Raw genomic sequence first — 144,179 nt, 5'->3', positions numbered from 1 at the left:
CAGACAGTTCTGGGTGTATTCTGATGCTTCTGCAAAAATGTTCCTATAAAAGGGTTTCATTCTCAAGGAATTCATGGAAAAGACTCTGACAAGTACACGTTTCTGGTAACTGACTATACTACTGAAGTGAATGAATAAGTATTTTCAGAACTAATGGAAAACTGATGAATTCATAAAAGTGCTAACAAAAGATCAAGATGAAAAAAAATTAATTACATGGGACTGAGTGAACTGATGAGGATGATTATAATTTCTGTGAGTTTCTGTTTGAATAAAAAAAAAATCCCACAAGGACTCAGAAGCAAAAAATATACAAATCAATTTTCACTGCAAAGTAAAGGAGCTGTTACAGGGGAGGATTACTGGACTGAATGTCAATATTATGACATAGTATGAGTGTGTTTCGTAATTGCAATAATTGTTGCTTTTGTTGTGGTCATCCATTTACAATGCTTGGTGTCAGTTTATTTATCTCTTGTAAAAATAAAATACAGTGTGTGTTAAAAAAATAATCAGAACTCCACATGCAGATCAAGAAACCCTGTCATACACGGCACTTTTTAATCAAAATCTCCAAAAGCAAGGTTAAAAAAAAAAAGAAAAAAAAATATTAACATGAATAAAATCTGTTTGTCTTTTCTTCTGTTAATCTGTCTTTTGTGGTTAATTACAGTCCTGCATGACGGAACTTAAGAGGGTAGAAGAAAAGTTTTCTTCCCCTACAAGTCCAAGACCACAAGCTCCTATTGCTCTGCCTACTGTAGGACCCAGCAGAAAGAGGAGTGGCCTGTAGGGGAAAAGGATGCAGTGCCAAGCAGGTATCAAGAGAATGAAGATACCTAGATAAGTGGTGGCTCAACACTAAGCTTATCCAGAAGATCATATCACTTGCCCCCATTTTATTAATGGATCTTTTATGACAATCAAGTGATATGCTGCATATAAATGACCTTTGAAAGCTCTGAAGAGTTATACAAAGGATAAATTAAACAGACCCTTATAATTACCATTATTTCATCCAAAAGCTACCCACAACCTCAATGATCTGAGAGATGAAGAATCAGGAATAGAGGAAGAAAGCTCTGAGAACACTCCAAAATGTTATAAAAGCCACCTGATATAGGAGAAACCCCAAATATTCACTCAGAGCCTACAGACTCTTTTTTTTTTTTTGCGGTACGCGGGCCTCTCACTGTTGCAGCCTATCCCGCTGCGGAGCACAGGCTCCGGACGCACAGGCTCAGCGGCCATGGCTCACGGGCCCAGCCACTCCGCGGCATGTGGGATCTTCCCGGACCGGGGCACGAACCCGTGTCCCCTGCATCGGCAGGCGGACTCTCAACCACTGCGCCACCAGGGAAGCCCTACAGACTCTTGATTTACACACAATTCACACTAAAAGTTACCAGGTTTCCCATTTTCACAGGAGATTCAAAATTTCAATGTAGAATAAGAAGGATGCTGCTTAGGTGTGACGGACGATAGACAGAGACAGAAAGAGGGGAGCTCTAAAGGCAAATAACAACCCTTACAGTCTGGGGCTAATTAGCGTTAAGGGCAAACAGCTCTCCATTCCTCAGTCAGGGAGAAATCACGGAACAGTGAAAAGAAAAGAGTGGGGAACCATCTAGAACTATGGTTGCGTCTAACCTCTACCACTGACAAACTCTATGAACTTTGGCAGGTGATGGCACCTCCCTGAGTGTGGCGGTTTTAAAACATGTCTACAAATTCTTTAATACTTCCCCCTTCAAGAGGTAGAGCCTAATTATCCCCTTCTAACAAATAGAATAAAGCAGAATTGACAGTGTCCAACTACAAAGACTAAGTCAAAAAAGGCATTATGGCTTCCATCTTGGTGTCTGTCTCTCCTGGACCATTCTATGTTGTGAGGTCATTCATACAGGCAGCTCTATGGAAAGATCCATGAGGCTAGGAACTGAGGCTTTCCGCCAACAATCATGTGAATGGAAGTAAATTTTCCAGCATCAGTCAGGCCTCAGATGACTGCAGCCCCTGCCACATTCTGAGTGCACCCTCATGAAATCCTCAGCCAGAACCACCCAGCTAATCTGCTCCTGAAACACTGACCCTCAAACTATGAAAGACCATAAATGTTTGTTGTTTAAAGCTGTTAATTTGATATACAGTGACAGACAATGAATACACTAAGCCACAGTTTCTCCATCTGTAAAATGAGAATAACAGAGAACAGGGAACACAAATAAGTATATGTAAGATGTCTAGCAGATGCTTGGCATGTGGTAGTAGGTGAATATACGTTAGCTTCTTCTCCCATCTGCCCCTCAGCTACACCTGAGAGTATAACTTCAGAAAGAATGGATAACTGAATTTTATAACATGGAGAAAGTTAAATTGTTTCTGTACCCTCTTTTTTATATTTTTGGATTTTATTTTTTTATACAGCAAGTTCTTATTAGTTATCTATTTTATACATATTAGTGTATACATGTCAATCCCAATCTCCCAATGCATCCCACCATCACCACCCCATGCTGCCCCTTGGACACCCCCTTGGTGTCCATACGTTTGTTCTCTACATCTGTGTCTCTATTTCTGCCCTGCAAACTGGTTCATCTGTACCATTTTTCTAGGTTCCACACACATGCGTTAATATACGATATTTGTTTTTCTCTTTCTGACTTACTTCACTCTGTATGACAGTCTCTAGATCCATCCACGTCTCTACATATGACCCAATTTCGTTCCTTTTTGTGGCTGAATAATATTCCATTGTATATATGTACCACAACTTCTTTATCCATTCGTCTGTCAATGGGCATTTAGGTTGCTTCCACGACCTGGCTATTGTAAATAGTGCCGCAGTGAACACTGGGGTGCATGTGTCTTTCTGAATTATGGCTTTCTCTGGGTATATGCCCAGTAGTGGGATTGCTGGATCATATGGTAATTCTATTTTTAGTTTTCTAAGGAACCTCCATACTCTTCTCCATAGTGGCTGTATCAATTTACATTCTCACCAACAGTGCAAGAGGGTTCCCTTTTCTCCACACCCTCTCCAGCATTTGTTGTTTGTAGATTTTCTGATGATGCTCATTCTAACTGGTGTAAGGTGATACCTCATTGTAGTTTTGATTTGCATTTCTCTAATAATTAGTGATGTTGAGCAGCTTTTCATGTGCTTCTTGTCCATTTGTATGTCTTCTTTGGAGAAATGTCTATTTAGGTCTTCTGCCCATTTTTGGATTGCATTGTTTTTTTAATATAGAGCTACATGAGCTGTTTATGTATTTTGGAAAGTGATCCTTTGTCCATTGATTCGTTTGCAAATATTTTCTCCCGTTCTAAGGGTTGTCTTTTCGTCTTGTTTGTAGCTTCCTTTGCTTTGCAAAAGCTTTTAGGTTTCATTAGGTCTCATTTGTTTATTTTCGTTTTTATTTCCATTACTCTAGGAGGTGGATCAAAAAAGATCTTCCTGTGATTTATATCATAGAGTGTTCTTCCTATGTTTTCCTCAAGAGGTTTATAGTGTCCAGTCTTAACATTTAGGTTTCGAATCCATTTTGAGTTTATTTTTGTGTATGGTGTTAAAGAGTGTTCTAATTTCATTCTTTTACATGTAGCTGTCCAGTTTTCCCAGCACCACTTATTGAAGAGACTGTCTTTTCTCCATTGTATATCTTTGCCTCCTTTATCTTAGATTAGTTGACCATAGGTGAGTGGGTTTATCTCTGGGCTTTCTATCTTGTTCCATTGATCTATGTTTCTGCTTTTGTGCCAGTACCATATTGTCTTGATTACCGTAGCTTTGTAGTATAGTCTGAAGTCAGGGAGTCTGATTCCTCCAGCTCCGTTTTTTTTCCCTCAAGACTGCTTTGGCTATTTGGGGTCTTTTGTGTCTCCATACATATTTTAAGATGATTTGTTCTAGTTCTGTAAAAAATGCCATCGGTAATTTGATAGGGATTGCATTGAATCTGTAGATTGCTTTGGGTAGTACAGTCATTTTCACAATGTTGATTCTTCCAATCCAAGAACATGGTAAATCTCTCCATCTGTTGGTATCATCTTTAATTTCTTTCATCAGTGTCTTATAGTTTTCTGCATACAGATCTTTTGTCTCCCTAGGTAGGTTTATTCCTAGGTATTTTACTCTTTTTGTTGCAAAGGTGAATGGGATTCCTTCCTTAATTCCTCTTTCAGATTTTTCAGTTTTGGTGTATAGGAATGCCAAAGATTTCTGTGCATTAATTTTGTATTCTGCAACTTTGCCAAATTCATTGATTAGCTCTAGTAGTTTTCTGGTGGCATCTTTAGGATTCTCTATGTACAGTATCATGTCATCTGCAAACAGTGACAGTTTTACTTCTTCTTTTCCAATTTATATTCGTTTTACTTCTTTTACTTCTCTTATTGCTGTGGCTAGGACTTCCAAAACTATACTGAATAAGAGTGGCAAGAGTGGACATCCTTGTCTTGTTCCTGATCTTAGAGGAATGCTTATCAGTTTTTCACCATTGAGAATGATGTTTGCTGTGGGTTTGTCAAATGTGGCCTCTATTATGTTGAGGTAGGTTCCCCCTACGCCCACTTTCTGGAGAGTTTTTATCATAAATGGGTGTTGAACTTTGTCAAAAGCTTTTTCTGAATCTATTGAGATGATCACATGGTTTTTATTCTTCAATTTGTTAATACCATGGTGTCACATTGACTGATTTGTGTATATTGAAGAATCCTTGCATCCCTGGGAAAATCACACTTGATCATGGTGTATGTTGTTGGATTTTGTTTGCTAGTATTTTGTTGAGGATTTTTGCATCTATATTCATCAGTGTTATCTGTCCGTAATTCTCTTTTTTTTGTAGTATTTTTGTCTGGTTTTGGTATCAGGGTGATGGTGGCCTCATAGAATGAGTTTGGGAGTGTTCCTTCCTCTGCAATTTTTTGTAAGAGTTTGAGAAGGATGGTTGTTAGCTCTTCTCTAAATGTTTGACAGAATTCACCTGTGAAGCCATCTGGTCCTGGACTTTTGTTTGTTGGAAGATTTTTAATCACAGTTTCAATTTCATTACTTGTGACTGGTTTGTTCATGTTTTCTATTACTTCCTGGTTCAGCCTTGGAAGGTTATACCTTTCTAAGAATTTGTCCATTTCTTCCAGGTTGTCCATTGTATTGGCAAAGAGTTGTTTGTAGTAGTCTCTTATGATGCTTTGTATTTCTGCAGTGTACCTTGTAACTTCTCCTTTTTCACTTCTAATTTTATTGATTTGAGTCCTCTCCCTCTTTTTCTTGATGAGTCTGGCTAAAGGTTTATCAATTTTGTTTATCTTCTCAAAGAACCAGCTTTTACTTTTATTGATCTTTGCCATTGTTTTCTTTGTTTCTATTTCATTTATTTCTGCTGTGATCTTTATGATTTCTCTCCTACTAACTCTGGGTTTTGTTTGTTCTTCTTTCTCTAGTACCTTTAGGTGTAAGGTTAAATTTTTTATGAGATTTTTCTTGTTTATTGAGGTAGGCTTGTACTGCTATAAACTTCCCTCTTAGAACTGCTTTTGCTGCATCCCATAGGTTTTGGATCGTCATGTTTTCGCTGTAATTTGTCTCTAGGTATTTTTTGATTTCCTCTTTGATTTCTTCAGTGATCTCTTGATTATTTAGTAACGTACTGTTTAGCCTTCATGTGTTTGTCTTTTTTACATTTTTTCCCCTGTAATTCATTTCTAATCTCATAGCGTTGTGGTCAGAAAAGATGCTTGATATAATTCCAATTTTGTTAAATTTACTGACGCTTGATTTGTGACCCAAGAAGTGATCTATCCTGGAGAATGTTCCGTGTGCACTTGAGAAGAAAGTGTAATCTGCTGTTTTTGGATGGAATGTCCTATAAATATTAAATCTATCTGGCCTATTGTGTCATTTAGAGCTTGTGTTTCCTTATTACTTTTCTGTCTGGATGATCTGTCCATTGGTGTAAGTGAGATGTTAAAGTTCCCCACTATTATTGTGCTACTGTTGATTTCCTCTTTTATAGCTGTTAGCAGTTGCCTTATGTATTGAGGTGCTCCTATGCTGGGTGCATATATATTTATAATTGTTATATCTTCTTCTTGGATTGATTCCTTGATCATTATGTAGTGTCCTTCCTTGTCTCTTGTAACGTTCTTTATTTTAAAGTCTATTTTATCTGATATGAGTATTGCTACTCCAGCTTTCTTTTCATTTCCATTTGCATGGAATATCTTTTTCCATCCCATCACTTTCAGTCTATATGTGTCCCTAGGTCTGAAGTGGGTCTCTTGCAGACAGCAATATATACGGGTCTTGATTTTGTATCCATTCAACAAGCTTCTGTCTTTTGGTTGGAGCATTTAATCCATTCAAGTTTAAGGTAATTATTGATATGTATGTTCCTATTACCATTTTCTTAATTGTTATGGGTTTCCTTTTGTAGGCCCTTTTCTTCTCTTGTGGGAGTACTTCCGACTTAGAGAAGTTCCTTTCGCATTTGTTTTAGGGCTGGTTTGGTGGTGCTGAATTTTCTTAGCTTCTGCTTGTCTGTAAAGCTTTCGATTTCTCCGTTGAATCCGAATGAGATCCTTGCCAGGTAGCGTAATCTTGGTTGTAGGTTCTTCCTTTCATCATTTTAAATATATCGTGCCACTCCCTTCTGGCTTGTAGAGTTTCTGCTGAGAAATCAGCCGTTAACCATACAGGAGTTCCCTTGTATGTTATCTATTGTTTTTCCCTTGTTGCTTTCAATAATTTTTCTTTAATTTTTGTCAATTTGATTACTATGTGTCTCAGCGTGTTTCTCCTTGGGTTTATCCTGCTTGGGACTCTCTGCATTTCCTGGACTTGGGTGGCTATTTCCTTTCCCATGTTAGGGAAGTTTTCGACTATAATCTCTTCAAATATTTTCTCGGGTCCTTTCTCTCTCTCTTCTCCTTCTGGGACCCCTATAATGCGAATGTTGTTGCGTTTAATGTTGTCCCAGAGGTCTCTTAGGCTGTCTTCATTTCTTTTCATTCTTTTTTCTTTAGTCTGTTCCGCAGCAGTGAATTCCACCATTCTGTCTTCCAAGTCACTTATCCGTACTTCTGCCTCAGTTATTCTGCTATTGATTCCTTCTAGTGTAGTTTTCACTTCAGTTACTGCATTGGTCATCTCTGTTTGTTTGTTCTTTAATTCTTCTAGGTCTTTGTTAAACATTTCTTGCATCTTCTCGATCTTTGCCTCCATTCTTTTTCCGAGGTCCTGGATCATCTTCAGTATCATTATTCTGAATTCTTTTTCTGGAAGGTTGCCTATCTCCATTTCATTTAGTTGTTTTTCTAGGGTTTTATCTTGTTCCTTCATGTGGTACAAAGTTCTCTGCCTTTTCATTTTGTCTGTCTTTCTGTGAATGTGGTTTTCTTTCCACAGGCTGCGGAATTGTAGTTCTTCTTGCTTCTGCTGTCTGCCCTCTGGTGGATGAGGCCATCTAAGAGGCTTATGCAAGCTTCCTGATGGGAGGGACTAGTGGTGGGTATAGCTGGGTGTCGCTCTGGTGGGCAGAGCTCAGTAAAACTTTAATCCACTTGTCTGCTCATGGGTGGGCCTGAGTTCCCTCCCTGTTGTTTGTTTGCCCTGAGAGTCCTAGCACTGGAGCCTACCCAGCTCTTTGATGAGGCTAATGGCAGACTCTGGGAGGGCTCACACCAAGGAGTACTTCCCAGGACTTCTGCTTCCAGTGTCCTTGTCCCCACGGTGAGCCACAGCCACCCCCTGCCCCCGCCTCTGCAGGAGACCCTCTAACACTAGCACGTAGGTCTGGTTCAGTCTCTTATGGGGTCACTGCTCCTTCCCCTGGGTCCCGATGCACACACTACTTTGTATGTGCCCTCCAAGAGTGGAGTCTCTGTGTCCACCAGTCCTGTCGAAGTCCTGCAATCAAATCCCGCTAGCCTTCAAAGTCTGATTCTCTAGGAATTCCTCCTCCTGCTGCCGGACTCCCAGGTTGGGAAGCCTGCCATGGGGCTCAGAACCTTCACTCCAGTGGGTGGACTTCTGTGGTATAAGTGTTCTCCAGTTTGTGAGTCATCCACCCAGCAGTTATGGGATTTGATTTTATTGTGATTGCACCCCTCCTACCGTCTCATTGAGGCTTCTCCTTTGTCTTTGGATGTGGGGTATCTCTTTTGGTGAGTTCCAGTGTCTTCCTGTCGACGATTGTTCAGCAGTTAGTTGTGATTCTAGTGCTCTCGCAAGAGGGAGTGAGCGCACGTCCTTCTACTCCGCCATCTGAACCAATCTCCTGTACCCTCTTTTAGAGAACAAAACAATTTTAAAAGGGGGTGGTGAGTCTTGGAATGACTGCCATTAAAATCATCCTCAGTAAAGTAGAAAAGTTTTAATAACACACTAGCAAATAGAAACACAGCGCATGACCTCAGACAGATCTAGGTACCAGGTATCAGCTCTGCCACTTTACCAGCTGTGTACCCTTGGGAAAATCACTTAACCTCTCTGAACCTCACGTTCTGCATGTAAATATAGATGACCTCGGAGTGTATGTTTCAGTCACCTGGAAAATGTACTAATTTAGAACTCCTCCTACCTTGGGGTTCCAGATCAAAGGGTCAGTTGTTGCGAAGGCCAGAGCTGATTACCTGGCAAATGTTGTTCCTCCAGTCACCTGCAACCAACACATGCACACACACACACAAACACATGCACATACACACACAACTAGGCAGTATGCTGGAGGGTGAAGACAGATATATTGCATTCTCTTTTCACTTCAAGACTGCTTTTGGTATTCATTTTAATAAAACTTCACTCTTATAAAGATGCTGGGATTGGAGTCGGGGAGCCCCATGTATAACATGACTTGTCTGAGCCCTTCCCCTGTTAAGGTTGGTCCCATTTCTGCAGTAATAAGTACATCTCCTGCCTTCTCTCTCCCACCCCCGAAAAAAGAGCCAGTGCGTGTCTGGGAGTGTTTGGAGGTGAGCAGAATGAAGCCAGGGAGGTGAACTGTAATTAAAACACAGGTGGGGAAAGCAAGAAAGAGCTCCTTTAACATTCAAATGGAGAACCTGGCTGCAAGGAACCTATGTTTTGAGCCAGGTGGGCTGGGGGCTTTGTTAGTGCGGCACTGGGAAGCAATGGAGGTGGGTGGAGAGAAGCTTTGGTTTCAGGAAGGTTAAAGAACCTGGTTTGTGGGGTGGGGGGAATCTCAAGAACACAGAGGGACCCCCCAAATTCCTCTCCCCATGTCTGGGGTGAAATTTTTAAAAATTACTGTGGTGCTCCAAGGACAATGGTGCTTCAAGAACAAAGGACGACCCTGCCTGAAAAAGTTTCAGTGTTACACCCCCTACCAGACTCTTAATTGCCCTCCCCACTATGTTGCAATGGTTATGGAATTCCTGAGCCCACCTGGGCGACCCCCACCTGAGCAACGGGGACCTGTCCCAAATAAGGAAAGGCATATGCCCTGTCCCACTCCCACACTATAGAAGGAAGGTATATGCGTCTCAACCAATCAGTAAACGAAATTTTCACTTCAGACCATTCCTTTGTTTTCTGGCTATAAAAACTGATCAGTAGCACATGTTTGGGCTCGACTCTCGCAGATTACTAGGAAGTCGGCCTGCTGTTCTGGCAGCGACCCTTCCCTCCAATAAATTCTAGCTTCTTTACATTCTGCCTTGTGTCTGGAAATTTCTTTTCCAACCCGCGTTAGGACCACAAAAATTACTATTACCTACTTGAGATGTATGTTCAAGGACACAGAGAATAATAAATGCCCCCAACAGCAGATTAAGAAATAAGCATCCCCAATATATCTGAAGGCTCTTGTATGCCCCTCCTCAACCATACCCCCCACCGACTCCACAGAGGGAACATCTGCTCTGAATTTGGCGTTTTCAGTCTCATGTGTGTCTCTATACTTTTACTACCCATGTATGTAATGTGTATCCCTAACCTTACTCAACTGTTTTGCATAGTTTTAAACTTTATAGAAATAACACTCCATATGCATTTTGGGGCAACTTGTTTTTACTGCTCTCGACATTATGTTTTTTGGAGGATTCACCCATGTTGATTCACAGAGCCTGAGCTCATTCATTTTCAGCAGCATGAGTCTAATGTATATATCCAATTTCCTCTTGATAAGGGGATAATTTACATCCCCACTCCCAAATACATTGTGAAAAAAGATTATAAAGGGAAATGGAATTAAATATTGAAAGCGCCTGTTTTTCAGAGCGTTGCCATATGAAAAGAGCCAAACGTTTTTCATATCTACCTCAGAGGGTTTCTGTAAAGATTAAGGAACATGATGATAATAATAAAAGTGAACATTTATCAAGTGGTTACAGCCTGCCTGGCTGCAGGCTAAAAAGCTTTGCATTAATTGTGCATTTAACCTTTAGCACAACTTTGTTGATGGAGCAGCTCATGTTTTCCCATTTTACAGATGAAGACACTGAGGCTCAGAGAAAGGGGAAGCGACTTACCTGAAGACAAATTGCTCCGAGGAGGCAAGAGTGGCACTTGAACTAAGATTTCTCTGAAATGCTTAACTCTAGACCCCATGCTAGAAATGGGCTCAGGGCAGAGTCTGGCACAGAACAAGCACTTAATCAATGGTAGTTGTTATTATCGGTAATAATGAACCATTTTTGAGCCAGGCAGTATTAGCAGAACTGGCATTAATTATTCAGCTCACCTGGGGAGAGTGACTTGCAGTATAGCCTGTATTTAAATTAAGAGGAGGGAAATAGATGACCTCCTCTTAGGAGGGGGTCAACCTTTCCCATAATCTGATTCTAATTATACCCCCAGGGAGTGCCCTAAATCCATAAACATTGGGAAGCTGCACCACTGTGATTCAAAATCTGTGTTATGCAATCTCTTTTCTCTAGGCTCACAGTTCAGGGTGAAGAAACTGTACACTTATTGCAGGCATGAGGTATAATACTGAATCCTCCACGTGTATTAACTCAGTCAGTCCTCACAGCAACCAAGGACACACCAGAAACTGAGGATCAGGGATATCAAGCCACTTACCTAAAGTCACTGGGATAGTTAGTGGCTCTGGTATAATACAAAATATATACTTGGTCTCTGGCCCTGGTTCCTTACACAGAGCTCCTAAAACTCTTGTAATTTCCTGAGTGATAGGGGTGCTAGGAGCATCTTTTGTGGTAATATTGGGTTGGCCAAAATGTTCATTCGGGTTTTTCCGTAAGGGAAAATGAACATTTTGGCCAACCCAATATTTGGTCTTAGTCCCATTTCTGACACAGAGCTTCTAAGACCCTTAGGATCTCTGGAGTGTTAAGTGTGTCTTTTTATGCTGATGAGATGACAGCTGGCTGGGAGCCCCTAGAGAGCTTCAGGATGGGCACTGGTCATAGAAAGATCAAGGCATAATTAGAGGGTTGGAACTTTCAGTCCTAAACCTCCTCCCAACCTCCAGGAAGGGGAGAAGGGCTGGAGATATGAGTTAATCATCAAAGGCCAATGATTTAATCCATCATGCCTGTGTGATGGAATCTCCACAAAAACCCCAAACAGCAGGGTTCAGAGAGCTTCCAATCCCTGTGCTGGAAGGGTGGCACACCCCAACTCCACTGGTGCAGAAGCCTCTTCATCTGGCTGTTCCATTGACTAATTGACATTTGTTACAATGTGTACAGTGTTTCATGCAATGAAACCTATCAATATCAGTTTATAAAGTAGAACTCACAGAACCAGAGAGAAGGGTGGTTGCCAGGGGCTAGGGGCTGAGGAAAATGAGAAGATATTAGTCAAAGGATATGAAGTTTCAGTTATAAAATGAATAAGTTCTGGGAATCTAATGTACAGCACTGTGATTATAATTAATAATACTGTATTGTCTGCTTGAAATTTGCTAAAAGAGTAGATCTTAGGTGTTCTCATCCACAAAAAAAAATTAAAAAAATAACTATATGAGGTTATGGATGTGTTAATTACCTTGACTGCGGTAATCATTTCACAGTGTATACACATATTAAATCATCACATTGTACACCTTAAAGTCACATTGTACAACCTAAATATATACAATTTTTACTTGTCAGTTATACCTCAGTAAAGTGGGGGGAAAATAAAATTTAATTTTTTTCAATTTTATGGTTTTCTTTTCATATTTCAGAGGCGGCCACATTTCTTTTTAGGGTGCAAATATTCCCACAGGCCTTTGTAAGGCTCATAAACTCCTAGCACTGACCTCACAGTGCCTGATGGATAAACCAGATCTCATCTCGGCCACATGAATAGAAAGTCAACTCTCTCTGGCTACCCAGATACTATGACTCGCTTTTGTATTCCTCCATGTCGGCGCTTCTCATGTGTCAAAGCCAATGCAGCAGACAACGTGGAAAGACGCTGACGACAGAACGCCAAGAAGACAAATGATTAATGGCTGTCCCACTCCCCAGCCCCCTGGAACAGAGAGGTTAATTACCAGCATCTAAAACATCTGATGGGAAGACGTTACACACCCATATTATCAATTAACCTCACATCTAAGAAATCACCATCACTGCAAATTAATAGAAAATGACTGTCATCCTAATTACAAGGTATATACAAGAGGCCACGGTTAGGCAAGGAGACTTCTTTCTTAACTTCTTCCTGGTTAGTTTCCTACTCTGTTTGGCATCCTTTCAGTAAGTTACACTTGGGTTCCACTTCCTCCTTAAAGCTGTCCCCAGATACAGTTGCTGCTGCTGTTGTAAATCATTTTTATTGACCACTTACTATATGCCACGTACCACACTAAGTACTTCCTGTGCATTCTCCTCCTCCCACCCACTTCACTTATTCGTGGTTCCTGCCTGGGGCGATTTTTCACTTTTCAGTTTCCAAACTTGATCTAGGTTTCTTTAATCTAAGGAATTCAATTTTGCCATGTACTCCCATAAAGGGGCTGTCACTCTTGACTCACACCAGCCAAACTCACAAAAGAGCAATGCATAAATCAGTGCCAACAGGAATTCCCTGTCGGTCCAGTGGTTAAGACTTGGTGCTTTCACTGCCAGGGCCTGGGTTTGATCCCTGGTCAGGGAAGTAAGATCCCACAAGCTGCACGGTGTGGGAAAAAAAAAAAATCAGTGCCAACGTATTGATTGCTGTTGAGAATCAGAAGTGCTTAGGGAAGAAAAGCTCATCTTCTTCACCAAGCACATTTTCTTCCTGTTACAGATCTTTACCAGAAAACATAGCATATACTATTGCTGTCCCTCTCACCATCCCTTGCACACTGATGTGATTACTTCTGTAAATACCTGTGATTCTTTGCCAGGGCTTTCTCTGGCTAAGCCAGAGAAAAGCATGCTAAGCCAATGCATGGAGCAAGTCAGAAGTGTCGATGAGGTAATGCCCCCAGGAGTAGTCCTTCAGTGATGACTGCTGTGAGTGAAGGATACATACTTCCTCATCCACACAACTTTGCACACCACGAGTAACTCTGAAGCATGTGCTACCCAGCCTCCCAGCTGCCCTCAGCAAAATGCTACTGCTTACTACCCTTCTCTGTCAGTTCCCTCCCCTACTAGTGCTTCGTGGAATCACCTGCCAAATAAACTCCTTGCACTGAAAACCCTTGTCTCAGAGTCTGCTTCTGGGGGGACCCAGCTTATGACAAACATTATGAGTGGTCCTGCAACCAAAGAGTCAGATGGGCAATCATAACATTGAGCCCCTGCATTCTAGGGATTTCCCTGATGCACAAGCAGGTTCTCTTGCTTGTACGTCTAAGAACTCTCTTTTCTGGACAATTCTGGACACATACAATGACCAGTCTGGCCTCCTTGGACTCACTTCCACAGATCCTCAGTTAACACAGTTTCTCTTGAGAGGACAACCCAACTGATCAGCTTTTTGTGCTTTTAATTACAATCCCCATCCAGGCACCTTCCTGACATAGGCAGGAGGGGTCCCTAGGCTCTCCCAACTCATCAATCACACACATACTCCCATCCAGGCTTTAGGATGGGTCATTTACTTTTTTCTTGTAATAGATTTTTAAAAACAGTCCCCTTTTGACAGCCCCTTTCTCCTGCTACCAGGGTCCGAGCTCAGCTCTGTGTTTCCTTCACGGTTTGCGATTCCACTGTCTAGGGAGATCTTGGGCTGTGGTTCACCATGCACCCACTATGTTCCTGGTGCACCGGTGGGGCACCTTAAACCATCGGTTCACGGCCAGTGCACGGACTAAGAACCGGAGTCGATAGCTTCTTGCCAGGTTCTCGGACTGCCTGGGGAGGAGTGGCTGTTGAGGGGCGAGAGGTGCTCATTTCAGCTTCATCCAGGTCTCCTTCTTCCTACTCCCTCCCCTCCAACACCACCGCTTTTGGAGAGGTTGGAAGCCAACTCTAAGCCATGTGGCTGACAGGGTCTTGGTGCTCCGGCCTCATGTCAGGCCAGAGCCTCTGAGGTGGGAGAGCCGACTTCAGGACATTGGACCACCAGAGACCTGGCCCCTCATAATATCAATCAGCGAGAGCTCTCCCAGAGATCTCTGTCTCAGTGCTAACACCCAGCTCCACTCAACGACCAGCAAGCTCCAGTGCTGGACGCCCCATGCCAAACAACTAGCAAGACAGGAACACAGCCCCACCCATGAGCAGAGAGGCTGCCTAAAATGATACTAAGTTCACAGACACCACAAAACACACCAGCAGACGCAGCCCTGCCCACCAGAAAGACAAGATCCAGCCCCACCCACCAGAACACAGGCACCAGTCCCCTCCACCAGGAAGCCTACACAAGCCACTGAACCAACCTCACCCACGGGGGGCAGACACCAAAAACAAACGGAACTACGAACTTGCAGCCTGCGAAAAGGAGAACCCCAAACACAGAAAGTTAAACAAAATGAGAAGACAGAGAAATATGCAGCAGATGAAGAAGCAAGGTAAAAACCCACCAGACCAAACAAGTGAAGAGGAAATAGGCAGTCTACCTGAAAAAGGATTCAGAGTAATGATAGTAAAGATGATCCAGAATCTTGGAAATAGAATGGAGAAAATACAAGAAATGTTTAACAAGGACCTAGAAGAACTAAAGAGCAAACAAACAACGATGAACAACACAATTAATGAAATTAAAAATTCTCTAAAAGGAATCAATAGCAGAATACCTGAGGCATTAGAACAGATAAGTGACCTGGAAGATAAAACAGTGGAAATAACTACCCAGAGCAGAATAAAGGAAAAAGAATGAAAAGAATTGAGGACAGTCTCAGAGACCTCAGGGACAACATTAAACGAACCAACATTCAAAATATAGGGGTCTCAGTAGAAGAAGAGAAAAAGAAGGGTCTGAGAAAATATTTGAAGAGATTATAGTTGAAAACTTCCCTAACATAGGAAAGGAAATAGTCAATCAAGTCCAAGAAGCATAGAGAGTCCAATACAGGATAAATCCAAGGAGAAACACACCAAGACACATATTAATCAAACTATCAAAAATTAAATACAAAGAAAAAATATTGAAAGTAGCAAGGGAAAAGCAACAAATAACATACAAGGAAATCCCCATAAGAGTTAACAGCTGATCTTTCAGCAGAAACTCTGCAAGCCAGAAGGTAGTGGCAGGATATATTTAAAGTGATGAAAGGGAAAAACCTACAACCAAGATTACCCTACCTAGCAAGGATCTCAATCAGATTCTATGGAGAAATTAAAACCTTTACAGACAAGCAAAAGCTAAGAGACACCAAAGCAACACCAAAAAAAAGCAAAGAGACACCAAGCAACACCAAACCAGCTTTATAAAAAATGTTAAAGGAACTTCTCTAGGCAGGAAAAACAAAAGAAGGAAAAGACCTACAATAACAAACCCAAAACAATTAAGAAAATGTTAATAGAAACATGCATATCAATAATTACCTTAAACGTAAATGGATTAAATGCTCCAACCAGAAGACACACGCTGGCTGAATGGATATAAAAACAAGACCCGGGGCTTCCCTGGTGGCGCTAGTGGTTCGGAGTCCGCCTGCTGATGCAGGGGACACGGGTTTGTGCCCGGGTCTGGGAAGATCCCACATTGCCGCGGAGCGGCTGGGCCCGTGAGCCATGGCCGCTGAGCCCGCGCGTCCGGAGCCTGTGCTCCGCTACGGGAGAGGCCGCAACAGTGAGAGGCCCGCTTACCGCAAAAAAAAAAAAAAAAAAAAAAAAAAACAAGACCCGTATGTATGCTGTCTACAAGAGACCCCCTTCAGACCTAGGGACACATACAGACTGAAAGTGACCAGATGGAAAAAGATATTCCATTCAAATGCAAATCAAAAGAAAGCTGGAGTAGCAATTCTCATATTAGACAAAACAGACTTTAAAATAAAGACTATTACAAGAGACAAAGAAGGACACTACATTATGATCAAGGGATCAATCCAACAAGAAGATATAAAAGTTGTAAATATTTATGCACCCAACATAGGAGCACCTCCATACATACGGCAAATGCTAACAGCCATAATAGGGGAAATCAACAGTAACACAGTAATAGTAGGGGACTTTTAACACCCCACTTTCACCAATGGACAGATCATCCAAAATGAAAATAAATAAGGAAAGACAAGCTTTAAATGACACATTAAACAGGATGGACTTAATTGATATTTATAGGACATTCCATCCAAAAACAACAGAATTCATTTTCTTCCCAAGTGCTCATGGAACATCCTCCAGGATAGATCATATCTTGGGTCACAAATCAAGCCTTGGTAAATTTAAGAAAATTGAAATCGTATCAAGTATCTTTTCCAACCACAATGCTATGAGACTAGGTATCAATTGATGGGAAAAAACTGTAAAAATACAAACACATGGAGGCTAAACAATACACTACTAAATAACCAAGAGATCACTGAAGAAAACAAAGAGGAAATCAAAAAATACCTAGAAACAAATGACAATGAAAACACAACAACCCAAAACCTATGGGATGCAGCTAAAGCAGTTCTAAGAGGGAAGTTTACAGCAGTACAATCCTACCTCAAGAACAAGAAAAATCTCAATAATAAATGCTGGAGAGGGTGTGGAGAAAAGGGAACCCTCTTGCACTGTTGGTGGGAATGTAAAATGAGACAGCCACTATGGAGAATAATATGGAGGTTCCTTAAAAAACTACAAATAGAACTACCATATGACCCAGCAATCCCACTACTGGGCGTATACCCTGAGAAAACCATAATTAAAAAAGAGTCATGTACCACAATGTTCATTGTAGCTCTATTTACAACAGCCAGGACATGGAAGCAACCTCAGTGTCCACTGACAGATGAATGGATAAAGAAGATGTGGCACATATATACAATGGAATATTACTCAGCCATAAAAAGAAACGAAACTGAGTTATTTGTAGTGAGGTGGATGGAGTCTAGAGTCTATCATACACTGTGAAGTAAGTCAGAAAGAGAAAAACAAATACCGTATGCTAACACATATATATGGAATCTAAAAAAAAACAAAAATGGTTCTTAAGAACCTAGGGGCAGCACAGGAATAAAGACGCTGACGTAGAGAATGGACTTGAGGACACGGGGAGGGGGAAGGGTAAGCTGGGACGAAGTGAGAGAGTGGCATGGACATATATACACTACCAAATGTAAAATAGATAGCTAGTGGGAAGCAGCCGCATAGCACAGGGAGATCAGCTCAGTGCTTTGTGACCTCCTAGAAGGGTGGGATAAGGTGGATGGGAGGGAGACACAAGAGGGAGGAGATATGGGGATATATGTATATGTAAAGCTGATTCACTTTGTTGTAAAGCAGAAACTAACACACCATTGTAAAGCAATGATACTCTAATAAAGATGTATAAATAAATAAATAAATGTATGTATGTATGTGTGTATATATATATATATGTATGTATGTTCCCCCCAAAGCCGGCATGTAATGCAGTGGATGCAGAATTAAGAAAAGTTAATTGTGAATCTCAGTGTAATTCTTGTGGGAGAACACGCTTCTATAACTTACCTTCCCAATCTAATAGTGCTTTGATGGTTTTAGGAATTTAATATTTTAGTCATACCCCACATCTTGCAAACCAATGTGCACAAATCTGCTAATAAAAAGGGCTATCTTGACTCAACTATATCAAAGCGCAAGCCAGCTAACTCCCCCCCACGCTCATATACGAAATACAAAAATGATGTTAGCTAAGCCCTTGATTAAAAATGGCCTCATCTGGAGGGGACTATTTTCAGAAAGTTATAGCTTGTTAAATAAGGGCTAATTGGAAAGATGAGCTGACAGGGATGAGGGTGGGGAAGCCAGGGGCAATAAAAAGACAGAGAGACACCGTGGCAGCCCAGTGGTTAGGACACGGTGCTTTCACTGTAGGGGTCCTGGGTTCAATCCCTGGTTGGAGAACTAAGATCCTGCAGGCCGTGTGGCACAGCCAAAAAAAAAAAAAAGAGAGAGAATTTAGTGTAAAGTCCAGAGAGAAATGGAGAGAAAAGCAGAGAGAGACAGACAAACGAGTGAGACACAGGCAGACAAAGATATATGAAGACAAAGAGAGAAAAATGGAGATTGAGAGGCAGACAGACAGAGGCAGATACAGAAAGACAAAGAAACTGACAGAAATAGAGTAAGAGGAGAAGAGAGAGGTGGGTGCTAGCTTCCCTTCAACTTTAAATCATCATCATCAGAGTAACAAACCATAAACACCCTGTCACCTGGGTACAGGGTGTTCACCAAGGTCAGAAGCAAGGTCAAAATGAAGTGGGTTGTTAGGATCCCAGGCAAGACAGGGAGAGAATGACCAACACAGCTCTCTGGCAGAAGGTTAGACTCCCAGGATTCTGAGCCTTGGAGGTGGAGGCAGAGTCTTCTGGTGCTTTCTAGGCAAGCTGGTCCCCAAAGCATCCATCTTCTGCCTCCTGCCCAGACAGTGCTAACAGGGAATAAGAGTGAAGTTTCACACAGCTCTGAAGCCTTCATTTTATAAGGGCTAATGGCTGCAAACCAGGGAAATGCCAGGCTTAGGGTGACTTTCAAAACCCATGTGTGTTCTCTCTTCAGCGTGATCTGAAGGCACCATATTTGGTCATCAGTGCAAACCAAAGCTTTTTTGTCCCCCAGACTTCATTGGTCTTCAAAACCATGGGATTTGGCCTAAATTTGCTCTATCAGATGATATTTATACAGTAAAGAAAAAAAAAGGATAATGATAATATCAGCAAGCATTTTTTAATATTTATTTATTTATTTTGGCTGCACCAGGTTTTAGTTGCGGCACACGGGATCTTCGTTGCAGCATGCGGACTCTTAGTTGCGGCATGCGGGCTTCTTAGTTGCAGCATGCGGGCTTCTTAGTTGCAGCATGCAGACTCAGTTGTGGCATGCACGTGGGATCTAGTTCCCTGACCAGGGATTGAACCCAGGCCCCCTGCATTGGGAGTGCGGAGTTTTACCTACTGGACCACCGGGGAAGTCCCAGCAAGCATTTTTTGACCACTGATTGTGTGGCAGGCCTTGGGCAAAACTTTACAAGAATTATGTCATTTCATGCTCACCACAAAACTCTTTGCATTTTAGTAACAGTATTTTTTAGGTAAGATAATTGTAGCTCAGAGAAGTTGTGTTTTGTCTAAGAGCACACTACTAATGGTTTGGAGAGACAAGATCTGGACCCATTTCCCAGCTCTTCACCACAGTGCCTCTCTTCCAAGTCTCTGCTGTGAAGGTTCATTTAGTTAAAGAATGTAGTTCCAAGTGGCCAAAGAAATGGTTTCTGAAATCCCCCATGCTCCCTTCCTCAGCAGGGCTTTGCATATGCTGTTCCCTCTACCCAAATGCTTTTCCTTTTCCTCTGTCCCCTCTTCTAAGTCTGCTCACTTTTTAGATATCAGTTCAATTGTCTTTTTTTTCAGGGGAACCATCTCTCATTTCCTTGACCAGGTCAAATTCCTCTATTATGCTCTCTCGGAGTATGATGTACCTTTCCTGGGTTCACTAACTGCAGTTGCAATTTCACATATTTTTGTGTGATTGTTTGATTAATCACAAAACCTCTGCTAGTGAAAAATTCCATAAAGGAGGGATTGCATCTGTTTTTTGCTCATCCCTCCATCCCCAGCACCCAACAGAGCCCTTGGCCCATAGTAGGTATTCTTTTGTATACATATTTAATTAATAAATTACTAAATTACTGAGTGAGAGAGTGAACGAAATGACTAGAAACATACGTTAAAATCAAGATTAGAGGGTGGGCTTCCCTGATGGCGCAGTGGTTGAGAGTCCGCCTGCCGATGCAGGGGACACCGGTTCGTGCCCCGGTCCGGGAAGATCCCACATGCCGCGGAGCAGCTGGGCCCGTGAGCCATGGCCGCTGAGCCTGTGCATCCGGAGCCTGTGCTCCGCAATGGGAGAGGCCACAACAGTGAGAGGTCCACGTACCACAAAAAAAAAAAAAAGATAAAGATTAGAGGGTTTTCCTCGTGGCGCAGTGGTTAAGAATCCGCCTGCCAATGCAGGGGACACGGGTTTGAGCCCTGGTCTGGGAAGATCCCACATGCTGCGGAGCAACTAAGCCCATGCTCCACAACTACTGAGCCTACACTCTAGAGCCTGTGAGCCACAACTACTGAGCCCGCGTGCCACAACTACTGAAGCCCGTGCGCCTAGAGCCCATGCTCCGCAACAAGAGAAGCCACAGCAATAAGCCCGCTCACCGCAACTAGAGAAAAGCCCGCATGCAGCAACGAAGACCCAATGCAGCCAAAAATAAATTAAATATAATTAATTAATTTTTTAAAAAATCAAGATTAGAAATATGAAGATGGGAAAATGCTATAAGAAACAGCTGGGGGTTGGACACCTAGTAGCAAAAGATTATTTTCAATTATTTAGAAAAGGAAAACAAGAACACAAAGTCTTAAAGCAAAACTGAGGAATAAATTGTATTGGTTCCCATTTATGGTGAATTTTTAGTTTTAGCTTTTAAAAAGAAAAATAACATCTTAAAAATATAAAAAAGAAACAGCTAGGGGAGTTGAAAATAGTTGCCTCAAGGGAAAGACTAGGAGAGAAGTAGGAAACTAATATTTTGTTATAAATATGTTATAATCTGACTTTTAAACTATGTGTATGTATTATGTCAATACAATTAAATCATAAAAATTAAAAGTAATGACTTTACTGGAATTTTTTTAAATATAAGAAGAAAGATGAAAGCGAAGGAGAGGAGTTTTTCAAACGGAAAGAGAATGGAGTTGGGAGGGGGAGGGGGGGATGTCAGTGAGGAGGCATCCCAGAGAGCAATCCATGCAGTTCAAAGGATCTGGGTACCCACAATCTAATACTGAGAATTAGGAGTCAGTGCTGACCTTGAACTACACAGTGTAATAGAAAGAGGCCCTCTATGAAATTGTATACAAGATAAAGTATGTGTGAATTTCCCAGGTTCTATGGCTTTGGTCAGATTATCAAAGGAAGCTATGATGAAAGGTTAGGAACTAGTAAATAAACAAGGTAAATATTTTTATATTTTTAAAAATTGAAAGATTTCATGTAAAAATCTAGATTTCCAACTTCTGTCCCCCAAAATACAGTAACACTAACACTGTAATGGCTCGTGGTAATGATTGCCCAGAGCTGAGTTGCAGCTGCTCCCTGTGTAATACGGAAGACCAAATCTGACTCAATACTGGATCTATTTCTTTTACTTTAACCTTTGTATTCTATTGCTTTTGCTACTAATTAAGAATGCTGCCTAGAGCCTGAAATACAGGATAGGCCATTCTCAAGGCTCTGACCTTTAAAGGTATAACAATTTTCCTTCATATGGAGATAAAAAGTTGCAGAACAGAGAATAACATTGGTCTTGTTGGAGGTTTACAGGAATATGGTGACCTGACCTAATGCCATAGCTGCAAGAACAAAGGATTCCCACACCAAGAAGTTTGCAGCAACCAGCCACACCTGCTTTTAGCATAAAACCCACCACACTCAGGAAAGATGGTTTTTGGTTTTTGTTTTTTTCCCTAGGAAGAATTTTATTGTCAAGTAATTCCCTTAGGGAACAAAGTCTTCTGAGAACTCTGAAGCACACTCTCTCCCCCCTTTCCTTCTGTGATTTAAGATGGTTCTTTGGGACGCTAGACCACCATCTTCTCAGTCTGATGGCTTTCCAAATAAAGTCTCTATTCCTTGCCCCAACAACTCACCTCTTGATTTATTAGCCTATCATGCAGGGAGCAGTATGAGCTTGAACTCGGTAACACCTACAGGTGGAGCATATGTTCTCCAACTCACCACATCCTACCACTCTTGTATTTTCCTGGCCCAGCCTGCTTCACTTGTTGACATTTCATGCCTGAACCCTGTAAGCAGTCGAGTGTGCAACTCCTAACTGTCAGAAAGTGGCTAGTTCAGACTAAAATGTGAGTGGCTGATATGTTTGCATGCTTTTGTGTTTTTTTGTTTTTTTTAAATAGGAGATTATTGAGCCCATCAAAATCCCTAATGATGGAATTCACAGGAGACATATTTCTGAGTCCCACTCAATGTTTATACTCCTCACTCTCTCTCTCATTCAGGTTGGACCAAAAGAACAGAAATCCAGTTCCAAGCATTCTCCCTCTAAAAGACTTCTGTAGACCTTCCCAGATTTCTCTGCATTCTATTTTTGTTGTTAATTTAGTTTGCATTGGCTGGTTTTTGTTTGTTTGATTTTGGAGTCTTTTGTTTTATTTTTGGATTGGTGGGTTGTTTTTTGTTTTTTGTGGGGGTTTTTTGGTTTGGTTTTTGCTTTTCTAAGACAAATTGTTAGCTGCTGGCAATCATAATTTTGCCTGTCAAAAGAATCTTGGCCTCCAAGAAAATGGGGAGTCAGTAGTTCCCTTTGATTGACACATACATTTGAAAGCTTTTGTTTTCCTCCATGGTTCTGAGGTAACAATCACAGACAGCCACTATTGCTGGGTCACGCAGAGAAAAACCCTGTTACCTTTCCATAATAAAATGCTGTGCAGTTTGAAATCATCTCATGCTGGGCCCATTTTCCTAACTGCTTGGCACCTGCAAAGGGACAAAATGACTTTGAATTGAGGGGTGGCAGTGAGAAAAACAAAGGCAACCAAGCCAGAGTCTGTGATGTTCTTTATACTACAAGCTTGAGAACAGTGACTTCCACTGCAACTGAAAGGGAGCGAGAGATTCCTTGCCTGAGGCTGGTGCCTAAGAGACTGAATCTCTACTTTACTTGAGTCAATTACATTTGATTCAGTACTTTCGGAGCATCATTATGTGAAATGCAGTATGCCTGACTTGTGGGGATGCAAAGATGAGGAAGACACAGCCCCAGTTCTCAAGGAACTTGAAGTCTAGCAGGAAAGATCAGACAAAAACCCAAAGACTGATAACAAATATGGTTTCCAGCTACATAATCTTTCTGATCTTTCCTGACAAATGTTTATTCCCACTTTTTTTGGTAAATACCACTATGTTCCCAATCTCAAGCTATTTGGCCCAGGTTAGACCCTCACCCCCCCCCCACTTCCCTATTGCTTCCTGAGAGAGAGAGATCAAGTTCCAATTACACTGCTTGAGCCCCTAGATCAAGTCATACCTAAAATCTTCCCCCTTAGTCTTTTCTGAGCCTTCAAGCTGTCAAGTCCGTTTGTTTGTTTGTTTTGCCTAAGCAGGTTTAAGTTATCTTTTTTAACTGAAAAAGTCCTGACTAATAAAAATATATGCAAATACTCTTACTTACATTACCTCATTTCATCTTCAAAACAATTCTGTAAGATTTACAACAAGGACCCTCAGGGCCCTGAAGAGGGTAAGACCGGTGTGAACACTGCCAGTTCTATTACGTAATGTAACCAAACCTTCCCAAAGAAAATGCTTCCTCCACTGAATTATCTGGGGCCAGACCTGAGCTTTAGGGTATTAAAGGCAAGAAATACAACTATAACATCAATAGAAGATTGTGAACCTGAAGGCAAGAAGACCTATCAGGAAGGAGGCTAATATAACTTGTCCAGGCAAAAAGGCCTAGACAGAGCAGTGCACTTCTCAAACTTTAATATGTATATGGATCAGCTAGGGATCTCATTAAAATCCAGAGTCTAATTCAGTAAGTCTGGGGTGGGGCCTGGGATTCAGCATTTATAACCAGCTCCCAAGAGATGCTGATGCTAATGCTGCTAGACCAGGACCACACTTTGAATAGACAGGGCTCAAATCAGAGCAGTGAACAGCTGGAAGTGTTTAAGACAGAAGTGGCCATTGAACATGTTTTATTTGGCTCATACAGTATTTTTAAAAATTACAAAATGTTACTATACCAGTTTATTTTTGTGTATGTTTGAAAATTTTCACTATAAAAAGTGTTTTTAAGTTTAAATTAATTGTCAAAATATAAAGGTGATTTTACATAAATGTCCCAAGTTCTAGCTTCTCAAGAAATCAGATGATCTGGCCACTCTGGGCCCATAATCCTGCCTGGCAACGTAAGGCTCTCTGGTGGGGCTCCAGTTGGCCCCACAGTCCATTGGCTTAGCACAGCACAGTGGTTAAGAGCCTGGAATCTGGACCCATCCTGCCCATCTGGTCCTGACTTGGTACTTCCTACCCATGTGATTGTGGTCAAGTGACTTTCATCAGTTTTCCTATCTGTGAAATGGGAGTGACATACAGTGAGAATTAAGTAAATGAATATGTGTAAAGCTCTCCAGACAGTGCCTGGTTCCCAGCTGGGACCAAGTAAGGGTTGGGATCATTATTTACCTCTTGGTCCTTGTATGCACCCAAGTTTGCAATCCCTGGTTTATAAGGTGAAATTAAAAGAACACTTTCAATGGGCAAGGCCAGGAAGACCCCCTCTTACTATGAAAACCACCATCCCTGGGGTAAGAAGTGAAGATGGGGGTAAAAATCTGATACACACGGGCAGATGCCCACTGTCTCTTAAGCGTCCAGATATCAGCACTTTCTGCATCTCCCCTCTACCTATCCCTTAGAAAGACCCTTGACCAAGGCCTAAGGAGGGAGAGGTATCCCAGCTGATGCCAGGCAACCCCTAGGACCGCTGAAGAAGGCTCACATCCAACACGCGTGGCTACCCGGACCAGGTGTTAACCCCCTACCCATCTGGGAATGAGTGACACCGCTGGAGGAACCGCCGCTGCGCCCCAGGCACCACTCGCGCTGGCGACCACCTGTTTTCCGCGCCCGGGCGCTGCCACTAACACACCCTTTCAGGGACCCGCCCCCCCAAATTCCGGTCGGGTCCCGCCAGTGCTGAGCCTTCTCCCCGCCGTCCAATTCCGTCGTCGCCCCAACCCTCAGTTTTAGCGCATCCTCCAGCTACAGCAGCCCCATTCTCCGGGACATCGTCCTGCGTCCCCCACCACCACCGCTTCCCGCCCCCAGATAACGCCCCCACGACCTCCGACCCAGAGCTGGCTGCAGCTCCGGAAGGCAAGGCCTGCGGCGGCCTGCGACAGCCCGCCCCCCTTCCCGCAGTCCCCGCCCTGCCCACCTTACCCGCCCGCAGCGACTGTGGGCCCGCCGTCCCTCCGCCTCCAGCCTTGTCGCCTCTGCGACCGCCACCACCACCGCGGCAGAGCCACCTGCGCGTGACCCTCGATCACCAACTCCCACCCCCGCGCCCCCCCAACACACACCCGCGTGCGTGCTCTGACCTTAGATGTGGGAGCAGTGGATGAGGGGAAGCTCATAAAGGGGAAGCTCAAAAATCGAGACCACCTACCTCCCCCTCCACCACCGCCTGTGCAAGAAAAGTTGTCTCTGCAGTTGGGTTTCTCGGCTGGCAGAACCCATCACCTACTCCTCCCTCTTCCGTTCAGTCATTCACTCATTTTCCTGATCCCCAAATACACAGTGGTCTTCGGCCCCTGGCAGAAGGGGGGGTCGTCACTTGCTGTCCCTCTACTAGGAGCACTTTCCTCCCCTCCTAAGGGTCCTCAAAGGGAAAATCAGGAAAGGTGGGGTTGGACAGAGGTGGCGCAGGGGTGGGGGTGGTGGGGGGTCAACTGTCATCTCTAGTCTAAAAAGGAACTGCTGCCTGGAATGAGCAAGATTTTTAATCAGTGACTTATACAGTGCCTGAAGTGGACTTTCAGCCAGTTTATTTAACCCCTTTGACCAAATGAAATAGAGTTAATGTTGGAAGTATTAAATGCATTTACGTAACAGGCTTAAAAAGGTGTCTGGCACACAGCAGGCACTCAATCATGGCAGCTATTATTATTGCCCGCTTGCATTCAGCAAGACACCCATCCCCAAAGGTGGAATGGAAAAGAACATCTTGCCAGTGTGGAAATCATCTCATTCTCTTCCTGTTTAAGGCAAGTGATGTAAACCAAAAGACCGTGGCCAAGGGTGGCCTGCAGAATATGTTCTGTTTGGTTTAGTCAGTGTTTTAAGTGAATTAATTGCCAACACTTAAAAACTGAGAGAGCACATAAATATGGGGATTTTCAGTACCTCTTTGATAAATAGAAAGTTTAGGTCATACTAAGCCCACTTTCCTGGAGGCAGGAAGCTCAGGAGCAGCGAGTCCTTTAAACAGGTGTTTCTTCTGACTGGTCAGTTTCCACTAGGCCCACTTCGCTCATCTACAAGGTCTTCTTGGAGCCTGTGGACCTTTTGAGTTCGGCCTAAGGTCTAATGCTGAGTTTTCTCCAGTTTCCCCAAGAAGTAATTTTCACTACCCCTGACGATCAGAAAGGTCTAGTGAATCGTCCAAGGTCACACAGCTAATAAACAAAAAAACTGAAATTAGAACCCAGTTTTTATATCCCAGATGCCTGAGGGGTAAGGGGAAGCATAAAGGGGAAAAAGTGCTTTACGCCAAACCATCTTTTTGAAAGAAGCATTTTTATTAACAGCCTGTTGGAATGCCAATTTTGGGGGATTGTTTAATAAGAATTTAAATTTTTAGCTTCATCTGAATTGGCAGTGCCCGCTCCCACACTCACTCCACCTCCTTTTTCTTTCTCATTTAAGCACTTTGGAAAATTTCTAAAGGTTTAACTAAGAACGAAAATATTTCTTATTTCATCCATCCCTAATTACTGGCATAAGTGTTCTTTCCTTTTTTTTTTTGTTTCTTTATTTATATTTTACTCTTTGTAGTTTATAAATTTTCAAAATCAAAGTGTCTTTCCTGTTAAATTTTCAATTAGGGTTGTCTGGTCTTTTAGCTCAATAAACACACATACAAGAAAAAATGTGTGCTGTGCACATACCCGCCTATCTATATACACTCCCACTCCTCCTAGCAGGCTCTTGGTGTCTCTCCAGGTATCACTGCCCCCAAATGTATTTATAGATCTTAAAATTAAACACCAAAGTCACTAAGAGTTTTTTTAATAAGCATAATTTTATCTTTCACATGAAAGTTTTAGAGAGTTTGGTTGCAACCACTGGCCCTAAAAAAACGATCCTACATTTATTGTCAATTTGTGCATGCTGATAACTAATTCAGAAGAATCTTAAACACAGTGGAGACAACCCCCTTCCCCCCAAAAAAGAGACACATATCCAGGCCAGATTCAGCCAGTTTATGCCTTCTGTTCTTGACTTTTAGGGCACTCCTTAAGGTGTGTCTACCCCTATGAGGTCAGTGGGAAAGCTCTTCTCCTTAGGCCTTGGACCACTTTCATCCTCTATAGGTTGACAATGTGGGCTGTCAATCATTCCATTCTGTCCAATTACTCTGCAGTGTGGGATGGGTGGTTGGACAGAGGAGGTGGGAAGGGCTCCAGAGACTACAAATTGGAAACAAGGGAGGAGTAAGAGGTCCTCACTGTGGTCTACCTTCAGCCTCAAGCAACTTTAAGGTAACTGAAAGTGTGATCCCCAGACCAGCAGCATCAGCATCACATGGGAGCTTGTTAGAAATGCAGATTCCTGGGCTCTTCCCTAGAGCTATTGAGTCAAACACTCGGGGTGAGCCTCCCAGAGAATCTATGGTTAACATGCCCTCCAGGTGATTCTCATGAATACTAAAGTTTGAGGTTAACCTCGTCCTGAGTGCTTTATGCTACAGAGATTTATGCTTTTAATCTCTTTCTCCACCTTAAGTTACATTACCAAAGGCTCCCTTCTCAGTTATCCTGGCCAGACCCCAGAGAGAAAGGGAGGCTAGGAACCCCTCCCACCACACTGAGAATCTTGAATAAATTTATCCCTTGCCTTTGGAATATATCACCTTATAATTCAATATTATGCAAATAACCCAATTAAAACGTGAACAAAATATTTGACAGTTCAAAAAAGAAGGTATATAAATGGCCAGTAAGTGCATGAAAAGGTGTTCAACAGCATTAATCATTAGGGAAATGCAAATTAAAATCTCAATGAGATAACCATTATACACCTGCAAGATGGGCTAAAACTAATAAGACTGACAATACTAAGTGTTTGTGAGGATATGGAGCAACTGGAACATTCATGAACTGCTGATGGGAATGCAAAATGGTACAATAACTTTGGGAAAGAGTTTGGCAATTTCTTATAAAGCTCAGCATACACTTATCAAATGACTCAGTAGTTCCACTCCTGGGCATTTACCCAAAAGAAATGAAAGCATATGCTTATACAAAGATTTCCACATATCAGTGCAATTCATAGTAGCCCCAAACTAGAAGTGACCCAAATGCCCATTAATATATGCATAGATAAACAAATTCTGGCATTTCCATATAATGGAATACTCTTTAGTGATGAAAAGGGAATGAGCCACTGATATACTCAACAATGTGGATGAATATCAAAAACATCATGCTGAACAAAAGAAGCCAGATAGAAAATTTTACATATTGTATGATTTCATTTATATCAAATTCTAGGGATCTGTCATGACAGATAGCAGATCAGTCAATGGTTGTCAGGGATTGCTGGTGTGGTGATTAAGGGCAAAACGATATAAGGAAAGTTTCTGGGGTGATGGAAAGGTTCTGTTATCTTTACTGTAGTGGTGGTTATACAGATGTAGATATCTGTCAAAACATATCAAACTGTCCACTTAAAATGGGTGCATTGTTACATGGAAATCACCTCCATAAAGCTGATTCTTTTCAGCATTATTGCACATCAATGACAGTTTGATAAGAGTGATTTTTTTTTTTTTTTTTTTTTTTTGCGGTACGTGGGCCCCTCACTGTCATGGCCTCTACCGCTGCAGAGCACAGGCTCTGGACACACAGGCTTCGCAGCCATGACTCACAGGCCTAGCCGCTCCGTGGCATGTGGGATCTTCCCACACCGGGGCACAAACCCACGTCCCCTGCATCAGCAGGCGGACTCTCAACCACTGCGCCACCAGGGAAGCCCAAGAGTGATTTTTTTAATAAATTTATTTTAGTTATTTATATTTGGTTGCACTGGGTCTCCACTGCTGCACGTGGGCTTTCTCTAGCTGTGGCCAGCAGGGGCTACTCTTTGTTGCGGTGCGTGGGCTTCTCATTGTGGTGGCTTCTCTTGTTGCAGAGCATGGGCTCTAGGTGCGCAGGCTTCAGTAGTTGTGGCACGCGGGCTCGGCAGTTGTGGCTCACGGGCTTCAGAGCACAGGCTCAGTAGTTGTGGCACACAGGCTTCTTCCCGGACCAGGGCTCGAATCCGTGTCCCCTGCATTGGCAGGAGGATTCTTTACCACTGCACCACCAGTGAAGTCCCAAGGGTGATTAATTTTAAGTGCCCGTCTGGCCCAGCTGTGCCCAGGAGGGAATGGCTAACACCAAAAGAAACAGAGAGGTGTCTCTGGTTGGCTTCCAGTCCATCTTAGTGCGGAGCCTGTGCTCTCTCTGTTCCCACTGCAGCTTAGAGGCAGTTCAGCAGTGCAGACACTTTTCCCACATCAAATAAATTCAAATGCCCAGTAACTGCAAAGCAAGCTCCCGGCTCAATGCAATTACCAAGCACTCCTCACTCTGCCCTTTGAACCAGCCCGACAACCCTGGGATAGAGATTCTGTAAGGAGCGAAGAAGCCATCCTTCCAGGGTTGCCTGGGGACTCTCACCAGCCACATACAGGCACCTGTGCTCCAGTCTAACGCTGCTTTCCTAATTGGAGACAGGATCATCAGATCTGTGTTCCTGAGCCTTTTGGCGAGAGAAGAAAGCCACAGGCTTGGGGACTCCAGCACATCAGATCCATTTCTGACCACAAAAGCGGAGCTGCCACATCTCACAACTCTAAGGGGTGCCACTCATGTAGAATAAATGCCATGTAAATGGTGTCCCTGGAACTGAGCAACATAGCGGCCCCTCATGAAACATGGAACCAGGCACCAGCAGCAAAGGTCTCTGGCATTGGCTGGAATAATCCCCATGAGGGATCATTCTTCTCTTCACAGGCCCTTTTTTTTTAAATAAAATTCATCTAGCATAAAATTAACCATTTTAAAGGATTCAAGTCAATGACGTTCACAATGTTGTGCAACCATCTCCACTATCTAGTTCCAAAACCCTTTCATCACCCCAAAAGGAAACCTCTACCCAGTAAGCAGTCACTCTCCATTCCTTTTTCTCCTCCTAGCCCCTGGCAACCACTCATCTACTTTCTGTCTTGATGGATTTGCCTATTCTGGACATCTCATATAAATGGGATCATACAATATGTGGTCTTTCATGACTGATTTCTTTCACTTAGCATCATGTTTTCAAGATGCATCCATGTTGTAGCACAAATCAATATTTCATTCCTTGTTATGGCTGAATAATATTCCATTGTATGGATAGATAACACTTTCTCTTGATCCAGTCGTAAGTTAGTGAACAACTGGGTGTTTGCAGGTCTTTTTACAGCCCTTATTTTAGTCCTTGGAGGTGAACAGGACTGTGAGTTCCTTGGAGGACAAATCCATGCCTTTTGAATTCCTGCTCTAACAGAATACCACAGACTAGGCTGCTTAAACAACAAACGCTTATTTCTCACAGTGCTGGAGGCTGGAAGTCTGAGTTCAGGGTGCCAGCATGGTGGAGTTTTTGATGAGGACCCTCTCCCTGCTTTTCTCCTCCCGTGGCCTTTCCGGGGTGTGTGCAGAGAGAGAGACCTCTTATCTCTCCCTCTCCTTATAAGGACACTAATCCTGTCACGAGGGCCCCACTAACCTAATCACCTCCCAAAGGCCCCACCTCCAAATACTGTCACATCTTGGATTAGGATTTCAACATACGCATTTTGGGAGGACACAGCAATCAGGCTGGTAGGTGGCAGTTTTAACAAGCAAGGGAACTTACTCCCGAGGCTTGTCTTGGGGGAGATCTCCACACCCGCCTGAAACGTTTATATAGAGGCCGCAACTGGGCTCAGTTATATATACTGTCCAGACGGTCTCAACCACACCTACTCTCTCAAGGCTGGGCTGTCCTTGAGAATGGCTCTCACTGCAGGAACAGTGGGCAGAATGTACACACTGCAAGGTCGGGGAAGGGGGTGAGGAGCCTGACTGCCTGGGGCCACCAACCAGTGGTCACGTCCTCTCAATGACCTCCTGCAACAGCTGACCCTGACACAAAAATGTGAGTGCAAATAAATTATTTGGGGAGGTGGCCTCAGGAAGCACTGGTAGAGGAGAGGGGAAGGCAATGGAAGGAAGCAAATAAAAGTGCATCACTGAGGAGACTGCCATTGGGGCAACAGAGCTCAAATCCCCACTCAATGTATCCTCAACTAAGGAGCAAGGGATCTGGGATCTTATTGTTATCCCCCAGCTATCACCAGTCGTGGGTTGATAACATGCTCCAGGAGAAAGGAGGAGTGCTAACTCCTGGCACTTCTAGCCTGCCCTGTATATAGCCAGATAAAGCCCTCACCTACAAATCTTAGGTGCGGCTGCTGGAAGCTCTCAGGTCTGCATGCCCAAAAATGGAGTGTGCCAAGCAGATATGAGCAGGGCACCCACGACATCTGCTACAGGGACTCACTGAATGATTTTTTTTTTTTTTTTTTTTTTTTGCAGTACGCGGGCCTCTCACTGTTGTGGCCTCTCCCGTTGCGGAGCACAGGCTCCGGACGCGCACGCTCAGCAGCCATGGCTCATGGGCCCAGCCGCTCCGCGGCATGTGGGATCTTCCCAGACCAGGGCACGAACCCATGTCCCCTGCATCGGCAGGCGGACTCCCAACCACTGCGCCACCAGGGAAGCCCTACTGAAGGATTTTAAGCAGAGTGAGTTTCAAGGCTCACTCTGGTCTTTGGGATGAGAATAGGCTGTAGGCGACAGGAGTGGAAGCACAAGTGCAGCTCGGATCCTGCTGGCAATGGTTCCAGCAGGAGATGGCCGTAGTTTGGACCAGGATGGTGGCAGTGGGGGTGGAGTGAGTGGGAAGGTTTGAGATATATTCAGAAGTAGGAACTACAGGGTTTGGTGATGGACTGGATATGGGGATGAGAGAGAGAGGGCCATCAAGGATAGCTCCTAAGTTTCTGGCTTTGTCAACTAGGTGAATGAAGATGCTATTCTCTGAGAGGGGACTGGAGAAGAGGATGTTGGTATTATTGTGGAATTGGATTAAATTAAGGAGACTGCACCTAACCTGGGGCCTCTCCTATGCTAGGCACTCGGTATGGTTCTGTGTTTTTCCTCCCACTCCCATGTTCTCTGAAGACAAGATCAAAGCCTGCTGGGGCCCACAATGAGTGAAACATTTAACCTCTGGGAAATAACAGATAATAGAAACAAACCTCACAGCTCACCTTGGCAGGTTACTGGAATTCCATGTGACATCCCAACCCAATTCTGGAAGCAGATTCCAGAAATTACCTTTGGTCCTACTATACCAGGGGCAGATCTTTTTCCTGATTGGCAGCAATTATGGCATAATCTGAGTGTTAGAGCGATGCGGTCATTTTCAGCTGGCAATGTGCTTTTAATTCAGTATTTTCAAATGGCTCAGAGTTTTCTTCTTAACACATGGTCCAAAAATAAACATGGGAGAGCAAACATTTGGGATTTGTTCCAGAAGATTTGAATCAGTCACTCACGTATTCAACAAACATTAGCATCGATTTCAAGGGAACTGGGAGAGAAAGAAGAGCTTTCTCAAGAGCTAAATCATATGGGCGGAGATGAAACTGTTCAAAACAAAGAAAGAAACTGCACTGAGGGGATCAGAAAAAGCGGTGATTATGTCCACAAGCAGCTTTACAGGGAATACAGGGCCATGGAATGATGCAATAGACTTAGAGATGGAGAGACATGCAGAGTTACCTGAACAGGAGTGCAAACTGGTACAACCAGTTTGGAAAACTGTCTGGCAATATCTATTAGGACTAAATGTACATATACACTGTAATCTAGCAATTCCATTTCTAGGCATATTCCAAAGAGAAATGCATTCATTTGTTCACTAAAAGACATGTGCTAGAGTGTTCAAGGTTGTGCTATTCATAATAACAAAAAATCAAAACAAAGAAACTGGAAACAACCCAAATGCCCACCAATAGTAGTATGACTGAACAAACTGTGGTATATTTACACAATGGAATATCGTACACTGTACAGCAATGTAAATGAATAGTTTACAACAACATGCAATAACATGGATGCTTCCCATACAAAGTCATGATTCTAATAATAACACTTTGCATTTGAACATACTGTTAAATAATTTCAAGAACTACTGAGTAGTATTCCCAGAACAGACACTGTCCTAGGTACTGGAGATACAGACAGTAAACAGGACCTTGAAAAACCCTTGCCTTCATGGATCTTACATTCTAGTGGGGGGACCAGAGAGCAGTAAGTAGTATATCCAAAATCTCCGAACATGTTTTAGTTTGGGTTTTGGCTTTTTAATGGAATTAAATAACTTAATGGCCAGGATTGAACTAAATGAACATGATGCTCTAAACCGGGAGGTGATGGACCTTTGTGGGGCGGGGGGGTGACCCTTGATGGACATCAAGGGACCAACGAGTCTCCTAGAATTACATGTAAAATGTTGTGTGTCTGAGGATTTTTCTGGGGAGATGGCCCAAGGCATACTCAGTTTCTTAAAAAGGTCGCTGACACAAAGGGAGTTCAGAATCTCCAAATTCTCCCCAGTGTTGTTTAGGGAGCATACGAACATTCTCAGAGCACTTGCCTATAATCATGGGATCAACTGTATTTTGCTCCATTTGCTCAACATTATTTCTCTGAACCAGCAAATGTATATACAGCCATAGCCTATGTGTCATTCATAAATGGTACAAAAGATCACGCTGCTTCACACTCTGATTGCTTAGCGGAACCACTCCCCGAACATCAGGCATGGGGTTGTTTCTCCTTTCTTACCATTCCATAAAGGCTGCTGTGAGAGCTTTGGAAAGATTGTTTGCTCCTTCTAAAGGGTTGTCTTGGAGTATTTTTGAAAACTGCAAGAAATGGGTCAAATGGTATCAATGGTTTAATACTCCAGGATGGCTACTGACCACATTTTCAATATAGCAAGAACAGCTATTAAAAATCACCTACAGGATATGACAAAGGGATCGTTTCAGCTTTAATTCATCACTGATCTTCCTCTCCCCTGCACAACAGTAGTCATTTATCCGTGATGAAATAGAATGAAACATACTTATTACAATAATGGAAAAATACCTACTTTCTGGCAAGATATTTCATGCTTCTATGACCTTGGAAGTGAAGTTCCTCTCAAATTTTTTTCCTATCATTCACCATAACCAATGTGTCAGTTTCAGGGTAAACAGGCAAGATCGGGGTGAGGTGGGGGGTGGGGTTAAAGGGTGGAATGTTGCCATGGTAACAAAGGATTTCAGTGATGAGTATCCATGGTGATTGTTGCTAAATTCTGGGAGGTTTTAAATGCTTTTTTTAAAATACATAACAACTGTGCAGCTGCTGAGGATGTTATGAGGGGAAGAGAGGAATGGGCTGTTTGTGCATTTATGGATACATGCTTGGTGTGGTTCAGAAGGAAAAAGATAAGGCAGTTCAAGGACAGACATGCTCCCTGTGTGATGCCTTTTAGCAGCTATCAAGGACTGCTATCCCTCTACCACAGAATGCTCTCACACCCCCAGGTCCCAATTTTACCTCAATCGCCTACTCAACAGGGTGACATCTAAGATAGACTCAGGAAGGAACCAGTCTCCACCCTGCTCCTTCCCTGGGTACCCTGCCCACATCACTGCCTCAGAATAGAAATACCCAGCACTTCTGAGCAGAACTGAGAGTTCCCAAGGGGTGAAGCCCATTGGAAGCTTAAAATGAATGCTGAGGATTGTAAAGTAGAGCCTAGTTTTTCACTCCCAAATTTGCATGGAATACGAATTGAAGAAATGGGACTAGAATCCAGGTCGTCTAGTTAGTAATCCAGAGTTCGCTCATTCTCCTTCTGTATTAGAATGAACTTTGACTATGAACAGCAAAGACCCAACATAACAGGAACTTTAACAAGATGGGAGCTCATTTCTCTTTTACAAATCAATCAATTAATCAAGCACTAAATCCAGAGGCTCAAGAGGCCAGGCTCATCTTGTTGCTCCACTAGACTCCACTCTCATGGTCACTTCATTGTCCATTATGGCTGCCTAATTCCAGTGATCACAACCAAATTCCAACCAACGGGAAAAGGAAAAGATGAAGAAATAAAAGCAAAGGGTCCAAATGGTTGTCTTTTTAAGAAGGTTCCTGAAAGCTTCTACCTGACGCTTCCCCTTATACCTCATCTACTGTTACCGAACACAAGTTTGTGTGCCCAACAAACAGTGAGGCCAAACAATACCAAAACGTTGGAGTTTGGAGCAGAGAACGTTTATTTCAGAGCCATGCAAGGAGATGGGTGGCTCATGCCTTAAAAACCCCGAACGCCCTGAAAGCTTTCAGCAAAGCCCTTTTATAGGAAAGGTGAGGGAGGGGCGTGGTTAGTTGTTACAAACTTCTTTTTTTTTTTTTTTTAGGTCTTTATTGGAGTATAATTGCTTTACAATGGTGTGTTAGTTTCTGCTTTACAACAAAGTGAATCAGTTATACATATACATATGTTCCCATATCTCTTCCCTCTTGCGTCTCCCTCCCTCCCACCCTCCCTATCCCACCCCTCTAGGTGGTCAAAAAGCACGGAGCTGACCTCCCTGTGCTATGCGGCTGCTTCCCACTAGCTATCTATTTTACGTTTGGTAGTGTATATATGTCCATGCCACTCTCTCGCTTTGTGGAGGTTCCTTAAAAAACTACAAACAGAACTACCATATGACCCAGCAATCCCACTACTGGGCATATACCCTGAGAAAACCATAATTCAAAAAGAGTCACCTACCAAAATGTTCATTGCAGCTCTATTTACAATAACCCGGAGATGGAAACAACCTAAGTGTCCATCATCGGATGAATGGATAAAGAAGATGTGGCACATATATACAATAGAATATTACTCAGCCATAAAAAGAAATGAAATTGAGCTATTTGTAATGAGGTGGATGGACCTAGAGTCTGTCACACAGAGTGAAGTAAGTCAGAAAGAGAAAGACAAATACCGTATGCTAACACATATATATGGAATTTAAGGGAAAAAACTGTCATGAAGAACCTAGGGGTAAGACAGGAATAAAGACACAGACCTACTAGAGAATGGACTTGAGGATATGGGGAGGGGGAAGGGTAAGCTGTGACAAAGCGAGAGAGTGGCATGGACATATCTACACTACCAAAAATCTAGAAACAATAAACGCTGGAGAGGATGTGGAGAAAAGGGAACACTCTTGCACTGCTGGTGGGAATGTGAATTGTTACAAACTTCTTGGTGTCAGACCCTTTGTTCTTGAGGTCAGGGCACAGTCAGGTCATGAAATTCCTGTAAACCTCCACCAAAACAAAAGTTATTCTGTTCTGACTAGAGAAGGCAAGGCCTGAGGCTCAACTTTCGCCCTCTGAGGTCCAGGGCCTGGCTAAGAGGAGGGGGTCCCTGCACCAGCTGGTTACCCTGCCCGGGAGCATTAGTCCAGCACCCAGTCTCAGTCTTCCTGCCAGTGCCCAGGCCCAGCTGAAGAGACAGATCTCAGCGGGTGGCGCCCCCAGGGGCAGGTCCCCAGATCCTGCCCAGCTGTTATCACTGAGGGAGCCAGGCGCCCAGGACCCAGCTGGCCCTCAGGCTTTTCATTTAAACTGAATAGAGTCATTTGTATAGGATCAATATGAATACATGTTGTAGCAAATACCAGCTGGGTTATTTCCCAGCTCACCCCAATTGCCCTTCTCTGAGAATAGCCCCAACTGTTAGAGGAACCACTGACCAAAAGTGCCCACCCTGGCCAGGCCTGATAGTAACCACTTGCATAAGTTATCTTACAACAGGAGGTCCCGGTGAGGAACATGGAACCAACAAGCTACCACCAAGTGGAAGAATTCGGGAAAGGTCAAAAGGAGGGAGGAGACGCCAGTCCATATGTCCTACCAACCCCCCAGAATCCTTCTCGCTGGAATCCATCCTGGCTGAGCGATGTGCACACCACCAGGAAGGACCCTGAGTCAGAATGACTGGCCAGAGACGACCCGGAAACTAACCCCATCACCATTAAACCCGAGACTGCGAGCCACGTGGCAGAGCAGTTCTCCTGGGTTCCCTCACCCTGCTGCTCTGTGCCTGGGCGCCTCTTCCCAATAAAGTCTCTTGCTTTGTCAGCACACGTGTCTCCTCAGACAATTCATTTCAGAGTGTTAGACAAGAGCCCACTCTCCGGCCCTGCAAGGGGTCCCCCTTCCTGCAACACAACCACAGAGGTGGACCTGAAGTAATGATGTGCAAGTCCTTGCAACTTAACCGTGACCTCTGACCACCTCCTAGGGGTAGACAACTGATCTAAGCTGGACCAGTTTTTGAAATTTGAACAGAAAGACCGAAGTTGGTTGAAGCTGTTACCTTAACGGCAGTGTCCGTATACTCCGGTTCCTGAGGACTCCACAGACTGCGCCCCACGGAGACCGCTGCCGCCGCCATTAGGCTGCAGAGGCGGGGATGGGGGAGAGGTCCACTGCTGCCTCAAGGCCTGAGCCCAACCAAAGGGCGGCTGTGGCGAGGGCTCTGGAGCTCTGCTGGACACAGCCCTTAGCCTTTCCCAGGGCCCCCAGCTCACCCGCCAGCCCTGAGGCCGGAGAGCCTGGAGAGCCACGGGGAGGAGGCCGCCATCTACCTCTTACCGCACTCTACCCGCCGCGAGGACCACCACCGGCTAGGCCGACCGTCGGCTGAGGGAGACCTCCAGCCGCTGCTCTGCAGCTCTCGTGCCAGAGGTCTCGCGGTAATGATCATGGTCTCGCGGTAATGGTCATGGTCTCGCGGTAACCGTGGCAAGCTAACGGCTGAGTGCCCACCCTGTCCCTATTACAACGTCTGCTACTGGGCCTCATTTCGCTGCAAAGTGGGGAGAGAGAGAAGTGAAGAGAGAGAAGCTCTCACAGCCCACATTTATCTAAAGTGAGAACTGTGGTGGTGCCTGAGATGATTTTACGTGGTACATAATCACCTTGGCAGAAATTCATCCCTTTTCCGTTCCCTTCCAATCCTGAGCATGACAAGAAGTCTCGGGTTGGTACCACAGGTTCTGTACGCCACTCTCACACTTGCTATTGCCTCTTTTTAACAAAGGGGGGGGGGGGTCTCAGCCTAGAGTTCTGAGTAGCCCCTAATATCCCTAAATACTAAACCTGATGGGCAGAGCAGATGCTGACTTTTCGTTTTACATGAGTTGCTGTCCTATCAATCACAGTTGCCTTACTAGAGCTTTATAACATGATTTTGCTTGTCTTGTTTTGTCATTTATTTTCTATTTTTTGGGGTAATAAGATTTTCCATTTACACTTGTTCAGTGATTTCCTCTTAAATAAACACCTTTACATTTTTAAAAGTGAATTGATTTAAAGGGAAAAACATTAAGTGAAAATAGTACAGAGGGTACATGGATATGTTAAAAATGTGACTGAAGTGTGGAACACACAATCTTAGTGGAAAATACAACGGCTGAGGCTGGAAGGGGCTTGCATTCTAATCCCATTTCTGCCACTGATTTGCTGTGTGGCCTTTGACAAGTCCCTTAACCTCTCTGAGCCTCCATTTCCTTACATGTAAAATGAGGAAAACTGGACTCAGTTGTTGCTAAGATCCGTGCTCTGCCCCAAAATATAACTTCCGGGGCCCCCAGACATCATTCCTCTAGCGATAGATACCCGCTTTGCCTCGGTGAGCATTTGAGAGTACATAAAGCAGCAAATGCTTAGCTTAGCGCTGGAGATTAAACTATATTCAGAACATTGCAAATAAATAAAGATTTTTAAGCCAATGGAGAGCCACCTCCCAAACATGCAAAATTAGACTTAATTATTTTTAAAACAATACATCTCTTAATTTGCAAATGAGCAGAACGGCATGCTAAGCAGGGTCTTATTTTGGACGCTAACTACAGTAGCTTTTTCAATTGAAGATTTACATACTCTCTCTTCACACTTCCCCTCAACTGTTATTAATAACTCTGCCTTTTCCTTGGGTTTAAATTATCCCTAAATATTAAAGCCGGTGTGCAGAGCAGATACTGACTTTTGTTTTACATAAGTCACTTGTCTTATTATAATCCAAAACAAAGACCCATTTCCCATTTTGTCAAGAAATCCCGGGAACAGTTCTTAGAGCTTTCTGAGATGCTCTTCCCAGGTTATGATCCTCTAATTTGGCTTAAATAAAAATTTCCATTTCTTTCTTAAAAAAAAAAAAAGAAAGAAATCCTGAGAGATGGTCTACTCTGGAGGTCTGGACTTGACTGAGGTGGGGGACACAGCTCCACTGTTCCTCAGACATGTTGACACCTGAGTTCCCAGGCATATCAAGAAATGCACGGGAAAACCACAGTGAGATACTATTTTATACCCAAGCATTGGAGAAAACTGAAATGTCTGACTATAGCAAGTATTGGAAGGATGTGGAATTCTTACAGACAGGAAGCCAGTCTAGGGAAGCAGTATGTGTGGTGGACAGAATAATAGCTTTGGAGTCGTTCATTCAACAAATATTTATTGAGCACCTACTGTGTGACAGACACTGTTCTTGATGCTGGGGAGGGAGCAGAGAGCATAACAGAAAAAACACCATGCTTTCATGGAGCTGACGTTTTAGAGGGGAAGGGTGAACAACAGACAAAAATAAATAAGAGATAGAGTGTGTTAGATAATGAGAACTGCCAGGAAGAAAAATAAGGAAAGAGGGAGAAATCAGGGGTAGTGGGGAAAAAAAAGGCAATTTTTAAAAGGGTTGTCAGAAAAAGGTCAGTGAGGTGACTTTTGAGCACAGACTTGAAATAAACCTAGGTGGCTATTTGAGGAAGAGTATTCTAGGCAGAGGGAACAGCCTGTGCAAAGGCCCTGAGGTAGGAGTGTGCCTGGTATGATTAAGGAAGAACAAGAGGGCCTGTGTGATTGAAATACAATGAACTGGGCTTCCCTGGTTACACAGTGGTTGAGAATCCGCCTGCCGATTCAGGGGACACGGGTTCGTGCCCCGGTCCAGGAAGATCCCACATGCCGTGGAGCAGCTGGGCCCATGAGCCATGGCCGCTGAGCCTGCGCATCCAGAGCCTGTGCTCTGCAATGGGAGAGGCCACAACAGTGAGAGGCCCGTGTACAGCAAAAAAAAAAAAAAAAAAAAAAAAAAAGAAATACAGTGAACAAAGGGATAAAGAGCAGGAGATGAGGACAAAGAAGGAACGTAGGGGGCTTGTCAGCTAGGGTGAGGCTTTGGGCTTTTACTGTGGTAAGATGGGAGCCATAGAAGAGTTTTGAGCAGAGGAGGACTTAGTGTCCCTGGGGCTGCTGGGATGAGAACAGACTGGAGGGTAGAAGGTGGTGGGGAGGATATAATCAGGGAGACCAGGGTAGAGGCTACTGAGATGTGATAGTGGCTGGACCAGGTGATAGCAGTGGGGTTGGGAAATAGTGGGCAGGTATTTATTTTGCAAGTAGAGCCAACAGATTATGCTGAATCCAGATAGAGCTGAGTTCAAATCCCAGCTCATCCACTCTCTTAGGCATATCACTTATCCTCTCTGAGCCTCAGTTTCCGCATCTGTAAAATGGGGATAATCATTCCCATGGGGGGCTGTGGTGGGAAGTCAGTGAGGGAGGTGGTGCACAGTAACTCAAAGCTATTATTATCATCTACTCCAGCCAGTGTCCATCTTCTCGTGGCTACACTGACCGCCCCAGAAAGACTTAGAGACCCCTGGGGTCGGGGGGTGGGGTCACAGAGCCATGTTCTGATATGGAAAAGGGAAATGGGTCTGACCAGAATGGACCCTAAGAACCTGATGTCACCGGCAGCCTAGAAACGTGATGGGTCACAGGCATAGGAGGGAGGGGACTGACCAGCACATGACCCATCCGTCCTCAGCGAGAGGCCGGGAAATACTTTTTCTGGGCTCCGCCTCTCTCTCTCTGCCTCTGCCAGTCTCCTCTCCTCCCTCCATTAACTGCAGCCTCTTATTCTCGATGGAGAAGTTTCTGGCTGCCTCTGATGGCCTTTCTGCACACTGAAGATGTGGGAAAAACAAAATAATTAAGCCCTGCCTTTCTTGGTATCTTTCAGCTGGGAACCCAAAGTGCTTTTCCAACATTAATGAGACTGTCGAGGCTCCCAGCAGCTGAGCATGGAGGGCAGGTCACAGACAGAGCATGGACCGGGCTGTCAGGGTCTCTCTTTCTGCTGCTTTAAGAGCCCTCCAGAAGGAACATGAGCTAATTCAGAGAAATGTCCATGCCATTCTAAGAGGATGGATGAATCTGCCCTTTGGGTCACTTCTTTAAAAAATGGTAAAATTCAGCACAGAAAAAGGAAGCCAGAAAACCTTAAAATGTTTATGGAAGAAATCTATGTAATTCGCACAGATTACCAACAATCAGTTTATCTGGCTCCCTGGTGGCTCAGTGGTTAAGAATCTGCCTGCCAATGCAGGAGACACGGGTTTGAGCCCTGGTCGGGGAAGATCCCACATGCTGCAGAGCAACTAAGCCCGTGCGCCGCAACTACTGAGCCTGCGCTCTAGAGACCACGAGCCACTACTACTGAAGCCCACGTGCCTAGAGTCCATGCTCTGCAACAAGAGAAGCCACCACAATGAGAAGCCCACACACCGCAGCAAAGAGAAGCCCCCGCTCTCCGCAGCTAGAGAAAGCCTGCATGCAGCAACGAAGACCCAATGCAGCCAAAAATAAATAAATTAATTTAAAAAGAAAAAAAACAGCTTATCCACTTCTGCCATAATCAAGCTGGAAATCAGCATAATGTCATGAAGTCAATCAACAAACATTCTGTCATTTCACATGTCGCTCAAACATGTTATTTTCTGATCTCTGTATTTAAAATAGCATCCCGTGCCCCCCCCACTGTCTCCTTTATTCTTTGTTCCTTTATCATATTTTATTTGTCTTCTTTCTCCTATTACTATATGAAATTATGATTATCTATTTCCTTATTTAATATTTTCTCCTCCACCTGCAAATAAACCTCATGTCTGCCTTACTTGTTGCTCTGTCCCAGCACCTATCACAGTGACTGGCACATAGTAGGCCCTCAATAAATACTGAATGAGTGGGTGAATGAATGAATGAGGGAACAACCCTTCGAGGTAGGTGGGACTGGTATATCTATGCCATTTAACAGATGAAGAAACTGAGGCTTATCCAGATTAAAGCTAATAGCTCAAGAAGGGGAAGGGAAAGGGACCAACATGGGTGCCTACTATCTTCCAAGGAATGAGCTAGGTGTTCTCTCATCTGAACCCTTTCACAACCCATGAAGGAGGCAAAATTATCCCCATTTTACAGATGACCAGCAAAGTGCAGATACCACCTTGTGATATGCAGAAAAATAGACCCCCTAAAATGTCCACATCCTAATCCCTGGAACCTGTGAATATGTTACTTCACATGACAAGGGAATTAAAGTTACAGTCGGAATTAAGTTTGCAAACCAGGTGACCTTAAAATAAAGAGATTCTCCTCGATTATCTGGGGGCACCCAATGTAATCACAAGGGTCCTTTACATGTGGAAGAAGAGGGCAGGAGAGTCAGTGTCAGTGATGTGACATGAGAAAGACTCAAACAGCCACCACTGGCTTTGAAGGCAGAGGAAGGAGCCATGAGCCAGGGAATGCAGCTGTCCTCCAAAAAGCTGGAAAAGGCAAGGAAATGGATTCTCCCCTAGAGCTCCAGAAAGGAACACAGCCTTGCTGACACTTCGATTGTAGCCCATTTTGGACTTTTGGCCTCCAGCACTGTGAAATAATAAATCTGTGATTTTTAAGCCACTAAGTTTCTGATCATTTGTTACAGCTACAAAAAGAAACAAATACATACCTCCTGATCATTCAGGAGTAAATCCTTGCAGCAGATCCACAAATCATTACTGCCCTCAAGGGAACTTGCCCAGCTCTCAGACAGACTCTTCTGTCCCTAGCTGAGTGGGCAGTGGGGACATGACCCCTCCCCAGCCGTGGTTGATTGGACCAAGCAAGGGACAACTGAACCAAAATAGGTCAGAGTCTCTCTCTCCTGGGGATTTGGACTGGAGACAAAAGCCTCAAATTAGTTTCTGTTTAGAGCAGCTTCAGGCCAAATCTGGTTTGTGAATGGGATTTATTGGGCCTGCACTGTGCTTTGTTTTTTTAAAAAAAACATCTTTATTAGAGTATAATTGCTTTACAATGGTGTGTTAGTTTCTGCTTTATAACAAAGTGAATCAGCTATGCATATACATGTATCCCCATATCTCCTGCACTGTGCTTTAAAATCTTTTTTTAAATTAGTCGCCAATGCATTTAAATCTTTAAATGTCATATTTTCAAAATCTGGATTACCTGCTGCTGTCAAAACTCAGAGCACCTGGCAATACTAGCCCACACCCCTGAGGGTGATAATTGGCCAGAGCTGGGTTGCAGCTCCCATCTTCAAAAGGGGTCTGCACACTCCTCTTTGCCCCACATCCCACCACCCCCCATTGCTTCCCAGCACTAAGAGCAGGAAGCCATCAACATCCACCATCATGCCTAGGTTATTGTTTGTACTCACGTGTGTCACACTCCAGAGGCTGAGCCTGTGGGTGGCACCAATGGGCTCCCGTGCCCTCTGGATTTCAGTTGGGTGTGGCCAATGGGAGGTGCCAACAGGAGATCAGAAGGCAGAAAGAGCATGTGATTGTATAATTTATTTTACTGGCTCTCTCCCTGTGGGGTCACTAAGACTGACTGTAACCCTCCTCTGAAGGCCACAACTCCTGCCCATGTGGTCCTTTCCATCCCAGATTCCAGAACCACTCCCTCCCCAGTCTTTTGGATGCAGGAGTGGTTACAGCTCTACTATACTAGCCCTGACGTTCTGCGCTATCCATCCTGGCTTCCTACAGCCTGCCCAAACCTTTATTAATAGTCCCTTTATTAAACCCTTATCCTGATGAGGGTCTGCCAGCTGTTTCCTGATGGGACCCTGACTGGTCAAGAGTGAGGACACGAAAGGTAGACCGAGAAGGCCATTGCTTCCACTGACATCACCTGCCTGGGCCAAGGGAAAGCTGTTTGTTGGGGGTAGAAAACAGAGATTGGATGCATGGACTGGGGATCTACCTGAGGCCCCTTGGGGTATGGGGACAGAGCCAAAGTTTAGGAGAGAAGGGAGAGTGGGCCATGAGCTCTTCCTGAGTCATCACATTCGGGCCCATGACTCTCAGGAATCCAAGATTCTAAATTCAAACCCATATTTGTGCCAAGGTATAAAGATAGCTCACATTTTACTTAAGGTTATTTACCTGATGTATAATTTTCAAATACACAAATAAATGATATATGGGCCTCCCTTTGCACTCTTGCCTTGGGGCCTGCAAATGTTAGGGGTGCCTCCATCACCCCAAGCCAAGAAGTGAGCATGAACCCATGCTGGGCTGACTGGACGTCCCCTCTCCCCCAGTCTACATCCTGAGCTTTCTGATTAATGCCTTTGACTTAACTGAGCCCGAGTTGGTTTCTGTTGTTTACAACCAAAGAACCTGGACAGATATACACCAGGTATGCCCAACCCCAAATTCATTGTTTCTTCCATTAGAATAGGAGGTAAATACTCACCAGGTCTGCATCCACAGAAGACATAGAAGGTACAGAGAGGGAAGAAGGGGAGGGTAGGAGGGAATCCTTAGGTACATCTCACAAGAGGTATCCAGAGACTGAGATGGATCCTCCATCCCCAATTTCCCCACTCCCCACCACTGACTCAGGGCAAATAGTGTGTTAAGATCCACTGAGTCTCATAAAAAGGTTATGCCTTCAGCTGCAGCCTCCGCCCTCAAATGTATCAAACAAAACAAAGCAAAACCATTTTTTTTTCATTTTTTGCTAGAAATCATCAAAGCCTCCGCACTCGATTCTCTGTCTTTTGTAAATATTTCTATCACATCCCTTAAAAGTGATCTCACTGAATGGATGAATAATAATCTAGACAGAGGACAGGAGGAAATTTACATCATTTAAATGAGAGCCTCTATTATGCAAAATTATTATTCAAATCATGTAAATATTATCCTCTCAACTGGATGAACTTGTTGGGTGGCAGGGGCAGGCCACTCTGTGGAGCAGCAGGAGGGAGGAAGCACGATAATCAGGACCCTAGAAGAGCAGCTAGAGGGAACTAAAGCCTGGAATGGTCCACAGTGGGATGGGTCTTTGTACATTAGGTTTGCTTGTGCATTACTCTCTCCTAAAAATATGCAAAAATCTGAGTCATTACCCTGCAAATCACAGGAAATGCACGCCTCAGATGTTGGAATTCCCTCCCAGCAGGGTGTCTTGTAAAAATGAGACAACCTGAAAAAAAGTTAGCTTTCAGGATAAATGGGGAAAGGACAAAATGTTTGATACAACAGAGATCAAGCTCCATTATTATTACTGTGGACGCCAGTACCCTAAATAAGAACCCCATTCCTTTGCCTGAGAGGCAAAGGGTCTCCTTTTTTTCTTTCTTTCCTCCTTTCTTCCTTCCTTTCTTTCTTTCCTCCTTCCTTCCTTCCTTTCTTTCTTTTCTTTCTTTCTTTCTTTCTTTTTCTTTCTTTCTTTCTTTCTTTCTTTCTTCCTTCCTTCCTTCCTTCCTTTCTCTCTCTCTCTCTCTCTCTTTCTTTTTTTCTTTCTTTCTTTCTTTCTCTATCTATTTCTTTCCCTCCCTCCCTCCCTCCCTCTCTTCCTTCCTTCCTTCCTTTCTTGGTGATGTTCAGAGTTGGGTCTAGATGGCCAGGCCTGCATACTCCACCTTGATCTGTGGGCTGGTCCGGGAAGGGAAGAGAGCAAGGTGGCTCTGCAGCTGAGGGATCCTTGAAGGGATTAACAGCTGAGGGCCATCGGCTGTCAGCACCCCCCAGCAGTGAGGGCAACAAGCCCTCCATTGAATGGGGATCTGGGTGGCACATGGAACTGAGGCTTGATGAGGTTATGGAACCTGCCCAACGTCTCATAGGTAAAACATAGACAAATAGTAGAGTCAAGATTTGAACCCAGATCTGTCTGATGCCAACATTTCCCCACCGCCATGCACTTTTTTTTTTAACTGCTAGTCTATACTGCTTAGCAAAAAGCAAAGGAGTTCATAATGACTTGGTTAAAGGGAATAAAAGAGAAAAGATTAAAAGACCAGTCTGAGGTTTGACAGCCTGGGAGCCTGAGTATATGATGGCATCCCTCACAAATGGGAAAGTTGGGGTGTGGCACCAAAGGAGGGAGGCGAGGTGACAGGTTCTGATCTGACCAAGCTGCCTGTGGCAGAGGCAGCTAGAATGAAATTTTTCATTCAGGGATAGATGACAAAATCACCATGTTGTGAACTCTCTGAGTTGGCAAAGGGCCAAGAAGAAAACCCAGCATTTGTTTGGAGCATTGCATCATGGGAAATGCCGTTAACACTTGGAAACGATGAAATGCAGCTGAGGAGATTAAATAACAACACTGCACTTTCTTCCAGGGACTGTGAGGACTTGGGCTTGTCCCCAGAGAGAGGCAGCAAATGAAGACAGTTTCACAGATGATGACAAAATGGAACAAGCACACCATGAGGAAGCAGGAGACCTGAGGTTCAGCTCCAGAATTGCGTTGACAAACATACTGTGTGTCCTTGAGCAAGCTGCTTGCCCTCTCTGAGCCTCAATGTGAGTTACAGTGAGTACAGTGAGTGAGTTCTGTCTTACAGGCATAATATAGAGCAAAATCAGATAGGTTTGTTTCCTAACAATGTCTTAGATAGTATTCTTTTGTCACAGTCACACATCGTTTGCACATTAAAGCTTTAGGAAGAGCATTATTTCCACAAAGAAAAATGTTCATTCTTCATCTGCTTCTAAGACAAGGACCTCTCGATCTGCCTTTTGTTCTTTCCCTCTCAAAGGGGCATTAGGTAAAAGAAATATTTTAGTTTCCTCTTTACTGTAACAGCATATATGTGCTGATACATGAAAATTAATGACACTCCATCTGCAAGTTTGAGAGGCAATAGGAAGTGATCTAGGATGTGCCAGGAAGGCAGGAGGAGGAAGAGATCTGGGTGCTTCCTTCTGGCCCCTCCCTGCTCTGACAACCACCCCTACCTCCTGCTTCTATCAGCGACCCCTCCTCCACAGCGCCACCTGTCGCTGGGTCCTCCCAACTGCACTCCCTCTCTTTGCCCGAGAGGTGGTAACGCTCCTTTCTCTGCTAGCCCTTCAGTGCCTCAATATGCCCTTTAATTCCCTTGACCACACCCACATCATTGTACATAGTCTTTTTTACCAAACTCTGCTCAATTACCCAGTTAAAGTGTGCCTTCTCTTTCCTGCTGAAACCCTACCTGATATAGTAGGTGCTCAATAAATACAGGAGAAAAAAAATAAATGAACGAGTAAGTGAATAAATGAGTGGATGAAAATGGTAACTGTGTGAGGTGACGAATGCATTAATTAACTTGACTTTGGTCATCATTTCATAATGTACATGTATATTCCAACATCACGGTGTAGACCTTAAATATATGCAATTTCTATTTGTCAATTATACCTGAGTAAATCTGGAAAGGGAATGAGCCGATAAACGAGCAGATACAGGGGAGAAGCAGAGGATTCGGGTTGAGGTTAGTTAGAGTAAGGTCAGTGTTAGGGTTTGTTTGCAAAACAGACGGAGACAGGACTTCCCTGGTGGTGCAGTGGTTAAAAATCCACCTGCAAACACAGGGGACACGGGTTCGAGCCCTGGTCCGGGAAGATCTTGCATGCCGCAGAGCAGCTAAGGCTCGGGCACCACAACTACTGAGCCTACATGCTGCAACTACTGAAGTCAGCGCGCCTAGAGGTAGTGCTCCACAATAAGAGAAGCCACCGCAATGAGAAGCCCGCGCACGAAGAGCAGTCCCTGCTCGCTGCAGCTAGAGAAAGCCCGTGCAGCAACGAAAGACCCAATGTAGCCAAATAAATAAATGTCTTTAAAAACAAACAAACAAACAAACAAAACAGAGGAAGATGGGATGACATAGAAGGTGAGGAGCTCTGCCCACAGCTGTCTCTGGTGCTGTGTGCAGACCCCTCCATCCCATCTCTGCCACCCAAGAGGACGTGAGTAATTAAGGCCCATTAATTACTTTTCCGAAGGTCAGCCGGCACACCCCACACTCATTCCACAGACAGTACATTGAACCAGCTGCCACATGAAGGTCCTTCCAGAGGCGGCTGGCACCTCCACGAAAGGACGCTAGACCTCAGCCTCGAGCAAGGTCACATTGAAGGGGTCCGGCATGCCTGACACCCTTAGTGGACACCACCAGGCTCCGTGGCTATGAAAGGAAGACATTTCTCATTTTCTACAAGCAATTTTTGTGAGCTACCTGTGCTGTGGCTTAGAATATACTCAGGAGGCCCCATCTGGCTTACTTCCCTAATGCAGGCATTTTCCTCGTTTACAGAATTCTAGGTTTCTAGAGTGTTCAGCATTTCCCAAGTTTCAGTTATTCAAAGCCATGGTCACAATTTTACTGTGTCCTTGTCATGCATGCTTTATTATCTATTTTATATAATTGACTCTCACCTCCCCCCCCCCTTTTTTTTTGGTACATACGTTTTAAAAGGAAACATTATGTCATGCATCAGCAAAGTAGAATGGTTAAGGGCACAGGCTCTGGAGGCGGAGTTCCTGGGTTCAAATCCCCCCTCTGATACGTACTAGCTGTGTGACCTTGGGAAAGTGCTTCAACCTCTCTGTGATTTGATTTTCTCTTTTCTAAAGTGGAGAATACTAATAATAACTTATCTCTTAAGAGAATTGAATGAGTTATGCATGTAAAATCTTTAGAAAAGTTCCTGGAATTAGTAAGCACTATGTTAGTGGTGGTGGTTGCTAGTGTTATAAATAAATGGAAAACTAGTTCTCACTGGCTACACAGACAGAGGGAAAGGGAAAACACAAATACTATATATATAAAATATATTATATATTATATATATAATATATTTATATATATTATATATAATATATTTATATATATATTATATATATTCATACAATGGAATACTACTCAGCCATAAAAAAGAATGAAATTTTGCCATTTGCAACAACAGGGATAGACTCGAAGGGTATTGCGCTCAGTAAAATAAGTCAGACAGAAAAAAACAAATATTGTATGATATCACTTATATGTGGAATCTAAAAAGTACAACAAACTAGTGAATATGACAAAAAAGAAACAGACTCAGAGATATAGAGAACAAACTAGTGGTCACCAGTGGGGAGAGGGAAGGGGGGAAGGGCAATATAGGGGTAGGGGATTAAGAGGTACAAACTACTATGTATAAAATATGTATAAAATAAATAAGCTACAGGGGTATGTTATAAAGCACAAGGGAATATAGCCAATGTTTTATAATAACTATAAATGGAGTATAGCCTTTAAAAATTGTGAATCAGGGCTTCCCTGCTGGCACAGTGGTTGAGAGTCCGCCTGCTGAAGCAGCGGACACTGGTTCATGCCCAGGTCCGGGAAGATCCCACATGACGCAGAGCAGCTAGGCCCGTGAGCCATGGCCACTGAGCCTGCGTGTCCGGAGCCTGTGCTCCGCAACGGGAGAGGCCACAACAGTGAGAGGCCCACGTACCGCAAAAAAATAAATTACTTAATTAATTAAAATTGTGAATCACTATTTTTGTTTTATAAATTCATTTTATTTATTTATTTATTTTTGGCTGCATTGCGTCTTCGTTGCTGTACATGGGCTTTCTCTAGTTGCGGCGAGCGGGGGCTACTCTTTGTTGCAGTGCGTGGGCTTCTCATTGAGGTGGCTTCTCTTTGTTGCAGAGCACAGGCTCTAGGCATGCAGGCCTCAGTAGTTGTGGCTCACGGGCCTCAGTAGTTGTAGCACATGGGCTCAGTAGTTGTGGCTCACGGGGTCTAGAGCGCAGGCTTAGTAGTTGTGGCGCACGGGCTTAGTTGCTCCGAGGCATGTGGGATCTTTCCGGACGAGGGATTGAACTTGTGTCTCCCGCATTGGCAGGGGTGTATTTTGTACACCTGAAACTTATATGATATTGTAAATCAACTATACTTCAATTTAAAAAGATAAAATTTTTTAAAAGAAAAAAAAAAGCAATGTTATTAAATTTTCTTTGTTAGAAAGAGAGACTAGCCAATGCCTGGCATTAAAACTATATTAGCACCAAGCTGGATGTTTCTTCATGGAAAAGACTGAAATAGAATTGAACAAGGAAGGGAATTCCCTGGCGATCCAGTGGTTAGGACTCCAGCTTCCACTGCAGGGGACACGGGTTCGATCCCTGGTTAGGGAACTAAGATCCTGTAAGCCCTGGGGCACGGCCCAAAAGAAAAAAAAAAAAATTGAACAAGGTAGAACACTTTAACCAGGTGATCCGGTGATATTTAAAGCTCCAAACTTGTATCATCTAAAATTATCCTTTGCATCATACCCACTATTCCAGTGACAGGGGAGAACAGAGGTCATGAAGATGGCCCGCCCAAGGGCACAGGAAAATTAATACAGATGTCATTCCCAGCCAAGCTGGAGGTTCTTTGGACATAAGGATGCCTGGAATCTCTCCTAGACGTGCACAGCCAAGAGCCCCAGTTCAGCTCTGTTAAGTGGGTTCATATCTTCAGGCGCTGGACATGGAAAGCCCTGAAATGTAAAAGAAGGCTTTTATAAAATTTCATAAAAACTTGAGAAGCAGTCAATGGCCGTTACACAAAATGATCTGCAGAAGCTTCAACTATTTTCACCTTCTCCAAACTGCCCTTATGAAAAAGACAGCCATAAACGCGAAGATTTTAGCAACCCTCTTAGGGCTTGTGAACACTGGTAGGTTGCAATCATTGTAGCAGTTAGCCTCAGGAAATGCAATTCTTTTCGCCACTGAAAATGCCTGCGATATTCTCCTTTGGTTTTCAAAATAAATTCAAATGAGCATCCCTCAAGACAAAGGGAAAGTAACAAATAAAATAAAAATAAAAACATCAGGCTTGGGGGAGTGAAACCAGGAGATGGAGTTTGTTGCTGTGGGAGGTGAACCAATTATTTTCCATCTTACAGGGTCTGTGCCCCTCACCTGAAAAAACAGGGAACTGAAACTAATGGTCTCTACGTAGAGAACAGACTTGTGGTTGCCAAGGGCGGGGGGTGGGGCGGAGGGAGAGGGATAGACTGAGAGTTTGGGGTTAATAGATGCAAACTATCACATTTAGAATGGATAAACAGCAAGGGCCTACCGTACACTGCAGGGAACTATATCCAATCTTCTGAGATAAACAGTAATGGAAAATAATTTTTAAAAAGAATGTCTGTATGTATATAACTGAATTACTTTGCTGTCCAGCAGAAATTAGCACAACCTTGTAAATCAACTATACTTCAATTAAAAAAGAAAACTAATGGCCTCTAATGACTGCCACTTACACCTCACACACACACACGCGCGTGCGCACACACATGCACACATACACACACGGGTGCGCGTGCACGAGCTCTAACAGGGCAAACTAGCTGCTCCTCCCTCCCACCCAGCCCTTCCCCACATTGTTCTTAGTTAAAGGTTGTCCAACCTCCCAGGAACCCAGACTCCAGACTTGAGGCCTCCAAGTACCTTATCTCCATCCCACCCATCCACATAGCACACCAAATCTTGCTGACTCTCATTTTGTTATTTCTTTTTGCTTTTATTTATACAATGCTTATTATCTTCCAGAAAAATGGGCTAGGGGTGCTTCAAATATGATCTCTTTAAATCCTTACAACAGTCAGTAATGAGCACCTTTTATATTGCTGCCCAGCACCCACACCCTTTCTTCTGGTAATGGCACCCCGTTTTCTTTTGAGGATCACCCCCACTCTCAGTTCATGAGGCTTAGGAAAGGCCAATACACACCCCCTTCCAATGACCCAGGTCTGAGCAGTGAGTGTGTGTATTCCATCCCCCTGGCCATAAGGATTCACTCAGGAATGGGTATGTGAGCTGTGGTGATCCAATTAAAGCCAACCTCATAATTTTTATAAGAACTATTAGGAAAGAGGTACTCTCTTTTCATAGGATTTGCTGAGGGAGTATGATGTAGGCTTGGAGATATTGGCAGCTATCTTGCCACCATGAGGAAAGAAACAGCCTGAATAGAGCCAACAATGAGTCAACAGATAAATCTCCAGTGACTTTACTAGAGCCTCTGGATCCAGCCATTCCAGAAATTAAGCCAGTCTCTAGTGAGCATACAACACAAGTAGTTACCTTAGTGGGAGAATGAAAGCAGAAGATCTCAAGTAGAACAGTGAAGCATATGCAACAGCCCTGAGGCAGAAGCATTTTTGTGAAACAGAAAGAAAACCATTGTGGCTGGGGTGCAGAGACCAGGGACAGGCAAGAGTGGAAGAAAATAAGTTCTGAGAGAAAGGTAAGGACCAGACCATCCAGCGTAGGCCAGAGTAAGTATTTAGATATTTATTCTAAAGACAATAGGCAAAGTTTAAAGGAGAGGGTTAATAATCTGATTTGAATTTTGAGAAGTTCACTGGTGTTGCTTGGAGGAGAATGGACTGGGGTAAGGAAGAGAGCAGGGCAGATATTGCAGGGACCATATGGGGACCACTGTAATCATCAGGGGAGATAAAGGGTGGCCTGGAACACGGTGGCACGTGTCCAAACAGCTGCCCTTGGAAAGGCCATAGAGAGGAAGGGAGGCCGGCCACGTGCTCTATCTCTCTAGCTACATGAAGTGAAAACTAATGCAACAGCCAAGGCAAGATTTGCCGCCCCCAGCAGCCCTCCTGAACCACCGAATCGTGGAAAGCTAACACAATAAATAAATCCACAGCTGCTGGGCGAAGAGTGCTGCTGTGCATACATATAGCCACGAAGCAAGGAGCCGGGAGATATGCACCAGTTACATTCAGTTACGACTGAGCTTGCAAGAACTTGGAAGCTGGGCAAACTGTCTGCCAGACAGGACCCCTTGTACCTGTTTGTCTTTTCCTGTTTACACTCTTCAGTGGTTTCTTCTACTGAATGATATTTCCCTTGAGTTAAAAAAAATGGCAGATGTTCATTATGAAGGGGAAAGATTCCTTTTCAGGGGAGAAATCAGACAATATCACCTTGGCCAAGTGATCAAGGTTAACATCATCAATAACAGGACAAATGACACCATTGTGCCTCTTAATGGGACACACCGAGAAGGACACAACGTGGCCCACATTGTTTTTGCCAAAAATGTTTAACCCCAATCTAATCACAAGAAACAATCAAACAAATCCAAATCGACAGACTTAGTACAGACAAATGGCTTGTGCTTTTCAAATACCAATGTTGTGAAAGACAGAAAGAGGGACGGGAACTGTTCTAAATTCCGGGAGACTGAATCAAAAGGACTGCTAAATGTCATGCGTGATCTTTGATTGGATCCTGCTTCCCAGAAAAGCAAGACATTTGGGGGACAACTGGGGAAATTAAAATACTGACTGTATGTTAGACAATGGTGTTGTGTCAATGTTTAACTTCCTGAGGGTGAACACTGTATTGTAATTACGAAGAAAGATGAGGATGTTTTTAGGACTTGGGCACTGCAGCGTTGAAGGATGAAGTGTCATGATGTCTGTACCTGATTCTTAGGGAAAATAATGGTAGAGACAGATAGGTAGATAGATAGATAGATAAAGAGAGGTAGGTAAGTGGGTAGATAGAAAAGATAAGTGGGTAGGTAGATAAGATAGGTAGGTAGGTAGGTAGGTAACAGATAGATAGATGGCATAAATGTGGCACCATGTCAAAAATGGCTCTATCAGGGTGACAATTATGTGAGTGTTCATTGTACTAATCTATTATTCTTGCATTTCTTTTGCACATTGAAATCTTCAAATTAGAAATTGTGGGAAAAATCAGTAACACGCACGCATATAGGACATAGCCGGTGTCCTGCTGTCACTGTGATAAGTCATCTCCCTGATGGGGAACGCTGGGATCACCATGCACCCTGGTTTGACCAGGACAGACATCATTATTAACAGCACCCCCTGAAAAAATGCTCACCCTAGTTATGTCCAAGATGGTTGCCCAAAGTGGAGAGAAAACATTGCCATCATCTGACTTTTGAGATATCAGCGTGTATCACTCATTCATCCACCAAATGTGTACTGAGCACTTGATGGTGTGCTGAGTACAATGCTGAATAAAGTCAGGAAGTTTCCTGCCCTCATGAAACTGATGGTCTACAGCCGAGTTTGGCAAATTACAGCCCACGAGCCACATCCAGCCTGCTGCCTGTTTTTTAATAACTCGTGAGTGAAGAAAAATTTTACATTCTAAAATGGTTGGAAAAAATCAAAAGGAAAAGGAAATTTTATGACACATGGAAATTAAATGAAATTCAAACTTCAGTGTCCACCAATAAAATTTTATTGACACATAGCCCCGGTCATTCATTTACACATTATCTCTGGCTGCTGTCGTACGCCAGCTGCAGAGTCGTGACAGTGATGGCATGGCCCACAAAGCATAAAATATTTACTCTCTGGCCCTTTGCAAAAGAAGTTTGCCGACCCCTGGTCAAAGTTGTGTTTTCAGTGGAGTTCCCAGGGTTGCCAAAAGATGAAGTAAGATAACATGCAAGTGTAACAGTACAGGACCTGGCACTTAAGTTCTCAGTCGATGTGTGTTGGCTAACTGCCTCGATTTACTCATCTGTCAAATGAAGATAATAACTGCACCTACGGGGTGTGGTGGTGTGTGGATGTAGTCAGAGAATGCAGGTCAAGCCGTTGGCACGGTGCCTGCATCTGGCAATCACTCAACGAACAGCAGCTACTGGCTGTTACACACGCTGACTCGAGCAATGCGCTCGCTATTCACAAGGTGCTTGTCACATTTACTAGCGTAACCTTTTTAATGCTTCATCCTGAAATATTTCAAATGTTCAAAACAATATATAGGACATATAATATAAACATATTATAAAATGTTATAAAATCCATAAAAAAATGTGGAACATATAATCTTATAGTGTAAATACCTTATAAGATGTCATAAAATCCAGAAGTATATGGAACATATGCTCCTATAATGTAAACAGGTTATATAATAAGACATACAAATTGATAACATGAAAAAACGGCTCAAATAAGCATCTTGGAAGCCATTGGAACCCCACTTGCCCCTCTCTGTTCTCATCCAGCCTCATCCCTTTCCAACGCCAAAGCAACAACTATCCAGAGAGTGGGGGTTATCGTCCCCATATTTTCCTTCAGAGTTTGACTACAAATGATTTTCTTCTCCAAACATTGTATTACTTGTTTTTGCATGTGGCTGAGCACGCAAAATAAAGGATCTCATCCCGTTCATCTTCTCCCACGATTTGCTTGTCCCTTTGTTACGATTTGTCCATGTTGACATGATCCACTCCTTTCCCATTCTTTCCCTACACATCAATCAGTGTATGGAAAACACCACAATTGATCCCATCCATTCTTCTGTAGAGGGGCATTTGAGGGTCTTCCATTGTTTTGCTCCTACAAACAACTGTTCTTTTATATGTCTGTTAGCTCATTTTATCTGCACAGGCAGTATATTATGATTGTCACCCCATTTTCAGTGAGGTTCTGAAAGCTTAAGTTACTTGCCAAAGTCACGTGGGCAAAACGCATGACCTGGTCTTTACTGTCAGCCCGTCCCCATTCTCAGCTCTTTCAGATCAACCTCCTTCCCAGATTGAAGCAATTTCCCACTTATTGACTATAATAAACGTAAAAGGTTTTTGCTCGACCATTACCTCTTGGAAGGGCTGTGTAAACTCTAATGCAACCCATGAATTTCGTTCACATCATCCCTGCTACGTGCCGTCAGCTGGTAAATTCATATAACACAGGAACAGGCTATGTCAAGGGCCTGCAAGACATTCCCAAGCCCTATAGGGAGAACATACATGTTTATTGGTTGAGCACCTACTATGTGCCAGGTCACCCACTGCCATTAAACTTCTCAACAGCCCTTCACAACAAGGTAGATTTCCTAAAGAGGAATCTATGGATCAAAGGCTTGAACTGACTTGTCTTAAGATCCTATAGCCAGAAGGTGACAAAACCAGGAAACAAACTCAAGACTGTGGGATTCCAAAGCCCTGATTTTTCCCACTAAATCAACATGCCTAGAACAGAATGTTCCATCTCCTCCTGGAGTCTAAAACTCAAATGTAATTAACACCTTGTATCAAAACATATATTTTAACTTACCCTTAGCAGAAACTTGATGGTTTATTCTTATATCTAAAGAGAGGAATTAGGACTTCCCTGACAGTCCAGTGGTTAAGAATCCGTGCCTCCACTGCAGAGGGCATGGGTTTGATCCCTGGTAGGGGAACTAAGATCCCACGTGCCATGCAGTGCGGCCAAAAAAATAAATAAATAAAAAATAGAGAGGAATTATGTTGGTTCCAAACAAGGATCTTAGTCCATTTTCAAAAGTGGAAAAGGTATTAAACGCAGTAAATCAATTCACAATAGGCCACTGCTAGAGGCTCATTTGTATGGCCAAAGCTCAGGAGTCTTTTCTGTCCACAACTCAAACCTTTGTTAGATATTTTCTAAAACCTTCATACAAACTAACACTTGAGAGAATCCACCTTTAGAAAGAAGGAAATTGATTTCTGTATGAGAAAAAAAAAAACAGTAATAGGGGAAGCAACCATCAAACATGTATGAATGAAGATGAAAAAAACTACTTTTTACAAGTCGAGAAATCTATCTGGACCCAGACATCTGTCACCTCCCAAACAGACTTTAATTTTAGAGTTTGCTTCCTTTACATTTTTTTCCCCTTCTCTTCCCATAGTTAGATGGATTTAACATATGCTTGGGATTTCACAGACTCGGTTTTGGTAGGTGCAATGTCTAAGAATATCTGAAGCTGTTTTCAAGACCTTATGGGATGACGTTTGTCTTGTTCTTTGAGAGCCAGTCTTTGGATTTTTCTTACTCTTCATGGCTACTCTTGTGATATCAAGTGATTCCCAAATCTCTGTCTGCAGACGTGAACTGACCCAAGCACGGGTATAATTTCCAACGACCTTTCTCTCCACGTGGAAATCCTCCAGCGCAGCTCATCTCAAACGTGCCCACGCGTCCCCTGCTGATCTTGTAAAAAAATACAGGTTCTGATTCAGTAGGGCTGAAGGGGAACCTGAGGCTCTGCATTTCCAGCTGTTCCAGGAATACTGTTGCCCTGTCTCCTTGACCTTCAGAAACAGCAGTGGCTTGACTAGGATGGCAGTAGTAAATGTAGGGAGATGCAACAGGCCAGGGATAGATATACTTTAGTAGAGTGGCCAGAACTGTCTGCTGGGTTGGACACGCAATGGGGGAGGGGTCAGGGACGATCCCTAGGTTTCTGACCAAAATAACAGGGTGGTGGTCATGCCAGGTCCTGCACCAGTGGAGTAGATGCTGAGACTGCCAGCCCAGATCTTAAAGGGGCAGGTGCAGCCTTCCCCTGGCGCTGGGCGTGACTGCTCAGAGCTCACAGCTGCCCCCAGGGAATCAGAGTGAAGCTACCTCCACCTGCGACCAAGTCCTGCTTTCCCCACCCTCCCCTGCCTCCCTCTCTCCCCTTCTCCGGAGGGCGTTTCTTCTGCAAATCACTTGCCCAGGAGTTCCTATCGCAGGCTCCACTTCTCAAGAACCTGACCTAAGACAGATGGGGAAGGTCTCCCTGAAATCTTTGATTAAAGATTTTTGATTAAAAATCAAAATTTTTGATTAAAAAGGCTTTGGGGGGTTTTTGCCTAGGTATAAGAGGGCTGGGGGTGCTGGGGAGTGGCGCCTGAAGGGAACAGCGTTTCTTTTCGGGGTGATGTAAATGTTCTAAAATTGACTGTGGGGCTGGTTGTATACACCTGTGAATATACTAAAAACTGTTGAATGGTACAGTTTACACGGGTGAATTGTATGGAATGTGAATTACCTCTCAATTTTTAAAAAGCAGTTAAAAAAAAAATAGTTATCCATCTTCTGCCCAAAACAAAAAACAAAAAAGGTGACCCTTCTTGGTCGAGGCCCCAGGTTGCCTTCCCAACCTTACCTCCCATTCTGGCCTCCAGGTATGGGCTCCAACCAAGTTGAGCCCTCCCCCTCCCCCACCCCCAACCATGTGCTCTGCTGTTCTGGGGCTTTGCCTGGCCGCCATACCTCCAGGAATGCTCCACTGGGTCCCACCTCCAGCTAAGTGTGAAGCCCTCGGTCTCTCCCGGGATTCCTCAGGGGCCAGTGTGGTGAAAAGGAGGGGGCATGGACTTTGGAGTCAGACCCACCTGGGCTCAACAAATCCTAGCTCCCCACTTACTGCGTGGGACCTCAGATAAGTCAGTTCGTGTCCCTGAACCTCAGTTTACTCATCTGTAAAATAGGGATCAGCCATTCATCCTACAAATACTGAGCTACCCAGGCATCATGCTAGGCACTGGGAACATGGCTGTGAGCAAAACAGATGGGGGAGGATACCTGTCTTGCAGGTTTTGAAATCATCTCTGGTAGTGTTTGGCACATTTAACTGTCATTTAGTAAATGAAGGGTATTATCATCATTTCCTTTTACTCTTTTAGTCTTGATCCAGGGCTCATCCATAGCTGTTTTATTTTCCATCTTGTATTCAGCCTGTGTGTGTCTCCTCTCCCTAAATGGGCCATCAAGTTCTTTAAGACAGGGATCAAGACAGATACTTGTTTTGTATTCCTCACAGCACCTAGTCAACGGCTCACTGTACTCATTAAAAAGTGGTTGAGGGGCCTTCCCCGGTGGTGCAGTGGTTAAGAATCCACCTGCCGGGCTTCCCTGGTAGCCCAGTGGTTGAGAGTCCACCTGCTAATGCAGGGGACACGGATTTGTGCCCCAGTCCGGGAAGATCCCACACACCACGGAGCGGCTGGGCCCGTGAGCCATGGCTGCTGAGCCTGAGCCTACGGAGCCTGTGCTCTGCAATGGGAGAGGCCACAACAGTGAGAGGCCTGCATATCGCAAAAAAAAAGAATCCGCCTGCCAATGCAGGGGTCACGGGTTCAAGCCCTGGTCCGGGAAGATCTCACATGCCGTGGAGCAACTAAGCCCATGCACCACAACTACTGAGCTCGTGTGCCATGACTACTGAAGCCCGTGCGCCTAGAGCCTATGCTCCACAACAAGAGAAGCCACTGCAATGAGACGCCCGCGCACTGCAATGAAGAGTAGCTCCCTCTTGCTGCAACTAGAGAAGGCCCGCGTGAAGCAACAAAGACCCAACGCAGCCAAAAAAAAAAAAAAAAAAAGTGGTTGAATGGATGCATGCATGCATTATTGTTTGGCACTTTTGAATCTGAAAGAAAATCTGAAGTAATTCTCAACTCACCGGCCCAGATAATTAAGACCAGTCTCACATGGTAGCTGGTATAGAGCTTTAGCATCCTGGTGATGGCAAGAACGCTTTCCCTCATCCCCACTGAGAATGACAATCACAGCAAGGCCCAAACCAAAATGCACAGACAGGTGCATCCCATATGCACCTACACAGCACCTAAACAGGTGCATCCCATATGCACCTAAATTGATCCTGGTGACTCAGTAATTTCAGTCGTCAGTCAGTCATAGAGAATTAAGTATCTTTATTCCTAAACTCAAAACAAGACAGACCCAGAACTTGAAAGAAAAAAAAAAGGCAAGTGACCTAAAGAGTTCACAGAAAAGCGTAAACAAAGCATTTGAAAAGATGCTTGTCCTCCTTCTTAAGAGAGATGCAAATTTAGTTACACTGAACTATCTTTGTTCACCTATCAGACAGATGAGGGCTCAAGTCTGAAAGGTAGTTTGATAAAGGTGTGAGGAAAGAAGCTGGTAGGGCTATAACTAGGGTCAGCCTCACTGGGGCACAATTCAACATTCTACATCCAAGTAACAAATGTAAACCCTGGGAACCAGCACTTACAGTGAGGCATATGTTCAAAGTTGCTCTCGGTCCTTGGGGATAATGAGAAAGACTGTTCACGGGAGACAGGTGTGGACGAGATTTCCCACTGTATGCTCTTCTGAACCTTTTACACTTTGTTCTAAGTGAACGTATTATCTACTCAAAAAAAATACACACAATTTTTAAGTTCAGAAGAGCTTTAAGCCTAAGGGGGGGAAATTTTTTTAAGCAGACATATTGGTTAATGGGTACAGAATTTCAGTTGTGATGATGAAAACAGTTCTAGCAACGGATCATGGTCTAATGTTGCACAATAATGTGAATTCCCTGCACTGTATACTTAAAAGTGGTTTAAATGGCCAATTTTGTGTTACCCATATTTTACAATTAAAACAATTTTTTAAACAAAGTAAAAGACAAGCACACAAGACCTCATGAATCATGAGGCCACATTCAAATACCATCACCAGGAATTCCCTGGCGGTCCAGTGGTTAGGACTTTGTGCTTTCACTGCCGAGGGCCCAGGTTCGATCCCTGGTCCGGGAACTAAGATCCCTCAAGCCACGTGGTGTGGCCAAAAAAAAAAAACCATCACTTGGAAGCCCTAGATCACCTGAGTTATCTAGGGTAATCCTGAATGAACAGATGTTATCTTTCTTAATAAAGGATGATTCATTAATTGTAAAACTAAATTACAATGTAACTTTATTGACTTTGTAAATTTATATGAAAACATTTACAATGCAGGAAAAAAAATCCTTTGCCTTATGACATGAACTTGATATTTCCCTTGAAAAATGTTATCTCAATAATGATTACATTCAGAATGAAACGGCTCATTCCAAACCATAATTTATACTCTATACTAGGAAGTCCTAGCAAAACTGGCCTAGATTATCCAACACAGTGAATTTATATTTCATCAAGAACTGAATGGTTAAAAATGCAGTAAGTAGATGCATGGATAGAGAATAAAGACACTCATAAATATGTACTATATTTTGTTGCAAAATGTGTCCAAAAGAGTGCTAGAACTGCCACTGGTATAGATCATGACAGAGAGAGTTATTCTTTGTTCAGAGATGAATGGAGAAGCAAGAGCTGAATAGAGAAATAGCTATTTGCCTTGCATGTTCATTTCTAAAAAGAGATCCAAAGAAACTGGCCTTGACTGAACCCATAAGAAAATGAAAGGACAGTTTCCCTCTTTCTCTACACATACACACACACACACACACACACACACACACACACACACACACACACACAAGGTTCCCCACTGGTCAAGAATAAGCTTAAGTGATCCTCACCATTGAATCCTAACTCCCTGTAATTCATTCCTCTATGTAACCATCAATTTCAGTTAATACCCTTATTGTTTACTCTAATCGAATTATAACTACCTGTATAACTGTTTTATTCATCCATTTCCCAGTCCCTATCTTCTAGTAGGGATTTAATCTTTGCTGAATGGAAGAGAATTTGTACCCAAAACGGTCTATGGCCTTACCAGGTAGAGACATGACAACAAGTCTGAGCAACACATGAATTTCTTTGTCCATAAACCACCCACAGATTCTTTTTTAATATATAATATTTATTTATTTATTTATTTGGCTACGGGTCTTGGTTGTGGCACGTGGGATCTTTAGTTGTGGCATGTTGGCTCTTAGTTGTGGCATACGGGATCTAGTTCCCTGACCAGGGATCTAACGTGGGCCCCCTGCATTGGGAGCGTGGAGTCTTAACCGCTGGACCACCAGGGAAGTCTAATCATGTCCTGTATACATTATACAGACATACTTTTTACTCGCTATTTACTCATAAGTTCTTCCAAATAAAATTCCCTGTCTCCCAAAGCTACTCATAAAATAGGCACTCAAATGCTTGAGGAACTGATTCATTCATTCTGAATTCCAGGTTCCCTTCTAGATAAGAGCTGCAAAATGTCAGCATTTGGCTAGTATAAGAGGTTGAGGGACCTGTAATCCCCGTTTTTCCTGGACATTTCAGATGAAGTAAATGACAAATACCATAATATACGAAAATGGTTTTATTCCTAATTTTTAGTTCCCATACAGTTTACAAATACACTTTTACTCTGATAATACGGCTTTGCAACTAGCAAAGCAGTTGAACTAACACCCATAAATACAGGTGAGGAGACAATTAACATCCACTAATGTTTCTCTACATAAACTATTCTTTTAATGTCATTTTTTTTAAAACAATTGCAAATAGACTACATAATATACGTGGGCAAAAAGGCAATTAAGTGAATCTCTTGAAACACTAATGTATAATAAACAGTGCATATTATCAACATTTACATGATTCACATCAAAATGATGACATCCTAAAACGTATTCCTTTTAAAGGAGAGATTTATCAATAAAATATTACATATCTTTTAATACTCTGGTACAATACTTCATATACTGCAGGAAAATTAACTGTAGATCTAGTCATCGACTTAATAAAGGATCCTTTCCCATTAGCTTTTATTAATAAAAGAATCACAACTAGGTCATAAATAAACAGGCAAATTATTAATTACATGATTTGAGGTTTAGGATGAAAACTTGTAAAAATTAGTTTGATATACAGCAAAGTTATACAACACACTAAAACCAACTGTTTAATATTTTTGCCTTATGTGAACTGCCCATAGTAAAAAAGGAACAAACTTTTTAAGGATGGAAGGTATAATAAACTATATTTTGGAACTTATTTTTCAAGAGGAAGAGGAAAAAAGATTTTAATGAAATTAAGGGCTAATACAGATCCTAATAAAGGCATATTGAAATCAGGGAGGCCATGTGCTTACGATGTAAAACTTTATTCCGCCAACAACATACAGAAAACAAAAACTGCACTGGGTTTGTACTTACGTCTACAGTCTAAGTTTCCCTTACGGATTAACAAGCTACAACAGAACACTTCACAATTGCATACCTTTTTCCACATTCCTCTGAACTAGAAATAACCCAGGACATTATATTAGTTCTTAAAAACCCTAGTAACCCCTTAATAACCCCTAAAAATAATCTTGATGATTTTCTTGGCTGTTCCAAAGCAACTGGGCTCCGTAAAGAATGCACGAACACCAAGAAAGTAGTACATGTATTTTCTCATCCCCATTTAGCCACATTTGTAAAGTCACCGATTTCAAAGGGCGAGATGACCAGAATTTTCAGGAGGGCCACACACTGGATACAAGGTGTCTTTTTGTTTTGTTTTGTTTTTTTAAAAAAAAAACAGGCTATTAAGACTCTGAAATTTGGCTTTTTTAAAAAACCCCAATACCACATGCCAGATAATTTCTTCACCCCAAATATAAAACCCTATGCTTGTAATTTTAAAATACTTAGCCAGCTATGGGAATATTGTGCAAATTTAATGTCTACCAGCAACCCAGAAGCAGACTGCAGACGTGTAGCTATCACACCTATTTTCCAGGTAACCTGATTCAACTATTACTGACTGCTGTGGTCCCAGGCCCTCTGACTTCCTCAGAAACCACCTCTTTGGAACTTCCATTTCCACTGTTTTTTTTACACCCACACCTCAAGCTCACCTCCCCCTCCCCCATCTTCACAGCCCCTCCACGGGAATCCATCCCATGTAGTCTTACCGGAGAACCTGCAATCACCTTTACCAAACACACGACAAACCTAGGCAACCTAGGGACTATTAATCTTGTCTTGGCATCAGTTTACACCACATAATAGGTGCTGACTTCGTGGAGGGAAATCTAAATGAAATCAATGTCCTATTACAAACGAAGCTGGCCAGGATCAGGTGTTTCCAAGTGCAAAAACAACTGATCTTAAGCTACAGGCAGAGACGTTAATGCAGCAGATATGTTGTACAATCAAATCCTTGTATGCTGGTGAAAGACCTTGCCCCCAAAGTCCAGAGTCAAAACGTTATCGCAAAAACGAGGACCATTCAATGTGACGATGCAATACAAATAACAGGATTCAAGATCCTTGTTGCAAGTACTGAACTGGAATCTCTTTCTTTACAGGCTTGACAAGAAGACAGCAGTCATTTACATTCCTCTTAGAAGGTAATTACCTTCAACAATTCTAAGTTCAATGGATGGGGGGAGGGGAAGTGGGGGGAGAAGTCAATGTAATTTTGTCTGTGAAAATGGCAGCCAGGCTCTCCCCAAACAACTTCAGGGTTTCAAAGGAGGTAAAGACCTCAGAAAGGAGCTACTAACAGGGTTGGATCTAGTCCTTCCTTTTCTGGAGACAAAGCAAGAAGAACTCGATTAAGGAGATCATGACTTAACGGCAAAGCTGCCGTGGCATCTTATTATCTTTACAAAGTCCACCAATGATGCTTCAATTGAAATACACTCATTGAATGATGATTCAACACACAGGGCAAAGAGGGATGTCTTTGGAGAAGGCACTTCAGGTAGAACATTAGCAAATCCTACTGCTTGGTTAAAACAAAAATGAGCTACTGCTAATTCAATCTGACTAGTGGCCTCACAAGAACTGCCCCTCCGCACTGCAGCCTTGACTGCGTGCATGGGTGTGGGGCCCGACTGAAGCCAGGGGCGTGAAGAAAGCACCCCATTCACCTCCCTCTGCAGCGGCCAGGGCAATGAGGCGGCTCTGCTTTCAAATGCTCTGCCCTCCCGAACACATCCAACCTTAAGAGACCAGTTTCCCAAAGCAATGGTTTAGAACATATGCTAAGAGCCAGCAGAACTGGTTCAGGAAGCTCGCTGAAGGCCCTCTGTTTCTGCCTGACTTCCAGCTTACAGCAGCTATCATAACCAGCTTCAGCTTCCCAAGGTCACTAGCAGCTTCTACTTTTGCTAACCTCTTTTTTTAGCTATTTTTCCATGGCACTGGTTCTGACGGTCTGTTACACTGGGGGCCTCCAAGGAACCTCACCTCCATTTCATGCCCTCGTGCAGTCTCCTCTTCCCAAATCGGAGCTGGGCCTGGGACTGGTTTTAATCAATAGAAGGCAGTAGAAGTGATGCTGTGACAGTTCTGGGTTTAAGTCTTAAACCTGGCCACTACTGCTTTATACCCTTGGGACCTCTGAGCTGCCATAAATGTGGTCCAGCTACCCTGTGGGCGAGGCCACGTGGAGAAGGTGAGACCTGAGGACCGCATGCAGATGGAGAGGCCCAGCCATCCTGCCAACCACGAGTGACACCAGCAAGACAAGGAGAGGAACCGCTCAGCTGAGCCCAGCCCAGTTTGAAGAGATGGGGAAAAGCCAGTTGTTGTTTTAAGCCACTTAGTTTTAAGGTGGTTTGTCAGCAACAAGTGATAACCCAAAACTGGTTATCCATAGATGCATTTTTTCCTAAATACAATTACTCAAATGAAAAGAAAAGATGACAAACGTTTTCCCACCACGAGTTTCTCAGTCAACAGGCTAAATGGTAATTGGTCAACTGCTAAGAAGAAACCATGCCTTTTATCCTAAGTTCCCATGATTTCCGCCCCCATGATTTTTCAATGGCAATGCAAGGGGAGACAGTCTGGGGCACTGGCTTAATTATTATTTAGCCAAAATAAGAGGCCATCAAAATGCATTATCCACTACTGGATAAGTGATGATAAATGAAATTGTTCTCACTTCTATAGGGTGTTGTTACTTAATTATCCCCAATCATTTCTCCTCTTACAAGTGCCCTATCATTCCCCACAAAGCAGGGGGGAAACTAAGTTTGTTGAGGTTATCAAAAGAAAAAATGCCAATAACTAGAATTTGAATCACCATCATCTGGAAAATATAGAGCACAATTTAACTGCTTCCTCAATTTAAAATAAAATTCCATAAAATATAACACTGTCTACATCATAGAGATGATTTCTTCTTATCTGAGGACATGAGTAATTGGAAATCAGGTATTGTTGAGTTAGAATACAGTGGTCTTTAAATGGTTTCAAATTTTGCTTATCAAAAGGTAGTCAACCACAATGCAAGCCTTCCAAATTCAAATTCATTCTTCATGTAAACTTTCTTGCATCTGTTCTTGATCTTTTCAGGGAGAGGGGGAAAGTCCACATCTGGCAAAGAAATAAGTTAGAATTTTTAAGGAGCATACATCTAAAAGTTTGGCAAGGCAGTAAACCATTTTAAAATAGATTTAGAGCTTTTAAATATACTATTCATTGAAATGGGAATTTCGACGTGAAATGCTAAAAACTTACCTTTTAAACATACATCACACAATTGGGTCCCTGTCTAAAAAGGTGATTGGAAGGAAGGAGACGTACAAGGGAGACGAATTCCCAGCATCAGAGCTGGAAGGGATGTGGAGTTGAGCCAGTCAGAGGCCCAGGAAGTCCAGTGCCCTGTGTCATACAGCCAGCCAGTCAGAGGCCCACTGGGGTGAAAACTCAGGCATCCTGACTCTGACCATCCAGTGCCATGTCCCCACAGTCCCTAGATCCCTACAGATCATCTCCCAGCACAGCGTGGGTTAACCTACTTTAATAAAAATTGCAGGAATGATGATATCTGCCCTTCATCACCAGTATCAACCATTTTTCTGTAAGTGCTAACCCTGCCCTTCACAGAATTAATTCTGTATTTGATTTCAATATTTAATGAATCCAGCTTGGAGAAAGAAATACAGGCAGAAGAAAAAAGAGGCTGGGTTTTAAAATTCAATTGTGGTTCACTTTGTTAAAACAGTCACAAATTATTTGCCTGCTTCAAAATGCCACAAATGATATAAACAATTAACCAGTAGAGCACTTCTGTTGAAATACCTATTTCTGTGCTTGAAGTCTTGGCGGGTCTTCTCATCTGAAACTTTTCTGCTGCTGCATCAGACCCACATTTTCATAGACTCTAGCATTATCTTCTCTCATTCTGAAAAGAAGAAAAGGAAGACGACACTAATAAAAACGCAGACATACTGTTTAACCTTACATGATAGTTATAATGCACATACTCTATTCTCTGGGGACCGTATGCGGCGCAGACATAGCTCCTGCCCCCAGGAGTTGACATTATAGGAGAGGATATCGGACAGAAACACACAGCAAAATAATTCTGAAGTAAGAGCCTCAAGTCCCTGTACTCCCGGGGTTTGGCGGAAGGAGAGTTGTTTTCCAGGAGGCTGGAGCGAGGTAGGTCTGTACGATGAGGCATTGGGTTAGACCTTGAAGGAAGCTGGGACATGTGCATAGAGAAAAGAATGGTATTCATTGTGGGCAGAAGGATCTGAATGGGCCAGAGCAATGTAAAGGCAAAGTGTAGGAACGGTTAGGCAGGGACTACAGAGCCATTCAGCCCCCAATCCAGCGACATGAAGGTGAACATGAAGCTGACCGGCAGTTTAGGGCCCCAGGGTGGAGGGGCAATGCATCAGAGCCCAGACTCTGTTTTTTTTGTTTTTTTTTTTTTTGCGGTACGCGGGCCTCTCACTGCTGTGGCCTCTTCCGTTGTGGAGCACAGGCTCCGGACGTGCAGGCTCAGCGGCCATGGCTCACGGGCCTAGCCGCTCCGCGGCACGTGGGATCTTCCCGGACTGGGGCACGAACCCATGTCCCCTGCATCGGCAGGCAGACTCTCAACCACTGCGCCACCAGGGAAGCCCCCAGACTCTGTTTTGCTGAGCAGAGTGGAGACCAGAACAGTCCAGGGGGATGAGGAACCCAGCAGCTCTGGGCTGGTCAGAGAGGAACAAGCTGAAACAAGCAGCAGGGGCCGGGGTCTCCTGGGTCTGCACCCTACAAGGGGGACAACGGGAACGGAGAGGCAGAGAACCTATTAGTCACAGGCAGGCCTCTGGTAAAAAGGGAGTCGTCAGAGCTAATTCTGTTGAGCCAACATGTAGGGAAAGCTTTCTGGCAAGAACTTGGAGCCCTGACGTGCTGGTTCCACTGCAAATCACTGCAGATAGCAATTTAAAATCAACTTTCCCCATCAGTCCGCTGGGAAAGAAAAAAGCAGGCAGAAGGAAGAGGCGGCTTGGTGGAGAGCATACTTTTGCTATATAATTTCATTTCAATGTTAAATAGAAAGCAAATGTAAATACGAGCCTCATATATGTTATCAAAAACATTTATATAGAGTATTAAAGCCAACAGGGGTTTAAAAATCCACATCAGAAGCAAACAGGGATAAGACTCCTAGGGGAAAATAAGAAGTAAATGTTATACCAGAGAGTGACTTTAGGATATACAGAAAAAAAATAACTTACAATTGTTATTCACATAATCGATTTAACGAATATTTTCTTATCACGTTTTAGTTTAAACATGGAGTTGGCAAAGTTTTTCTGTACAGGACCAGACTAAAAATAATGTAGTCTCTGTGGGCCATACACGGTCTCTGTCATGTATTATTCTTTGTGTGTGTGTGTTTTTAATAACCCTTTAAGAACCGTCCATGAGCTGTACAAAAGCAGGCCGTGGCCCGGATTTGGCCTGGGGGCTATAGTTTGCTAACCTGGTTTAAATACCCACAGTAGATTTCTGCTGACTGTGGAAAATTAGACCATGATTGTGTTGACACATTGATGGTCAATTTACTTACTTTTACATAGGGGCCAAGAGTCTTGACTCATCAAAAAGGGTGTTATCTACCTCTGCAACAATCCACACCCCATCAAAAGAAAAATTAGATTCTTGGGACTTCCCTGGTGGCGCAGTGGTTAAGACTCCGCGCTCCCAATGCAGGGGTCCCGGGTTTGATCCCTGGTCAGGGAACTAGATCCCACACACCACAACTAAGGTTTGCATGCCACAACCAAGGAGCTGGCGAGCTGCAACTAAGGAGCCTGCCTGCCGCAACTAAGACCCAGCACAACCAAATAAATAAAATACTTTTTAAAAATTAGATTCTCCTTGGAGAACCAGCACTTGATATCTGTACAGTCCCGTAGACTCCTAGGCAGTGTAGCAAGCAGCCTTCAGGTTAGGTCAACTAAAATTTAGTTTAGCTAGCCACTGGCACACTCAAGAACCAGTTAGGCAACAATAATGTACACCAAGGAAAGGCATGTGCTGCAAAGACGTATCATTTTTTAAAGCTTTTCTATAGGATTATGTTCAGGTAAAAAGATTTTCCTTCATTTCTACTTACTCTGCACAGGACGGCGTTGGGGTACAAGGTGGGAGGGGACTCTGATCTCCAGTTGCCTGGTCCGTCAGGGAATACTTAATATTTGTGTATTCGTGCCCTTTCCTCTTGCTTTTCTGTAAAGTGAAGATTGCATATATGAAGAACTGTGACTTTTTTGAGGGAATGAAGAAGTCAAAAAGGCATTTCATTAAAAAGAAAAAAAGAGAGAGAGAGTTTGACAGACAGACAAGTTGGACCCTGAATACTGGTATGTTGACCAAATGTCAGGGAATTCACCTCCTTCATGTAAATACATCATATGGGTGAAAAGGACCTTTGAACCATACAATTCAAAAGCAGAGAGTCATGCATTAACAACTTACTGTATTAAATGAAATGTACCTGTTTCTGGACTAAGAGAGAATTCACACGTTCTTTGACACATTAGCATCTAATCATTTCATAGTTCACTTGCAACACATTTAATGATTTTCAAGTAAACAGGTGGGAAAAGAGTTTCAGAAATAAACACACTCCAAGTAAAAACTGCACACAGGTACAAAAGATGGCAACACTCTTAGCAGAATAATACACTTTATCGTATCGTCCCCACCCCAGCCCCACTCCAGAAAAAACTCTGGCACATTTAAAACTTTACTTTCAGCCCAATGATACTCTGGGGGAAAAAAGGCAGAGAAAACCAGTAAAATGTAATCTCATTTCAGATACAGAATGAACTGCATTAGGTAGGACTCTAGTTAGATGATTTATCATTCTTTCCTCCTAAATTCACCCAGAAACAATGAATTCCGAAAATCTAATCCATCAAGTTATCTTCATTATATAATGCTGCCTTCATTACAGGATTATTCAAGACACAGTAAATGTTAGAAAGAGTATCCGTATCAAATACTGACGTAGAGCAGTGACTCTCATTCACTGTTGTTGAGAGGGTGAACTGGTGCCATCACTCTGGTACACAACTGATAGTACCAACTAGTTAGTATCCGGTAATGATGAAAAGGCACATATATTTTACAACGTTGAACATTTACTTCTTGAGAAACTCACGCACCCAAGCCTAGAAAGAGCTGACAAGGATGTCCAGTGACGTGCTATTCCTAACAATGTTCACCAAGAGAACACTGAATACCTCACAATGAATACCTCACATTCATATCACGAAATAATATGCAACAGTGAAGAGGAAAAGTGCGTGTGTGTGTGTGTGTGTGTATCAAAACAGATTACATACACAATGTTAGGTGGAAAAACACAAACTGCAAAACAATGAAACAGTATATCATCTTGCTAAACATTCTAAACATAAAAACAATGTCATATATTGTATACAGATATTTGTATTAAAAAATTTTTAAATACAAAAAGAGACTGCAAGGCTAGTTACTGCCTTGGGGTTCCGAGGGTGAAGATGAGGGGTGGCCCTGGGGGTGGGTGTCAAATGGAATCTCAGCCATATAGTGGTTACACTTGATTGCTTTTAAAAAGAAAAAAGATTTGAAAGAAATGTGACAAAAGGAAATGGTCTATTATGGGTGTGGTAATGAATGTTTTAAATTTTTCAAGATAAAATGTAAAGCATAAAAGAAATTCAAATCCACCAGTGGAATTTTTTTTCCTCTCCTTTCTCAAAACTCACCAAAAACAGCTAAATAAAAAATGGAAAATCTTACTATACATAAAACAAGGGAATGCTACAACTCCAATCTACAAACTATAAAGTGTCTCTGATATAGTACTGTGAAAACTGGACCAAAATAAGAAGGAAGCTGAGAAGTAACACATACCCCTCAGATGGTAGCAGGAAAAAGAAACCCCTGAATGTCGCTGTCCCAGGAGTGAAAGGCCTGGAGCTGAGCCATGGCAGGCCATAGGAGAAGTGGGGGAAGGCTTGTCAAGAGCCAGTTCAACACAGTAGAAAGGCCCACAGTCTGAAGAGCCTTTTCTGCCATCCACTGCCACCCTCCCAGCTGAGGTGGCCTAGAGGAGAGGCAGGGTATGAGGGAGCATTATTAACCTCTCTGACTCTACAGGCATTGCAAAGTGTCAGAATGACCCCCTGAACACCAACACACGGATGTGCTCCCAGGGCGAAGGTAACAGGGCACTGAGACAACAAACCCAAGCAAAGTTGTGGACCTCCTCAGCCACCCTGCCTCCCCTCGCTATGGACTATCCGGTAATGAAGAGGTCAGCACAGAGCCTATATAAAGAAGGGGGGGAAGGTACAAAAAGGAAAAAGGGAGCAAAGAGCAAAAGGCAGATGGAGAAAACACATCAAAAAAGAACCTAAACAAAGAAAGAAGAAAAGATGAACACAAATAGTTCTGCCTTAATATCATAGACTTTACAGACATGCGCTTTCTTAAAAAAGAGCGTAAATAAGAGATTATATGACAACAGAGGAGATGAAAAGCAAGCTGGCGAAGCAACAAAAGGAAATGAAAGACACAAAATATAGTAAGTTAAGTCTAATTAGAGGTAGCAAAAAATTAAATAACTAAGAACATAGAAAGGGACATTGTAAACAGTCTAGAGGAAAACATATTTTTTAAACTATTAATAAAATACATAAAAGTGATGGAGAAAGCTATTAAGAGATTTGATATATATTATGGAATTCCTGAAGATGGGAACAAATAAAACATAAAAAAATATTCTAGGACATAATGCAAGAAAATGTTCCAGAAATCTCAAAGGAAAAAAAAATCTGAACCTGCATTTTATTTTATTTATTTATTTATTTATTTGAATCTGCATTTTAAAAGGAAAAACTTCACAATCAATCTCCCAAACATCAACGATAAAGAATATGCCTAGATTGGCTCTCCAGGCAGAAAAAGTCAGTCACATATAAGGGGGGATAATCAAATTGACTTTAGACTCCAACACAGCCACATAATTCCAAAAAATCCTGTGGGGAAAAAAAAAACCCAAGAATCTTATACCCTACTAAGTTACCCTTCAGATATAAAACTAATGTTCGGACATTTTTAAGCATGCAAAAACTTAGAATGTAATTATTAAAAAAAAAAAACAGCTAGTAATGAAATCTAGCCAACAGAGATAAATCAAAATCAAAACAAAGAATTCAGAGAAACAGATACCGTGATAAAAGGACTACAGTTTTGATCTAAATACAGCACTAACACTGAACAACTGTCATAATTACAGATATAAATGTCATAAACCATGACAAAAATCAGGAGATAAAAGAAAAATGTGCTAATTCTCTTTCACAGAGTTAAATATCAATTATTATTACAGTAAAAACAGTTAAAATTTTCTAAGCACTGGCTTTGTGTCAGGCACTATTTGAATATATTATCTCATTTTAATCCTCATAACAACCTTTTGAAATAGATACTATTATTAGCCCTATTTATTATGTTATTTATTATTTATTTTGGCCACGCCACACGGCACGGGGGATCTTGGTTCCCCTACCAGGGATCGAACCCACGATCCCAGCAGTGGAAGCGTGGAGTTTGACCACTGGACCACCAGGGAAGTCCCAGCCATATTTAACAGATGAGGAAGTGGTGTGCAATTTCTAGTCATAACCTTAAAACAGGGGTTGGCAAACTAATGGCCTATGGACAAATCTAGCCCAGACCTTTTGCAAGGCTTGTAAGAATAGTTACTTTATCACAAGTTTAATAGTTTTTAAAGGGTTGTAAAAAAAGAAAGAGTATGCAACAGAGACCATATGTAACTGGGAATCCTAAGAGACTCACCGTCTGACCCTCGACAGAGAAAGTCTGACTCCTACATTAACAGGCAACTGCTTGCCCTCCACTTCCTCCTACTCTCTGCAACCATGTGAAAAAGGAAACATCCTAAAGGACAGTAGAGGGACAAGACCAAATGTACCTGGGTCCCTGGATGAACCTAGGTCCCCACCCTATACCCTCTGATCCCCAAATTGCCTGCCAGCTTGGACTTCTCTATAGAGAAATAAGCTTCTATCTTGTTTAAGGCACTATTATTTAGCCTCTGTTAAAGCAGCCAAACCAATTTATTATAAATTGCAGTCATTACAGAACTTATAGTCTAGGGAAGAAGTTGCAAAAAAGAAATCCGAGGAGAAAATGTTTCATTGAGTCTATATAGTATTTGAATTTTTTGAACTGGTTTTAAAAATTTAAAGTCCTGGGCTTCCCTGGTGGTGCAGTGGTTGAGAGTCCGCCTACCGATGCAGGGGACACGGGTTCGTGCCCCGGTCCGGGAAGATCCCACATGCCACAGAGCGGCTGGGCCCGTGAGCCATGGCCGCTTGGGCTATGCGTTCGGGAGAGGCCACAGCAGTGAGAGGCCCGTGTACCGCAAAAAAAAAAAAAAAAAAAAAAAAAAAAAATTTAAAGTCCTTGTGAATAATCACCTCTGAACAGCAGCCATACACTTTTTAGCACTGAAATGCTGACTTACATAAGAAGTAATTTTTTTAAAGATACAATATAATTTAAAATTAAATATTAGCTGGAAGAATTGACAGAGAGCATCACTTACTTAAAAGTTTTAAAATCCTAACTCTTTTTTTTTTTTTTTGCGGTACGCGGGCCTCCCACCGCTGCGGCCCCTCCCGTCGCGAAGCACAGGCTCCGGACACGCAGGCCCAGCAGCCATGGCTCACGGGCCCAGCCGCTCCGCGGCACGTGGGATCCTCCCAGACCAGGGCACGAACCCGCGTCCCCCTCATCGGCAGGCGGACCCTCAACCACTGCGCCACCAGGGAAGCCCCTAACTCATTTTTTTAAATAAAAAATTTAAATATACAATAAATAAACTGAAGCATAAAGATGCTTTCTACTCAACACTTTTTTTAAAAATTGTGGTTTAAAATAAAACACATGAGATATATCCTCTTTACAAAACATTATGTGTACAGTATAATATTGTTAACCACTTGCTATTGGTGTACAGCAGATCTCTAGAACCTCATCATCTTGCATGACTGAAACTCCATCCCCCCATTTCTTTCTCCCTACTACACACTTTCTTGAAAATCAAAATCAATATTTCTACATGAAGTGATGACAAAAGAATTTTCCAATGAGGAATAATTAATGCAAATGGAACAGGAATTATTTTTAAAAATCATAGCAGCTCGAGGAATAACATAAAAATGCTGGAGCTTTTTAGCTTATTTTGGAAAAACAAGAAATAAAACTGATTCACAAGTCAGATGGGTTTGTTTCTCGGAACCATGACAGCCCAGGCTGTCTTATAGATCAAGAAAAATTCTCAGGGGGTAGGGGCTGTTTTGTTCCATTTTGTTTTATTTTGCTTTGAGGAGTGGAGGGAAATTTATTTCAGAGGAGGTCTAAAAAAATGATCTGAAATTTATCTATCCTCCACTGGAATTCAATGACATAGCATGGTTACCAAGTCGCTTGCAATGTTTATAATAAATCTTACGGTCTTGTCAACTGACACACAGCCAAGGTTGAAAGGAGGAACCAACCATGAGGCTCTAAAATCATCTGGTATTAACTATCTTTCCATGTGAGTAAACCCAGTTACATTCTTAAACCTTAAATTACAAAAAAGCCCAAAAGCCCAGAGCAGGGAGAGAGTAAAATGAAAATGCTCTTGTCTAAGTTACAGAACAACAAGATGATGCATCCAGGGTGCTCTGGGCTCAAATGTCAGGATTACAAACACCCTGACTCCTTCCACATCTAATCACAGAATCTTACTGGTTCTATTCTCCCTGGGCTCACTATCAGCCCCTGCTATCCTGTCCAAACCACCATCGGTTCTCACTGACGCTGGTCCCCCTGCAGCTGCTCAAGCCTCGTGCCCACCCAGCCTTCCCTCTCAAGCCAGGGCCCTCTTTTTAAAATGACAATCTCTTTTTTTTCATAAATTTATTTATTTATCTCTGGCTGCGTTGGGTCTTCGTTGCTGTGCGTGGGCTTTCTCTAGTTGTGGTGAGCGGGGGCTACTCTTCGTTGCACTGCACAGGCTTCTCACTGCGGTGGCTTCTCTTGTTGCGGAGCACGGACTCTAGGCGCGTGGGTTTCAGTAACTGTGGCACGCGGGCTCAGTAGTTGTGGCTCGAGGTCTCTAGAGTGCAGCGTCAGTAGTTGTGGCGCATGGGCTTAGCTGCTCCACGGCATGTGGGATCTTCCCGGAGCAGGGATCAAACCTATGTCCCCTGCATTGGCAGGGGGATTCTTAACCACTGTGCCACCAGGGAAGACCTGAGGATCTTTTTATGTCACTCCCCTGCTTCAAAATCCTCAGTGATTTCCCATTTTCCTTAGGATAAAGTTTTAAGTCCTCAATATGGCCTGCAAGACCCGCCCCCTCGAAATCTGGCCTCTGCTGACTTTTCTAATCTCACCCAACACGCCCCATGCTCTCCCTCTAACTCCTTCTGCTCCATCGTACGGATTTATTTCCATTTCAGGAACATGACTACTTATATTTCCAGGATCTGGCACAGTGCCTGGCACATAATACAACTGACTTTAATTAATGCAGGAATGAATAAACAAATGAACAAATGTGAGAACACCTTTTTATTGAACCAAGGAGATTATGGAAGATATGTGAAGAAGCACAAGGCTAGGGAAACAAATAAAATAGGACAAATGCAGACATGGCCTCATGCATATATGTGTGTGTGTGTGTATATATATATATACACACACACACGCGTGCGCACGCGCACACACACGCACACATATATATATGAGAGAGAGAGAGAGAGAGAGAGGGATTATATAGAGAGAGCTAGACAAGAGGAGTAATTAATTTGCTAATTAGCAATTCAAAGAATATTATACCAGTACAAACAAACATACCCAGTATCCAGATCTTGGCTTTGAAATACCACTCTTCAGTAAGAAGCATCAGGGCTCCTCAGAAAACTGGCTGGGAAAGTACAAGATGAACCTAGATCATCTTGTGGTGTCAAAAAGAGTAAGGAAGTAATCAAAAATGGGAACATATCAAAAAAACACAGGAACCAACTCGCAAAGGTTCCCACTAGGTAAATTTGGGACAGTTTAAGCAACAGAATAAGTAACAGTAATGGACTATAACCCATTCTGACATAAATAAATGAATGAATAAATAAATAAGGAAGATGGGAAAGCTATTTCTTATAGTAGGCTTCCATCTAATAAATGAAAAGGGAATGGTGAAAAGAGAAAATCACCATTGGGCAAATGTCACAGTGGTAATTTTTCCTGGCAAGAATCGTGAATGAATATAAAACTGGTAGGCAAAAAGTATGATGAAAAATTGTTCATTTATATAGTTTCTTGTATCTACCTACAAGATATTAATTAAAAAGGGAAAGACAGCAACGTAACAGTGGAGAAATCAGACAGACAACACCTTAATCAAGTGATCAAAGTTAACACCGCCAGGAGTGAAACAAACCAAGAGGGAGCTCATGATGTGATGTACCAGGAAGGACACAGCATCACTTCTGCGACCATCCTGTCAAAAATGCATGACCTGAATCTCATCAAGAGAACACATCATACAAATCCAAACTGAGGAGCACTCTACCAAGCAACTGGTCTGAACTCTTCAAAAATGTCAAGGTCATGAAAGATAAAGATTGAATACTGCTCCAGATTAAAGGAGACTAAAAATACATGACAACTAAATGCACCACGTGACCCTGAACCACACGAAGGATATTAGTAGGACAAATTGGCAAAATCTGAACACGGTCTATAGATTCGAAAATAGTTACTGTATCAGTGCTAATTTCCTGATTTTGATAATTTTACTATGGTTATATAAGAGAATGTCCTTATTTCTAGGAAATACACATCAGAGTATTTGGAGGCAAAGGGACATTAATGTTTGCAACCTACAAACATTTCATTTAAAAAATTATATAGGTATATATGAAGTTATTTATATATGTGTGTGTGTGTATATACATATGGAGAGAGAGAGAGACTATGAATCAGTGATAAAGTAAATGTGTTAAAATGTTAACAGTCAGGAAAGGTCGGTGAAGGGAATTCCATTATACTGTTTCTGCAAGTAAAAAAAAAATTGTTTTAATTCTGAAATGGAAGTTAACAAAAGAAATCTACTTCCAAGTAAACAGCAGAGTGTGAGAAGATCCATTTATAAAGAGCTGAGAATTTTCTCAGTCTTGTTCATTTGCATTTCCTCTAGATTCCCACCTGTTTCTGCATTTCCTCCTTCCAATGCTGTCTGTTTCTCTACTGCCTTTTCTTTTTTTCATTTATCCCTCTGTAGCACATTCTTCCACTCCCAAAGGTCCTTAATGCTTCATAATTTTGGAAATGACTGTATTTCAAAATATTAATTATCCTAAATGAGTTTTGTTCTTTTGCTTAATTTAAAAATCAGGTGGTTTTAATGTTCTTTTTTTTTCGGCCCTCTCACTGTTGTGGCCTCTCCCGTTGCGGAGCACAGGCTCCGGACGCGCAGGCTCAGCGGCCATAGCTCACGGGCCCAGCCGCTCCGTGGCATGTGGGATCTTCGCGGACCGGGGCACGAACCCGTGTCCCCTGCATCGGCAGGCAGACTCTCAACCACTGTGCCACCAGGGAAGCCCGGTTTTCATGTTCTTAAGTCTGCCACTTAAACCTTCTGCTAAAATAAAGTACTTCTTACTTTACCACTAAATCAAGTAGCAAGTTCCTACACTGAATCAAACAATACAATGCAGAAAACAACATATTATAGGATCTAATTTTTAAAAATAAATATAATCTAAGCCTACATATATTTAGGCTACATAAATCCAAAGGCTCATATACCAAACAGTAGTTCATGTGCTGACACATATTGGCACCAAAAAAGTATTGGCTGAGTGGATGAATGCATGCATGCATTCTAGTACTCTTGGGATGGGATTACCAGGGACATTCAGTTTCTATCGTCTACATTCTGTAGACTACATTCTGTCTACATTCTACCTCTCCTACCCCTCACCTCCAATAAAAGAGCAGCAATAAAGGTTTTTTGTGTTTTTTTTTAAGTAGTTCCTAAATCCAAATTACAACTTCAAATTCAGGGTCAGAGGGACCATATATGGTAATGGGAAGATCTGAAGTGCCAGAAAAGCTGGGAGGGAAAGTCCCTAAATTCTCCAAAACAAGAAGAAAGACCAAAGCTTCTGAGTGAAATAGAGAGCTTTCCCCCCAGCTTTTCTGAACAAGACTACATTATGTTCTTCAAGATATTCCCGAATAACTTCCCATTTGTACCAACTGTACTATCCTCTCTTGTATTTATTAGGAGTCCTTCTCTTTGGGCAGCTTTATGCTTTAAGTATTCCTGGCCCAAATTAATATAACTGGAAGACAAATATAAAATAGCCTACAGTAACCATCTAAACAGTTCATAGCACTTACAATAACACAAAGTCAGACTTAAAGCAGTAAAGTTCAAAACCAGTAGCTTGTTAACTATTTGGCGGTAGCTTTCTATACACACACTGCTTCTGAAGATGTTTTTGTACAAGGAAACAATCTAGTGAGTATTTCTGTGTGGACTGAGAACCTACTAAACTAACTAACTAACTTTGGCTAACCACACTTTGATAACGTGGCTGCTATGCTGCTGGGCTAGAAATCTTTCAATTAGGTGGCAGGTCCTATTTTGAGAAACTGAGTTTTCTGGAAGGCAATAAACAGGGTAAAGCAGGCAAACCCTGTTGATGTTTAGACACCATCCAGTCTGCAGCACAGCAATGGGGCTGGGGCTGGGGCTGGGGCTGGGGAGGGAGATAAGCCTAAGCTCCGGAAAGAGCAGTCTCCTCAATCCTCTTTAACTCAGCTTTGTGTCTGTTATGAATAGCTTCCAATGGAAAGGCACCAATGCCACATTGTTCTTCATTATGCATGGCTTATTAAAATTGAAATTTTACTGTTTCCAACTCGACCAAATTGGTGGTTCAAACCCCCATGTGCTATTAAGAGTGAGGCGTTCATTTAAGAGATGGAATCAGGATGAATATCGCCTGGACCAAAAGTGGAACAGGCTGGAAACTTTGAGGCTTTGCGTCCTAAGCTTGCCGTGTGAGCCTGGGAAAATCCCAATTTTTCTGTGGCTGTTTCCCCAATCTGTCAGGCCTGGTGCCCCTTCCTGAGCTACTCCATACTGAAAAATCAGAGCTGTGAAGTAGGGAATAATTCGTTTCCAGAGAGGCCCTTCCTGGTTGGGAACTTGTTTCACTTTCAAGAAAGACAGTTATCTATCAGAGCCTGTCCTTTTGCATGGAAGGAGAGCATATCCAAGCTGCCCAGAGAAAACCACTGAAAATCCACACGCCAGCCTTCTAGGCTTGGTACCTGCTCTTCTTCAATCCTGCGCTGTAGTGTTTCAATATAATGCTGGACGGCCATATAGATGAATCGGTACTGTGCTTCTGTCTGGACCATCCCTGACCTCTGAGACCGCACCATCTGAATGGTTTTGGGAACGTCAATGTCACAGTCGACACCTACAAAGCAAGCACCATGGAGTATCAGGATAAACTGCAGAGACAATGTGAAGTGGTTTAATGCACAACTGTTAGCAGACTCAGAGATAAAGCAAACTTAGTCTTTAATGTTCTAACCGAACATGTTCCAAGGGCTACAGCACTGGCCTTCTGACCAATACCAAGGATCCTAGAAGATTACAGCGTAAAGGGTCAGCAGTGAGGGGTCCCTCACGTTCCAACAGCACCGTCCCATACCATTAGCAAGGCAGCTGCATGTTCAACAAAAGACCAGAGCAGTGGCACCCACAGCTCCTAGGCTTTGTTTTATGCCAAAAGCTCAAACAGCATCACTTCGGTTCTCTGGCAAACATACTGAAAGCTGAAGTCTCCGGCCTAGATTTTTGTGAAAATATTTTAACATTCAATTCTCTTCTACAGGCTACTTTCACTAGTACTTTCCTTCCATAAACTGAAAACAGGAACTGTAGCTTCTTGTCCTCCAGATGACCTACCTTTCTCTCTGATGATGTCAATAAGAATATCAATCACAATGAACGTCCCTGTTCGGCCAATTCCAGCACTGTGGGCAGAAGGATGAAGAGCGAGGACAACGGAGTCATTCATGAGGGTTTTATATGCAAAACCAAGCTATTAATATTAACAGAAACAATGTCTGCTCTTGGGAGTGTTTATTAGATTGTCCATTTATATTTGCAAATATATTAGCAAAGAGCACGGGGCTTTGGACTCAGTCCATCCTACACTTGGAGTCCAGCTTCTCCAGCACAATGTGCCTGAGGCCACTCCCTTAACCTCTCTGACCCTCAGTTTCCTCATCTGTGAAATAGGTTGTTGTGAGGATCAAATATGAGTAACGGATGAAAAAGCACTGAGCTCAGATGCTGGTATAGAGCAAGTGCTCAATAAAAGGGAGCTTTTAAAGAACTGAATAAACAACGTTTCACACACATCTACTTGCATATGAAAGAGATTTAGGAAACCAAACTTTCCCCAGTATAATCATGAAACCTAAGCTTGGGCACCAGCAGCCTGCAAACTCTGCTGCAGAGGCCATGGGCCTGGCTTCTAGAAGCCTGGATGGGGAGCGGTCCGAATCTTCTGAAGCAAACAAGTATATTGTCAGGGGAAAAAACATACCTTATTTCCATGGAAAAAGAGAACAGAAGCACAATCAAAGAGATGAATCCTAAATTATTATATTAACAAAGAAAACCAAGCAAACATTACCAGACTAAGGGCTCCTTGAGAATAAGGACTGTTTACCACCCTGTGCCCCACCACCCCCAGGTACACGGTGGTCCCGTAGGATCTAGAAGAAATGTACTTTGGGTCAAAGTGGTCCCTTAATGCCTCAAACAGAGATTAAATTTTTCTCTCAGTTAAAGAGCTGGGGATGGGCAGGTAAAAACAAGCCCCCTGGACATCAGGACACGGGACAGGCAAGGGCCCTAGAGGTGGGAGGGTTGGTCACCTGCAGTGAACCACCACAGGCCCCGCGTCCGTGATGCTCTCCTGCTTATGGTGGACCTCCTCCAGGAAGTCCAGCACGCCCCCGGGGTCACTGGGCACTCCGTGGTCCGGCCAGGTCCGAAAGTGGTATTGCCAGACCGTTCTCTCCGTATTCCCCTGGAGTAGAGCCAAGAAAAACCAGAAAAGAATTAAATAAATCAAGGGGTTGAGGACTCGTCTGGTCCCCATCTTTCCCAGATCCTACGTGAGCCAGGGGACCAGGCCCGCACAGAGCCTCCTCACACACTGTTTACAGGTCCCCTGCACGAGTTTCCCAGATCTCTCCTCCTTTTGGGTCTGGCTGAGCAATCCTGGAGGCAACCCTTGGCCTCTGCCATAAGAACCAAGACGTCTTGTACAGCTATTTGTTCTTCAGGAAACTACAGCCTGAATCGGTCTCTGAATCCTCAGCCAGGGGCAGATGAGGTCCCTGACCCTCCTCATCCAAGTGCAGCTCTACCTGGGAGGCAACTGAGGCCTCTGGGACTCAGGGCTCTCCTCCCACCAGATGAGAAAACGGGTATTCCCTCAAGCACTTGTTCCTCTTTGTCTTTTTGTACCTGGCCCTCCTCCCCCCCGCAACACACACTTTTATTATAATATGATATTTAAACCTCTGTTTGCTGCAAAGCAGATAAGAAGACAGGCTTTGCAATCAGATGGGTGGACTTAGGCCCAAACTTCAGGATTCACACTCACTGCGGCCCCTGTACATCTCTAAGCCTCAACTTCTTCATTTGCCCATGGAGATAAGAACCTCTCAGTCACAATACCATTGTGAGGACTAAACAACGTCAATTAAACACACAGCCACTGCGCAGGAGACAGTTAAGAGACTCAGCACACTGGTGCTCTTCTGAGGACTGACATTAATAAAGGTCAACAAGGGTACCAAGACCACAAAAAACCAAAAAGCATCGTGTTCTGGGTCTACCCAGATTAGATCACTGTAACGGCACTATTCGTCACTACATCTTCTTCCGACATATCTGGAGACAATCCAAGCTAAGTAACATTTTTAAAGGGGATTTAAAAAAAGAGAGAGAGAGTATAACTAGACCAGTGTCCACCACCAGTAACCTTCAGAACATCCAGGGAATCTGAACCACAATCAAGATCCTTTCTTGAATTATGTGCATTTAATTTGCTGAGCCAGAAAAAGATTTTTCTGGATGTTACCAGTGAGCTAAAGATCAGGGGGCTACCAGGGTCACAGAAAGGACAGGGAACGAGAGAGATCCAGCGCCCGGAGCATCCTTGCTCCTCGTCCTTCGTAAATGGCCACTAAGGTCTCTGCTCCCACCCCTCCTTCCCAAGCAATCAGGAGGCTTATATGAGATCATGTGATAGCACTTTAGAAAACATGGAATGAGCTCTACAAAACAGCAGATAATCTGTGACCATCAATTCTGGAGAATTGATTGGTCCCATGTCAGCCCCTGCATCCGAGGGTGCAAAACACAAACCCAAACGCCAACATTTCCCGTACCTGCTCCTCCCAAATCTCTGATAACAAGAAGATGGATGGTTTATCACTAAAACTGAAGAAAAATCCACCTGCTACTGAGAAACACCTGATGATGAGAAGATGGGTAGTTTATCACTAAACCTGAAGAAAAACCTATCTGGAATCTTTGTCCGATGTCCTCTAAATCTGTCTCATTTCTGCTGGACAACTCCTCTCTCAGTCTCTGCAATTGAACCTCCACCCTCTCCCCACAACTGCACCCCCGCTGACATCAGAAGTTTGACATCCCACCCTGGACCACAACTGCCAAGGCTTCCAGCTCACTTCAGTCCCCCGACCACCTCATGGAACTCACCAGACCACTGAGCCCCTCCATCCACCCTCTGCCTGCCTTCTCCTGCCCTTGCTGCTGGCTTGCCCAGCTCAGATTCCATGCACTCTCCTCACAGCCACTCTCCAACACAGACCTCCACTCCCTCCACCCTCTCTCCATCCACTGCACACACAAACACACACACCCCGCCCCGCCCCAGCAAAGCCCCAAGGCTGGACGAACCTAACCACCCACTTTCTCTGTTTTGTACCCAAGGAACAGAGTGTCCTTGGAGAAAACTCACACCAGGTGACTGGTATCACTGAATGTTCATCTTCACCACCTCAATGGGCACTCAGCACTGCCCAGAAATTTACTGGATTTCTTGCTTTGCTACACAATGACTATTTCATCCTTTCCCTACTTTCCTCAAACATTTTGCCTCTTCTTATTCCCTTTGAATGTCAATGGATGGCCTTGCCTCAGGCCTGATAGAGAATTTAGAGCAAATCCCTGTCAGCTCCCCTCCCTATATCTGTGGCCATCTTCTCCTCTTTCCCTCCTGTGGCCAAGAAGTGCTACCCCCATCGATCAAAACCAACCCATCCACGACGCTTTAGATCCCACGCCCCTCCTCATCCAGCCTCCACCCTTGCCTCCCTGGCATCCTCGCGTTGACGTCTCAAAGGCATCTCAAACTTTACGTGTCCAGCAGGTTGCGCTTCATCCTCCCTCCCTCCTCAAATCTGCTGCAGCCCTCGCCCCTCATTCACACCATCATCAAACCCCTTCACATTTACATCCACAATTATCTCCAGTCAGTCCCCTTCTTTCCATTGCCCCTACCATCTTTTACCCAAACGATTCAAGCCCTACCATCCTGTACATCTTCCAGCTTTTCAGACCTCTGCCACAGTGCCACCGTCCACTCAGACTCAAAACCCTACGACGTCTGATTCCGCCTCCTCCTCCAATAGCCAAACTATCCCTACACACCCTACAGACTTCACCCCCCCAAGGGGTCTCTCACATCCCTCGCTTCTCTTCTAGAGTTTATTCTGGCATTTTGTATCATATTCATTTCCAAAGGAAGGAAAAAGAAGCAAAACGTGGAGAGAGGCCATCAGACCTAGACCTCTGCGGAGCCCTCCTGGTTACAGGCGTCCTGGCCACTGGAGTCACTCCATCCCACTCTTCCCTCGGGGGGCTGTAGGACACCTTCCTGGCACCTGTCTCCACATGTGTCCACTTGGCACAAGAACCGTCACGGGTCCAACACCAGCCAATGAATAAAATTTACATTTCTTTTTTTTTTTTTTTTGGCCATGCCTGCGGCATGTGGGATCTTAGTTCCCCAACCAGGGATCGAACCCGGGCCCTCTACAATGGAAGCACAGAGTCCTAACCCCTGGACCAAAAGGGAAGTCCCTAAAATTTACATTTCTTCACGTGAGAGTTAAGGCTCTTCCCAACTTGGTCCCAACCTCTCTCAACCCGTTTACTCCCTCAATTCCCCACTTGCCTTCATTCCCTGTAAACCCCATTTCCTTGACGTTGGCACTTCAGAACCCTGGCTGACGATGACACTTCATCTGGGAGGCCCTCTCTCCACCATCTTCTCCCACAGAGACCCCGACCTAAAGGCCCACCCTCTTCTGAGACGGTCTCCCTGATGCCCCGGCTGGAAGCCCAGCCTCGGCAGAACTCCAGCACCTTAGACGGGTGTGACAGCCGGTGTCTGCTCGACAGCACAGGACTTTGCATACGTGGCTTCTCTCGGCTACATGACTGCAATTCCCTGGGGACAAAGGCGATTTCGCTTACCTTTGTGTCCCCAAAGGACTTTGAAAAAGTAAGCCCCTCTCAACATGCAATTATAATGAATCCAAATCTTGTTGGATTCAAAGTTAGTCACCCCAGGGACAAACCTGAACTACAAGCAATTAAAAGCTGATGCCATGGAATTTGGTCACCGAATAGGCCTCAGGGCCTTTGCACTCACTGCTCCCTCCGCTTAGAACACTCCTCTCCTGACCCTCTGGATGCTGCTCCACCTTCAGGTCTCAGCTTGCGTGGCACCCCCTCAGAGAAGCCCTCCCTGTTTACTCCATCTCAGGTACCCAGTCACTCTCTAACATACCATCCTGTGGCTTTCACAGCTGGAGCACAATCGGAAAGCTTAGTTGGTTATTTACTCCTTAACCTTCCACCTCCCTAGGCTCTGTGGGGGCAGGGACTGTGCCGGTCTGGTTTGCGATGTATCAGTAGTACCTTGACGGTGCCTGGCACATAGAAGGCACCTGATAGATGGATGTTACTCAGTGAGTGAACGAATGCCTGAAGGTATGCAGACAGGAGTAACCGCACGACCCTGGATTAGTGCACACCACGCGCAGTTACCAAAGTCTCTAAAGTACGACAATATACTTACTTGTCCAACCTTCGAAAGTTTAAGTTCTCTTAACGTATAGTCATGAGCAGCACTTTCTTTGACGTTCCTAACGCGCATGACCCCGTATTCTTTTAGCGCATACTCATCAGGCCAGTATTTGACACATTTACTCTGGAAGGGATCAGAGAAAAGACAGTTAATCTCTGTGAACTCTGACATGAAAGCCGAAACCAAAAGAAAACCAACATTCAAGTCTTCCTTGATGACCACTAACATGGAAAACGGCCTGTCTGGTATCTAACTGTTGGGTTTTGAAAGAAGGAAAGAAGAATTCAAAAAGAAAAGCAGGTGTGTGGAGAACCAGGGAGAAGTGTGAAGAGAAAGCCGCTGTTGCAAAATTGTCTAATTTAAGCCACAGGTCCAAGGACAGTCAGTGTTTGTTTATTTCTCTCTAAAGAACCAAAGAGGCAGAAAGAAGGGGACTACCCAGTATGAGTGTGCTGCCTAGCATGCACTCAGTTCTGAATTCCAGAGATCTACCAGTCACTGTGCAGGGAAGGCAAGCAGGGGCTCTGGAGGTGGATGGGCTGCCCAACGAGCCAGACTGTCTGGTCCATTTCCGTGCCAGTGTAGGAGGTCTCCCCGCCTTATCTAACCCAAGTGTGAATAACTCCAGCACAGAAAGGCAGCTGATGGGGTTTTGAACCAGCTGCTTTTTCTATATCCAGATCCATCTGATACCTGCTACACACGTCACCTTCGCTTAACTGGGTGCCTGGGAACGCCAAGCCTGCAATAGCTGCTGGCTTCAGAGCAGGCAGATTGGAGAATATGGCACCAAGGGAATCATTCTGGCTGCCAAAGAGGAAGATATTTTGCTCAATGAGAGATGAGTCTGCGTATCTTTGGTGATATGCCCTGGGCAGAGAATGCCTTTGCATCTTGTTTTCTCCTGGGAGCAGTCACCCACACCACTCACTTTCAACAACAACCAAGACACAAATATCAGCAAGAGAAATCTACCTTGTGCATTAGGGAGACAAGAGAAATTCACTGTTATAAAACGAGAAATCAGAGAGCAGCTGCAGACATCCCCACAGTCAATGACTGAGGGAAAGAAGAAAAACATGGCAGGAGGAAAGGTCAACAGAAGAATTAATGGACAGCGTTTACTTTTCTGCTTAGCATGGCTTATGTGGTCTTTTATGTATTATTCTGAATTCAGCTTTCCCTCCACGATCCTGTAGATCCAAAAACCTCTTTGACAGATTTGACACAATTTTTATTATCCCCAAATAAACACTTTGACTATTAAATGTATGCAATGCTGCCACTCTCCAAACAATTCTGAGGACTGCTGGTCGCTCAAAAGGAGACAAATTAAATCACAACTCCTAACATTGTAGCTGACTCTGCATGTCTGCAATCTACTGTGCCCTCCTCCCAGTTTCCCAAACTCTGATGTAAACCTTGGCAAACAAATTCTAAAATGTGAGTGCTAATACTTTAGCTTTTAAGTTAAAGCCCAGGAATCAAAGGGAATTCAGAGTCTGGTTTTTCTTCTGTGCACTGGAGGGGATAACAGGCGAACAAGTTACCAGAAACGCTCGCGGGGAGACTGAAAGCCCATCATGTCCTCCTCTCCAGCAGCAGAGTACAGAGGGAGAATGAGAAAACAGACAAAGGCTGGGAGAAGGAGGTAAGGAGCTGGGGGCAGAGTGACTTGGCCCAACGTCTGTCTATTCTAGGCGTTTCTGGCAGCTCTTCTGAGAGGGACCAATCCTGATCCCTCTGAAGTGACCCGAGAACCCTCTCTTCACAGCCCTCAAGTCCTCTGAGAACAGGTGGCCTCCTACAACTGCAATCAGGCAACAGGCAGGACGGAGGGCTCAGTTTTCCTTTCCATACTTAGAGCAGGTGACACTCACCTGAAGCAAAAACTATGAAGACATTTTAACTTGTCCATTAATTCAAGAACATCTACTGTTACTGCAGGCAGCTGCTAGAGGAAGCCTTTGTTTCACAATGACCAGACCTGGCCTCAAAGGTATTCAAAAGTGTAACAACTAGCAGTACAACAACAAAAATCTTACAAAATCACATTGCCTTTCACAACTGATATGAAAATTACATTAGAAGGGCTAAAATCCAAAATCACCCATCTGTCTTTTTATAGGGTATGACTGCTACATTCCATGCAACTTTTACATAAACCAGTTAAAGTATATCTAAATAAAAAGAACTTTGACTAGAACACAAACAAAAACAGAGAACTTTTCCATATTAAAAAATCCACAATGGATGGGTTCACTTTGGGATAACACACAGAGCTGTCACTCAGTGAGATTTGTCTGCTTCTCCATAGGTGTGGGATGTTATAATTTTTAAAAACCTGAAGTGTCATGAAGAGTGCAGGGAGATGGGTACTAGGCATATGTTGCTTGGGGGGAGTGTACACTGGGACAACCACTCTAGAGGGTAGTTGGCAGAATTTATTAAAATTTACAACATGCAAAAGCAAAAACAATAAATAAACAAGAAAAAATAAAATAATTCAAAAATGGAAAAAAAACAAGAGAAAAAAAGAAAAATTAAAAAAAATTTTTTTAAATTTACAACATGCACACCCCCTATGACCTAGCAATTCTTCTTGACATCTGACCTAGAAAAACACTTACCACATACAAAAGCAAGAACAAGATTGTTCACTTCAGCACTGTTTATAAGAGCAATAACTGAAACATTTAAATGCCTAATATATGACAGTTAAACAAATGGTGGTACATCCATACCATGGAATACCATGCAATTACTAAAAAGAATGAGATAGGCCAATATGTACTAACAGAAGAAGTTAGAACATATATTAGGTGGGGAGAAAAGAAACCAAGATACATAATAAAGTTACTGTATGACAGCACTTTTTCATACAGTACTTGTCCGAAAATAGCACTATATACTTCTATAGGAGCGTGTATGTATGTAAATACAGATACATGTGCAAATGTAGGTATATAATGCCTATTATACACGTGCATATGCAAATGCCAAGAAGACAGTGTAGAAGAATACACATCAAACTGATAAGAGGGTTTATGTTGGAGGAGGGAACAATTGGGTGGACAAGGGATGGTGACAAAGGTAATTTTAATTGTAAGGAGTTTGAACGTTTATCTGAATATATTGTCTGGATAGTTCAAATTAATTTTTTAAATGCTTAGAAGTCCTAAGTATAGTTCACATGACAAGTGAAATCAATGTTTATTGATTAGTCCTCTAATCCCCTGAAGTTACCAGACAGGCCTTCTTACACTCCCTTTATGACCTCTGCTTCTGGACACAATGGGGTAACAGAAACTGGATTTACTCTCCTACCTTAAACCACTAAAATGGAAAAATGAAATGACATATATAATAGGATTAGTAACAAGGACATTTAAAAAATTATTATAAATATATTCCATATGTTCAAAAGGTACAGTAAATGATGGACATGTTAAGGAGAGAGACATAGGATATATTAAAAAGACTCAAATAAAACTTAAATGAAAAGGACAATGTCTACTGTGAAAATTACACTGGATAGGATGAACAGCAGACTCTACACTGCAGAAGAAAAGATGAACTGAAACACGTATAGCAAAAGAAACTTATCCAACTTATCCCAAACACAGAGGGAAAAAAGTGAACTGAAAATAAATGAAGAAAGTCTCAGTGAGCTATAGGACAACTTCAAACAGCCTAATATATGTGTAATTGGTATCCCAGGACAGGGTGGGTTGGCAGTTCATGTGTGAAGAAATAGTAAACGTTATTCAAATTTGAAGAAAACTATAAACCCACAGACCCAAGAAGCTCCATGAACCCTAAGAAGAAGAAAAAAAGAAAACTACACCAAAGTACGTCATATCAAATTTCTCCTACTCCCTTTTTTCCAGAGGGTCAGAGTAAGCTTACTGTGTTTACTCAGCTTTTTTTTTTTAAATAAATTTATTTATATTTTATTTTTGGTTGTGTTGGGTCTTCGTTGCTACCCATGGGCTTTCTCTAGTTGCGGTGAGCAGGGACTACTCTTCGTTGCGGTGCGCGGGCTTCTCATTGTGATTGCTTCTCTTGTTGTGGAGCACGGGCTCTAGGCGCGCAGGCTTCAGTAGTTGCAGCACATGGGCTCCACAACGCAGGCTAAGTAGTTGTGGCGCACAGGCTTAGCTGCTCTGCGGCACGTGGGATCTTCCTGGATCAGGGCTCGAACCCGTGTCCCCTGCATTGGCAGGCGGATTCTTAACCACTGCGCCACCAGGGAAGTCCCTATTCAGTTCTTAACATGTTCAACCTGACATGTCCAATACTTCAAAAAAGTAGAGTATATAGCATACCTTTCCTCTCTCCACTTCTTTTGTTGTCATGACAATCACTCGGGAGTTCTCTTGAAATACCATCCGCCAAAAGTCATTCACGGTGTTTTGCAGGCAGCCTTGTGTGGCAATGTAACTCTTTTTGGGCTTTGAGTTGTTGCACTTGGTTTCAAATTCAGGCTAGAAATTTAGGAAGAAAATACTTCAAACATTTGAAAACTGCTCTCAGGCCATGAGGAAGGATTTAAAATACAAAAACTGGCTAGCAATATACAGTCAGAAAACACCACGAGAAACAAAGTTTACCATGATAATGTTTGCATTGATGTAATCTGAAACAGGCTCATTGGGATCACCATCGTGTAGGACAACCCTGGTGTGATCAACTGGAAGAAAAAGAGACCATGGTCACAAAGGTACTGAGACCTCTTCAGGACAAATCAGTTCATCCTCAACGAGTCCAAGTTTTGCTCATTTCATGATAAAACAACATTAAAAACTAAATCCTAAACAATAATCTGAATATGATGCCTCATAATGCTTTCTTTAAGAGAATAAAGTAGCAATGTCAGTTCTCTGGTTTTGATAATGTACTATGGATATATAGAATATTATCATTGGGAGAAGCTGGATAAAGGGTACATGGGAGCCCTCTATATATTTTTGTAACTTCTTGTGAGTCTAAAATTATTTCAAAACAAAAGTTATTTTTGTTTTTGGGGGTTTTTTTAGAGGAAGAGTAAACTACAGGTAAATGACATGATGTCTGAGATTTGCTTCAAAACAATTCAGGGAGAGAAGAGAAGTGTATCAGAATATAGATGAATCAAGATTGGGCAGGAGTTGACAATTGTTGGAGCTGGGTGATGGGTACGTGTGGGTTCTTTATACTATTCTGTCTACTTTTGAATATATTTTAAACTCTCCATAATAAAAAGGGTGTTTTTTTAATGAAGTAGAATTAAATACAGTATCTAGACAACAGGATTCTGATGATAGTATCTACTGACCAAATTTTATACAAAAGTACATTACTGATGTTTAAAAAATCTGAGTGTTCTACCGAAGCAACGCATTTTACACTGAGAAATAGTAATAAAGTTGTATGTCTTACTAGAATAATGTTCTTTTGCTTCAGACTCCCCATCTTTAAAGAATATGATGTTAATCAGAAGAAACATCTGATTGGGATCTTTAAGGGAGGAAAGGGCAATAATATTCTATTTATCAATAGATACTGCATACCACTGTTCCCTTCATCTTTCCCTACATCCCCACATCTTACTAATGAGTACCATTTAGACCTCTTGAGCAGAAATGAAAACTTAAGACATAAAGAGGGCAATGCTTCCCCAACGTCATTAGGACCATGCTGTGGCTCAAAATGATTCTCTACAAATTCCTCATTGTCTCTCCTCAGTATTAGAAATGCCTCCACTTTCTCCCATCCTCACCTGCACACATTAAAAATATCTATATGGATGTGATATACATATACACTGTGTGTGCGCACCTATGTATACAGAAAGACTATGCCACACACACACACACACACACGCGCGCGCGCGCACACATGGGATGGGTTTACAGTATCTGACAAAATAGCTCTGGCCTGAGGAGACATTACAGCAGTGCTCTCCAATCTGATCATGCTGTCAATAAACTTCAATAATAAAGTTTTTGAACACTGAAATATATATACAATTATAGATACACACAAGCCTTTTTTTTTTTTTTGCGGTTCGCAGGCTTCTCACTGTTGTGGCCTCTCCCGTTGCGGAGCACAGGCTCCGGACACGCAGGCTCAGCGGCCATGGCTCACGGGCCCAGCCACTCTGCGGCATGTGGGGTCTTCCCGGACCAGGGCACGAACCCGTGTCCCCTGCATCGGCAGGCGGACTCTCAACCACTGCGCCACCAGGGAAGCCCCACACAAAGCTTATTTTTAAATTGGGTAAAAACATTATGCACGCTCTGCCATCAAGGTGCACATCAGATTTAAAATTTACTTTCTTTTTTTTTTTTTTAGATAAAAGATGTAAATCAAGAGATGTTCTAAATGTTCCTTCCCTGTCCCATGGCAGACTGCCTTACCCAGCCCACTCTGGAGACCCTGCATTAGAGCTCAGGGCTAAGAGCAGTGACTTTCGGGGCTCCAGTACCAGTTCTCACACTCACTCCCACTTGTGACCTTGCTAAAATGGTCCCTAAAATGGGGATAATAAGAACTCCTGCTTTGTGTGCATGGGATACGGATTAAGTGAGATATGGACTCAGAGTCTGGCACAGAGACAGCACTCAGGGGAGGTGAGCTATCACAACTGTGTGATGGCATTTCTGGGACCCTCACCCAAGGCCTACATCCTTCTGGGCCTCTTTTTCACTACAGTTCAACTCAGGCTCTACCTGGCAGCACCTGGGTGTTAAAGGAGGTACTGCTTTATGCATATCACAAGGTCTGCTTCTGAGCAAAGCATAGGTATGCACCTGAATCTCCAGTAATTCGAGCTCAAGGGATGAGGGATGTCGGAAAAGATGAAGGGAACAGTTGGAAGAACCCCCAGGAGGAGCTCGTCTGTTCCCCAGATGAGGGAACAGAGCCCCAGAAAGGAGGCGTGCTGTCCCCAAGACCCAAGGGCTGGACGCTGCAAAGCAAGGACACAAGCCTGGGACCCTTGAGCCTGACGGTGAGACCCTGGGAGATGGCAAGCCTTGAGATGATCTCTCCTACGCAGACAAAATTAATTAATAGAAGGAAACAACCACACACTAAGCCTCCCAGTGGCAATTTTACTCCGTAATCAACATCACAGGAACTCAGTGAATGAGGCCATCCATCCCCAAAACAACTGATTATTTTGGAAACTACTTACAATTAAAAGAAGCTAAGGCCTTGGATCTGCTGAGAAAGCACATGGCCCCCAGAAAAGTTACTGAGACACTGGGAATCAAAACCTCCAAGAATGACTATTATGGAGAAATACATTGATACTTACAGGGCAGGATGTTTTTATATCTATTTTTGTTTTTATTCTCTTGCCTCTGACCCTCTTTTCTGCTGTAGAGAAGTTTGCATTCCTGTTGTTGTAGTGTCTAGAGAGAAACAAAAGTAAATATTATTATGCACCAAAAGCTTCAAAAAAAAAAAAGCTTGACCCAGCACTTCCACTTCAGGGAATTTTTCCTAGGAAATGTTCCAGAGTCGTGGGCAATAGCTACAAGAAAGCTCACCTTAATGCTATATCAAGAGTGGCAGGAACACTGGAAACAACATAAATGTCCAACCAGAAAGGACTGCCTAAATAAACACTTCCGTTCATTCATACAAAAGATGTTCTACAGACGTTTAAAAGATATCCTAGGAGAATATTTAATGCCTTGGAATGATGATCAGAGTAAGTATTAACTGAAAAGCAGCTCAAACTTCCAAAACAGTGTCTTACATAAGCCCATATGTCTGCATGCACCTGTGTATATAAGAAATGGCAGAAGGATGTACACCAAAAAAGTAACGGGGATTATTTTTTTGAGAGCAGTGGGATTATTCTTTTTCTTTTCTTTCTTTTTCTTTTTTAACTGTTTTTTGCCTAAATTTGCTACAATAAATAAATATTTATAAGAAGAGAAACCTTTTAAAATAACAATTATTAAGAATGAAAGCCAGTGAGCATTGGTAGACAGCATCCAAATAATACATATGATCCATGTTCTTGAGGATTTTATGATCTGCCTTTTACCATTGATTGATTCAGAGCAAGCTGAAAGTCAGTTCTCAAATTTGGATCCTGGGGGACAGTAGAAGTAGTTCTGGTACCACTAGATCATGGGCATGCAAGCTTTGTTAGCAAGGCTTTGGAGTCCTCCTATGCCTCAAACCCATGTCAGTGCCCTGGGCAGCCAGCCTGCGTCTGCACAGACACCCGCTCTCCTATGCTCTGAGGGGAGGGGGCCCCTATCCTCTACCGCAGCCAGAGACGGAGGAGGAGAACTCTCGGGCTCCCAAAGCGAGGGGTCAGGAAGGACACCTCTGCAGGTAAAGGAGGTGGGGAATGTGATCAGGGCAAGAGCCTAAACTAGGCAGCCACAGTGGAGCTGGCCCCAGGGGAAGAGAGGACGTGGGGAAGTGCTGAGAAGCACCAGCTGCAGAAACAGACAGGAAGGTGGACAAGCTAGGCTGAAGTATTTTCAAGGGGTAGGTTTCATTTTCAAAATTACCCCAAGTGCCGCTTCAAGGGACCCTTGGTTTCAAACAAGTCTAATTTGAATGGGAAATCACAAATGGGGCAAATCAAGAAAGTGAAAGGAAGACTAAAAAAGGGGGGGGAAGTGTGTTATATATATTTGTAATATATTTATATACGCTAAAATGATTTTCCCTTAGAGATTTCTATACAAGGAGAGGCAGGGTCAGTATTTCGTAACACAGCAGTCCTGTTAGATTTCCATTTCATTTATCTGAATTTCACAGACAGGTAGGAAAGTCAGGAGTTTAAATTGCTAGTTTGACTCTCAGTTTCAAAATGCAATATTTGGCCTTGACACTCAGCTCATAACCAAAGTGTTCAGCCAGTGGAAACCTGGACAGAAATAAAATACAATGTATGCAGAACTCTGACCATCAAACGGTCACTCAAAATTCTTAAATGAGGTCACTTTAAGTAATTACAGCCCTTTGCCTTCTTGGAGCTGGCATTTCCTCTCAACTGTGAGCCAGCCTTACCGTGCAATATTGCTGTGTTAGGAAGAAAGTTTGATCTTGATTATTAGACATTAAGGTGAGGTTCAAACACTATGAACTGAATCAATCACTTAAACATCAACCAAGTGAAGAGAAACAACATCAACAAAAGCTACAATGGGGTGGAGGGAGGGCGGGACACATACTAGGAAATAACTAGGTGCTTGATTCAAAACAAACTTGACAGCAAAGCATTCAAGTGTTCACTTATGAAACAAACTTCAAGTGATGCTTCACTTGTGGAGGGCACACTGCCAGAGCAATCTCTAGAAAAGGCAGATTTCACCCAGGTCTGCCCTGTTTAATCACCTTCAGTTTCTCCCTCTGCCTTCAAGATCAAATGCACGCTTTTCAGAACAACTCAGGAAACCTTCTCTGAGCTAATGGAGGCCTGCCTCTAACCTCAGCTTCTGCTTCGCCAAGTTACTATCCTGTCCGTGCCTCAGTGTCCTCAAGTGTAAAGTGGGGCTAATCCTAATTACCTACCCCATAGGGTTGGTGGTAAGAGTTAAGGCGCACTGTCTACACTATAGCCACGCCAAATATACACAAGGGTCTTGAACTCACCATGTTTCTTCAGGCCTTCATGTTTTTATCCATGCCATCCCCTCTGCCTAGAATTCCCTTTCTCTGCCTTGAGTACCTATGAATGGTTACATTTTACTTACTCATTAGGACCCACCCCAAATACCTCCTCCTCTGGGAAGCTCTCCTGACCCACTCAGCACGACCTCCCTGTGGCTCACAATACCAGTTCAAGGGCTGCAGCACCTCCCTCCGTGAGTACGCTCGTCACTCTGAATCCCAGCTACGTTTTTACAATCTTGTCTCTTCTATTAGAGAGCATGGACCACCCCTGTTTGCCTGCAAACAGCACAGCATCCAGCACAAAGTAGGCACTCAAAATGTATCCGCTGAATGAACAAATAAATACAGAAGGGGGTGGAGGGAGACATACAAACCACAGACCATCACGGCGATGGCCTCGGCACTACAGGGCCCACACTCAGCATCCCATGCTGACACTGCCGGCCTGGCCTTCAACATAAAGAAAAACCACGTAGGCAAAATATTAAAACAGCATTTCCCGATCTTTAGTCATTTGAAAAGCATCTTCAAGATGCTGTGCCATCTCAGCACATCACCTGTTATATCAATTGTTTTCTTAAATTAACAGCCTCTTTTTTCCCCTTCAGAAAATGTATTTCAAAAGGAAACTGCATATTACTAGCACACATGAAAACCAGTATCACTTGCCATATATGGAAGGTAACCAGAAAAAGGAATATAATAAAAACAAAATATTGTCAAATTCTACCTGGATACTGTAGCATGCCTGAGACTCTGTAAAGGAAAAGGGACACTGGCAGGTGTTAGAGGCAGGTGTTAGAGGCAGGTGTTAGAGGCATACTAAAACTGTACTCAGACCTTCTCCTAAGCCACGTCAAAAGGAATGGGTAAGGGTTAAAAAGGAGAAAAACCTTCCTCATCCGCTAATTCGATCTTGCTGTAATGGGGTGCCATGGAAAATCATCTCACACACCAAGAACACTTTGCTAGAATAATCCAGAGTTCCAGGCCAGGGAAATCCTCACCAATACCCATAGCATGTTGGCTGGACCATCTACACAGCTCAGCCTCTGGCTTCCCTCATCCTGCATTAAGTTACCAATTGCATCTTCCATGCGGATTTGAGGTTTGAACAGCACACAAGTTGAGACAGTTTGGGCCCTGGAGTGTTCCAGAAAGGACAGGCCCAGAGGCCCTGTGTCCCAGGCGCAGTAGGGTGCTAATCGCCAGCGGCTGGCTGGCAGCTGTCACGGATTAGTAATGACTAACAGTGTGCCTCTCCCCCTCCAGCCCCGCTCCTTCCTCCATGCCCATTAGCCCATTCTCATCTGCGCCTGGGGCCCAAGTTGCCTGAACACATTTCATTTCCCACAGTGGAAGGCTGCCATCCATCTCGAGTGAGACTGAAAATAAAAAGAACTCAGAAGCTGTCACTTTCCGTGTTCTGCCTGCAGCGGCTCCCGACTGCACCCGAGATAATCAGCTACCGCCTGCTAAGGGGCGCTTCCTTCCCAGCAGCAGCAAGCTGATGGCCGGAAGAGGCAGGAGAATAGCCACCAAGCACTGCCCCCAGGAGTTTACAATCCCTTCAAGGTTGATCTTCCACAACCTCCCTCTCAGCTGCCCCAGGGCACCAAAAGCTGTGAATGACCTGCGGCTGAATGTCACTGTCTCTATCCCCATTCTCCACTGGGCCTGGCAGGATGCCAGTGATAAGGCGTGGGACAGGCAAGGAGAAAGCTGGGGCACAGGCTGCAAGATACCCCATTTTCCCAAGTAAAACAACCAAAGGGTTTGCAACCAAGGATGAACCCTCAGAAAGGACCAGAGGCTAGTTACAGTCACCTGATTACATGAATCAACGGTGATCAACAAATGGATTATATCAAACTTTTAAGCGTTTATAAAAGGCATGAAGAGAAAGGCAATCCCCAATCCACATCGTACATTAGGCGTGCCCAGCAGCATGACCGAGTGTGGATGGAACAGGTGTTCACAATGCAGAACGGTCCCTCACAGCTATGGCTGTTGAACATCCCCACATCCAGGTCCCCACACCTGGATCCCTGCCAGCCTCCAGCCTAAATGCCAGTAGCAGCACCCCCAGTCACCTTGATGACCGAAAGAGACCCTCACAGGCTTCCAAAGTCCTCTGATTAAAGACCACTGGAACCGGCTCTTGACCAGAATGTCACGAATGCAAGTGGAGAAACAGGATCAAAGAAAGACAGACAAACAACAAATGAATGGGCAGAGCCAGGCAGCCCCATGGGCCAGGACAGTGGCCTGAGAACCATTTGCCTGCACTGCTCTGAGCAACAGGGACAAATTGCTAAGGGAAAAAAAAATAACACCACTAACCATTAAGGCCAGACCAAACTGTACAGTATTTTTACAAACAAAGCTACAGGGACTTCCCTGGCGGTCCAGTGGTTAAGACTCCACGCTTCCACTGCAGGTGGCACAGATTTGATCCCTGGTCGGGGAGCTAAGATCCCACATGCTGCGCTAGGTGGCCACAAACAACAACAAAACAAAAAAACAAAGCTACAAGGGGAGGAGACAAGATCAACAAAATACTGGTAAGTGTTACAGCTGAGTGTTGGGAAAAAGAAGGTCCATCGTCCTGTTTTCTCAACTTTGGCGTGTGTGAAAACTTCAATAATAAAAGAACGTTTTTATAAATTACAAAAAGATAAAAATGTAAAAGCTCCTATTAACTCTCCCCTTACCCCACTCACGGCTGGTCACCTGAAGGAGAGAAAGAGGGCTGAGGACGGCTGTCAGGCAGATGGCCTCTCTGGTGGGGGCCACAAATAATAAGACAGCAGTAACCACGTAGGCAGGCGCCAGACTGGGCCTTCTTCCCGGTCTGAATGAACTTCTGTTTCCCTTCGGCATCTGCCCTCCGCACAGAGGAACACTAGAATTCTCACTCCGTCCTCTTTACTGCAAACTCTGTGGTGTTACCAGGCACCACCAGCAGGTGAAAGCCCCCGCTTCCAGATGCCACGCTGCACGGCCTGTCACCACTTCCCCACGGTGGAGTTGGGGAGGCTCGTCCCCAATGAGTCCGCAGCATCATCCAGGAGTGAAAGGGCAGCTGGAGATTCTCATCACCAGAGAAGGTCCCAACTGATGGACAAGCACTTACAAAGCACCGTGAGGGACAAAACCAACCCAAGATTTGGTTCCTTTCCAGGTGCTTGTTTGAAGTTAAGTCACCTCCTTCCTCCAACAAGGTAAAGTAGAAAAACAAATCTAGAAGACACGGTCCCCAGAGGAGAAGAGGTTCTGACATAGGAAACAGCAGCAAACAGTACAAGACAAATCTATCATTAATAATCTATGATTAAGTGTGTAATTAATTATGTGGTGTGGAATTTAGGGAGTGAGATCCATGAAAACTAAGTGAAGCAGGTTTCTGGGAGGAGGTGAGGCCTGAGGCAAGTGAGGGGCTAAGATGGGTACAAGGAAGGGAGGAAAACATCCCAGCAAGTTAGGGACATAAGCAAAGGTGGCTAAGAGGCCAGAATTAGTGGCTTCAGAGTTAGGGTGAAGGAAACTGGACAAAGGGCCTGGAAGCTGAGTTCTGTCAGTGTGGGAAATGAGGTTAGGTGGGGAGATGGGGGGCCTTGAGAACTGGGCGGGAGATCTTCAACGGCTGAGAAGCACAGCACGGTAGACTTAGAGTCAGAAGTTCTGGAAGTTCAAACCGCAGCCAACTACTTGCTAGCCACATCCTTGGGGACAACTTTCTCCCTTCTTCTGGGCTTCAGTGTCTTCATATTCAAAATGAAAATGCTATGCCTCTGGTGGGAAATCGGGAGCCACTGAAGGTTTTTGAGCAGAAGAGTGACAGGAGAAATGCTGAGAGTAGATTAGCATGAAGGGCGAATGGAAGGGCAGAGGCCGAGAGTAAAAGGGCAGCTGGTGTCTTGTGAGGCGATGAGAGCCTGCACCCCTGGCATCAGGCGAGACTCCTGTCTCTGCTGCTGCCCACCTGGGCAGTCCTGGGCAGGTGCCTTGATCTCTCAGAGCACCCAGGGACACAAGATCTACCTACCGCATAAGATCTGGGGATGCAATGAGATGATTTCCCTAGCCCAAAATGCAGCACCAAGCAGACAATAAATGCTAATTTCTTTCCTTCCTCTAAGACCACAAAGACAACTAGGAAAGAAAAATCAACCAGACCTGGTGAATGGCAAGGTATGGGAGAAAGGAGAGAAAGATGAGTTAAGGGATGCTCTGAGGATTCCAGCCTACAGGGTCAGAGAATACACAGGACAACCACCAGAGATGAGAAGTAAAAGGGGATATTTGGTCTGAAGGGGAAAATAACAAAATAACAGGTCTGGTTGTGAATGCTTGAGTTTGAAGAGCTATTACAGCCAAGAAGAAGTGTGGAAGGCACAATTCAAAAGGTAGAACCAGGGCTTCCCTGGTGGCACAGTGGTTGAGAGTCCGCCTGCCGATGCAGGGGACATGGGTTCATGCCCCGGTCTGGGAAGATCCCACATGCCGCAGAGCGGCTGCGCCCGTGAGCCATGGCCGCTGAGCCTGCGCATCCGGAGCCTGTTGCTCCGCAACGGGAGAGGCCACAACAGTGAGAGGCCCGCGTACCGCAAAAAAAAAAAAAAAAAAAAGGTAGAGCCAGAGCCCGGAAGCAACACAAACTTATCGGTAATCAGAGGAGGGTGAAAGTGGATGTGCTCCTCAGTGAAGAGCAAGTTTAAAGCAAGATAAGCAGAGGGCCCAGACCACGTCTTGGAGAACCACCAGAGTTAACTGGTTAGGAGAAGAAAAAGCAACGAACAGCAAGAAGAGCACAAGGGAGGGGAGGAAGGAATAAACCAGGCACATGCCGCTGCGGATCAGAGAAACAAGAAAATGGTGGGAATGAGGAATTGGACAGCTGTCTCAAGAGCGGCTCACGGAAGAAAGAGGCCAGAGAAAAGACTATTTTTTAATCTTAATAAGAAAGCCACTGGTGTCTTCTCAAAGTGTTACTTCAGCATACTGTGGGCTGTCACATTCCAAGGTTAAAGAAGAAAGGGGCTAAGAAGAAATGGAGGCTGCAGCACAGGCCCACAGTGTGGAAAGCAGCAAGGTTGTTCAAAGGCAAAGGGGAAGGTACAGCAGAGATGTGAAAGCACCTGGAAGCACCTTCGGTTCTTCAGTTCTCTGTAAAGATGTCAAGCATCTCCAGCAAATGAAAACAACTCTAAAGAGAAAAACCTGACACTGGAGGGGCACAGAACAAAAGCAAGGGCGGGCGGGGGGCGTGGATGGAGTGGGCTGAAAGAGAAATAGTTCAAAGGAAACAAAGGAATTTCTCCAGAATGGAGCTTGCGGAATAAAACCCTTTAGCCACTGTGATGCTCTGCCCACCAGAAGGGAGCAGCCCTTCTATCAAGCAGCCGGGAGCTCAGGCCTGGATGGAAAAACCTGGTGACAGTTCAAGGCTGCCCTCCCGGAGCATTTTTAATCATGAGGCTGGAGCCCTGGTTGGGGTAGCTGTTCAATATGGCTTTGCTTAGTCACCAAGCAGAAGATTTCCACTAGAGATCACCAGCAAGAATTATTTTTTGAGACACAGCTTTGGGTGCAGTTAAAGCCTTGCCTCCATAAAACCTAACCATCTCCAAGTAGAATTTGTGGGTTTGAAGAAAGGCACTAGCTCCTCTGTCGGTTGGCAGAGCTGCTGGTGGAATCCAGGACATCTGTGTGGCTGTCAGAGAAATGCCTGCGATGCCCGTGCAAACGGAGCACAGCTTCAGACCACGACAGGGAAGAGAGGCTTGTATAACAGAAGGAGGCTGGGCTTTAAAAAGAAAAATCCAATTACTAAGGAAAATAAGCTTTAAAGAGCTGAGAAAATAGAACCCCAGTTAAAAAGGTGTTGTGGAAGGTTTGTCTGTGTGTACTGTGGTTTTTTTTTAATCAGAAACAGAGGGTTCAAAACTAAAATCTGCCTGAAATTCATTACTGCGACCCTGAATGACATCCTTTTAAGCAAGTGTGTAGAGGGGTCTCAGAGACTAAAACGTGCATTCACCAAGCCTCAAACAGGGGCTCCAAATGAAAACTGCATGGGAATAAAGACGAACATCTCAAAGCAAAGCCTGGAACATTCCTCCACACTTTTTAAGCATCAGAAAGCTGTTCCCTATTGAATATAAGCAAAGGGTCTGAAGCCAATACAAGTCTCTCTTGCTATGGAAAACAGCTCAGATTCAACACAACACAAATACTTATTTTGTGCCTCCTGTGTGCCAGGCTCTCTGCTGGATTCTGGGGCTACAGTGAACAAAACAGGACTATCTGTCCTTGTGAGGCCCACAGACTGACCCAGACTATTTTTTTAGATAATATGCACACAGCAGACATAAAACAGCAGGATCAAAGTTTGTCTCTTTATTTTTTCACCAACAGTTTCATTTGAACAAGACCTCTATTTATTCCAACAGACCTCGTAACGCCATCTGCTTCTGTGGATTCATAGTGACAAGAAACAAACATTAAACCAATAACTACACAAATTATTCATGAATTCCAAGGATGGTAAACTCTACAAAGGAAAGGATCTGCTGCTATGTGCACATATAACAGGAATAATCAATCCAGGCATAGGGACAGGGATCAAGGAGGTTTCCCTGAGAAAATGCCAAATGACCCTGATGCTGGGAACTGAAGAGTGAAGAGACGTTAGCAAGGTGAAGTGAGGAAGGAAGAACATTCTAGTACAATCCCACCTGTAACACAATTGAATTAGCTGAAGAATCATATTCCCATTAGGTATGTAATAGGCAGTTCAAACTTTAACACGTCTAAAACGTAAGTTGATCACTTGCCCCAAAACCCATCCCTCCCAGTTTCCCCCAAAACTCATCCCTCCAAGTCTCCCCCAAACCCATTCCTTCCATTCTTCCCCCTCTAAGCAAACGGTAACTCCATCCTACTAATTAATCACTCAAGCCAAAAACTTTCACCTTATCCTGCCTCACCTCTGTCTTAACCATACAATCTGTCAACTCTACCTTCAAATACTGACAATTCTACCTTCAAAAAAGTCTCAAGTTCTCAAGCACCTCCGCTGCTGCTGCCCTGGTCAAAGCCAACATTATTTCTCTGTTCGAATTATTGCAATTTGCCTCCCTGCCCATCTCCCTGCTTCTGTCCTTCCCCTTACAGACTGTCCTCCATGTGGCAACCTGAGTGATCACCTCACTCCTGTGCTCAAAACTCTCCTTAGATTTTCCATCTTACTCCAAGTAAAAGCCAACAGCTTTACCCTGACCACAGTGCCCCGTGGGATCTGACCCCTCCGTTATGGCTCCACCTACATTTCGCTCTTGCTCACCCTTCTCTGATAGTACTGGCCTGTCCGCTGATTGTGCACCACGTGCATTAAGCACATTCCCACTTCAGGGCCTTTGCACTTGCTGTTCCCTTTGCCTGGAATGTTCTTCCTGAGGTTATCTGCATGCCTTGCTCCATTATTTCCATCAGGTCTCCACTCAAATGCCACTCTGTCAGAGAGCTCTATGTAAAATGGTGATGCCCCCATCAGCACACCCTTTTTATCTTCCCCTACTTTATTTTCTTCACAACACTTATCACCATCTCACATAATGAATACTTACCTGCTTCTTTGTTTACTCTCTGTCTCTCCCAGTTGACTCCACAAGGATAAAGACTATGACTTGTTCTCTGCTACACCCCCAGAACCTAGAACAGAGACTCCAGCATAGAGTCTGTGCTTAATAAATATTTGTTAAATGAATGAACAAATTAATCACTGCCACCACCAATGGCTACTGTTTTGGGGGAGATATTTTGGGGATGTCTGCCCAACTCCCTATAACCTTCATCTGAGAACTATTTTTCCCCAAACACAGTGGTCCATGAAGATGTCTTTGTTCTATGTGATGCTGTCCTTGGACCAGAGATGGATGGCGTCTGAGCCAGTGAAAATCGCTGAGACTTTGATACAATGACTGAAAGTTGCCAGTTTCAATATCTGAAAGGGGTAAGAAGTAAAGTTCGTAAGTCAAGAAGCAAAGAAACCTTCTGCAGGGAAAGAAGAACGAAGCAGGTGTGTGGAGAGCCGAGGTTCTGGATACAGAGGGGGCAGTGAGATGGAAGAGGAGGGTGAAGGCAAAGTCTGTCAGCCGAAGGACTATCAACAGCAAGATTTCCATCCTCAGCTTGGGTCCTGCAGTTAGATGACGTCCAGGCTCAGCTCACAGTGCCCCTTGGCAACTCAGGTCTAGAGACTCAAAAGGGAAGAACAGGCACAGAGAGGGCAGATACCCTATAAATGCAGCCATGCGATATGCCTCTCACGGTGACACACAAGGGCTGAATTCAGGTTTCGGGTAACTTGCACAACGCAGGGACAAAATTGCAGGATCAAAACCTGCCTGATCAGTTATTTAGTGTCCATCTCATTTTGACAGAACTTTACTTCATTTCAACAAATCTAGAAATACTTTCCACTTCTTTACAGTCATGGCAGAGATATGCAGGAGACAAAAGATGTTTACAGAAAAGGACAATCTCATTTTACCACAGTAAAAAAAATTGGGGAAAGAAAGGGAAAAAAATGGGGACTCTATAGGAAAAATTAAAAACTTGGGTTTGCAATGTTTTGACCATACCACATATCCTAGAAGAAAACCACCAACCTGAATTTATTTCAGGAGCAAAGGAGAAAAGAACCAAAGAGCTTCACAAGAGACTTCGTATTTTAAGATGCATCAAAATCGGAAGTAATTTGTAAGTGTCTTCTAGGGGAAAATTACCCAAAAGAACACAAAGAGTTTCACAGAAAACGAGAAGCCGGGCATACAGACAAACAAAACATAGCTATCAGGGTTTAATTATCAGTGGCATTGCAATTTAGAGCTTTGGTTCACTTTAAAGACCATCAGAACACACAGTAAGAAGGAACTGATCCCAAATTTATCACCTTCTGGGAAACAACTAAGGTACAATCACTAAAATAATTAATGCCTTGCTGTTGGATCAAACTTCAGCTTCAGAGGATTTAGATTTTAATGAGTCTCTGCTTCCACATACCTAAGTTCTTCTATAATGGTTCATTCTGTTCTCAGCCTTATTCCCCTGGCCCCAACCTTAAAGGGCAATTTTTTGAAAACTGACTGGATTTAAGAAGCAGGTACATAAGAGATCTAGAAAGCAGGCCATCAGCTATTTGGATCTAGCTTCAGTTTAAATGAAACGTTAATGCCCTGATTTAGTGCCTGACAATTTATCACCCCAGCCTGACATCTACAGAGGACTTAGTAGAGTACAGATGTGATCTTGTTTTTTTCCATTTCCCCTGAAAGCCAACTCAGTTTCCCCCCATTTTGTTGTTAATAATGTATAAAAGATGAACTGAATTTCAGATGTCACGAACTGAAACCATCAGGTCAGCGTTTAGAATCAACCTTTTTCCATGGCCAGAAAAGTCAGGCTAGGATTTCCTTCTAAGTTCTATCCTGACCCCGCCAAAGGGATCATAAAAAACTCCCTACTGCCACAAGCTGTAAGAAGGTTTGACTTTGTTTCTCTAAGCATTGCCTAAGTGAACTTAAAGAATCCACCACTGCACCAGATACCCAATTTGCTGCTGTAATTTTTTTAAAGTTCATAGTCACTTTATAGGAAAAGTGGTCTGTGCAAATGATGGCCTCAGCTATTTTGAAGTGTAACATAACAATGGGACTATATTACAAAATAGCTCACTGGGACTTCCCTGGTGGCACAGTGGTTAAGAATCTGCCTGCCAATGCAGGGGACACAGGTTCGAGCCCTGGTCCAGGAAGATGCCACATGCCGCAGAGCAACTAAGCCCGTGCGCCACAACTACTGAGCCTGTGCTCTAGAGCCCGCGAGCCACAACTACGGAAGCCCGTGCACCTAGAGCCTGTGCTCTGCAACAAGAGAAGCCACTGCAATGAGAAGCCCGCACACCGCAATGAAGAGTAGCCCCCACTCGTCGCAACTAGAGAAAGCCTGCGCTCAGCAACAAAGACCCAATGCAGCCAAAAATAAATAAATAAATAATAATTTTTTTTAAATAGCTCACTTTTTTTTTAAATTTAATTAATTTATTTATTTTTGGCTGCTTTGGGTCTTCGTTGCTGCGTCGGGCTTTCTCTAGCTGCAGCAAGCAAGGGCTACTCTTTGTTGCGGTGCGCGAGCTTCTCATTGTGGTGGCTTCTCTTGTTGCGGAGCATGGGCTCTAGGTGCCTGGGCCTCAGTAATTGTGGCACATGGGCCCAGCTACTCCGCGGCATGTGGGATCTTCCCGGACCAGGGCTCGAACCCGTGTCCCCTGCATTGGCAGGCGTATTCTTAACCACTGCACCACCAGGGAAGCCCCTAGCTCACTTCTTATATTTACCAAAAAGGTTTGATATCTTTTAATTTTAATTAAAAATACTTTTCAGACTTTAAATATGCTAACCAAAATCATGTAGGATATATAATAAAAATTAAAGATGAGTAGGGGGTTCCCTGGTGGTGTAGTTGGTTAGGTTTTGGCGCTTTCACTGCTGTGGCCTGGGTTCAATCCCTGATCAGGAACTGAGATCCTGCGAGCCACACGGCCCGGCAAAAAAAAAAAAAAAAAAAATTAAAGATGAGTAATAATCAGCACTTTTTTTTAACACAGAATATCAAAAAAATGTTAATATTAACAATAATCAGCAAAAAGAGAAAAATATGCATGCACAAGGCTATCCATTGTATCTTCTTTGTAATATATTTGGAAACTATCCAAATGCTCATCGATAGGTTGAATAAACTATGGTACATCCACACAGTGGAGTACTGTGCAGTAAAAATGAATGAAGACTATCTGTAGATACTACTGTGGAGTGATCTCCAATGTAATAAAAAAAGAAGTTGGAAAAAAGTATGTAAAATTATGCTACTATTTATCCATGAAAGGATGGGTTTTGAAATTACAGATATATATTTGCTTATACTTTTTGAAAGGTAATAATGAACTTCAAATTTTTTTTAAATGGCTATAAATATAAGGAGGAAAAGACAGGGATAGAAGATAAACTTCTTTGAATGTACTTTTTATATTTGACTTTAGAATCAAAGGCAATATTTTATATAATTGTAAATAAAATTTTATAGAAAGAAATTTCTGAAATCCAAACATAAAATGAAACAAATAACCTAGCTGTATATCCAGTTAGTATATAACCACATAGAGAAGAACTATTACAAATGAGTTGAAAGCACAGTAATTTGACTATACATCTCTGAAGGATCTACCCTAAGGATTTAAAAATAAAAGCTGGAAAAAAAATTAAACTGTTGGGCTTCCCTGGTGGCGCAGTGGTTGAGAGTCTGCCTGCCGATGCAGGGGACACGGGTTCGTGCCCAGGTCCGGGAAGATCCCACATGCCATGGAGCGGCTGGGCCCGTGCGCCATGGCCGCTGAGCCTGCGCGTCCAGAGCCTGTGCTCCGCAACGGGAGAGGCCACAACAGTGAGAGGCCCGCGTACCGCAAAAAAAAAAAAAAAAAAAATTAAACTGTTTTCAGTAATGATATTATTGGGGGTAACGGAAGTCTTACTAGTCTTGAGTCCTAAATTTGAATTGGAAGTATCATTTGGACTCATAATTTATTTCAAGAAAACAATTTTTTCTAGCTCCACCCATTGAGATGGAAATAACCAACCTGACAACAATAAACACTTCTGGCTCCCAGACTGTAGTCTCTAAATACCACTTCCCAGGAAAGGAAGAAAGAGAAGGAAGGAAGAAAGGGAGGAAAATGAGATAAAAGCTAACTCACTCCTTGGAGAAATGACTGATTCCAGTTCTGACATGGGAAATGTATTGCACTGTAACAACTTATTACACCAGAAAGTAAGGAATCTAGCAAAAACTACCAGAGTTGTATAGGAAGGAGTAGAAGCCAGCTTGCAGAAGCTCCCACTGGTCAAAGCTAAAATAATTTGAGCAAAAGAAGTGATAATAAATGCCATAGATAGAAGCACACTAAATACGTTTAAAAAATCCATTAGTACATATTGATAAAAAAAACTTTTTTTGGAGAACGCTATTTTTAAAACTACTTAGTAAACAGGAAAGAATCAAGTGTATATCCTGCCTTGGTGACAAAAAGCTTATCTTTATAGAAATATTCCAGCTAATAATGATGAATGATAAAGTTATTACACACCTTATAAGTGAATGGATCTAGGCAATAATTACCAGTTGCTGCTTAGAAAATAAAAAGAGAAGCAACAGGACATAAGCACCTCCTGACACACCATCTCATATGTAGTCTTGCCAAAGAAAAACCGGATCTAACAAAGTGTCTAGATAGATCAACTTACAAGAAATACAGGGGAGAAAGGTGTTAAAATCCACCACAGAGACACACTCAGAAAAATCCAGATCGTAAGTAACTCTCTGGACAAAGGACCTGCTTTCTCCAATAACAAAAACAGTAACAAAAAACAGGGTCCTATGGTCTGAATGTTTGTGTCTCCCCAAAATTCCTATGTTGAAATCCTGATGCCCAAGATGATGGTATTAGAAGGTGAGGCCTTTGGGAAGTGATTAGGTCAGGAGGGTGGAGCCCTCATGAATGGGATTAGTGCCCTCATACACAAGGTCCACAGAGCTCCCTCACCCCTTCTGTCAGGAGGGAATACAATGAGAAGTTGCCAATCTGGAAGAGGACCCTCACCGGACCATACTGGCACCATGATCTCAGATCCAGCCTCCAGAACTCCAGAATTTGGAGAACTCTGAGAAATATATTTCAGTTGTGTATAGCCACCCAGTCTATGGTATTTTGTTATATCAGCTGAATGGACTAATACAGAGTGAGAAGAAAAGGGAGTGGAAGAGAAAGGAAGGGAGGGGAAAGGATGGAATAGAGAGGCTGAAAGGAGAGTAAGAATATAAAGAGGCTTAAGATTTTAAAAACAGTGGGAATTCCCTGGTGGTCTTGTGGTTAGGACTCTGCACTTTCACTGTCAAGGGCCCAGGTTCGATCCCTGATTGGGGAACTAAGATCCCACAAACCTCACGGCAAAACAAAACAAAACAAAACAAGACAAAAAAAAGAGTTTAAAAAGAGAGATCCATGGGGAACTTATTTGAAAAATGATCCAACAACAAACAAATTAAAAAAAAAAAAAAGACAGCTATCCTAATTGGAACAATGACTAGCTATTTGATGAATTTTTATTATCTTTTTTTAGATGTGGTAGTAGTGTTTTGGTTAATTTTTTAAGAATTCCAGGAATACTGAAATATTTATGATATTTCATGTGATATCGGGGGTAACTGGTGAAACTGGTAATAGTACATGGGGGTTCTTTGTACAAATCTATTTTATATTCAAAATTTTTTTCATAATCAAGTGGGGAAAAAACACTTCCCAATTCAAACAATCTGCAAGTGTGTGTGTGTGTGTGTGTGTGTGTGTTATCAAGAAAATGTGAACAGTGACTGATATGTGTTAATATTAAGAAATTATTGTTAATAGTTTTAGGAGTGATAATGATATTCTGGTTATAATTTTTTTTAATGAAATAGTTACAGATGAAATAACATCTGGGATTTGCTTCAAGATAAGCCAGGGCTGGGGGAGTTAAGTGGAGTATAGTTTAAAAAGACTGGCCAGGCGCTTCCCTGATGGTGCAGTGGTTAAGAATCTGCCTGCCAATGCAGGGGACACAGGTGCGATTGCTGGTCCAGGAAGATCCCACATGCTACGGAGCAACTAAGCCCAGGTACCACAACTTTTGAACCTGTGCTCTAGAGCCCGTGCTCCACAACAAGAGATGCCACCGCAACGAGAAGCCCGCACACCTCAACAAATAGTAGCCCCTGCTCGCCACAACTAGAGAAAGCCCATGCGCAGCAACGAAGACCCAATGCCGCCAAAAATAAATTAATTAATTAATTAAATTAATTTATAAAAAATAAAAAGACTGGCCAGATATCAACAATTGTTAATGCTGAGTGATAGGTATATATTGCTATAATTATACAATTCACTCTGCTTCTGTATATATTTGAAATTTTGCATAATAAAAAGTTTTTAAAAATAGGCTTTTCATTCAAATTTTGATGTAAGATTTCTAAAATTTCTGTACTTATCCCTCTCTCAACTCAAAGCTCCTTAAAGACGAAACCCTGTCCATCTTGTTCACCATGGTGTCCTTGGTGACTAATCCAATGCTGGTATAAAAGAATAAATGTGAGGTCAAGTCCCTGGTTAGCAATGTTCAGCAATGACCATGACTGTTCTATTCTGTACACATCCTCAGTGCTGCAATTTAATCAATATTCGTGGTACAGAAGTTGGACAATTTACTTAACCTCCCTGAGTCTGAGGCTCCTCGTCTGTAAAATGGAAATAATATCTCACCAAGTTGATCTGACATACTGTGGTTAAAAGGACTTCGTGTGGCCATTCATTTGTTCATTCATTCCACAAATATTTATGAATTCTAAAGTCCTACAAAAAGTATGGAATAATCATTCCCATAAACAGAGTAGTATTAATAAAATAACATAAATATTAGCTAAATGCAAATACTCATTCAACAAACATTTATGGAGTTTCTGCTGTGTACCAGGCACTGTGCTACATGCTAAGAATAACTATGAAGGTAAATATGGCACACACACAAAAAAAATTGTTTTTGACGAAGTTTTCTGTCACAGGGATGATAACGGAGAGAATAAGATTACAATGAGTTGGCAGGTGACAAACTTCAGTGCAAGAGGAACACAGCCCACTCCCACTGGGGACATTCTCCTACCCAAGCTGGTTTCAGGAAAGAAATCAGTTCCCTTAACCTCTCAAAGATATAAATTTCAACTCCCAGATTAAAGCCACCATGAGATAACTGTCTTTCACTTATTCACTGCAGTAAAGCTATAGATTCTTTCTAAAGACCACAGCCAATGCTGGAAATCTTCCGAAGAATTAGATTCTTTTCTTTTTCTGGGGTTTTGCCAGCAGTCCAAACCAAAAGACCCAAATGGAGCTATTGGCTCATCCATGTAATATTAACTGCCAACTCCCTTCTCCCAGAACATAATGCAGCTCTATTTGAAAAAGCCCCCTCAGCAACTTGTTCCATGTCAATCAATGGCCAAATTAAGAAAAGACGCAGATCCGAGTCTTTCAGATCCAATCCCAAACATAAAACCAACTTCTCTTCCATTAAGAACAGGATTTAATAAATCATGTAAAAAAAATTTTTTTTAAAAACTTACCTCAAATTCTTCCCAAAAGCCTTGTTTGACTTTATCTGTGGTCTCAGCTAATTTGCTTAGTTCTCGAACCCGACTTTCTATTTCAGCAGCATTGATACGAGTTGTGTTGAGGGGCTAATCAAATTCAGCAGTTGGTGTGAAATGAAGAAAGTATTACAGAAAAAAGTGTTAATGCAAAAAAAAAAAAAAGACTTCTATGTTGGTGTTCATAGAGGCAAGGACAGGAAGTTCACAGTAAATGTTTTCAAATATAGTTTCACTTTCCTTTCTGTTCTTTCAGGAAATATATGTTTCTTCAATCTCCACACACTTTGCTGATATAAATTCAAACCTATTTTTCTTTATAAATAGACCACAATGTTAGAGATGGTATCATTTGCCACTAAGTAATAAGTGTGAGCTTTGAAACAACAATAACTCCAAAATGTAAAGGTATGATCACCTAAAGGTAACCAAAGGTGCATCTACAATTAAAATTTGATTAAAACTTTGCTTTAAAAACTCCATAAGGCCTTTTAGAATTACATACGGAGATAATCATGAAAATGATGTACTATCTAGAATTTGTTTCCAAATACTACAAGAAGAAGGTAGTGAGTGGAGTAATAAATGAAACAAGATTTGATGAGTTGATCGTAATTGAAGCTGGGTGATGGGTACATGGAGGTTCACGATACTATTCTACTTCTGTCTGTTTGGAATATTCTATGTTCAGACTTCTTAAACTCTATAAGGAGGGGGAGTTTAGCTTTCCAAAATGCTTACCTGCTTGAGTTGTAGTACTGTGCCCAATGTTTCTACCATAGGATTCTTCTTGTAATGCTCCACGAGATCTGTCAAAGAGTCAAACCGTTCTCCTCCACCAACATCATATTTCAGTTCCTTTCAAGACAAAAAAAAAAATTATGTTCATGACCTTTATGTTAAATTACTGTTTTTCCCAACTCAAGTACAGAGACTAACTCTCCCCCAATAATGGAAAGATTGAAGAGCTGTAAGAGCACAAAGAAAGGGAAGCAACAAAGATGATGAAAATGGAGAAGCAGATCCAATGTAAAAGAGTTCATTGTGAGGTGTGAGAAGCTCTAAATAAGTATCCAACATTAACTAGGCCACAAAAAAGTTTCTCCCTCATAGGTTAACTAAATAGTTAGAAAAAAAAAAAAGAAAAACCATATTTACTATTTACTTATACTCTAGGCTAAGTGACTACACACAAGGCTGCTGAACAGAAGATAAATAACTACTCTCTGAAACACAACAAGCTCTAAGCCTGGTGAGGCAGCACTGAAGTCCAATATACAAGCCTTTACTTTCATCTTCTAATGAAAATTTAAAAGGGAAATTATAAACAGAGACCAGGAAATTTTTTCTGACAAGGAGACCAGAATAGGCTGTTTCAGGAAAACAACAGGAAAATGGTTAAACTTAGAAAATACAAAACCCTAGAAATGATACATGAAGATATTTGGGTATGACCTTTTATTTAAAAATAAATCGAGTGAGGGGGGAAGAAGCACTTTCAGAATGACAGAGTAAGGACCTCTGAAAATCTGCTCTTTCACAAAAGTAACAAGAACCCTGGCAAAAATTGTCATCAACTTTTTCAGAACTCTGAAAATTAACCAATAAAGTTCAAGGAGCATTTATTCAAGAAAAAGATTGGACCTTGATGAGAACAACAAATTGTGGCCTTTTAACTTGCCCTATTCCCACCTACCTCTCCCCAGCTTCTTGGTAGCCTTGAAAACCAATAGCCTCATAACCACAGTAGCTGTGAAAACAAAGCAGCTTAGCATAACTGGAGTAGACAGATGGATTTGGAGCTCTTTCCAGACCTATCCCTAGACAATTATCACTGTCTGATCTGTTTAGCAGCTCCCTGGGAAAGCCTTATTTTCAGAGCTTGTCTTTATTTGATTGACTTACAGCTTACTCAGCTGGCCTTCAGGGGATCTCCCAAAAACAATCAGCAGCAATTGTTTAATATCACAGTGGCCTAAGGCAGCAATACCAGTCAGGGCAAATAAGAGATTGATCAAAAACTTAAAAGGAAAATCCAGACATCGTCCACAGGGGGCTCTGAAAACCTCCAACATATCCTTGAGAATCTAGAAGGACATGTGCACGTGCACATGCATGGCTGTGTGAAGTTCAGGAAAGATCCAAAAAGGCCCTAATCTTTACGTCTAGCTCATCCTGAGGTTCTGTGCAAGCAGGAAGTGAAGACTAAGGCAGAGTTTTAAGGTGCCAGAGCACTGAAGGCAGTCATGCCCCAACACACACACAGAGCCTCCCTGGCAAAGGCTGGGAGATTTAATGTTTCAAGGCATTTAAGGAAATCTCTGTTCAATCATTAACTGATCACTAAGCTACCCAAGCAAAGACTTCAGTGGCCACGCAAGACAAAGACAGGAAAGTCACTGAACACACAAACAGCAACAACAACTACAGGAACAAGAAAAAGTAGCAACAACAAATAATACTGCCTGAGAAAGGAGGGCAAAGGATTTATATTATATTATTTAAAATGCCTAGTTTCCAACAAAAACTTATGAGACATGCAAAGAAACAAGAAAATATGGTCCATACTTGGGGGTGGGGGGGAGGGTGGGAAGCATTCAACAGAAACTGTCCTTGAGAAAGCCCAGACAAAGACTTTAAACCAGCTAGTATAAATATATTCAAAGAACTAAAGGAAAGTATACATTAAAAGAAAATATGAACATGATGTCTCATCAGAGAATACCACAAAATGATAAATACATAAATGTATATAAATATTCATAGCAGCATTATTCATAATAATTAATGGGCCAAAATGCCCATTAATTTTTTAATGGATAAACAAAATGTGGTATATATCCATACAACAAAATGTTTGCCAATAAAGAGTTTACTGACACATGCTATAACATGGATAAACCTTGAAAAACATGCTAAGTAAAAGAAGTCAGTCACAAAAGGCCACATATTACATGATTCCATCTATATAAAATATACAAAATAGGCAAATCCATTGAAACAAAGAGGTTAGCGGTTGCCAAGAGCTGGGGGGAGGGGGAAAAATGGGGAGGGACTGGTAATGAACCCAGGGTTTCTTGTTGGGGTGATGAAAATGTTCTGGAATTAACGTTGTTGGCTGCCTAATTTGTGAATATACTAAAACCCACCAAATTGTCCACTTTAAAAAGGTGAATTGTATGGTGTGTGAATTATATCTCAATAAAGCTGGGTTTTTTTGGGGTTTTTTTTTTAATCTTATTGAAAAAAACGAAGCAATAAGTGAATAGACAGTTGCTATTTAGGAAACTATGTCAAAACAAAGTTTGATGTAGTTGACCGAGAACCAACCTCCCTGGTCTAGCCATCACATTAAAAACAAGAAATGGTGAGTTCAGTTCTCCCAGCCTTAACCAGAATTCTATAATATGAAAGTACATGTAGTCACAGGCTAGACTGTGCTGACCCAAGGGAGAAGCTGAGGCCATCGCTTTAGAAATTGAGACAGAGGCAGACTCCAGCTGTAACCAAGCACAGACTGAGATACTGCAGGGCTGGGAATTCCCTGGCGGTCCAGTGGTTAGGACTCCGTGCTTTCACTGCCAAGGGTTCAGGTTCAATCCCTGGTCGGGGAACTAAGATCCTATAAGCTGCGTGATGCAGCCAAAGGAAAAAAAAAAGATACTGCAGGGCAGAAGGTGACGTACTGAGGCATGACTTAATCTGCCAGAGATAGAGGGGAAATAAGTAATTTAATAAAGTTTGGAAATGATGAAACAGTTATAATTAACAAGGTACTAAAAGTGTAGAAGCCCTTAACTAAATGACTTTGGAAGTAATGGTGTCGGTCTTCTCCCAGCCAAAAAACCACCCAAAGATGACGTTTCACCAGACCCACAGTTCAATCCGGGTTTTACCTGACAGCGGATCATAACATGGGTCACTTTAGACTTGCCGTCATTGCTCTCCCCTTTGTCATCTCCGGTTCGGACAGAGAGAACAAAATCTCCAGGGTGGCTCTGGCTCTCCCGCACAAGAAAGCTACCGTGTTTTCCTTTCTCGGTTAATAATTTCTCTGCTTCTTTCCCAGACAGATGTCCATGAAACCACCTAAATTTTTTTAAATGAAAAATCAATTGAGTTCTGCCATGCGTTCACAACATTCTTTCACAAAACTACCGTACATAGTCACCTCTACTCAACACAATTAAAAACAGGCACGTTCCTCCAAGAGATTGATCCATTCCACATAAGACAGAATTTGCATCCCAAACAGGCAGGAAAAATGACAATGGTTAGGATTCCGGGCTTTCACTGGCATGGCCCGGGTTCAGTCCCTGGTCAGGGAACTAAAATCCCACAGATCACGTGGTGCGGCCAAAAAAAAAAAAAAAAAGAATGACCATTAAACTCCTTAAATGAGCCCACAATCATTTGGAGGCAAATATCCTCAATCTTTCCTATTTTCTTTTAAATCCCCCATCTTTTAAAAAGGCAGTTTGTCATTTCTCCACTGCCAAACCCTAAAGGGACCAATTATTTAATTTCAGTCATTTAAAGAAGTTATAATAGAGAGTTATGGTAGCGACAGAGAATCATTTGAATGTTTGCCCTTGCTTTGGCATGCAAACACTACATTAAAAAGGATCTTCATTATAAATTAGTTCAGGCATTCCAAGCTTTTCCAGATTTCCAATCTATACTTCAATAGCCTCCAAGTTTGCTGTCAACATCCTTGTACTATCCACTGGGTCATCATTTCAAATTTTAATGCACATAAGACTTGGAGTAGAGGCAAGGGATTTTGCTAAAAATGTGAATTCCCATGCCTCACAATGAGAGATACCAATACACTAAGTCTGAATGGGGCCCAGCAATCTGCATTTTTAACCAGCACACCAGAGCCCTAATGTAGGCCATCTGAGGTCAGACTGTGAAACAGTGCTACTCTAAGTTACTACAGAAAACATCTTAACATAGTCATATTAATAATGTGGCTTTTTCCCTCAGGATCTTGGTGAGGAAACAAGCATGATCACAGCACATACTGCTAATGGCTCAACACTAAAGGAATACACTTCGAGGTATTTTTCATCTACCCTCAACTGAACAGAGTAAAATTAAATAAACTGCACAGAATTGGCTGACAGCCTTTTGCTTATTAATTTGGCTGGAAAACAAATTATCAGCATAAAATACCAGTGACACGAAGGTATAAGTAGAAGAAACCTACTTGAAGACAGAAAATATTCAAACCTAATTAAGAGACCCTGATTTGGTACTGAGTCAGAGAGAAGAGACTGGGAATGCAGAAAACCAATAAAATTAATGCAAGTTAAGTCAAGCCCCAGCTTTCATCAGCTCAGTTCCAACACTGGGGAAAGACCTCTGAAATAATACGATTCCCTCTAATTAGGGTCATTCTCACACATCTGTGGATATAACATAAAAGAACTGATGAAAAATCTGACTGAGTCCTCTGCTTTCCCACTTCTGAGCTTAAACTGACATCTGTTGGTGGCATTGCTGAATAGCTGGTCAGAAGCTACTACAGGGAACTGCTATTTTGGTGTTCCCATTATCATCTGTTTTCCTCTCCTAACGCTCAAAGTTCGATAACGCTCAAGGCCAATAATCTTAACATTATTGCATGTATCAAGTATATACAGGAATAGTCTGAGACTTCTGTAGAATGAGTGTAAGTAACACTGACTGAAGCTTTTGCTTCAGAAAGGTGGCCTTCAGAAAAGGCCACTCTGAGAATAATCTGATCCTATTACTCTTACTTTAGTAACACTTTTAAGATTACAGTTTGAGAAACAGAAGTCAAACCCCCATAATGCATTCACCTCACACCTATGGCGTGGGAGAGATGCAGACTCTGCAGTTACGAAAATGTAACTGACCTTTCAGAGGTAGGATCTGCACAGTTCAGAGGATATTTGAGCTCAATAACATCTCCATTCTTCTCTTTTAATTGCCCATGATGTTCCATGTAATACTGGACCAATTCAGCCAAAGTGGCAAACTTCTCCCCTCCATACAAGTCATAGTAATCACCAGTGTTCTGAATCTTGATGTGGGTGACAGCTCCATTTCTTCTAAAATAGTCCATTAGAAAAGTGGGGGTAAAAGACAAATAAAGAGCTACTAGTAAAAACGGATCTCATATTCGTTATCAGATTTCACCTACACATTGAAACAAACCCAAGGAATATGCAAGTTTACGCTTTTCCTAAACAAATGCAGTGAGTGAAATAACCAGTCAACCATTTCAACACAAAGGGCTCTGCGTATATTAAGTGACAATCATTTTTCTCATCAATTAATCAAGACAAATATCGCTAAAATTAAACGTACATTTACCTTATAATCCAGCAAACATACTCCTAGTATTTTGCCCCAAAGGAATGAAACTGCATGGCTACCAAAAGACTTGTACAAGAATATTCATTGCAGCCTTTTTGTAGTAGAAAAAAATTGAAAGGTCAAATATTTATGGCCAAAATGGATACACAAATACTCATACAATGAAATATCACACAGCAATTTAAATAAGAGAGAGGACCACTGATATATACAATCAACTTAGGTGAATCTCAAAAACATTACGTTAAGAGAAAGAAGCCAGACACAAAAGAATATATACTGTATGACTTCATTTATATGACGTTGTAGAATAAGCTAGTCAATGGGGATAGAAAAGAGAAGAGTGGTTGCCTCTTAGGGGAGGGAGAATAGAAACCGGCACCAAGAAACTTTCTAGGGTGATAGAAATACTTAAGATTTTGATTGGAGCTCTGGTTGCATTGATAAACACATTTGTCAAAACTCATCTCACTATACACTTAAGATACTATACATAATTGTATCTTTAAAAATCATTTTAAAGACATATAATTAAGAGTTTCCCATGTGAGATAGCTAGTATGTCCACCCAATGAATTGACAACACTGACCAAAAGTTTCTAAAACTTGGTATTTTAGTTAGCCTAGGCAGTTTGATGATTTCCATTTGGTTTTCTGTACTATTAAGTACATCTCAAGGACACCCGTAATCATCTTTGTGGACCCAAGGGGTCTGGCAACCCCAAAATGGTAATCACTGACCTTTTTTTATTTTTTAGTCTGACCCTATAGTGTTATTGATGAAGCCTCTGTTAAATATAAACACAATTCTACTAAAGATAAAGGAAAATGGAAACGTAGGAAAGTAAGAAAAATTGTCCTACAATGTTAATAACAATATCTACTTCTAATTTTTGGTTACAATCTTTTCCAGTGGGTAGAAAAAGCACTTTGGGTCTCTCTCCTCCAGCTACACCTGATTCTATTTTAACACCTCAGCTTTCTATCTCTAACCTTGACTTAACATATCACAAAAACAGATATTTCAGGTATGGACTATAAAGCAACATAGATGGATCTCAAAAACATGATACTGGGAATTCCCTGGCAGTCCAGTGGTTAGGACTCAGCGCTTTCACTGCAGGGGCCCAAGTTCAATCCCTGGTTGAGGAACTAAGATACCCCAAGCCACACAGCGCAGCCAAAAAAAACCATGATATTGCATGAAAGAAGCACAATGCAGAATGATATGCTCAGCATGTACCATTTGTGAAAATTTCAGAATGCACACAAGTAATATTATACATTATTCATGACACAGACCACAGACATACATATATATTATATTTTATTATTATATTACTTTTATGTTATATTACTTATTATATGTACTTTTAAAAAAAATAAATTTATTTATTTTATTTATTTATTTTTGTCTGTGTTGGGTCTTCGTTGCTGTGGGCGGGCCCTCTCCAGTTGCGGCGAGTGGGGGCCACTCTTTGCTGCAGTGCGCAGGCCCCCCACCGCGGTGGCCTCTCCCGCCGCGGAGCAGGGGCTCCAGGCGTGCAGGCTTCAGCAGTTGCGGCACATGGGTCAGTAGTTGTGGCTCACGGGCCTAGTTGCCTCGCGGCATGCGGGATCCTCCCGGACCAGGGCTGGAACCCAAGTCCCCTTCATTGGCAGGCGGACTCCCAACCACTGCACCACCAGGGAAGCCCTGTACTTTTTTTTTTAATGAACTAGAAAGAAATACACCAAACTCAGAAAGTAGCTGTCTCTGTGGCAAAAAGAAGAACAGCAGGAAGGGTGGTGAAAAAAGGGAAATTTTGCTTTTTTTTTATATTTTATTTTGAAGGAAAAAAATGACTGGCAATAAATACAATATGGGTAATTGGACATAATTTTTTGTATTTTTCTGTATTTTTTTTTCCTCAAAATTAAAAAAAGGGGATCTTCCTTGACTAACTAAGGCAACCTAATCATCAAATTTTCAGCATGGGCACATAACAAATAGATTAGATCACTGTAGAAAACTAGAACAATAAACTTGTCATTTATGCATGCACACACACACACACATGCATCTCAGTGTCTATAATATACATCATATACATAAGAAAACATATATAAAGTGAAACTTGGCAGTTTAAGAGTTGTTAAAAGCACTGATTCTAAGACAGTTCACCAAAAAGATATACAGATGACCTTTAACCTTATTAAAAGATGTTCAGCTTCAATCATAAGAGAAATTAAAATTCACTGAGATACCATTTCTCACCTATCAGGATGACGAAAGTGAAAAGCTTGACAACACTCAACTGGAAGCTGTGGAAAAACAGGGACCCTCAGACACTGTTGGTGAGAATGCAAAATGGTACAATCACTGTGGAGGGGAATTTGGAAAAACTATACTAATATATATTGACTCTCTGCCCCAGTCATCTCACTCCCGGGAATTCACCTCTGAAGATACATTTCCAAAAGCACAAAACATATGCAAAATGTTATCATATTAAATGCAGTATTATTTATCATTGTAATATATTGGAAATAACTAAATTCCCATTTTTAGGAAATTGTATAAAGTTACATGCTATGCAGTTAATTTAAAAAATGAGAAAGATCACTAAAAGATTTCTGTAAGTGAAAAAAGTAAACTACAAAGAAATAGACTTAGTATTCCACTTCATGTGTGAAAAGAAACACAGAAGGATAAACCATAAATTAATAAAACTGGTTACCTACAGGGATGGAAATAAGGTACACAGGGTAGGGATAAGAATAAGGTTTGTCAGAATATACCTTTTTATACAGTTTGACTTTTAAATCTTGTAAATGTTTCACATATTCAAAAAATAAAATCAACAGGGATCAAAAAAATGAGTACAAAACCAAAAAACTGAATACAGAAAGAAAGAAATGACTCCAACTTTGCAGTAAGTTTGTAACTACACAGAAAATTAATTCCCGTAGCTTTTGAACACAGTACAGATTATACACCCTTAGTGGGATACATGCTGTGAACAGAAACACTCCAGAGAAATCATGAACTTTACTTAATGGGTTTGTAATTAGAAATGATAATGGTATAGTAATTCTGAAACTATCTTTGTATTAGAAGATTGGGCAAATGAGGTCATACATTGATGCTGCTGTGAAACACGGTTCTCTCTACAGAAGGGAAACACAAATACGGAATGGGAAAAGGTAAGGAAACTGGGCTGAACTAGAGCTATCAGACTTGTCTGATATATATTTATATATTTGTTGATACTGATATATTTAAAATTTGGTTTTAAATATATAAGTATTTATTTCCCAGCTCTGTCTACTAAAAGGGCCTAGAAGCAATGACACTCCAGAAGATGGGGCAAACAGATATTATGTGCTTCCTGATGTGAAATAAAGGGATGGCTTCAAAATCCACTATTGAAATGATGAGAGAAATCTGAATACGGACTGTGTGTTAGATAACATTATGGAATCACTTAAAATTTCTTATATATAATCATGATATTGTAGTTATACAGGATGTCCTTGTTCATAGGTCATGCACACTGAAGTACTCAGAGGTAAAAATAAGTATCCTGACATCTGCAACTTATTTTCAAAAGGTTGGGGGAGGGGAGAGTATACACATACACACACACACTCAGAGAAAAAGAGCAAACATGGCAAAATGTTAACAGGTAAAGGGAATGTGGGTATTCACCGTACTCATCTTTTGACTTTCCTATAGGGCTGAAATTTCTCAAGATAAAAAGTTGAGGAAAAAGAAAAAAAAAAACCTCACCAGTTCTGTAGTCCCGGCTCTGCCACTTACTAGCTATGAAACCAGCTTTGTAAATTAACCTCTGTGCTTCAGCTTACTCACCCCTAACATGAAGATAATAGTGGCATTTATTCATAGGTTGTTGGAGAGATTAAATAAAATGATATGTGGAGAGTGCTTAGCAAGATGGCCTGGAATATGTCAAGCCCTCAATAACGTCTGCTATCATCCTCCTCCTCAACATCATTGTTGTTATTATTATATAATCTCCATCCAAACTCTTACAGGTCAAATGTCACTCAACTGTAGGTTAGACGTCTGTGCTAGGATAAGCCTGGGAAAATTCATGAAGGCTTCTGCCCTCTCCTTGTTGCAAAACGGAAGTAAAAGCCAACAATGTGAGCTCCTTGAGAAACTAATCGATATCAAAAAGGGACTTCCCAAATCCCGAAGGAGTCCTAAATAAATCCTCAGAACATGTTTTCCTTACTTCTTTATTTAAAAATAATAATAATAAAAGCAAATTCATAGAGCAGTTCAGTTCTGGCTCCTGGAATGAGCTAGAGTAAGGAGAATGAGTATATAAGAGAAAGTCAATTTCTAGAAAAACTCTCCCACATGTGTCCAAAGAGACATGTAATAGATGTTGCCAATACTGTTCAAAACAATTTTAAACAAACTAAAAACAACTCAGTGTCCAACAATAGGGGATGGGATAAACTGTGGTATATGCACACCTTCGAATATTATATAGCCATTAAAGTTAATAATTAGATCTATATGTATCAGCACAGAACTCAAAAATAATTTAAAGGTAGTCTCAGAATACATACATTATAAAGCCATGGATATGAATTCTAAAAACACACAAACCAACCTCATATCATTCACACATAGCACAAATGCAGTACAAGTATAAAAACATGTTCAGGAAGGAGATATACCAACCTCTTGATGGTGGTTTCCTCTGAGGAAAGAGGGAGGGGAATGGGACTGGGCAGGGGAACAAACGGGACCACAACTTCCTCAGTGATGTTTTATTTCTTGAAAAAGAAAAGCGATCTGAAGAAACTCTTCTCCTTCTTTCTTTCTTTCTTTTTTCTTTTTAAATTATAATTGATTTACAATGTCGTGTTAGTTTCAGGTGTCCAGCAAAGTGATTCAGTTATATACTTTTTCAGATTCTTTTCCCTTACAGGCTATTACAGGATATTGAGTATAGTTCCCTGTGCTATACAGTAGGCCTTTGTTGTTTATTTTATATATAGTAGTGTGTACCTGTTCATCCCAAACTCCTAATTTATTCCCCCACCCCACTTTCCCCTTTGGTAACCATAAGCTTGTTTTCTACATCTGTGAGGCTGTTTGAAGAAACTCTTAGAGAGTATTTGTCCCATTCCGTAATCAACAGATGGGAAAGGAAAAATGCAGGGAACAAGGATGGAGCCTTGTTTTGGATTGAAGCAGGATCAACCTAGGCTTTAAGAACTTGCTATGTTGTGCTCCAGCTCATCCTCAGTGGCCTCTCAAGGGAGAAAAAGCCCACCTTCAGGCCCCTTCTGCTGACTCCCCGAGCCTCTCACTCTCAGGAGGCCACGTCCCGAACCCCACAGTAGGCCTGAATCACACCTGATCTGTGGGCCAGGGCACTGGCAAGGCCTCACCCACGGGGCAGCAGGCAGACCTTCAGGCTCTAAATGAGGGTCACAAGTTGTCCAAGTGTGGTCCTAACATTTCCCCCCTGGAAAACACTCTCAGGATTCTCTCTTTTTCTTGCAACTTACCTAACAGAAAGTGTAAAGTCTCCAGGGTTACTTTTACTGGGCCTTGCCAAAAAACTGCCATCAACTCCTCTTGTCAACAGTAGGTTTTCTGCCTCCACGCCAGTGATATTTGGGTGAAACCATCTTGAGAGAGAGAGAAATAGACCAATGAAAAACAAAGGACTCTACTTCCCACACCGTCACAGCTAAAATGCTTATTAGTAGAGTAGCAAATAAAAACACCAACCCAATCCCTTTCCCTTCCTCTCTTTGGTCACCGCCTCCTCCTTGTCTTCCCCGTGGTAGGAGCCTGGGATCCTGCTAGCACAGTAGATGGGGCTGGGGGCATGGTCAGTGGGATTGGGGCTGAGGTGGATGCTATTTATATAGGGTGGTGGGGAGGGCCTTAGCAATAAGGTAACATTTGATCAGACCTGGAAGAAATGAGGCAGCAATATGCAGCCATATAGGAAAGGAACATATCAGGCAGAGGGAGGAACAAGATCAAGGGCACGGGGGCAGACCGTATTTGACATGCTCAAGCACTCAAGAGGCCAGTATGCTTGGAGCAAAACACTTAAGGGACAGAGCAGTAGATGAGGCCAGAGAGGTAATGAAAAGCCTGATGATGCAGGGCCTCGGAGGACACTGTAAAAACTTCAGCTTTTATTTTTTGTGAAATGGGAAAGGACTAGAGGGTTTTAGGCAGAGGAGCAACGTGATCTGACTTATATTTTTAAAACATCTTCAAGCTATCGTGCAAGGGTAGAAGCACATAGATCAGTTAAATAAGCTATTGTGATAATCCAGGCAAGAGATGGTGGTACCAAGGACCAAAGTGGTGGAAGGAGTAGTGATAAACGGTCCAACTGGGAGTATTTTAAGGGTAGCCAACAGGATTTCCTAATCTATTACATATGAGATGGGAAAGAAAGAAAGGAGTAAGAACAACTCCTAGGTATCATGTCAGGGCAAGTGGAAGGTTGGCGGTACCACGTACGAGATGTGGAAAAAGGGTGGGGAGAGGAAAAATCAAGTGTTAGATTTGGTACGTGTTAAATCTTTTTTTTTTAATTTTTTATTTATTTTTGGCTGCGTTGGTACGCGCAGGCTTTCTCTAGCTGCAGCGAGTGGGGGCTGCTCTTTGTTGTGGTGCGTGGACTTCTCATTGCAGTGGCTTCTCTTGCTGCGGAGCACGGGCTCTAGGTGTGCAGGCTCAGTAGTTGTGGCGCACGGGGTTAGTAGCTCCGCGGCATGTGGCATCTTCCTGCACCAGGGCTCAAACCCATGTCTCCTGCATTGGCAGGCAGATTCTTAACTACTGCGCCACCAGGGAAGGAAGCCCTGGTACATGTTAAATATGAGATGCTTAATCATCTGAGTGTCTGGTACATATTAAGCACTAATAGTTAGATATTAGTGACAATCATGACAATAACTATAAGATTGTTCTGACAAGAAATAATCAGAAAAGGCAAGAATCTAGACATAGTCTATCAACATTCCTGTTGTTTACATTAACTGAAATTTATTTTCTTTTTAATTTTTCCTATAGCATTTTACTAGCATTTTGGGGGAAATCTAAACATCATTCTGATTATCCTAGCGAAAAATACAGGGTTCAGATCAAAAGGAAAAAAACATTAGTTTGCTCTTTACTCCCTCTGAGAGCTTGTCAGAAGATCGAGGCAGAATTTTACCCAGGGAAAACTCAACCTCAATTTATAAGATACCTATCATTCCAGCATCCAATACTTTTGCATACAGTATGATTACTAAACTATCCTTTTTTTTTTTTAAAATCTTGTCCACAGCTTCTTTAATCTATGGTTCCCACCTGAGTCCCCACAGTCCTAGGGAATCAAAAAGCAATAACAGAAGGCTTCCAGTTACTTTTAACTTCAAAAAGTATAGTGAAAATCTTATGTTAATCTTCAATTTGTCTACCTGTATAAGCTAGTTAAAATGTCAAATCTCTCTTGCTTTTGGCTACAAAACAATTATGTTACTTGGTGTGGTAGTCTGAAGCTGAGTGGCATATATGTTTTCTTCTACAACAAAAAGGGAAAACTAATTATTATATGATGAATACAGGTTAGGAAACAATTCTCTTTAGAATATTGGGTTTATGGTTTAAAAAAAAAAAAAGAGGAGACCCCAGAAGTAAAAAAGCTGAGAATCGTTGGCATGTGGTGGCAAAGCTTTATGGGTAGGAGCACGGACTCTGGAACCAGACTACTTTGGTTCAGATCCCAGCTCTGTGTGATCCCAGGCTACTTATTTAAACTGTTAACTCATCTATAAAATGGGAATAGCAACAGCACTGTGTCATAGGGTGTTGAGAGGATAAAATGAGTTAATATTTATAAAGTGTCTATAACAGTGCCTGGACTTCAGGGTAGCCAAGGACAATGATGACTGCCTAAATTCACATCTTCCCACATATCCTTCAAAAACAATACGGGGGACTTCCCTGGCAGTCCAGTGGTTAAGACTCTACACTTCCAATGCAGGGGCCGTGGGTTCAATCCCCATGCCACACAGTGTGGCCAGAATAAATAAATAAATAAATAAATAAATAAATAAAATTTAAAACTAAGGGGAATTTTTTTTTAAATATGGAATTTTTAAAAAAGAACAAGTAAAACCACACAATAACCTAACCATGCCCTCAACAAAAGTAGAAGACAGAGAATGCCCAAACTTCCAAATTACCTGTAAGTAAAAAAAGAAGACATACCAAATCTCAGTAGTGATCTCTCATCTTCTTACTGCAACCCTCTGTGCCAAGCCAAGGGCATTCTGAGAAAAACTGCATGTCAGAGAGAACAGGGGAGCTAGTGGCAGGCCTAAAATTGCTGTAAAACCACCTCCAGAAAGAGAAAGTCCACCCTAAGTGTGAAAATATTGAAAAAGTTTTCTTGTAGATCAGAGCCCTATTTATAGGAAAGGGGAATGATTTAAGGTGTAGTGTTAGAAATGCATGGTCTCTGGGGAAGAAAAAGGCAAAAAAGAGACAGGATCCATTTGGCAATTAGGTGACAACAAGGAAAGGAAGTAGAAGGAGGAAATTTATTTACCTGCAAACAAACAAACAAAAAACCCAGAGGACAAATAACCTCTCCCCTACCACAAACACAAATACATACACAAATCCACTAAAAAAAAAAAAAGCCTGGACTTTTCTATACTGACAGAAGAAAATGCCATTGAATTAGGAACCTTTAAAATATTTAAGAGCCACAAAATAAATAGGAAAAAAGTATAAGTCTATATAAAGTTACTATAAAAAGGAAGAGTCACACATCAGTCAGCTTTTGAAAATTACCCCAGACAAACACCCATGATGCAGAAGAAAACTATGAGACAACACTCCAATCTGAATTAAATATACTCAAGACTTGGGGATATGAAAAAACACTCTGAATAAGAAATTTAAAAGTTAAAAACAGAAATGGACAGGGCTTCCCTGGTGGCGCAGTGGTTGAGAGTCCGCCTGCCGATGCAGGGGACACGGGTTCGTGCCCTGGTCCGGGAGGATCCCACATGCTGTGGAGCAGCTGGGCCCGTGAGCCATGGCTGCTGGGCCTGCGCATCCGGAGCCTGTGCTCCGCAACGGGAGAAGCCACAACAGTGAGAGGCCCGCGTACCACAAAAAAAAAAAAAAAAAAAAACACAGAAGTGGACAAAAAGTAGGAAAAAATGAAGAGGGAGTTGATCAAACTCACAAAGAAAAAGGAAAAGAAAATCATCTCAGAAATGAAAACTAAATTACTAGGCGCCCAAAGGAGAATAAGTTCAAATGAAAATCTAATAAGTGGCATTAAAGAAAGGGAGGAAAACAATGAAGAGAATAAAATATGATGAAGAAAGAAATAAAAGAGATCACAAAGAAAATGGTTAATATGAAAGACAAGCAAAGAAGAAACAACATACATATAATTGGGGTAAGGGGAGAGGGGAAACGCAATGGAACAGAACTAATATTTAAACCTAAATTGAGAAAACAAATAAAATAAGATGTGAATCTATACATTGGAAGGGACCACCAGGTACTTGGGAAAATTAGCCCAGAATAATTGCTCTGGCTCTTGTTCTAATGAAACTATTACGCTTTAAAGACAAATGGAAAAAAATCTTCAAAGCCTCCACGAAAAACAAATAACTTACTGTAACAAATTAGATTAGCATCTGACTTTTCAAAGCCAACATATAAAGCAAGTTGATAAATGAACAAGCATTTTTTAAAAACTCAATGAAAGAAAAGGGTAAACTAAGAATTTTATATCCAGCTAAGTTATCCTTCAACTATCAGCACTACAGACAAAACAAGTTTCAACATACAACAAGTAAGGGAATGCTGTACTTATCAGTCTTTCCTGATGAATCTACTAGAGGATAAACTTTATCTATCTATCTTGTTGTAACAAGCAACATTGACAAAATAACCGATGGTGAGCATTTAATAATCTATAAATGTCATGTAAGACTAAAACAAAGATGGGAATGAGAGTAGAAAACTAATGTACAACAGTTATATACTGTGACAAAGTAGAACTACTACAACTAGAAAATGGGAAAAGGAAAACAGAAAAAGCCTCATTGTTGTATAGGCAATAGGCAATAGATGGGTGTTTAAGGATAATGAAAAAAATCTGATAAGCCTGATAATAAAAGTCAAATAACAAAACAGAGGACTAAGGACATTCAAAAAGGTGTAAGTACTAGATTGAAAAAAATACAAACCTTCCTAAATACCCCCTCAAAAAACTGTTTTCAACAAAAAATTTTTAAATATACATCTTAGAAAAAAATTATATATATATAATATATATATTATATATATACACACACACACACATGTACATACACACACACATCTTGTGAGAAACAATGCAAGGAAACACTACAGTTGACCCACGAACAACATGGGCTTTAGAGGCACCGATCCTTGCGCAATTGAAAATTCATATATAACTTTATAGTCAGCCCTCTATATCCACAGTTCTGCTTCCAACTGCATGGTTTCAACCAACGGCAGACTGTATCATACTGTACTACATATTTATTGAAAAAAATCTGTGCATAAGTGGACCCGTGCAGCTCAAACTTCTGTTGTTCAAGGGTCAACTGTAAGTATAAAACATTAAGATAGAGGACTTCCCTGGTGGTGCAGTGGTTAAGAATCCGCCTGCCAACGCAGGGGATATGGGTTCAAGCCCTGGTCTGGGAAGATTCCACATGCCGTGGAGCAAGTAAGCCTGCAAGCCACAACTACTGAAGCCCGCGTGCCTAGAGCCCGTGCTCCACGACAAGAGAAGCCACCACAATGAGAAGCCCGCACACCGCAACAAAAAATAGCCTCCACTCTCCACAACTACAGAAAAGCCCATGCACAGCAACAAAGACCCAGCGCAGCCAAAAATAAATAAATTTATTTTAAAAAATGTTATGATAGAGTTGATACCAAACCTATCAGTCATAACAATAAATGTGCATGAGTTTGCTATTAAAAGAAATCAACAAACCTATGAATATTTATGTACCAAACACAGCAATCATCTTTGTGAAGCAAAAACTACAGGAGATGCAAGGAAATGCAGATGGAAACACACCAATAATAGGAGACTTTAATACACCACACTCAATACAAGATAAAATAGACTAAAAAAATAGGTAAAGAGATAGAAAATCTAAATAACATAAACAATAGGGTAGATCTTATGTGCATAGATTGTACTCCACACCCTGATAATAATTACACATTTTTCTCAAGCGCCTAGAGCATTTCCATAAAACTTGATCAGATATATATAGTCACAAGGAAAACAGTAACCCCTATAAAGTAGAACTATTACACAGAACAATATCACAATGCAATAAACCTGAACTTCAGTAACAAAAGCGAAAAACAGAAAGGCTCTTCTACCTGGAAATTTTAAAACCTTCCATTAAACAACTCTTAGGTAAAAGGGGAAATACAAGCTGAATTACACAATTTGTAAGAAATAATGGCGGGACTTCCCTGGTGGCACAGTGGTTAAGAATCCACCTGCCAATGCAGGGGACAGGGGTTTGATCCCTAGTCCAGGAAGATCCCACATGCCGCAGAGCAAGTAAGCCCGTGCACCACAACTAGAGAAAGTCTGCACACAGCAATGAAGACCCAAAGCAGGCAAAAATAAATAAATAAATAAAGTTTATCATGGATTCTATTAAAAAAAAGAAATAATGGCCATGAAAACACTACATATCAGCATCTATGGGATACAGCTAATGGAGTTATCAGTGGAAAATTCACTACACAAACAACTAACATTAATAAAAAATATAAGAGAATAAAAATAAAGTCCCAGTTCAAAAAAAAAAAAAACCCTAGAAAAAGGACAAAGGATAGCACAAGAAAGGAAATCTATTTTATAAAGATAAAAGCAGGGGACTTCCCTGGTGGTGTGGTGGTTAAGAATCTGCCTGCCAATGCAGGGAACATGGGTTCGAGCCCTGGTCCGGGAAGATCCCACATGCCGCGGAGCAACTAAGCCCATGCACCACAACTACTGAGCCTGCACTCCAGAGCCCGCGAGCCACAACTACTGAAGCCTGCACGCCTAGGGCCCGTGCTCCGCAACAAGAGAAGCCACCACAGTGAGAAGCTCGCACACCGCAACGAAGAGCAGCCCCCGCTCGCCAGAACTAGAGAAAGCCCGCACATAGCAACGAAGACCCAATGCAGCTAATAAATAAATAAATAAGCAAAAATCAAAGAAAACAAAAAAGTAGTAGATCTAATTAATAAAAATCCTGCTTTTTAAAATTAACAAAGTAGACAAACCACTAGTTAACTTATTCAGGAATACAAAAAAAAATCACAAATACACAAAACAAGAAATGACAAGGGGGAAATAAGCATTGAAACAGAAGAAAAAAAATTTTTTAAAGAAACTACTTTGCAGACTGCTGTGCAAATAAATTATAAAATCTAGATGAAGTGAATAATTATCTAGGGAAATAAAGACTGCCAAAACTGAGTCCATTAGAGAGAAAACTCAGGCAAACCAATTTCTATATAAAAATAGAGAAAGCAATTTTAAAACTACCCCACAGAAAAGCACCAGGCCCAGATGGTTTCAAAATGGAATTCTATCAAACTTTCAAAGACCAGACCATCCCAGTGCTCTATAAATTATTCCAGAGTCAAAAGGAAAGGAAAACGTACCACTTCCTTTCAGGAAGCAAATATAACACCGATACCTATACCAGATAAAGACAGCTACTTCAGTGATACAGAAGGCAGACACCTTGCTCCTAATTTTAATAAGATTCTAATTATTTTAAAATTATAATGATGGTTATACTGCAGTATTTAAAAAACAAAGTCCTTAAACCTACAATTATCAGGTTAATGAAGTGAACGAAGGGAAAAATCATTCTGTCTCCCCTCTACAGCTCTCTCCCAGCATCTTCCTCCATCATTGGTCTTCATTAAATGAAATACTGCGGGCTCAGAGGTTGCTTCATTTTTAAATACCGGTCATCCAGCCTGGGCCGCCACCACCTATGGGGGATCTGTTCCCTTACTGTCACCACTGTTATCTCCTCTTTCTTTTTTAAAATAGATTCTAGAAGAATTTCTCAGGTTTGTCCTCAACCTCACCACTGGGAGGGCTGCCTCAAGGGCACTCTTTACTGCTTCTAGCAAGATCTTTTTATTTGTTTATCTTCCTGTTTTTCATTCCCATTTCATCTTTCCTTATCTCAGCCAACTACTTCAGGCAGCTCTAATTTTTTATAGACTCAATGTCCTTTAGAATCTTGTTGAGAACACAAACATAAACTTTCTAAAACCTTTTAAAATTCATTTACTAAAACAGCACATATAGGTATGAAATTCCGAGAAAAAGCTTAAGCTTCCCTTGCATCATCAGAAGTCACTAGTTAGCAGTTTCCTAATCTTTGAGAAATGTCTCGTGCATATACATACGTATACTTACCTACGTGTGCATGTGTGCAAACACACTACTCTCTCTACGCCAGCCTGTGTGGAACACACACATACACAAATGCAATCCTGATCTACACCCCAATTTTTTCACTTACTACGACGCAAAGATCTTTCCGTGCAAGCATTCTTTTTTTTTTTTTTTTTTTTAAATTTATTTATTTTTGGCTGCGTTGGGTCTTTGGTGCTGCGCGCAGGTTTTCACTGGTTGCGTCCAGCGGGGGCTACTCTTTGTTGCGGTGCGCGGGCTTCTCATTGTGGTGGCTTCTCTTGTTGCGGAACACGGGCTCCAGGCATGTGGGCTTCACTAGTTGCAGCACGCGGGCTCAGTAGTTGTGGCTCACAGGCTCTAGAGCGCAGGCTCAGTCGTTGTGGCACACGGGCTTAGTTGCTCCGTGGCATGTGGGATCTTCCCGGACCAGGGCTCGAACCCATGTCCCCTGCATTGGCAGGCGGATTCTTAACCACTTTGCCACCAGGGAAGTCCCCGAGCATTCTTTTTAATGGCTATACACTATTCCATTATAAAAATGTACCGTCCATAATTTAATCCCTATTAGAGGACATTTATATTATTCATAGATTTTTGTCATTACAAATAATGCAGCATATCACACCCTTTATAATCATCTTTATACACTTTTACAAGTAAATAAATATCTGTAAATTAAAATTGTAGAAATAAAACTGCTTTGACAAGAGTTTTTTTTTTTTACTCTGACAAATTTGCCAAACCACACTCAAAAGAAGGTACCAGTTTTGACTCCCATGAATTAAGCATGAAAGCCCGTTTTCTCCCAGTTTTGCCAATACTACGTATATTACCAAACTTTTTTATCTGAGTCATGGAAAATGGTACCATTCTAGTTTGCATTTCTATGTGAGACTAGCACTTTTTCATGTTTTCAGACCACCTTTTTTTTTCATTTTCTGTGAGTTGTCAGCTTGTCATTGTTCATTTTCTATTGGATTTTTTTTCTTACTGATTTAAAGGGGCTCTTCTTGATAGAACCAGAAAATGATCCTTTATTATACATGTGACAATATTTGTCTTAGCTTTTTTCCCTTTTTACTTGCTTGTGGTTATTTTTTTTCCCCAAAGAAATTCATCTTGGCATGGTTAAATTTATCAGCTTTTTCCTTTATGGCTTCTGGGTTTCTTGCTATGTTTAGAAAAACTTAACCCACAGCACTGTTGTGAAATGGAAATAAATTAATACACATAAAGTGCTTAGCACAGAAAAAAACTCCAAGGAGTTTCACCTGTGGAACTAGGAATTTAGTTTTAGGTCAGAATAAAACACAGTAAAGGCACAGATTTTAACAGGACCCTGCAATAGGTACTAAAAAGGGGGGATGACTGGGAGAAGAAAGTAAATAAGACAGAGATGAGAAGTTACATCAAGAAAGAGTATGGAGACAAAGAGAAGACAGAATTATTATTTACTACTAATAATATTTTATATTTAATAAAACTTTATAAATTATAAAATAGAAAAGACTTCTCCATGCTTATATTATTACATACACTTTTTTTCCCCTCAATTATCAACTAGCTCTGATAGCAAGGGAAAAAATAATTTACTGGCCATTATACATTATGGCTGGTTAACATTGTAGCTACATTTACTGTTTGCCATGTGCCAGCGTGCAAAGTAGACTCCAGAAGTCAAACTTTTAACCATTACACTCTGCTATTTATTTCTAAAAATTTCTAAAGCAGAACTCTGACTGTAGATGGTCTTCATTCACAACCATGTGTTCTCACCTTTGTATATTTTACAAAAATAACACTTATGTAGAGTATCCTGCTGATGCTGAGGGACATTATAAAAGTGACTTCCACTGTTGAAGGTGACGCTAGGTAACTACAACCACCACCCATCAGGTAGATTGGCAGAGGAGATAAGGCAGGTGGTCTCTTTAGCCCTTTATTAAATAAACCATTATTATTTCATTTCCAACCAACTTCTAATTATACCTATCATGTTTTTAAGAGTGAACATACAGACACACACACACACAAAAGAGTGAACACAGGAGAGTGATGTTTACAGGGGAAACTTAGTAACCAGCATTTAGCACAAAGGCTAGACAGAGTATGGGCTTAATAAACATTTGTTATCGCTGTTGTTATCATTATTATTATTGGTGGAAGATATGCAGATAGATTCTTCTCTTGCATAATTATGTTAGTTTCACACAGACCATTTTGAGATATGAATCATTTATGTTACACTGCTTTTTCAAAAACTGAACTTCACAGCTCAGGAGCTGTCCCTATATTATCTCAAACAGTATATAATTAGAAATTGAAAGTTCTATTCCATAACCCACCCACTTGAGTTTTGATATACTGTAAACTCTCCTTCCTTGGCTATTTTTTTCAAAAAGCCTTTGTATTTACCAAAAAAGTCTTTCCCAATTACATGTTTAATATTTGTAGTGCAATTACTGGCAGTTTTGTGATTTGCAACATGCTTATCGCTAACACAGAGCAGTTAGAGTTCATTCAACCCCTGAGATCTTAGTGAGAGACGGTAAGGAAGAATAGTGGAGTTAATAGGTCTAGTATGATATTATAGAGCTGGCCTCAAGGATTATTACACTGGTATTATTAGGTACTGAGGCTGTACATCTCTAAATCCTGCCTCCATCTCCCACCTAGTATGAATTCAAATAGCAGAGGTTAGTCTCCCCAAAAGGTAATGTAAATGTATCTGTATTATCTAAAAGGAGGGGAAAAGGGCAAATTAGTATATCTACATTTGGGTCTGTCAACAAGGTGCGTCCATACAGGATGAGAAAAAAGATAAATTTCCAGTCTTCCTCATGTATACAGTGGGCACTTGGTGAATGACTGCTGCCTGAATTAACTTCGGGGAATGAAGAAAAACCAGGGAGGAGAAAAGAGAGAGGAATGGCATAGCGAAAACGTCACACAGGGAAGCGGGGGAAGAGCATTCTCCTCTTGCACATTCTAACCCCTGCAAACCTGCCAGAGCTTGACAATCCCTTCTAATCGGTCATCCTCTGGCACTGTCTATTATTTATTAAGACTCTCAGGTCATAACATGGTCCAGGTCGGTACCACCCATCTCACAGAAAGAGCCTGAAAACACGTACACACACACACACACACACACAACACCAACACTTATGAAAAAGAGCCTCAAATCAATGTCTAAAACAAATCAGCCCTGTGCTGAGTGGGCCTGAAGAAAGGAAAGACAGAATCCCTGCCTCCAAGAGAGTTTACAAACCCAAACTATTTGCCCAGAAATCCTACCAGAAATCTAAATCCCTCATTAGTGAATACAGATTCTGCAAAGGCTTAGCTCACTGACGCCAGGACCTTATTTATGTCAAGTGAGTTTAAAAAAAAAAAAAATGCTGATGAACCAAAAAGAAAATACAATGATGCTGAATATTTTATCTATGTCCCCTTCCCCCAGTGATGTGGGGAAACAGTCAAGCAGGCCAATAATTTCAGGAACTTATTCTCAAGGCTGCTATGCTAAGAAGGGAATTTAAACTAGGGATCTGAAGTCTTATTTCAGTTTCTTGCCTAAATATAAAGTGATACTGGGTATAGCTTTCTTACCCGCTGCTCCAGAAAAATCATTATCTTTGTCCTTGGGGAGAAAGTTTAGAGTTTGGTACTTTCTGCAGATTACAAGAATATTTCTCTTTTCCAATTAAATTTTAATTTTCTATGGGAAAAGGATGAGTTACAAGGGAGGGGCAATCGATAGGGACAAGCATTCTAGGTAACAGAGGCAAGAAAAAAAGTTAAGGCAGCTAGCTTTCTAATGGTAGTGGACAGCTGCTATGTCTTTATAAATCATTATCTTTTCATAGTTTCACTGGTCAGCATCTCTGCTCTGATGACAAGACAATAAATGGAAACTGCCTCCAAAAGTCTTTCCACAAATGGCTTCTACCCTGTTCAAAGCCTCTCTCTCTCTTGTCTGCTCTCCCTGGGTCCACTCCAGCCTCCTACAATCCTCCCTTCACAGCAGCTAGAGGGATATTTTTAAATAGATCAGCTCACGCCACTCCCCTGATCACATCCTCCTACAGTTTTGCATTGCTCTTAAAATACAACCCAAACTCCTCTCCATGGTCCACGTGACAGTGAGGACCTTAAAAATCCCTGTGTGGTCTAGTCTCCACCTACAGCCCCTGTCTCAGCTCCTCCACGTGCTCCCTTCTGTCCTTCAAGCACTCCAAGAACTCCCTACCTCAGCACTCCCGCACTTGCTGTTTCCTTAAAACCTGGAACACCCAATGCCTAGCACAGTGCCCCCCGCACTTAGTAATCCCACGATAAATAAGTTAAATCCCAAGTTCTTGAATGAATGGGTCAGTGTTTCATTAGAGTGGGTCAATGGAATGACACAGACTTGGATCTATAGCTTACTATTTTTAAAATAAACATATTGCGTGTGTGTATATGTATGTGCGTATAGACAGACATATATACAGTGTGCATGAATGTGTATATCAGTATACAAGTAGGTACGTATTCTAAACAGTATGCTCTATACTGACAAATTTCAGTTTCAGTTTGGTACTATGTTCATCAAACTCATTTGATGCTGGCCTACAAGTCTGTCTCCCTCTCTAAATTCAATGCTCCTTGTGAACATGAATCGTATCTTTCATATTTCAGTGCTGCCAAGGACCACAGCATATACAAGCTTGCTAAATGCACACAACCCTCCAAAACTCAGTAATGAACTGGGCTGCATTTTAGGGTGTTTGAATCCATTTCGGGGAGGGTCTCAAACCATTGGTTGCAGGCTACAACTGCCACAGAACCTGCCAAACATCAGTATTTGCCTTCCCCTTCCTTAAAAAGGTAAGCATTGGAGGGCAAGTGCTGTCTGTGTTTCCCAAAGGGAAAGAGGAATAAGCACAGTATCTTCTATTGTTCCATAGCTGCCTAACAAAGTACACCAAGGCCCGCTAGTAACAATTACAAACAAGGGTTGGCTCTGCTTTTCCAGCTCTTATGTGACTCTCTAACATTCGCCACACTGACACTTGCAAGAAGGGTAAGTGATCTTAGCAGTAGCCCCTGCATTTGAGCAGCTCTGGACAAAAACCCGAGCTTACATCGGGGCAAGACATTAATAAAGACAACCCAGTTTCAACTGGAAAGACGTAGAACTGTTATTTTTCAGTAAGGCAAGTTTATTTACTCCTACAGGATAGAAACGAACAGGGCCACTAAGGAGAGCCTGGGACAAATGTACCTGACCTGCATCAGATAAATCAAAAGCCTAGAGTCTGAGAACAAGCTAAATTTCCTGGCCCTCTCAGTTTAAGCCCTCAGACACTACCTTCCAGAGGAACAAAAGCAAATGCAAAAGATGCACCAGATGCTGAAGAATACAGCCAGTTTTGTCAGCTAAACAAGGCAGAGTAGGGCAGCCGAGCAATCTCAAAATCTACACTCAGCACTAGCATTGCTATATTACCTGGGTGGGAGGGAGAATCATATAATTGCTCATACCTTCCTTTCCTTACCTGTGATGTTGAGATGTGCCAGCATACTGAATATATGACATTGTAATTATTAAATGCATACAAACTCTAAACCTTAAACCCATGAACCAAAAAGAATTACTTTGATAATTAAACAAAATTCAGAATATTAGTCATTCAGGAGTCAGCTCATATGATCACCTCCTCAGAGATTTTTCCTAAACCCATTATCAAAACTAACCACATTCTCCACATTTGGTTTATTTTTTTCCCTCCCAGCAGTTATTACTACCTGAAATAGTCTCATTTATTCATGTGTTTGTCCACTTTCTCTTTCAGCCATAAGAACAACGATCTTTGCCTATTCTACTGCTTCATCCTGCCTGGTTCAATAACTACTTGTTGTATGAATTAATTCTGAGGTTAAAAATCATTTGAAAAAGAACACAGTTCGAAGACTAACACTATCTGATTTCAAGACTTGTTATAAAGCTACAAGATCATGTGGTATTGGCATAAGGAAAGTCAAATAGATCAATAGAACAGAAGAGAGTCTAGAAATAGGCCCACATATAAATGGACAACTGATTTTCAACAAAGGTACAAGTTCAATAAAGACGGACAGTCTTTTCAACAAATTAGCTAGAACAACTGGATACCCATATGCAAAAAAGAGAAGATACAGCCACACCTCATACCACATACAAAAGTTAACTCAAAGTGGATCATAAAGCTAAAACTATAAAACTTGTGGAAAACAAGAGAAAACATTTGAGACATTTTGGGTCAAGCAAAAATTTCTTAGGAATGACACCACAAGCATGATCCTTTTTTTTTTTAATTGATAAAGTGGACTTGAGCAAAATTAAAAACCTCCATTTACGACATTTTAAAAAATGAAAAGACAAGCCACAGAATAAAAGAAAATATTTGCAATTCTGATCAAAGACTTGTATCCAGAATAAGAAACTCTCAAATTTCAATGAGAAAACAAACAAGTAAATTTCATTTTTTTTTCACAAGTAAATTTTAAAAGGGAAAATATTTAGGGCTTCCCTGGTGGCACAGTGGTTGAGAGTCCGCCTGCCGATGCAGGGGACATGGGTTCATGCCCCGGTCCAGGAAGATCCCACATGCCGCCGAGCGGCTGGGCCCGTGAGCCACGGCCGCTGGGCCTGCACGTCTGGAGCCTATGCTCCACAACGGGAGAGGCCACAACAGTGGGAGGCCCACGTATCACAAAAAAAAAAAAAGGGGGGGGGGGTGGAAATATTTAATCAAATAGACGTGTCACCAAAGAAGATATACAGATGGCAAATAAGCACATGAAAAGATGATCAACATTATTAGTCACCAGGGAAGATACAAATTAAAACTACAATGAATAAAAATCAAATCATTATACTGTATACCTGAAACTAATATAATGTTCTATGTCAATTATACCTCCATTAAAATATTAAATAAGTAAAATTAAAATTTAAAAGTGCTGATATGGGGGAAAAAGCTACAATGAGATACAATGACACATCCTTTAGATGGCTAAAATTTAAAAACTGACCATTCCAAGTGTTGACCAGTATGTGGAGGAACCGAACTCTAATACACTGCCAGTGGGAATGTAAATGGTAATGTAAATGGTAACCACTTTGAAAAAGTTTGGCAATTGCTGAAAGAGTTAAATATACATCTGCTATGTGATCCAACCATACCACTGATAGGTATTTACCGAAGAGGAATGAAAGTATACATCCATACAAACACTTGTACATGAACATTCAGAGCAGCTTTATTTGTGAAGCCAAATTCTGAAACGACCCAAACATCCATCAATAGGTGGATAGATAAATAAACGGTGGTACCTCCATAAAATGGAATATTACTAATCAATAAAAAGTAAGGAACTATATGACACACACTACAACATGGATGAATTTCAACATAATTTTGCTGAGCATAAGAAGCCACACATAAAAGTCCATTTACATAAAATTCTAGGAAATGCAAACTAATGTATAGTAACAGAAAGCAGAAGAGTGTTTGCCTGGCAACAAGGAAGGGATTATAAAGGGCACGAGGAGCCATCAAAAGGGGTGATGGATATGTTCATTATCTTGATTGTGGTGATGGTTTCACGAGTGTATACACGTGTCAAAACTTATCAAATTGTACACTTAAATATATGCAATTTGTTGCATGTCATTTATACCTCAATAAAGCTGGGTTAAAATAATAAAATAGACCTACGATCTGAAAAATAATAATAAATAATCCCCAATTATGTGTGTTACATTCATAATCTGCTTTTTAGGTGGCACACGTTTCTTTTCCATAATAGGTAAGGGAGGGCTGGAGGAGAGGAGGAATTACTCCGTTTCAAACTGTCATCTTTACCACTTGCTGCTTTGGCTATACCCACACTTCCTGGCTTCTAAACTAACAAGCTGGACAATGTAGGGTCTATTACTACCCAGCCCCTACCCCACTCCCAGCCCCCAGTCTTTGTCTCCTAAAAGAAGCAGATCCTTACTTGTCTGGAAGAGCAGACACAAGGAACAAAAGGCTCAATGACTATTTGACAGATTAAATAGACAACTGTTTTATTTAAAAGCTCCCTAAGGAATTAAAACATTTGAGGCTATACACTGTTCTGCTGAAATGCAATTATATATTACCCAGATCTGTAAGCACTTGCCAACAGACCTGTCCAAATCACTCACTTCCCAAGTTTTCAGTTTTCTTCTTTCTCTCTCTTTTCATTCCATGAATGAATAATGTGCAGGTATTTCTGAGAAGACATTCCTAATATTTTGAAAAGTCTCTCATTCAAATAACTCCAACAGCTTGAAACAGTTTCTCAAATGTCTAAGACGGTGACCATAACAGGACAATGAAGTCTAAACAATGGGTCTTATATATGAATCGTATATAAAGAGTGGAACTACAAAATAGCAGGATCATTATCTGAAAACAGTAGATCACACTACTGTTTAACAACAAAATTAAGGCTTACAAATTATTGGCAATACTTATAAAATAATAGTAACCTGGTAATTAACAAGAGGGTTCTGGCTCCATCATTTATTGATTGAGTGGCCTTAGGCAAGTTGCCTGACTTCTTTTTTTTTTTAATTTATTTATTTTATTTATTTATTTTTGGCTGCATTGGGTCTTTGTTGCTGCGCACGGTCTTTCTCTAGTTGCGGGGACCGGGGACTACTCTTTGCTGTGGTACGTGGGCTTCTCTTGTTGCAAAGCACAGGCTCTAGGCGTGTGGGCTTCAGTAGTTGTGGCTCATGGGCTCGGTAGTTGTGGCTTGCGGGCTCTAGAGCACAGTGCGGGCTCTAGAGCACAAGCTCAGTAGTTGTGGCGCAAAGGCTTAGTTGCTCCGGGTCATGTGGGATCTTCCCCGACCAGAGCTCGAACCCGAATCCGTGTCGCCTGCATTGGCAGGTGGATTCTTAACCACTGTGTCACCAGGGAAGCCCAGGTTGCCTAACTTCTGAAACTCACTTTACTCATCTTTAGAACGGGGATAACAATACTTACCTCATAGAGTTATAGCAAGGATTAAACTTGTTTGGCATACAGTAAGAGCTAAATAAATGTTAGCTATTAGTAGTATGATTACCCGGAGCTTTCAAAGGATCTCATTAATTCACTAACCTTCCTTCTGACTCTTAGGTTCAAATCCTATCATTTACTAGCATGTTTCTTCTGAGCCTCAGTTTCCACATCCGTAAAACGGGGGTAATTAATGTTACCTGACTTTTAAGGTTGTGAAGGATTAAATAACTAGACATACAGCTCCCTTCCCTTCCATCTCCCAAAGCGAAGATCGCAGAGGAAGGAAATACTTCTAATAGCTGCAGATACAGTCAGTTTTTCCATTTCTGGCACGTGAGGGGTGGGGGGGAAAGGAGATGCAAAGAGGCATATAAAGGGGTCAGGGATCCTGAGTAAAGCCCCCAAATGCGCGCAAGAGGCAGAGGGACCCAGAGCGACTCGACCGTCGGGGGGCTGGCCCCGCGCAACTGGCCCCTACTCTCCCCTCCCGCGTCCCAGGCCGAGGAGCCTCCCCAAGTGAGCGGGGTTATTTCGGAATCACCATGAGGCAATTCTCATGAGGCAATGGGTCAGGAATGCGGCGCCGAGCCGGGCCGCTGGCGTCCGCGGTTCCCCGGGCGGTTCTACCTGCCCCGTCCAGACGGGCATCCCCAGGGCTGCGGGAGCCGGAACTCGGGGAGGCAGGAAATGAATGGGGACCCGAGGGGTGGGGGCACGGTGGGGCCGGACCCCCGGGCCCGGGAGGGCTAGGGGGTTGGGACGGAGCCTGCCCCCGCGACCCCGGGCGGGAGTCCGAAGCCCAGCTGGGCCGCCTCCTCCCGGGCGGGGCTGAACGAAAGCGGCGGGGGCCGGGCCGAGGCCCGCGCCGGGCCCTCGGGGCTCCTCACCTCCGCGATGTCATGTTCCTCCCGCCCTCCGGCTCCGCGACGGACCCGCTCCTAGCTCAGGCTCCGCTGGGCCCGGTCACATCGGGCTGGCCCAAGGGAGGCCCGCTCCGGACCGGACGGGGGGCAGAGCCAGCCGGCCGCGCGCAGACCCCCCTCCAGGCCTGGGGATCCCAGAGACTGTGCAGCCGCCCCCCAAGCCCGGTTAGCTCCTCCTCCTCCCCCGCCCTTCGCTGCCGGCGCCGCTGTGACGTCACCCCACGCGACGCCCGCCGCTACTTCCTGCTTCCAAGCCGCCGTGGACTGAGCGGCGGTTGGTGATGGCAGTTCGGTGGCTCACTGGAGCCTTCTCCGCGCTGTTTCCAAAGCACCTTCTCACCCTCTTTTAGTTCTTGGCGTCAGGCGGTGCATTGCGCGCTCAAGTTGCACGCACTCGCGTGAATTGATCGCATCCGCTCCCACCGTGTCAATCTCCATCCCTGCGCCAAGTCGAATTTCATTCATTTCATTCCACAAATAGTCGCTCCACTTACTAGCTGTGTAACCTTAGGAAAGTTGTTTGGTTTCTCTGAGCCTCAGTTTCCTCCATTCCTTCATTTCTGTAAAATGAAAATAGTAATTGTATTTTCTTCGTAGGATTATGGGGAGGATTAAATACGTAAAATGTTTAGAACTAGGCCTGGCCTATTTAATAAGTGCTTTGTGATTATTAGCTGTATTAAATATCATTAGAAGGACACATCTGAGTGTTTTCTATCTGCTAGGCACTGATTTTTGACTATGGGGATACAACAGTGAACTGAAAGGACAAAAATCCTGGTGTTCTCATGGGAGGAGCTACAGTAATCAAGATAAATAAAACACACAAGATAATACTCCAGTCCTCATTTCCCTTCTTTTTTCCATAGCCCTTTATATTATTTTAAATAGATTACTTATGGAAGGCTTCACTAAGGATGACATTTGAGTAAAGGAGCAGTCAGTGGGAATAATTTAGGGGAAGAACATTTAAAGGTCAGAGAGAGGCCGGTGCAAAGGCCCTGAGGCAGGAGGCTGCCTCCTGTATTTGAAGAAAAATGAAGAAGTCTCTGGCTGGAGCACAGTAGGAGATGGGAGGGGTATAGGAGATGTAAAGAGAATAGTAGAAAGGAGGTGAGAAAGGGGTAGAGATGGTATGGGGTTGTAGAGGCTATTTAAATGAACAGTAAAATGGAGAGCCACTGAAAGATTTTCAGCAGAAAATGAATGTAATCTATGCTTTAAAAGTATTACTTTGGGTACTTTGAGTTATTGGATCAAGAGGGCAAGGCTGGAAACAGAGACCAGTTCAGAATAGTAGAATACTGTAATATTGGAGATGATGGAGATGAGGTAGCTCAGACCAGAGTGAGAAGGTAGAGCTTTTTTACCTGATGAATGCTCCTGTGACTCATTAAGGGCCACAGATCTAGTAAATGGCAGAACCAGAATTCAAACCCACATCTATAGAGCTCCAAAATCCTCATTTTTTCCTCCCAGTGCTCCCCATCTCATTCCTATACAAAGAATTCTCATACAGTATGCTAACTGCTTCAGCATTGATGTTACCCAAAAATCCTTAAAAAATTGTATTTAATATATGCCAGTTTAATTTAGGTAATAGGTATTCAACAAGCAGTTGTCCGGCCTGTTTCTCTCCATTCCCCTGAAGCCTGGCCCCCCAGATGACCCAAACAACATCCTGACTGATCTTAGGCCTGCAGGCTTGCCTTCTCCAATCCATTCACCACATATAGCCACAGTAATCTAAAATGCAAAACAAGTTGCTCCTTAAATTGAACACTTCAATAGCTTTTCTTTTTTTATATATAAATTTATTTATTTTTGGCTGCGTTGGGTCTTCGTTGCTGCATGTGGGCTTTCTCTAGCTGCAGCAAGTGGGGGCTACTCTTTGTTTTGGTGAGCAGGCTTCTCATTGCAGTGGCTTCTCTTGTTGCAGAGCATGGACTCTAGGCGTGCAGGCTTCAGTAGTCGTGGCACACAGGCTTAATTGCTCTGCAGCATGTGGGATCTTCCCGGACCAGGGCTTGAACCCATGTCCCCTGCACTGGCAGGCGGATTCTTAACCACTGCACCACCAAGGAAGCCCTTCAATGGCTTTTCATTGCTTTTAGGATGCAGTCAAAAAAAATTTTTAACAACCACCTGGTCTTGTCCCAGCTCACTTTACTAGTCCCTTCTCTCCCCACCACTCTATGACCCAGCCATACTGAAAAACTTTCAGTTCCTCTCAATAGCCATGTTCTCTCCCAGCTCAGGGCCTTTAAACAATCTACTCCGTTTCCCTGGAGGATTCTGACCCCCATCCCCATGAACTCTCATCCATGCCACTGATCTCAGGCTAGAGGTCATCTCCTCTGGAATAGAATAATCTGATTCTCCCAGTCCATCTTAGATGGTCCCCAAGACAGCTATCCTAGCTTAGAACTGAACACACTCCATTATAAACCTAAGACACAATATCATATGAGGATTAAGTTCTTAATCTCCAAAGGTCAGCCAGCCTGCCTGCCTGCCTGCCTGGATGTCCTTGGGTAAGTCACTTGAGTCCTCTGTGTCTCAATTTACTTCTCTGTAAAATGGAGGGATCAAAATGCTACCCACCATAGGGTAGGTTGTGAAGAATAAAAGAGTTAATGTTTGTGAAGTACTTAAAACAGTACCTGGCAAAGTAAGCATGTGATAAATGCTGGTTATCATTTGTCTCTTTTCCAAAGTAAACTGTAAGCTTCCCCCAGCCTCCACCCCTTGCTGTGAGGCTTGCAGGATCTTAGTTCCCTGACCAGGGACTGAACCCAGGCCACGGCAGTGAAAGCGCTGAGTCCTAACCACTGGACTGCCAGGGAATTCCCAAACTGTAAGATTTTTGAATGCAGAAACCATTGCTTCCCCAGTTTCTCCAGTGTTCTGTACACTCCGCAGCTAGAATGATCTTTCTACAATACAAATCTAGTCATGTCCTGTTTTATGAAGGAAGTTCAGAGCCTTTAGCACTGAATGAGGATCCTTCTGTTAACACATCAGGCCCTTCTAAAAGTGAACTATGCCTACCTGTTCAGTTTCCTTTACCTCTACTTCCTCACATAATCTGGCAGTTTCCAAAGGCCTCTGGCTGTTTCTTGTATACCTGTCTTCCAACGTTTAATTCCTTCTGTCTGGAATACCCTTTAAACTCGTCTCCATCTGGAAAACTAAGTGTCATGCAAGATTCAGCTCCAACTCAACTCGCTCCTCTAGGAAACATTCACTGCGCACACCATTTGACTACTTCCTGAGAATAAAATAGAAACCCTGTCCCTGGGAATTCCCTGGAGGTCTTCATCTTTATATGCCCAGAGCCTAGCACAGGACTTGGCATATAACAAGCTTAAGAAATATTTATTTAGATACACTTTATTTTAATCTCTCTCTCAGCTACAAAAACAACACGAGCTCCTTGAAACAGGTCAAATAAAAACAGTAATTTTCCCTGCTCTACAATGTATATAACCTCCCTTCTCCAATCCCCACCAGGGTTAATGGTTTGGTGTGTATCCTTCCACACTTTTCTCTATACTTACATGAACCCACACACATATCCCACACCCACGCTCACTCAAACATGTAACATATATAGGGATATTTTTAATGCAGTCATAATATGTGTATATATTTATGGGTTCATAATATGTATATATTACACATACATATGTGT

General features: G+C 42.4%; 1 protein-coding gene across 2 annotated transcripts; it reads right to left on the bottom strand.

Moving 5' to 3' along the window:
- Positions 1 to 64,731: 64,731 nt before the first annotated feature.
- PTPN11 (protein tyrosine phosphatase non-receptor type 11) lies at positions 64,732 to 140,651 on the bottom strand. Of its 2 annotated transcripts, none has more exons than XM_082853289.1 (16): positions 140,450 to 140,651; positions 122,525 to 122,647; positions 116,527 to 116,721; positions 114,538 to 114,730; positions 111,383 to 111,499; positions 110,618 to 110,731; positions 93,018 to 93,114; positions 90,328 to 90,407; positions 90,043 to 90,201; positions 85,706 to 85,837; positions 81,456 to 81,622; positions 80,476 to 80,543; positions 79,830 to 79,981; positions 69,529 to 69,641; positions 67,206 to 67,308; positions 64,732 to 66,497 (listed from the first exon to the last, which is right to left on the bottom strand). In XM_082853289.1, the coding sequence occupies exons 1-15, from the start codon at positions 140,461 to 140,463 to the stop codon at positions 67,239 to 67,241; spliced, it is 1,794 nt and encodes a 597-aa protein (XP_082709415.1). In that variant the 5' UTR covers positions 140,464 to 140,651; the 3' UTR covers positions 64,732 to 66,497; positions 67,206 to 67,238. The 2 variants fall into 2 exon arrangements, with proteins under 2 accessions (XP_082709415.1, XP_082709416.1); XM_082853290.1 differs by having other exon boundaries at positions 81,456 to 81,610.
- Between the last annotated feature and the right edge of the window lie 3,528 nt (positions 140,652 to 144,179).

This window comes from Leucopleurus acutus (genome assembly GCF_964270905.1).
Source record: "Leucopleurus acutus genome assembly, chromosome: 13".
In the NCBI taxonomy this organism is placed as follows: domain Eukaryota; kingdom Metazoa; phylum Chordata; class Mammalia; order Artiodactyla; family Delphinidae; genus Leucopleurus; species Leucopleurus acutus.
This window is presented reverse-complemented; position numbering and strand designations above follow the sequence as displayed.

Coding starts and splice junctions, on each gene's coding strand:
- PTPN11 (XM_082853289.1), bottom strand. Junction 110,732..111,382: donor CAGTACTACAACTCAAGCAG/GTAAGCATTTTG, acceptor GAATTTGATTAG/CCCCTCAACACAACTCGTAT. Junction 80,544..81,455: donor CCTGTGGTGGTTCACTGCAG/GTGACCAACCCT, acceptor TTCTGCCCACAG/TGCTGGAATTGGCCGAACAG.